The sequence below is a fragment of the Mobula hypostoma genome, chromosome 6, assembly GCF_963921235.1.
Source record: "Mobula hypostoma chromosome 6, sMobHyp1.1, whole genome shotgun sequence".
NCBI classification, from domain to species: domain Eukaryota; kingdom Metazoa; phylum Chordata; class Chondrichthyes; order Myliobatiformes; family Myliobatidae; genus Mobula; species Mobula hypostoma.
The window spans coordinates 2,533,757-2,677,935 of record NC_086102.1 but is presented as its reverse complement, the minus strand read 5'-3'; positions in this window follow the sequence as shown (position 1 = coordinate 2,677,935).

Sequence of the window (144,179 nt, the reverse complement as noted above, 5' to 3'; positions counted from 1 at the left end):
AATTCTGGGCCCTGGCAGGGGTGGAAAACGGAAGTAGACCGAGTTGAGGAGAATGGAGACATGGCAAAGAAGAAGGATTGAGGCTCAAACTGAGGATTAGCCTTGCTCATATGAAATGATGGGGAGATGTGAAAGGTTTGATGGCCCATTCTGACTTCTATTTACCTATGTTCTTGTGGCTGTCTCCTTCATTGCCCATGTCTATCAACATAGGAAATAAGTGCTTTTGAGTCATAAAAACCAATAGCATCTCACCCAATATCTGTCCACAGTTTGGGAGAAGGTTAAAATTCACTCCCACAAGTTTGTGAAGATTTTGTGATCTGATTCATTGTTGACTGCTTGCTAAGACACAGTACAAATTTACAGTCAAATATGCTATACCAGAAGAATCTTCAAGAAATGCAAATTGTTATTGTGGCAATGATCCCCATGATGTCAAGGACTATTTGTAATCACAATGAGAGGCAAGCAAAATATAGACCTTTGTTTTTCAGATGTGTCAATGAAACAAAGAAGAAATTGTTCGATTAAATTATTGGAATATTAACTGATTCCACTAAGTGTAAATTGAGCTATTTTCTATGTAATGACAAGATGGCCGTGTTCAAAACACATGTTGAATTAAACAGAGCAATCTATTTTAGAAAAGGCATTTTTATATTTTTTTCAATACTCTAAAACAGTAACAAGCTTAGACTTTTGTCTGGCTAAGAATTTTCACAACCTTGGATTCAATTTAACTCAAGGGTATAAGATTGATGGTCTGGTATACCTTTTGGTGACAAAGGGATTTAAAGGTTTTGATCAGAGCAGCTAGAACAGCCTGAATGTCGTATGCTATTGCTTTGGAGGCAGTCTACAGTTTAAGATGAATTGCCTCTCATAAAGACCTGTGCCAAGTGACAAGATTCAAACCACAAAGTCCCAATCTGTGATGACATGCCACTGCAAAGCTACTCCGTCTTTCATTTTATACTCATAGGACCAAACTGATGGATTTTGGCTACGATAGCTATTTTATAATAAAATGAGAAAATGTCTGCCTGAATTCATTTCGAGGCATAGGTGGAGATCAAAGATAAATTGTGAGAAAACAGTAGCTTCTTGATCTGTAGCTTATCAATACGCTCATCAGTATCAATTCTATAATCTTTACAATATTTTCAAATGTAGAATCCATGCATGCAACTTGGAACAATCTTGAAGTGTAGCAGCATAAGCCTTTATTGCGATTTGCTGTGCAATGCTTATTGGTATCGAAGTTCCACTGCTGCACACCATTGAAGTGTTTTCGGCGATACATTCATATTTCTTATTTCCACAAAGAAAGGCCTTTGTTAATGCTAAGTGAGATTCACCACAGTCATGGGGTAATACAGCATACATCAAGCCACTCATCCCACCATTTCTCAGCTGACCAGTTACAACAAATGTATATTAATCACAGCTTCCTGCACTTGATCTCTTGAATTTTACATTGACCAATTGCAGGATTCTTTCTGTATTTGAATAAATCTAAATTAATCCTTCTCCAAAATGAAGTAGCTGAAACACTATCAGGCTTGCAGATGTCCTCACACAAACAGTAAGTTTAGAATCACAGAGAAATAGAGTTTGTACGGCATCCAAGCCGGCCATCATGTTTATCTGGAATTATACCATTTGCCTGCATTAGTTCCATATCCCTCATTTAAACACATGCCTCCAACACATCTTTGAGCAACTTGTTTCAGATACCAATTGCACTGTATGTGAAAAAAAATCTTTCAGATGTCTTTTAAACCCCCTCCCTCTCACCTTAACCCCATGCTCCTGTGTTTTAGACGTCCCTATTAAGGAAAACATATTCTTGCTATCGATTCTATTGCTATTCCATTAATAATCTTATATAGCTCAATTAAGTCACCTCCCTTCCTCCATCACTCCTGCGGAAATTGACCTAGCCTATCCAATCTCTCCTGATAATTCAAGCCCTGCAATGAAGGCAACATTTTTGTGAATCTTTTTCGCACCTCTCCAGCTTAATCATGAATTTCTTATAACACAGTTACCAGAACTGCACACAGTACATCAAGTGTGGTCTGACCAATGGTTTCCTAAGAAAGGCACATTCAGAAAGTCAGGAGGCATGGGATTCAGGGAAACTTGGCTGTGTGAATTCAGAATTGTTGCCCACAAAAGATAAAGGGTAGCAGTAAGATCATAAGATGTATCAGTAGAATTGGGCTATTTGGCGTATTGAATCTGCTCTGCGATTTCATCATGGCTGATCCATTTTCCCTCTCAGCCCCAGTCTCCTGCCTTTTCCCCGTAACCCTTCATGCCCTGACCAATCAAGAATCCATCGGCTTCTGCCTTAAATATACATAAAGACTTGGCCTACACAGCTGCCTGGGGCAACAAACTCCACAGATTCACCACTCTCTAACTAAAGAAATTCATCCTCTTCTCTATTCTAAAGGGACACCACTCTATTCTGAGGCTATGGTCTCTGGTCCTAGATTCTCCCATCTTACAAAACATCCCCTCCATATCCATTCTATCCAGGCCTTTCACCATTCGACAGGGTTCAATGAGGTCAGCCCTCATTCTTCTGAATTCTAGTGAGTACAGGCCCAGAGACCAAAGTCAGTGAGTAACTGGCAGTCTTACTAAACACTAATCAATTTGTCACTTACTAATCCCTTACTCACTCTTCCTTCAGTTAGTCCTGACGAAGGGTCTCGGCCTGAAACGTCGACTGCGCCTCTTCCTATAGATGCTGCTTGGCCTGCTGCGTTCACCAGCAACTTTGATGTATGTTGCTTGAATTTCCAGCATCTGCAGAATTCCTGTTGTTTGCGTTACTAAACACCAAGGAGGTTTATAAAATTATGAGGGAGATTAACGGGATAGACAGTCAGAAACTTTTCCCAGGTAGGAGGAAAATGCATGGGCTTATGGTGAAAAGGGAGAAACTTAAAGGAAATCTGAGAGGCAAGGTTTTCAAACAGATGTGATAGGTAAATGGAACGAAGTGCCAGAGAATCTGGTAGAGACAGAAGAAACCACATTTTAAAAGCATTTGAATGAGTACATGGATAAATAAAGAGTAGAGGGAAAATGGGAATCTGTAGATAAGCATCACATTTGGCACTGATGCGTTGGGGCAAAATGCTCATTTCTGTGCTGTAAAGCAGGGGTCCCAACCTTTTTTGCACCGCAGACCGGTTTAATATTGACAATATTCTTGCGGACTGGCCAACCAGGGAGGGTGTTCAAGTAGGGTTAAACTCACCTCAATTTGTCTTTTACAGTTAGGGTTGCCAACTTTCTCACTCCCAAATAAGGGACAAAAGTAGCAGTCAAATCCCGGGACACTTTACCCCAGGAAAGACTACCATGACCATGAAGCTTGGCGCGGGCACCTGTGTGTGCACATGATGTGCGCATGCATGTACGTGCCAATTTTTTCCCCCACAAATCGGTTTTGCCTTCATCTTCCCGACTATACTATTCATACATTATTTCTACTTTATATAGGCTGTGTATTTATCATATCATTCCTGCTTTTACTATATGTTAGTGTTATTTATTTTCGGTTTTATGTGTTATTTGGTATGATTTGGTAGGTTATTTCTTGGGTCTGGGAATGCTCAAAAATTTTTCCCACATAAATTAATGGTAATTGCTTCTTTGCTTTACACCATTTCAGCACGAAAGGTTTCATAGGAATGCTCTACCTTAGCGGGGAAATACAAGACAAACCAATTTAGCCCAATATATGGGATGTCCCGGCAAATACGGGGCAGTTGGCAACCCTGTATTCAAGTTCAACAGTGCGTGACAGGGAATGAGGAAAGGTGCAGCTGATTCGCATTGTTTCCTCACGGCCCGGTGGTTTGGGACTGCTGCCGTAAAGCTTTATGATTCTCTGTCATATACAGATTTCAAGAATGAATTAAAAGAATCTTTCATGCCTGTAAGAATTCCAGTCAATCACTTCCATATCTCATTCAATGCCTCCAGGCCCTCCCTGAAGTGTTGCACTGTGAATTGGACAGACTCACTTGAAGGCAGAACCAATGTTTTAGAATAATTGGACTTGTTTCTGTTTATAAAATTCTGGTATCCAATATACTTTACCAATTCTCCTTCAATCTGTCCAACCTTTAGCAAATGCCAGTTTACCAATGTAGAGCAGGACTTGTCACGTACATTAATCAGAGTTATTCAAGCTCATTCTATGACTCCTAAGCAGAGTCCATTAGATGACAGGAAACTGCACAATCGTCTTTTTAAAATAGATTATTAGTTCAGAATAGGAGATGACTTGAAGGAAGATTCAGCATGTTGGAATGCTGTGCACTTGCCTACTTCAGTGCAGAGGAGGTCATTTGGCCTTTCACATCCATGTAGGCTCCTAGCTCAACAACCCCTTCAGTCCCACTGCATCACTTCTTATTTCCCTACATCCTTCAACAGACTCTCCCTCGCATGGCCATCAATTCCCTCTTGATTCTTATGCCACTCCCCTACATTAAGAGGAGATTTAGAGTAACCAATTAATTCAGCTGCATGTCATTGGGATGTGGGAAGATATAAAAGCATTCCATGGAAAGCCAAGCAGTCACAAGGACCACGTATAAATTGCACACAGGGGACACCCAGGGACAGGGTCAAATCTAGGGCCTTGCAAATATATCATCGTCATCATGGCTATCCCTCAAGGTCGAGGATGATGGTCTTTGTTCTGTTGATCTACTTATGGGCTCTCAAGTGGCTTATGAGTCCAATCTTGGCTTTGAAAGTTCTTCCGCATTCAGGACAGGTAGTTCCAGATGGCAGATCAGGCTTTGGTTGCTGCTGCCTCGCTTTCCATTTTCTTCTCTTTTCTTCTAATTCTGCACATCTGTTGGCTTTGAAAGTTGCTGTTCCTTCTCGGATGATGGCTTGCCAGAGTTTCCTGTCCTTGGCATTGGTTTCCCAATTGTTGATGTTGACGTTACATTTCTTCATGTTGGCTTTTAAGAGGTCTTTGAATCTCTTCTGTTGTCCGCCTCTTTTACGTTTGCCTTCTTTAAGCTGGGAGTAGAAGATTTGTTTTGGCAGACGTTCGTCTTTCATCCGAACAACATGACCGCTCCATCTTAGTTGGTTCCTGATGACGTAGGCTTCAATGCTTGTTGTTTTTGCTTCATTTAGCACACTGACGTTGGTTCTTCTATCTTCCCAGCTGATATTTAAGATGTTTCAAAGACAGCGTTGATGGAACATTTCAAGTGCCTTCAGATGTCATCGGTATGTTGTCCAGGTTTCTGATGCATACAGGAGCGCTGGGATTACCACTGCTTTGTACACTAACATTTTGATGTCTGTTCAGATGTCACAATCATGAAAGACTCTTGTTCGGAGACATCCAAAAGCTGTTCCAGCGCATTTAGGACAATGTTGGATCTCGTCATTAAGGTCAACATTGGAGGAGAGGTGACTTCCAAGATACGGAAAGTGGTCCACGTTTCCCAGGGTTGTTTCGCCAAGTTGAATTGATGGTTCTATCCGATTTGTCTCAATTGGTGGCGGTTGATAGATGACCTGAGTCTTCTTGGAATTGATGGTAAGTCCAAGTTTCGTGTACGCACGGTTGAAGGCAGTCAGAATCTGTTGTAGGTAGTTTTCTGAAAGAGCCTGCAACACTGTTGTCATCCGCGTATTAGAACTCGGTGAGGGAACTTGTGGATGTCTTCGTTTTGGATTTGAGACAGGCAAGACTGAAAAGTCTGCCATCTGTTCTGTAAACAATTTCTATTCCTGGGGGTAAGTCGTCCTTGATAATGTGGATGATTGTCGCAATGAAGATGGTGAACAAAGTTGGGGCAATCACGCATCCCTGTTTTACTCCTGATCTAACTTGAAAAGGCTCACAGTTACTGTTGCTGACCATGACTGTGGCAAGCATGCCATCGTAGAGGAGTCTCAGGATTCAAATGTACTTTTCAGGGCATCCATAGGTGTTCCCTTGATACCGAATCAAAGGCTTTGGTGAGGTCGATGAATGCCATGTACAAAGGTTGAAGTTATTCATGACATTTTTCTTGTAGTTGTCGCATTGTGAAGATCATGTCAATTGCTCCATGTGATGGTCTAAAACCGGCTTTTGTCTCCGGAAGGATCTTCGCAGCTAATGGCTTGAGCCGGTTGTTCATGATGCGAGTGAGGACCTTTCCTGCTGTTGCTAACAGGGAAATTCCATGATAGTTTCTGCATTCAGATCGATCGCCTTTCCTTTTGTAGATGGTAACGATTGCTGAGTCTCTGAAGTCTTCATTTATCCAGATCTTGATGAGAAGTTGATGCAGTTGATAATGAAGCAGGCTACCTCCAATTTTGTAGCCCTCAACTGGTATTCCATTGAGTCCAGCAGCCTTGTTGTTTTTCAAGGTTTTGATGGCTTCCTTGACTTCTTCAAGTGTTGGTATTTTGCTTAGACAGTTGTCAACAGGCTGTTTTGGAATGTTGTTAATCACATTCCTGTCAAATGAGACGGTTTGATTTAGAAGATCTTCAAAGTGCTCCCTCCATCTAGAATTGATGTCAGCATTGTTCTTCAGGATGGTTCATTCATCTTTGCTTTTGAGAGGGGCTTGACCGTGCCTGGATGGGTCAAAAATAGCTTTAGTTGTGTTGAAAAAGCGAGTGTCATTGGCATCTGCTCGTTGTTGGATTTCCTGAGCATTCTTCCTCCACCATTGGTTTTTCAGGTTTCGGGTGCTCTTCTGGACTGCAGCCTTGCATTCTTGATAGCGTTTCCTTTTGGTAGCCGATTGTTGGTCATTTTGTAAGGTAATGAAAGCTTTTCTCTTTTCGTCAATGAGTTGTTGGAGTAGTTTGTCGTTATCATCGAACCAATCCTGATGTTTTTTTCGTCTTGAACCCAATTGTTTCTTTGCAGGATGTGGTGATAGTGTTCTTCAATTGATTCCAGTGTTCTTCTACAGATGGTGGGATTTATTGAGGCAGTTGTTCTTTAAGATTTTGTTGGAACTTCTGTACATGGCTGATGTCTTGAAGGATGTCAACATTAAATTTCTTAATAGTGTTCTGATTTTGGTGTTTCCTTTTGGGCCAAGTCTTCATTCTCATGGTGGACAAGATGAGTCGATGGTCTGTCCAGCACTCGTCAGCACCAGTAACAGTTCTTGTTATCAGTACATCTTGTTGGTCCCGAGATCGTACGATGATATAGTCGATGATTAGATTAGATTAGATTATGAGGACACGCAGTCCTCTTTTATTGTCATTTAGTAATGCATGCGTTAAGAAATTATACAATGTTCCTCCAGTGTGATATAACAGAAACACAAGACAGACCAAGACTGAAAAACTCACGAAAACCACATAATTATAACATATAGTTACAACAGTGCAAGCAATACTGTAATTTGATGAAGAACAGACCATGGGCACGGTAAAAAAAAGTCTCAAAGTCTCTCGAAAGTCCCATCATCTCACACAGATGGTAGAAGGAAGAAAACTTTCCCTGCCATGAGCTTCCAGCGCCGCAAACTTGCCGATGCAGCATCCTGGAAGCACCTGACCACAGTCTGACTCTGAGTCCATCCGAAAACTTCGAGCCTCCGACCAGCTCTCCGACATCAAGCACCATCTCTGCCGAGCGCTTCGACCCCAGCCCCAGCCACCAGCAACAGGCAAAGCGAGGATATAGGGCCTTCCCCTCCAGAGATGCTCGATCGCACAGTAGCAGCGGCAGCGAACTGGGCATTTCAGAAGATTCTCCATATGTTCCTCCGTGCTTCTCATGTCTGTCTCCATCAAATCAGAATTGTGCATGGCATCCTACTTACAAATACGATATTATTCACCAGAGAGGCCACGCGTGCTCCGTTGTGCCGCCATCTTCTCCTCCCTCCTGATATAGCCAGTGTTTGGAGCGTCAGGAGACTTTCTGCCTGTTTTTCTGGCAAAATAGGGTGTTTGTAATCACCAGGTTGTGTTCAGCACATTTGGTGAGAAGGAGTGTTCCATTTGGCGTTGACCTTGCCAACTCCTTCCTTGCTTATTATTCCAGTCCAGAGCCTATGATCTTTCCCGACTCTGGCATTGAAGTCTCCCAAGAGAATGATCTTGTCGTTGTTGGGAACAGAGGAAAGGACATGGTCAAGTTGGGCGTAGAAGTTCATCTTTACTTCATCTTCAGCGTCCAGAGTTGAAGCATAGGTGCTGATGATGGTAGCGTGTTGGTTCTTGACAAGTTGGATTCACAGAGTCATGAGACGTTCGTTGATTCCCAGTGGTTGCTCTGTCAGTTTCTGAAGTAGGCTGTTTTGGATGGCAAAATCTACTCCATGGATCCTCGGTTGTTCAGGATCAACTTCTTTCCAGAAAAAGGTGTATTGACCTTGCTCTTCCTTTAGTTGCCCTTCTCCAGCTCTGCGGGTCTCACTCAGAGTAACAATGTCAAAGCTGAATTTCTGGAGTTCCCGGGCAACAAAGGCAGTTCTCCTCTCTGGTCGGTCTGAGTTTGGGTTATCCATCAGAGTTCGTATATTCCAGGTTCCAAATTTCATAGTTTCACTTCTCGATGTTTTTCGACCACATGATGGTGATCCCTCTGGATGTGGCTTTCCAGACAGGATGAGGTAAAGCAGACTATTTTTAGGGCACCTTTTCTAGCCCCTTCCCAGTTCAGGGTGAGCAGAGTGGATCCTAAATAGGGCTGCTCAGATGTGAATACTGCTGCCAAACAACTTTCCTGCTTCTGTCCAAAAGTTGAGTGACTGAATCAAGTATTCACCACTTTCATTCTGATTCTTGACTAGGAGCTTCCAGCTATCACATTGCCTGCTCCTGTCGCCCTCCCCCGATCGCAGAAAGACTTGAAGAAGTGGCCCACAGAGCGAAGATGCCTGTGCGTGTATTTGTTTAACATGTACTTGATGTTGCACTCCAAGAAGCACACGATACTTCACAAATCAACCAACTGACTCCAATGGCATGGAAACCATTGCAAATATATAGCAACTGCTGTGCCAGTGTGTGGTATCAGGACTCACCAACTTTTGTGCCACAGCTGAAGTTAAATACATGCTGCTGAAGGCAGCTTCAGCACTCGGCTACGACAAATACAGACTGGAAATTTTCTGTGATACTAGGAGCAATATAAATAACCTGTGTTTAGAAAGACAAACATTTCAATCATTTGTTCCCAGGCTCCATCAGTGGAGTTCTGTAACTAGCTGTTAGAAGACAAATGAGAATGATCTGGGATTTGTTGCCCATTGATTTCTTCAATTTATTTTTCTCCCCTATGGGAGAAATAGACAATGTTCACTGAACACCTTCCTCCGTGGGTTAGTCAAAACAGAGTGCTCATTATAAAGGGAATTAAATTGCACAACATATATTCTGCAGCCCTTAAATAAATTATACATTGTAATTTATTTAGGAATAAAGGATAGCCTATTATGAATTCTATAAAATCGCACAAATTTCAATATTTATTTTTCTTATGAGACTGGTTGGATAAAATTTGGAACACTGCTTCAATTCTGTCATCATACTTTAGGAATGACGTTAAGAACCTAATAAGGGATTTACTAAGAGATTTAGTGATAGATTTACAACAATGGTTCTAGTGATGAGGGATTTCAGCTTCAAGATTAGACTGGTGAGAAATCTGGGTTGTTCTCCTTGGGACTATGGGTAGATTTGAAAGAAGAGCAAAAGATATTAATGGATTTAGAGAGAATATAGTGCAATAGAACTTCCCATTAGCTGATTGTTCAAGGATCTGGGGGCACAAATTTAAAGTAATGCTCAATAATTACAGAAGTGATTGGAATGAAAAATATTTTTATTAGAGCGAGTTTATGATCTAGAATCTGTAAAGATTGAGGTGAAAATAATGAATGTGATTCCAGAATTTCCAAGGAGAATTAGGAATAGGTACTTAAAGGAAAGTAATTTGCAGGATTATGGAGAAAGAGCAGTGGAACAGAACTGTCTATACTGCTCTTTGAGGCATCAGTCTGGTCTCAACATCCTTCTTTTGTGTCATATTGATAATATTGGAACAAAATTTTGAGATTTACATTTTAACTATTTTGTTCATTTGGAGCTGGTTCCACTTACAGGAACTAAATAAGTATTTGGTATGATATTGGACTGCAGATTTTCCAAGATACTGAAGGATGGTTACAGAATGTTTTTTTTTTGAAATGCTGTCAATTTCCTTTTTGAATCATGCATGAGTATCTATTACTAGGTCCAATAAGTGTACTTTTCTGATTAATTCAAACTCAAATAATCAGTTTTTCATGACATCATTTGATCAGCCTGCCTAATCCTATTCTGCTGTTATAGCACTATTGAACAGTTCTCTAGTATGATAAGGATTCTTTATCTCACAATCTACTTTGTTATGACCTTGCACCTTATTGTCTGCCTGCACTGCACTTTTCTCTCTAACTATAATACATTATTCTGCACTCTTTATTGCCTTACCTTGCACAATCTCAATGCACTGATGTAATGAGTTGATCTGTATGAACAGTATATGGAAGACAACTTTCTCAGAATCAGAATCGGGTTTATCATCACCGGCATGGGTTGTGAAATTTGTTAACATAGCAGTAGCAGTTCGATGTAATGCATAATATAGAAGAAAAAAGACAGGTAAATAAAATGCAGCATATGTACATTGAATAGATTAAAAACCATGCAAAAACAGAAATAATATATATTAAAAAGGTGAGGTAGTGTTCATGGATCCAATGTCCATTTAGGAATTAGCAGAAGGGAAGAAGCTGTTCCTGAATCGCTGAGTGTGTGCCTTCAGGCTTCTGTATCTCCTACCTGATGGTAACAGTGAGAAAAGGGCATGCCCTGGGTGATGGAGGTCCTTAATAATGGATGCTGTCTTTCTGAGACACCGCTCCCTAAAGATGTCCTGGGTGCTTTGTAGGCTGGTACCCAAGATGGAGCCAACTAAATTTATGACCCTCTGCAGCTTCTTTAGGTCTGGTGCAGTAGCTCCCTCACCCCCATACCAGACAGTGATGCAGCCTGCCAGAATGCTCACCACCATACATCTGTAGATGTTTTTGAGTGTTTTTGTTGACATACCAAATCTCTTCAAACTGCTAATGAAGTATAGTCCTTGTTTTGCCTTCTTTATAGACGCATCAATATGTTGGGAGCAGGTTAGGTCCTCAGAGATTTTGACACTCAGGAACTCGAAACTGCTCACTCTCTTCACAAGATCTCTCTATGAGGATTGATATGTGTTCCATCATCTTACCCTTCCTGAAGTCCACAATCAGCTCTTTCGTCCCACTGACGTTGAATACAAGGTAGTTGCTGCGACATCACTCCACTAGTTGGTATATCTCCCCCTCTCGTCTCCAACTGAGATTCTACCAACAATGGTTGTATCATCAGCAAATTTATAGATGGAATTTGAGCTATGCCTAGCCACACAGTCATGGGTATAGAGAGAGTAGAGCAGCGGACTAAGCAGACACCTCTGAGGTTTACCAGTGTTGGTCATCAGCGAGGAGGAGGAGGTGTTATCACTAATCCGCACAGATTGTGGTCTTCTGGTTAGGAAGTCAAGGATCCAATTGCAGCGGGAGGTACAGATGCCCAAGTCCTGTAACTTATCAATCACAGGATTGTGGGAATGATGGTATTAAATGCTGCGCTATAATCGATGAACATCATCCTGACGTAGGTGTTTGTATTGCCCAGGTTGTCTAAAGCCATGTGAAGAGCCATTGAGATTGTGACTGCCATTGACCTATTGTGGTGATAGACAAATTGCACTGGGTCAGGCCCTTGCTGAGGCAGGAGTTCAGACTAGTCATGACCAACCTCACTGTGGATGTGAATGCTACTGAGCGATAGTCACTAAGAGAGCTCACATTATTCTTCTTAGGCACTAGTATAATTGTCGCCTTTTTGAAGCAAGTGGGAGCTTCTGCCTGTAGTGGAGAGAGGTTGAAAATGTCATTGAATACTCCCGCCAGTTGGTTGACTAAGATGGCATGCAACTTAGACAGCATTCTCTTTTCAGACACCGCCGTGAGAGAGTCCAGTTCCATCCCCACAACATAACTGGTCTTACGAATGAGTTTATTGATTCTGTTGGTGTCTGCTACCCTCAGCCTGCTGCCCCAGCACACAACAGCAAACATGATAGCACTGGCCACCACAGACTCGTAGAACATCCTCAGCATCGTCCGGCAGATGTTAAAGGACTTCAGTCTCCTCAGGAAGTAGAGAAGGCTCTGACCCTTCTTGTAGACAGCCTCAGTGTTCTTTGACCAGTCCAGTTTATTGTCAATTCGTATCCCCAGGTATTTGTAATCCTCCACCATGTCCACACTGACCCCCTGGATGGAAAACAGGGGTCATCGGTACCTTAGCTCTCCTCAGGTCTACCACCAGCTCCTTAGTCTTTTTCACATTAAGCTGCAGATAATTCTGCTCACACCATGTGACAAAGTTTCCCACCGTAGCCCTGTACTCAGCCTCATCTCCCTTGCTGATGCATCCAACTATTCTGCTTGTTGCAGATGGAGATGGAGTATAATCTGGATAAGTGCGAAGTGTAGCAGCTTGACAGGTTATGTGTAAGACAAGAGTATACAATAAATGGCAGGACCCTAAGAAGCACTGATGAATAGAAAGATCTTGGGGAACAAGTGCATTGCTCACTCAAAGTGCTACACAGGTGGACAGAATCGTAAAAATGCATATGTCACATTTTACTGGTTGGCACATTGAGAATAAACTTAGGAAGTCACAATGCAGCTACATAAAACATTGCTCAGGCCTCACCTGGAATACTGTGTGCAGTTCTGGTCACTGCATTTTGAGAAGGATGTGGAGACTTGCAGAGAGAGCAAGAAGATATTGAGCAGAATAAGACTGAACAAATTCCAGTTGTTTTCTCTGCAGACTGAGGGGTGAGCTGATAAGAATATATAAAATTATGAGACTCATTGATGGGGAGGATAGTGAATCTTTTTCCAGGTGGAAACGTCAAAGACTAGAGAACATAGCTTTAAGGTTAAAGAGGGAAAGTTTAAAAGAGGTTTGTGAACTGCAATATGTAATTTATTTAAAATCTACAGAAGCCATTGTTCAATATGCTGTAGTTCCCTATATAATGAGCATTCTGCCTTGTCTAACCCATCAGAAGAAGAGGTTCAGTGAACACTTGATTGGTTTTCCCATATGAGAGAAAAATGAATTGAGGAAATCAATGGGCAACAAATCTCTGATCATTCTCATTCATCTTCTAATAGTCACTTACAGAGCTCCAATCACAAAACTCCAAGAACATCTGATTGACATTTCTGCCTTTCTGAACACTGATTAATTTGTTCAGACAAATTCAATTTGATCTTCTCCACAGATTTTCATTCTTCTGGTAATACGGAGTAAGTAAGTGACTTTGTGGATAATATACTTATTTAAAGCCTCTGGGCAATTATTGGTGAGACGTACCCTCCGTGACTGGAGATCCTAAGACTAGATTGGCATTTAATGTTGACACTATGGTCTTATAATGGAATCGAATCAACAAATATCACATGAACTGTCTATCAACAGACTGTCCGCAGTAATTCTGACAGGTCAAGTGATATTATCTTGTATTCATCAGAGCACATTATACTCACTTCCTTCCATAAACTAACAAAAAATTCTCAAATCTAAAACTTTCTTTCAGAATGAAAACATAATCTTCAGACTTTTCTCATAAATTAGAAGAAAATACTGAAGGCACCCTTCACTATTATATATCCACTGATGAGCACAAGATAATATCACTTGCCATGTTCTGTTAGCATTCATGTACAGCTTGACTGGAAATGCACTTCATTATTGAGAAACTCCTGAAACTGCTCCTGCCATGCCCTTCTGCACAACACTGATGGTTTAAAGGAAGCTGGGCATTCATTAGTTGGATTGGATATGTTCTACTTCTGGTAGACGTAACCAGAAGACAATAAGATATAGAACCCAAATTCAGTTATTCAGCCCATCAGGCTTGCTCTGGCATTCAATTGTGGCTGACTGTTCTTTAAAACTATTGTCTTGAGTTTTAAATACAATGTAAGGGGCAAGGTTTATTTTAAACGCAGAGTGGTAGGTGCCTGGAAGAGGAACAAAAGGTTCAGGAAGTTAAAATTAGATTGGATTCTTGCTGAATATAAAGAGAGCAAAAAAATGCTCACCCCAGGCAACATGAATCTGTGCAAGGTAGACAGTATATGTCTTACAAATTTGATTGATTTTTTTTGAGGAGGTCACAAAGGTGTTTGATGAGGTTAAGACAGTTGGCTTTATCTACATGGGCTTTACACCAGTCACCCCAACCACAAATTGTTTCAGCTGCTTCCGCCTAGCAAATGGTACTAAGCCAGGACAAACAGGCTACAGGACAGCTTCTTTCTACAAGCCAAGGCCAAAAGAGGCCATGAAATTTCCTTGGCGAACAGAATCAAGGAGAATCTCAAGGCATTTTATACTTGTAATTCCTTGGTTCATAATATTACTATTATGCTGTTTGTATTTCATTTATGCTGTTCTGTAAGAGCAGCTTGTTTTGAGCTTGCTCCATTTTCAGTTTGTTTGGGTTACTGTTGAAGGAATGATGTGGAATGTGTGTCATCCAATTAGCGGGAGGTTTTCTTGGTGAGGGGACAATAAGGTTGGTCTTGGTTTTTTTTTGTTCGGCGGGAGATGAGGAAAGAAGACGCTGGGGAGAACCAGTCATAGCATACAGTACAGTGGGAGACCAGTTGTTTGAGATGGATTGCAAGCGATGTTCGGAAGGTAGTGTAGACATTCATGCTGACAAGAGCCCAGCTAGTGAGTGACAGAGAAGTTCAAGATGAGCTATAGCTTGTGCACATTTGACGGTTTAAGTAAAATGGGTCCTTTTCTTTTTATTATTCTTTACTAACCCTTAGTTAAGTTAAGATTCATAAGTATAATTCCTTTAATCGTATGCAGTGTACTGTCTGTCACCAATTTGCAACAGGGTAGCAAATTACACAGCATCCACACAAACTGGGGTTGGGGTGGGAGAACGTCTCAATCTCACGAGTTTGACAGGGCCAGAATTTTTCTTCCCTAGATTTACGCAGCCAAGGAAACCGGGGGGTTTCATATTTATATTAAGAAAAAAAGGATAACTAAGAGGATCCATTCAAGGATAAAAGAGAGAATTTGTGCTTGAAGTCAGAACAAGTGATCGAGCTAATAAATGGCAAAATTGAGAAGTAATCGCAAGGTAGTGAAAACAGAGTGAGGCATGTTGATGTGCTGGTACATATTGAGATTAAGGAGGATGTAGCGCTGGGTCTGCCATAAAGAATTGATAAATCCCCAGGGCCTGAGGAATATATGCCAGAATATTGAAAGAAGCAAGTGAGGAGATTGCTGAGGCTTTGATAAGGATTTTTGTGTCTTCACAAGCATGAGGTGAGGTTCCGGAGGACTGGAAAGGAACAAATATTGTGCCTTTGTTCAAGAGAAATAAGGACAATCCAGGTAATTATAGGCCTGCAGGCCTCACATCAGTGGTAGAGGAGAACACTGAGGGATAAAATTTATGTAAATTTGGAAATGTATGGCCTGCTGAGAGTCAGGCAACCTGAATTTGTGTGGGTTAGGCAGTTCATATCTTAAAAACTTGTTTGATTTCTTTGAGGAGGTGACAAAGGTGTTTGATGAGGATAACACGGTTGACTTTACCTACATGTTTTTTAGAAAAGTGTTTGGTAAGATATCTCATAGTGGGTTAATGCAGAAAGTAAAAATGCAGGGATTTGGGTTTGGAAGTTTTGACACCGAACTGGCTTGCTCACAGAGAACAAAGGGTGGGGGAGGAAGGCTGTTATTCTGGCTAGAGGTCTTTGACCAGTGGTGTTCTGCAAGGATCGGTGCTGGGAACTCCATCATTTGCCTTAATTGGTAGAGGTATTGAACATACGTGTAAGGAAGTCATAGACCAGCTGCATAAAACTTTAGTCTGACCACACTTGGACTATTGTGCAATTTCTTGTCATGCCATTACAGGAAGGATGTGGGGATTATGGAGAGGGTGGGGTGTAGACAAAGTTTACCAGAATGTTGCCTGGTTTTGAAGGCATGAACTATCATGACTGGTTGGACAAACGTGTTTATTCACATTAAGGCAGCAGAGGCTGAGGGAAGACTTGATTGAGGCTTGAAAATTATGAAAGACATAGGTAGGGTAGACAGTCCGAATCTTCCTAGGTTAGAAATCTCAAACAACACAGGGCATAGACAGGCTCGATTGTCCAAATCTCTTCCCTGAGTTAGAAATCGCAACACCGCTTTAGAGCTTTAAAGCTTAGAGGAGGCAAATATTTTTACGCAGAGAGTGATAGATGCCTGGAATGAGTTACCAGTAGTAATATTGAAATCAGGCACTTTGGTGGAGCTTAAGAGGATGTTAGATATGAAGAGAATGGGAGGATGTGGATGATACACAGGAGGGGGACATTTGGTATGTATTGGGATCAGGGTCAGGACAACATTATAGGCCAAATGGCCTGTCCAGTGCCCTATTGTTCTGTTTTATCTGTATATTAAATAAAATATGCTCTGTTAAGACAACAAAGAGATGTCATATTTATCTATCAGGTGTTTGCACAACATAATTTCTCACAGTAACTTCTTGGCTGTACCTATTCCAGTCAGCAATATAGAACAGAACTATTGATAGAACATGGAACATTACAGCACAGTACAGGTTCTTCGGTCCACAATGTTGTGCTGTCCTTTTAATCTAATATCAATATAACCCTTCCTTCCAACATAGCCCTCCATTTTCCAATCATCTATGTGCCCATGTAAGAGTTTCTAAAAAGTCCTTAATGTATCTGCCTCTACCCTACTAGAGGGTTCCACACTCCTGCTAACTTCTGTGTAAAAAACTCACCTCTAACATACTCCTGAAACTTTCTTCCAACCTCATTAAAATTATACCCTCTTATCTACCCTGGAATCATCTGCAAACCTGGTAACAACGCCACCTATTCCATCATTAAATCATTTATATACGGCATAAAAAGAAGTGGTCCCAACAACCACCCCTGCGGAACACCACTAGTCACTGGTAGCCAACCAGAAAAGGATCCTTTTATTCCCAATTGCTGCCTCCTTCCAATCAGTCAATCCTCTAACCATGTTAGTAACTTTCCTGTGACACCATAGGCTCCTAACTTGGTAAGCAGCCTCATGTGTGGCACCTTGTCAAAGGCCTTCTGAATGTCCAAACATACAACATTCATTATGTCCCCTTTATCTATCCTACTTGTAATCTCCTCAAAGAATTCCAACAGATTCATAAGACAGGATTGTCCCTGAAAGGAAACCATGCTGACTTTGTACTATCATGTCATGTGTCACCAAGTACTCCATCACCTCATCCTTAACAATTGACTCTAACATCTTCCAAACCACTGAGGCCAGGCTAACTGGTCTATAATTTACCTTCTGCTGCCTTCCTCCTTTCTTAAAGAGTGGAGTAACATTTGCAATTTTCCAATTCTTGGCACCATGCCAGAGTCCATCGATTTTTGAAAGTTCATTTCTAATGCCACCACAATCTCTAACGCTACCTCTTTCAGAACTCTACTTCCAAACCCTAGGTGCATTTCATCTGGTCCGGGTGACTTATGTACCTTTATGACTTCCACCCATACTGACTCATTTGGTATCTTCCCTTGCTGCAGCAATGATACTCTCCTTGATTTGCAATGCTATTCCCCAACCTCTTTTCCCTTCCTCCCTGTTTCCCTTGAAACATCTAAACCCTAGATATATGAGTAGCCATTCCTACCCTTGTGACAGCCACATTATATTATTGTGAGCAGTTTTGGTCACCTACCTACAGGAAAGGTGTAAATAAGGTTGAAAGAGTACAGAGATAATTTACAAGGACATTGCTGGGACCTGAGATTTAAGGAAAGATTGCATAGCTTAGGACTTTATTCTTTGGAGCTTACAAGATGGAGAGGAGATTTGATGGAGGTATACAAAATTATCACGAGTATGGATAAGGTAAATGTAAGCAGCTTTTTCCACTAAGGTTGCATGGGACTATAACAAGAAGTCATGGGTTAAGGGTGAAAGATGAAAAGATTCAGGACATCATGAGGGGAATCTTCACTCAGAAGGTCATGAGAGTGAGCTACCAGTGGAAGTGGTGCATGCAAACTCAATTTCAACAGTTAAGAGAAGTTAGGATAGACACAGTGGATGGTAGGGGTATGGAGGGCTATGGTCTCGGAGCAGGTCGATGAGAGTAGGCTGTTTAAGTGGCTCAGCTCGGACCAGATGGGCTGAAGGGCCTGTTTCTGTGCTGTACTCTATGACAACATCAAGGTTCCATGAATTGACCCATGCTCTACATTCATCATTCATTAAAATAGGCACATTCAACCCATCCCACTGTCTGCAATTCAGCCTTATCAGCTGTCTACCCTTCCTCACAGGCTCTCTATACACTGCATTTACCTGTACAAAAATTACTCCGTCCTCTGAACCTTATGCTGGATCCCATCCTCCTACCAAACTAGTTTCAACACTCCCCAACACCTCCACCGTAAGAAAGTTGGTCCCCTCAAGTTCAGGTGCAACCCACCTTATGTCATACCCTCCAGAAGAGATCTCAAGGATCCACAAATCTGAAAGGCTGCCGCCTGCACCAGTTCCTCAGCCACACATTCAACTACCAAATAGCTCATCCTATTCTTGCCCTCACTTGCAGACGGCAGAGGCAGCAATCACAGATTACTACCCATGAGGTACTGCTTCTCAACTTCCTTTCTGCACACAATTCCAAGAGGAAATATGTTCAGAAATCTAATAAAGCACAAAACAGATCCGAAGTCATGTTTTAAATCTATGAACCAAGAGCAAAAAGTAGAAAATAATCATAGGTTTTTCACCATAGCATGTGCTAGCTATGGCTGTAGAAGTGAGACATGCTGCAATGATGACACTTTCTATACAATACATAACCACAAAATCTGATGCATTAAAAGGGACAAGTAAACTTATGTTGGCAATAAAATATCAAGTATCACGTCAGAGTCTTGAATATCTTAGAACACAAGACTTCAATACGATGACCATCATTTGTCACTAAACACCAAGAAATCTGCTAAAGTTATCTGCAATGTCATGTCAACCATGTCATTATCAAAGGCAGATGGATGGAGGGGCGGGGGAGGGGGAACATGAGAAGTGGCTTTCTTAAGTGTAATTATTTGATCTAATAACAAACTGAAAGCATTTCTTTTGCAAAGAAAATAATCAAAAAGAATCATTTATGACTCCTTCATTAACCCAGTATATTTCAACTTTTTCCAATTAACATTAATTACTTGGATGAAATGATTGAAGATTTCAGCAACTTAAGACCAGAAGTCAAGAATCAAAAGGTTGACATGGCGCAACTTATGTTCTTAGCTGGATGAGCACGTGGAATTATGACATCGTAGCTATTAGGGGGACTTAGTTGCAGGAGAAGCAGGACTGGCAGCTCAATATTCTTGGGTTCCGTTGACTTAGGCATGATAGAGTGGATTAAAGGGAAGAGGTGGCATTACCAGTATGGAAAATGTCATAGCAGTGCTCAGTCAGGACAGAGTGAACAGCTCATCTAGTAAGGCTTTATGGGTAGAATTGAGAAATAAGAAAGGTATGACCATGCTAATGAGATTATACTATATTATACCACCCAACAGCCTGCGACATTTCATCATCATTATCATTGTGTGCTGTGTTGTATGATGGTCATGTTCTCATGACCATAATTGTTCTTGGCAAATTCGTCCATAGAAGTGATTTCCGTTGCTTTCTTCTGGGGAGAGGCTTTAAAAAAGACAGGTGACCCTATCCATATTTAGAGATTGTCTGCCTGGCATCAGTGGTCACATAACCAGGATCTGTGATATGCATCATCTACTCATATGACCATCCATCATCTGCTCCCATGGCTTTATGTGACCCTGACTGGGTGTTAAGCAGATGCTACACCTTGCACGAAGGTGACCTGCAGGCTAGCAGAGGGAAGGAGCACCTTACATCTCCTTTGGCAGAGGTGTACCTCCAACCTGCCACCTAATGCATTTAGAGTGCTGGCTACAAAATCGTTATTACTTCAGGAAAGATGTCTTGACAGATTTCAGAGAAGAAAAGCCAAAGGAGATTACAGATTTGGGAACCTACAGCAACAAATAGCTCCAGTGTCCCCACTTTCTAACTCTGACTCTCTCCAGTTTTTCTCTCCAGTTCTGCTAAAGGGTCTTGGCTGAAAATATAGATTGTAATCTTTTCCATAGATATTGCCTGGCTTGCTGAGTTCCTCCAACATTTTATGTGTGTTGCTTGGATTTCCAGCATCAGCAGATTCTTTCTTGTTTAGAACAAATAATCTACTGGAAAGAGTTGTACAGCATCTGCGAAAGGAAAGGAATTGTTCATGTTTCGGTCTGAAATTCTGGATAAGGACTGGGATGTGGAGAGAATGTTTCCTCTATGGGATAATCTACAATGAGAAGTTACTGGTTAACATAGTTGTCATTATTTTAAAATAGTGATGAGGCAATTCTTTTTTCTCACAGGGCGATGCAAGTCCTTGGAAGGTAGGGAAATTGCAGGTTTGTATTTGCAATCAGAGTTTCAGTCCAATGGTCTGAATAGTCTCCTCTGCTGCATCATAAGAAAAGCAGTGGGCTATTCTTGCTCCTGGAATATTACTCTTTAGACTATCTCTAAGACAGATATATATTTTTTTCAGATAAAGAGATTAACACCTGTACAAAAACGACAGGTTGCACTTGAATCAGAGGGGGACTAATATCCTGGCAGGGAGGTTTAGAACGAAGAACATAGAACATAGAATAGTACAGCACAGTACAAGCCCTTCGGCCCACAATGTTGTGCCGACCCTCAAACCCTGCCTCCCATATAAGCCCCCACCTTAGATTCCTCCATATACCTGTCTAGTAGTCTCATAAACTTCACTAGTGCATCTGCCTCCACCACTGACTCAGGCAGTGCATTCCACGCAACAACCACTCTCTGGATAAAAACTTTCCTCTAATATCCCCATTGAACTTCCCACTCCTTACCTTAAAGCCATATCCTCTTGTATTGAGCAGTGGTGCCCTGGGGAAGAGGCACTGGCTCTCCACTCTATCTATTCCTCTTATTATCTTGTACACCTCTATCATGTCTCCTCTCATCCTTCTTCTTTCCAAAGAGTAAAGCCCTAGCTCCCTTAATCTCTGATCATAATGCATACTTTCTAAACCAGGCAGCATCCTGGTAAATCTCCCCTGTGCCCTTTCCAATGCTTCCACATCCTTCCTATAGTGAGGTGACCAGAACTGGACACAGTACTCCAAGTGTGGCCTAACCAGAGCTTTATAGAGCTGCATCATTACATCGCGACTCTTAAACTCTATCCCTCGACTTATGAAAGCTAACACCCCATAAGCTTTCTTGACTACCCTATCCACCTGTGAGGCAACTTTCAAGGATCTGTGGACATGTACCCTGAGATCGCTCTGCTCCTCCACACTACCAAGTATCCTGCCATTTACTTTGTACTCTGCCTTGGAGTTTGTCCTTCCAAAGTGTACCACGTCACACATCTCCGGGTTGAACTCCATTTGCCACTTCTCAGCCCACTTCTGCATCCTATCAATGTCTCTCTGCAATCTTTGACAATCCTCTACACTATCTGCAACACCACTAACCTTTGTGTCATCTGCAAACTTGCCAACCCACCCTTCTACCCCGACATCCAGGTCGTTAATAAAAATCATGAAAAGTAGAGGTCCCAGAACAGATCCTTGTGGGACACCACTAGTCACAACCCTCCAATCTGAATGTACTCCCTCCACCACCACCCTCTGCCTTCTGCAGGCAAGCCAATTCTGAATCCACCTGGCCAAACTTCCCTGGATCCCATGCCTTCTAACTTTCTCAATAGCCTACCGTGTGGAACCTTGTCAAATGCCTTACTAGAATCCATATAGATCACATCCACTGCACTGCCCTCATCTATATGCCTGGTCACCTCCTCAAAGAACTCTATCAGGCTTGTTAGACACGATCTGTCCTTCACAAAGCCATGCTGACTGTCCCTGATCAGACCATGATTCTCTAAATGCCTATAGATCCTACCTCTAAGAATCTTTTCCAACAGCTTTCCCACCACAGACGTAAGGCTCACTGGTCTATAATTACCCGGACTATGCCTACTACCTTTTTGAACAGGGGAACAACATTCGCCTCCCTCCAATCCTCCGGTACCATTCCCGTGTACAACGAGGACATAAAGATCCTAGCCAGAGGCTCAGCAATCTCTTCTCTCGCCTCGTGGAGCAGCCTAGGGAATATTCCGTCATGCCCCGGGGACTTATCTGTCCTAATGTATTTTAACAACTCCAACACCTCCTCTCCCTTAATATCAACATGCTCCAGAACATCAAACTCACTGATATTGGCCTCACCATCATCAAGTTCCCTCTCATTGGTGAATACTGAAGAGAAGTATTCATTGAGGACCTCGCTCACTTCCACAGCCTCCAGGCACATCTTCCCATCTTTATCTCTAATCAGTCCTACCTTCACTCCTGCCATCCTTTTTTTCTTCACATAATTGAAGAATGCCTTGGGGTTTTCATTTACCCTACTCGCCAAGGCCTTCTCATGCCCCCTTCTTGCTCTTCTCAGCCCCTTCTTAAGCTCCTTTCTTGCTTCCCTATATTCCTCAATAGACCCATCTGATCCTTGATTCCTAAACCTCATGTATGCTGCCTTCTTCCACCTGACTAGATTTTCCACCTCACTTGTCACCCATGGTTCCTTCACCCTACCATTCTTTATCTTCCTCACGGGGACAAATTTATTCCTTACATCCCGCAAGAGATCGCTAAACATCGACCACATGTCCATAGTACATTTCCCTGCAAAAACATCATCCCAATTCACACCTGCAAGTTCTAGCCTTATAGCCTCATAATTTGCCTTTCCCCAATTAAAAATTTTCCTGTCCTCTTTGATTCTATCCTTCTTCATGATAATTATAAAGGCCAGGGAGCAGTGGTCACTGTCCCCCAGATGCTCACCCACTGAGAGATCTGTGACCTGACCCGGTTCATTACCTAGTACTTGATCTAGTATGGCATTCCCCCTAGTCGGCCTGTCCACATACTGTGACAGGAATCCATCCTGGACACACTTAACAAACTCTGCCCCATCTAATCCCTTGAAACTAATCAGGTGTCAATCAATATTAGGGAAGTTAAAGTCACCCATGATAACAACCCTGTTATTTTTGCACCTTTCCAAAATCTGCCTCCCAATCTGCTCCTCTGTATCTCTGCTGCTACCAGGGGGCCTATAGAATACCCCCAGTAGAGTAACTGCTCCCTTCCTGTTCCTGACTTCCACCCATATTGACTCAAAAGAGGATCCTGCTACATTACCCACCCTTTCTGTAGCTGTAATAGTATCCCTGACCAGTAATGCCACCCCTCCTCCCCTTCTTCCGCCCTCTCTATCCCTTTTAAACCACTGAAATCCAGGAATATTGAGAATCCATTCCTGCCCTGTTGCCAGCCAAGTCTTTGTAATGGCCACTACAGCATAATTCCATGTAAGTATCCAAGCTCTCAGTTCATCACCTTTGTTCCTGATGCTTCTTGCATTGAGGTACACACATTTCAGCCCTTCTACCTTACTGTCTTTACACCATTTATTCTGCTTCTCTTTCCTCAAAGCCTCTCTGTCTGTTAGATCTGGCTTTACTCCATGTACTTCTTTCACTGCTCTATCGCTCTGGGTCCCATCCCCCTCGCGAATTACTTTAAACCCTCCCGAACCATGCTAGCAAACCTACCTGCAAGGATATTGCTCCCCCTCAAGTTCAGGTGCAACCCATCCAATCTGTACAGGTCCCACCTTCCCCAGAAGAGATCCCAGTGATCTAAAAATCTAAAACCCTGCTCCCTGCACCAACTCCTCAGCCACGCATTCAACTGCTATCTCCTCCAATTCTTACCATCTCTGTCACGTAGCACTGGCAGCAATCCTGAGAACGTCACCCTTGAGGTCCTGTTCTTCAGCTTTCCACCTAATTCCCGAAACTCACACTTCAGGACCTCATCCCTCTTCCTGCCTATGTCGTTGGTCCCAATATGTATCACGACTTCTGGTTGCTTTCCCTCTCGTACCAGGATGTCATGCACCCGGTCAGAGACATCCCGGACCCTGGCACCCGGGAGGCAACAAACCATGCGAGTGTCCTTCTCACGTCCACAAAATCTGCTGTTTGCTCCCCTGACTATAGAGTCTCCAATGACGACAGCTCTCCTCTTCTCCGTCCCACCCTTCTGCACCACAGGGTCAGACTCAGTGCCGGAGGCCCTGCCACCGTGGCTCACACCTGGTCGGTCGTCCCCGCCAACAGTATCCAGGATGGTAAACTTATTATTCAGGGGAATGGCTACAGGGGTGCTCTGCACTACCTGTCTGCTCACCTTCGCTTTCCCCCCTCTGTCTGCTAAGGCGATTGGGGAAGAGTTTAAACTAGAATGGCTGAGGGGTGGGAACCAAACTGAAGAGACAGAGGAAGGGGCATTTGGCTCACAAATCGAGAAAATTGCAGACAGTGTGAGAGGGAGGATAGGCAGGTGATCAAGAAGGGATGCACTCAGACTGATGATTTGAGATGTGTCTATTTTAATGCAAGGAGCATCATGAACAAAGCAGATGAGCTTAGAGCATGCATCAATACTTAGATCTATGATGTTGTGGCTGTTACAGAGACTTGGATGGCTCAGAGGCCAATTGACTACTTAAGAGTGCCAGGTTTTAGTTGTTTTAGAGAGGACAGGGAGGGAGACAAAATAGCTGGAGACGTGGCACTGCTGATCAGAGATCGTGTCACGGCTGCATAAAAGGAGGAAATCATAGAGGGATTGTCTACTGAGTCTCTGTGGGTGGAAGTCAGAAACAGCAAGGGGTCAATACCTGTTTTTTATAGACCACCCAATGGTACCAGGGACATCAAGGAGCAGATAGGGAGATAGATTCTGGAATGGTGCAATAATACCAGGGTTGCTGTCATAGGAGATTTCAATTTCCCCAGTATTGATTGGCTTCTCCCTAGAGCAAGGGGTTTAGATGGGGTGGAGTTTGTTAGGTGTGTTCAGGAAGGATTACTGACACAATATGTCGATAAGCCTACAAGAGGAGAGGCTGTACTTGATCTAGTACTGGGAAATGAACCTGGTCAGGTGTCAGGTCTCTCAGCGGGAGAGCATTTTGGAGGTAGTGATCACAATTCTATCTCTTTTACCATAGAATTGGAGAGGGATAGAAACAGACAAGTTAGCAAAGTGTTTAATTGTAGTAAGGGGAAATATGAAGCTTTCAGGCAGGAACTTGGAAGCATAAACTGGGAACCGATGTTCTCAAGGAAATATACAGCAGAAATATGGCAAATATTCAGGGATATTTTTGTGTGGCATTCTGCATGGGCACATTCCAATGAGACGGGAAAGGATGGTAGCATACAGGAACCATGGTGTACAAAGGCTGTTGAAAAGAAGAAAAGAAAAGCTTACAAAAGGCTTAAAAATCTAGGTAATGACAGAGATCTAGAAAATTATAAGGATAGCAGAAAGGAGCTTAAGAATGAAATTAGGAGAGCCAGAAGGGGCCATGAGGAGGCCTTGGCGAACAGGATTAAAGAAAACCCCGAGACATTCTACAAGTATGTGAAGAGCAAGAGAACAAGACGTAAGAGAATAGGACCAATCAAGTGTGACAGTGGAAAAGTGTGTATGGAACCAGAGGAGAGAGCAGAGGTACTTAATGAATATTTTGCCTGAGTATTCACTACAGAAAAGGACCTTGGCGATTCGAGGGATACGTACAGCGGACTGAAAATCTTGAGCATATAGACATTAAGAAAGAGGATATGCTGGAGCTTTTGGAAAGCATCAAGTTAGGTAAGTCACCAGGACCGGACAAGATATACGCCAGGCTACTGTAGGAGGTAGAGGAGGAGATTGCTGAGCCTCTGGCAATGATCTTTGCATCATCAATGGGGGTGGAAGAGGTTCCAGAGGACTGGAGGGTTGCAGATGTTGTTCCCTTATTCAAGAAAGAGAGTAGAGATAGCCCAGGAAATTATAGACCAGTGAGTCTTACTTCAGTGGTTGGTGAGTTGATGGAGAAGATCCTGAGAGGCAGGACTTATGAACATTTGGAGAGGTATAATATGATTAGGAATAGTCAGCATGGCTTTTTCAAAGGCAGGTCCTTCGTTACGAGCTTGATTGAATTTTTTGAGGAAGTGACCAAACACATTGATGAAGGTAGAGCAGTAGATGTAGTGTACATGCATTTCAGCAAGGCATTTGATAAGGTACCCCCATTGCAAGGCTTATTGAGAAAGCAAGGAGGCATGGAATCCAAGGAGACATTGATAGGATGCAAAACTGGGCTGAGAAGTGGCAAATGGAGTTCAACCCAGATAAGTGTGAGGTGGTTAATTCTGGTAGGTTAAATATGTTGGCAGAATATAGTATTAATGGTAAGATTAATGGTAAGTGTGGAGGATTAGAGGGATCTTGGGGTCTGAGTCCAGAGCCTTACTTCATGTAGATCACATCCACTGCACTACCCTCATCGATATGCCTGGTCACCTCCTCAAAGAACCCTATCAGGCTTGTTAAACATGATCTGCCCTTCACAAAGTCATGCTGACAGTCCCTGATCAGACCATGATTCTCTAAATGCCCATAGATCCTATTTCTAAGAATCTTTTCCAACAGCTTTCCCACCACAGACGTAAGGCTCACTGGTCTATAATTACCTGGACTATCCCTACTACCTTTTTTGAACGAGGGGACAACATTTGCCTCCCTCCAATCCTCCAGTACCATTTCTGTGGACAACGAGGACATAAAGATCCTAGCCAGAGGCTCAGCAAACTCTTCCCTCACCTCGTGGAGCAACCTGGGGAATATCCCGTCAGGCTCCGGGCACTTACCCATCCTAATGTATTTTAAGCACTCCAAAACCTCCTCTCCCTTAATATCAACATGCTCCAGAACATCAACCTCACTCATATTGTCCTCACCATCATCAAGTTCCCTCTCATTGGTGAATACTGAAGAGAAGTATTCATTGAGGACCCTGCTCACTTCCACAGCCTCCAGGCACATCTTCCCACCCTTATCCCTAATTGGTTCTACCTTCACTCCTGTCATCCTTTTGTTCTTCACATAAGTCAAGAATGCCTTGGGGTTTTCCTTTTCCCTACTCGCCAAGGCCTTCTCATGCCCCCTTCTTGCTCTCCTCAGCCCCTTCTTAAGCTCCTTTCTTGCTACTTTATATTTCTCAAAAGACCCATCTGATCCTTGCTTCCTAAACCTCATGTATGCTGCCTTCTTCCACCTGACTAAATTTTCCACCTCACTTGTCACCCATGGTTCCTTCACCTTACCATTCCTTATCTTCCTCACCTGGACAAATTTATCCCCAACATCCTGCAAGAGATCCCTAAACATCGACCACATGCCCATAGTACATTTCCCTGCAAAAGCATCAGCCCAATTCACACCCGCAAGTTCTAGCCTTATAGCCTCATAATCTGCCCTTCCCCAATTAAAAATTTTCCTGTCCTCTCTGATCTCGGGGTTTCCTCAACTCCCAGCTCCACTCAAAGTCCACTCCTTTCTGGTGTCTACGGCCGCTCTTTTCTGGTATCTTCCACCGAATAAAAGACCCAGATCACCTTGGTTGTAGGCACACAACAAGCAAAAAACACTCCCTTCATTGGATGGCACAAATTGCAAATTCCCCGTTATCTCTAGCCATAACACAAACACTCCTGCTACAGAAAAACCATTGCATTGACAGTAAAACCTTTCCTAGGGTGTTACACTAACATAGAATAAATATTAGTACAGTGCAGGAGCAGGTCCTTCAGCTACAACGTCTGCTGACCATTATGCCAAATCAAAGAAGGGAGCAGTAGTTATAGGGGACTCAATAGTGAGGGGAGCAGACAGGAGATTCTGTGGACCTGAACTGGACACCCGGATGGTATGTTGCCTCCCAGGTGCCAGAGTCAGAGCTGTCTCATACTGCGTCCACAACATCTTGGAGAGGGAGGGGGAGCAGCCAGATGTTTTGGTACATATTGGTTCCAATGACATAAAAAAGAAAAGCAATGAAGTCCTGAAAAGTGGATTTAGAGAGCAAGGTAGAAAGCTGAGAAGCAGGACCTCCGAGGTAGTAATTTCTGTATTGCTGCCTATGCCACGCACCAGTGAGGGTAGAAACAGGATGATTGGCAGATAAAGCATGACTGAGAAGCAGGTGCAGGGGGCAGGGTTTCAGGTTCTTGAATCATTTGGATCTCCACAGGGGGAGGTATGACCTGTTCAAAAGTGACGGACTGCACCTGAACCCAAGGGGGACCAATATTCTCGTCGGTAGGTTTGTTTGAGTTGTTGGGGAGGGTGTAAACTAACTCGGCAGGAGATTGGGAACCAGATTGAACGATTCAGGTAAGGACGGATGGTAAAAAAATAAAGATAGTGTGCAGTCAGATTGTCAGGAAGGGCAGGCAGGTGATGGGACTTAATTGTAGCCAACAGGCTGAGAATCAAATCATTAGGGATGCAGAGTCAAAAAGGATAGCAAATACGATGCTCAAGGTGTTGTATCTAAATACATGCAGTATAAGAAATAACGTGGAGAGCATCAAGTTGGATAAGTCGCTGGGACCGGATGAGATGTACCCCAGGCTACTATGGGAGGTGAGGGAGGAGATTGCTGAGCCTCTGGCGATGATCTTTGAATTATCAATGGGGACGGAAGAGGTTCCAGAGGATTGGAGAGTTGCGGATGTTGTTCCTTTATTCAAGAAAGGGAGTAGACTTAGCCCTGGAAATTATAGACCAGTCAGTGAACCTTACTGCAGTGGTTGGTAAGTTGACGAAGAAGATCCTGAGAGACAGGATTTATGAACATTTGAAGAGGTATAATGTAATTAGGAATAGTCAGCATGGTTTTGTCAAGGGCAGGTCGTGCCTTACGAGCCTGACTGAATTTTTTGAGGACGTGACTAAACACATTGAAGGAAGAGCAGTAGATGTAGTGTATATGGATTTCAGCAAGGCAGTTGATAAGGTACCCCATCGAAGGCATATTGAGAAAGTAAGGAGGCATGAGATCCAAGGGGACATTGCTTTGTGGATCCAGAACTGGCTTGCCCACAGAAGGCAAAGAGTGGTTGTAGACAAGTCATTTTCTGCATGGAGGTTGGTAACGTGATATTTATAAATGACCTGGATGAGGAAATGGAGGAATGGGTTAGTAAGTTTGCTGACGACACAAAGGTTGGAGGTGTTGTGGATAGTGTGGAGGGCTGTCAGAGGTTACAGCAGGAGATTGATAGGATGCAAAACTGGGCTGAGGAGTGGCAGATGGAGTTCAACCCAGATAAGTGTGAAGTGGTTCATTTTGGTTGGTCAAATATGATGGCAGAATATAGTATTAATGGTAAGACTCTTGGCAGTGTGGAGGATCAGAGGGATTTTGGGGTCCGAGTCCATAGGATGCTCAAAGCAGCTGCGTAGGTTGACTCTGTGGTTAAGAAGGCATATGGTGTATTGGCCTTCATTAATAGTGGAATTGAGTTTCGGAGCTGAGAGGTAATGTTGCAGCTATATAGGACCCTGGTCAGACACCATTTGGAGTACTGTGCTCAGTTCTGGTCGCCTCACTACAGGAAGGACGTGGAAGCCATAGAAAGGGTGCAGAGGAGATTTACAAGGATGTTACCTGGATTGAGGAGCATGCCTTATGAAAACAGGTTGAGTGAACTTGGCCTTTTCTCCTTGGAACGACAGAGGATGAGAGGTGACCTGACAGAGGTGTATAAGATGATGATAGGCATTGATCGTGTGGATAGTCAGAGGCTTTTTTCCAGGGTTGAAATGGTTGCTACAAGAGGACACAGGTTTAAGGTGCTGGGGAGTAGGTACAGAGGAGATTTTTACTCAGAGAGTGGTGAGTGCGTGGAATGGGCTGCTGGCAACAGTGGTGGAGGCAGATATGATAGGTCTTATAAGAGACTTTTAGATAGGTACATGGAGCTTAGAAAAATAGAGGGCTAGGGGTAAGCCCAGTAATTTCTAAGGTAGGGACATGTTCGGCTCAACTTTGTGGGCCGAAGGGCCTGTATTGTGCTGTAGGTTTTCTATGTTTCTATCTTTCTATGACCTTGTTGCAATATTACAGATTACCAGGTATGATTATGAGCTATCAGTTCTGATGAAGAGTCTCGGCCCGAACATTGACTGTACTTCTTCCTATAGATGCTGCCTGGCCTGCTGCTTTCCACCAGCATTTTGTGTGTGTTGCTTGAATTTCCAGCATCTACAGATTTCCTCGTGTTTACCAGGTATGATGTTGTGGCCATCACTGAATTGAGACTGAAAGATGTTTGCAACTGGGTACTGAATGTCCAAGGTTACACGTTACATCAAAGGGATAGAAAGGTAGGCAGAAGTGGTGGTGTAGCTCTACTAGAAAAGAATGGCATCATATCAGTAGAAAGATCTGACACAGGATCGGAGGATTTTAAATCCATGTGGGTTGAATTAAGAAATTGCAAGGGTAAAAGGACGTTGATGGCAGTTACATAAAGGGCTTCCCAACAGTGGCTAGGAGGTTGCAACGGGAAATAGAAAAGGTGAGTCAAAAGGGCAATGTTATAGTGGTCATGGAGATTTTAACATGCAGGTCAATTGGGAAAATCAGGTTGAACAAGTTAGGTCTTTATTCTTTGGAGCGTAGAAGGTTGAGGGGGGACGATAGAGGTATTTAAAATTATGAGGGGGATAGATAGAGTTGACGTGGATAGGATTTTTCCATTGAGAGTGGGGGAGATTCAAACAAGAGGACATGAGTTGAGAGTTAAAGGGCAAAAGTTTAGGTGTAACATGAGGGGGAACTTCTTTACTCAGAGAGTGGTAGCTATGTGGAACGAGCTTCCAGCAGAAGTGGTTGAGGCAGGTTCAATATTGTCATTTAAAGTTAAACTGGATAGATATATGGACAGGAAAGGAATGGAGGGTTATAGGCTGAGTGCAGGTCAGTGGGACGAGGTAAGAGTTCAGCATGGACTAGAAGGGCCAAGATGGCCTGTTTCCGTGCTGTAATTGTTATATGGTTTTATGGTTATATGGTAATGGATCTCAAGAGAGTGAGTTTGTTGAATGCCTAAGAGATAGCTTTTTAGAGCAGTTTGTCATTGAGCCTACTAGGCAATCAGCGATACTGGATTGGGAGTTATGTAATGAACTGGAGGTGATTAGGGAGGTAAAGGTAAAAGAACCCTTAGGAATCAGTGATCACATGATTGTGTGCAACTTGAAATATGATGGGGAGAAAGTAAAGTCTGATGTAGCAGTATTTCAGTGCAGTAAGAGGAATTACAACGGTATAAGAGAGGAATTAGCCAAAGTAAATTGGAAGGAGCTGCTGGCATAGATGTCAGCAGAGAAGCAATGGCGTGCATTTCTAGGAAAAATGAGGAAGGTGCAGGAAATGTGCATTCCAAAAATGAAGACGTACTCAAATGGTAAAATACTACAACCATGGCTGACAAGGAGAGTCAGAGCTAAGGTAAAAGCAGAAGAAAGGTGTACAACAAAGCAAAAATTAGTGGGAGATTGGGGATTGGGATGATTTTAAAAACCTACAGAGAGCAACTGAAAAAATCATTAGAAGGGAAAAGATGAAATATGAAAGCAAGCAAGCAAATAATATCAAAGAGGATAGCAAAAGTTTTTTTCAAGTATGTTAAAAATGAAAAAGAAATGAGAGAGGATGTAGGACTGCTCGAAAATGAGGCAGGAGAAATAATAAGGGGGGACAAGGAGATGGCTGATGAACTGAATGAGTATTTTGCGTCAGTCTTCATTGTGGAAGACACAAGCAGTATGCCAATGTTGTAGTGTGTAAAGGAAGAGAAACATAGAAACATAGAAAACTTACAGCACAATACAGACCCTTCGGCCCACAAAGCTGTGCTGAAGATGTCCTTATGTTAGAACTATCTGGGCTTACCCATAGCACTCTATTTTCTAAGCTCCATGTATCCTAACAGGAGTCTCTTAAAAGACCCTATCATTTCTGCCTCCACCACTGCAGCCAGCAGCCCATCCCACGCACTCACCACTCTCTGAGTAAAAAACTTACCCCTGACATCTCCTCTGTACCTACTTCCAAGCACCTTAAAACTATGCCCTCTCGTGTTAGCCATTTCAGCCCTGGGAAAAAGCCTCCGTCACTCCAAGGAGAAAAGGCCAAGTTCACTCTACCTATCCTCATAAGGCATGCTCCCCAATCCAGGCAACATCCTTATAAATTCCCTCTGTACCCTTTCTATGGTTTCCGCGTCCTTCCTGTAGTGAGGCAACCAGAATTGAGCACAGTACTCCAAGTGGGGTCTGACCAGGGTCCTATATAGCTGCAACATTACCTCTCAGCTCTTAAACTTAATCCCATGATTGATGAAGGCCAATGCACCGTATGCCTTTTTATAACCACAGAGTCAATCTGGGCAGCAGCTTTGAGTGTCCTATGGATTCGGAGCCTAAGATCCCTCTGATCATCCATACCGCCAAGAGTCTGACCATTAATGCTATATTCTGCCATCATATTTGACCTACCAAAATGAACCATCTCACACTCATCTGGATTGAACTCCATCTGCCACTTCTCAGCCCAGTTTTGCATCCTATCGATGTCCCGTTGTAACCTCTGACAGCCCTCCACACTATCCACAGCACCCCCAAACTTAGTGTTATCAGACAATTTACTAACCCATCTCTCCACTTCCTCATCGAGGTCATTTATAAAAATCACAAACAGTAGGGGTCCCAGAACAGATCCCTGAGGCACACCACTGGTGGATGCAGTTACAGTTACAAGAGAGAAGGTGCTCAAAATGCTGAATGACCTCAAGGTACATAACTCACCCGGATCAGAAGAACTGCACCATAGTGCTCTGAAGGCGACACTGTTAGAGATTGTGGTGGCATTGGAAATGATCTTTCAAAATCATTGGACTCTGGCATGGTGGCAGAGGACTGGAAAATTGCAGATGTTACGCTACTCTTAAGAAAGGAGGAAGACAGCAGAAAGGAAATTACAGATCAGTTAGCCTGATCTCAGTGGTTGGAAAGATGTTGGAGTCAATTGTTAAGGATGAGGAAAATTGGTGGAGGGGCAGGTAGTGTTGAGGAAACAGGTAGGATGCACAAGAACTTAGACAGATTAGTTAAATGGGTGAAGAAATGGCAAATGAAATGCAATGTTGGAAAATGCATGGTCAAGCACTTTGGTAGTAGAAATAAATATGCAGACTATTTTCTCAATGGGGAGAAAATACAAGAATCTGAGCTGCAGAGGGACTTGGGAGTCCTTGTGCAGAACACCGTGAAGGTTAACTTGCAGGTTGAGTCAGTGGTGAGGAAGGCAAATGCCATGTTAGCATTCATTTCAAGAGGTCTAAAATACAAGAGCAAGGATGTATTGCTGAGGCTTTATAAGGCACTGGTGAGGCCTCCCCTTACCCTAAGTATTGTGAACAGTTTTGGGTCCCCCATCTTAAAAAAAATGTGCTGGCATTGGAGAGGTTCCAGAGGAACTTCACAAGGATGAATCCAGGAATGAAAGGGTTAGCATACAAGGAACGTTTGATGCCTCTGGATCTGTACTCACTGGAATTCAGAAGGATAAGGGGGGATCTCTTTGAAACCTTTCAAATGTTGAAAGGCCTAGACAGAGTAGATGTGGAAAGGACATTTCCCATGGTGGGACAGTCTTGGACAAGAGGGCATAGCCTCAGTATAGAGGGGCGCCCTTTCAAAACAGAGATGTGGAGAAAGTGTGGTGAATTTGTGGCATTTGTTGCCACATGCAGCTGTGGAGGCCAGGTCGTTGGGTGTATTTAAGGCAGAGATTGATTGGTTCTTGACTGGACATGGCAATAAAGGTTGTGGGGAGAAGGCTGGGTGCTGGGGTTGAGCAGGAGATAGAAAATAAAAATCAGCCATGATTGAGTGTCGGACTAGACTAGATGGGCCAGATGACCTCACTCTGCTCCTGTATCTTATGGTCTTATAGTCTCAAACAGATTATCTGCCTGCTTGTGTCTTACATACCTGCATTCCATGCTCGTTCAATGGGCCTTGTAAACATTACTATCATGTCTGCTTCTAATTCTTTCCTAGGCAACACATTGCAAGCACCTACCAATTTCTGAGTACAAACATTGCCACATGAATTTCTTTTCCCCCTCTCACCATAAAAGTTATGCCTTCTAGTATGTGAGATTTTCACCCTGGGAAAAAGGACTACCTTGTCTCTGCCTCTCATAAATTTATATACTTCTCTCAGTTCACCCCTCAGCTTCCTACAATCTATAGAAAACAATTCAAGTTTCTCCAGTCTTTCCTTTATAGTATTACTCTCCAATGCAGACAACATCCTGGTGAACATTTTCTTCTGCACCCTTTCCAAAGCCTCCATATCCTTCCTGTAATGTGACAACCAGAACTTCACACACCGCTACAAATGTGGTTGTACTGTACCAATATTTTGCAGAGCTGCACCACAAACTTCTTAATCTCCTCTTTTACATTCAACACCATGACCATTTCTTTTACACCTGAAGTATACTCCCCACCTGTTTGGATCACTGTAGCTCCAACAACATTCAAGAAATACAAACCTTTCTGGAATAAAGAGGCCTAATTGGTATACAATCCACCACTTCAAATGCTCATTTTCTTTAACATTGGAACATCATGGTTGCAATGTGTACCACTTACAGGATACAATGCAGCAACTCAGCAAAGCTTTGTCAATAGCACCTCCTTTGCCTTGAAGGTCAAGGTAGTGGGCACAATGAATATTACCTCAGATAACCATCATTTCTTCACTGTCATTCAATCTAAATTTTTGAACATCCTACCACTACGACTGTGGAAAATTATTCACTTGATTTACCACTTTTCAAGACTGCCACAGTTGATAAACACAGCTCACTACTGAAAGGCTTTGTAATCTATCCCCCTTGATTCAGTCCCTGCCCACTTACATCCATGCCATCTTAATCTCCTCAACAACTTTCAATTCTCTGTCCCTGGCTGCCTCATTTTCACCATGGATGTCAAATCTCTACACACTTCTATCCCGATCAAGGAGTTTGTAAAGCTCCCTGCTTCTTTCTCAACAGAAGACCCAAGCAGTTTCTCTTCACCACCACCCTCATCTATTGACAGAACTAGTCGTCACTCTCAACAAATTCTCCTTTGGCTCCTACTTTCTCCAGCTTTGAGGTGTATGTAGCCATTGGCACCCATATGGGCCTCAGATGAGCCTACCTTTTCATTGGTTAGGAAGAACAGTTCATATTCAAAGCTTTCCAAGGTAATGCTGCCCTACTCTTCATGAGCTACAATGATGACTGCACTGGTGCTGCTTCATGCACCCATGTTACGCTTGTCAATTTCATTCAGACCACAAGATGTAAGAGTAGAATTAGGCCTTTTGGCCCATCAAGTCTGCTCTGTCATTTCATCATACCTGATCTAATTTTCCTCTCAACACCAATCTCCTGCCTTTCCCCCGTATTCCTTCATGCCCTGACCAATCAAGAAACTATCAATATCTGCCTTAAATATACAAAAAGACTTGGCCTCCTTCGCTACCTGGGGCAAAGAATTTCACACATTCACTACTCTCTCCATTCTAAAAGGACACCCTTCTATTCTGAGGCTGTGTCTTCTGGTCTTAGACTCTCCTACCATCAGATACATGTGCTCCACATCCAGTCCATCAAAGACTTTCATTATTTGATAGCTTTCAATGAGGTCACCCCTCATTCTTCTGAATTCCAATAAATACAGGTGCAGAACCATCAAACATTATTCATCTGAGAAGACATTCAATCCTGGAATAATTTTCATGAACTTCCTTTGAACCCTATCCAATTTCAGCATATCCTTTCTTAGATAAGGGGCTTAAAATTGCTCACAATACTCCAAGTGAGGCCTCTCAAGTGCTTTATAAAGTCTCAACATTATATCTAGTCCTCCTGAAATGAATATGAACATTGGATTTGCCTTCCTCACCACAGACCCAACTTGCAAATTAATCTTTAAGGAGTCCTGCACAAGGATTCCCAAGTCCCTTTGCTTTTCAGTTTTTTGTATTTTTTCTCCATTTAGAAAATAGTCAACTTTTCATTGCTTCTGCCAAAGGGCATAACCATTCACTTCCCCATACTGCATTTCACCTGCCATTTCTTTGCTCATTCTCCTAGACTGACTCAGTCTCTGTAGCCTCTCTTCTTTCTCAAAACGACCTACTCCTCCATCTATCTTCATATTGTTGGTAAATTTTACAACAGAGCCAACAATTCCATCATCCAACTCATTAACATAACATAAAAAGAATTGGTCCCAACGCAGTCCCCAGTGAAATGTCACTAGTTATCACCAGCCAACCAGAAAAGGCTTCCTTTATGCCCACTTTTTGCCTCCTGGCAATCAGTCACTGCTTTATTCATGCTGGGTAATACTTTGGGCTCATAGATTGTTAAGCAGCCTCATGTCAAAGGCCTTCTGAAAATCCCAAGTGTACAACATCAACCAATTCTCCTTTGTCTATCTTCCTTGTTATTTCTTCAAAGAATTCCAAAAGATTTGTCAGGCCGATTTTCGCTTGAGGAAATCATGCTGACTATGGACTATTTTATCATGTGTCTCCAATTACCCTGAGCCCTTATTCTTAATAATCGACTACAACATCATGCCACTGAGGTCAGACTAACTGACCTATAGTTTCCTTTCTTCTGCCTCTTTCCCTTCTTGAAGAGTGGAGTGGCATTTGCAATTTTAGAGATTTTCAGAACCATTCCACAATCTAGTGATTCTTAAATGATCATTACTAATGCCTCCACGATCTCTTCAGACACTTCTTTCAGAACCCTGACATGTACACCATCTGGGTTCTGGTGACTTACCTACCCTCAGACCTTTCACTTTCCCAAGAATCTTCTCTCTAGTTATGGTAACTTCACACACTTCATGACATAGAAACATAGAAACATAGAAACATAAAAAATAGGTGCAGGAGAAGGCCATTCGGCCCTTCGAGCCTGCACCGCCATTTATTATGATCATGGCTGATCATCCAACTCAGAACCCTGCACCAGCCTTCCCTCCATACCCCCGATCCCCGTAGCCACAAGGGCCATATCTAACTCCCTCTTAAATATAGCCAATGAACCGGCCTCAACTGTTTCCTGTGGCAGAGAATTCCACAGATTCACCACTCTCTGTGTGAAGAAGTTTTTCCTAAACTCAGTCCTAAAAGGCTTCCCCTTTATCCTCAAACTGTGACCCCTCGTTCTGGACTTCCCCAACATCGGGAACAATCTTCCTGCATCTAGCCTATCCAATCCCTTTAGGATTTTATACGTTTCAATCAGATCCCCCCTCAATCTTCTAAATTCCAACGAGTACAAGCCCAGTTCATCCAGTCTTTCTTCATATGAAAGTGCTGCCATCCCAGGAATCAATCTGGTGAACCTTCTTTGTACTCCCTCTATGGCAAGGATGTCTTTCCTCAGATTAGGGGACCAAAACTGCACACAATACTCCAGGTGTGGTCTCACCAAGGCCTTGTACAACTGCAGTAGTACCTCCCTGCTCCTGTACTTGAATCCTCTCACTATAAATGCCAGCATACCATTCGCCTTTTTCACCATGACCCCGACACCTGGAACATCCACTATACTGCTAATGTCTTCTGTAGTGAAGACTGATGCAAAATACTTATTCAGTTCGTCCGCAAATTCCTTGTCTCCCATTGCTACCTCTCCAGCATTATTTTCCAGTGGTCCAGTATCCACTTTCGTCACTCTTTTACACTTTATGTATCTGAAGAAACTTTTGGTATCCTCTTTAATATAATTAGCAGGCTTACTTTTGTAATCCATCTTTACTTCCTTAATGACTTTTTTAGTTGCCTTCTGTTGGTTTTTAAAAGCTTCCCATTCCTCTAACTTCCCATGAAATTTTGCTCTATTATATGCTGTCTCTTTGACTTTTATGTTGGCTTTGACTTATCTTGTTAGCCATGGTTGTTTCATCTTGCCTTTAGAATACTTCTTTCTCTTTGAGATGTATATATCCTGTGCCTTTTTAATTGCTTCTAGAAAGTCCAGCCATTCCTGCCCTGCTGTCACCCCTGCCAGTGTTTTTTCCAATCAAATCTGGCCAACCCCTTTCTCATGCCTCTGTAATTCCCTTTACTCCACTATAATATTAACACATCTGACTTTAATTTGTCTTTCTCAAATTTGAATTTAATTGAATTGGATATCTTTATTGTCGTTGTGGAGCAATGAAACACAGTTTAGCAGCTCAACGTTTTGCAGCATGACACAGAATATATACATAAAATAAACTCTAAAACTTCAGGAGTACAGTCCAAAATTAATAATATATGGATGGGGGGGTGGGGGTAGGACGATTGCACACCTGCCATTCCTGGAAGTGTGATGCATTTAGCTGCCACCGTCTTAGGAGGGGGGCAGGAGAAGGGAAGGGGGTGTTATACATTTCACTGCTTGTGGGTAGAAGCTGTTAAGGAGTCTCTTTGTTTTCTTCCTTAATGCTCTGTATCTCTTCCCAGAAGGTAGAGGGGAAAACAGGTGATGTCCAGGATGAGTGGGATCCTTTGAAATACAAGTAGCCTTCTTTTGAAGTCTGCCAGTATAAATGTCGCTGAGGGAGGGTAATATTGTGCCAATAACCCGCTCTGCTACCCTCACCACCCGCTGCAAGTCCTTCCTGTTCTGTTCTGTGCAGCTGGCAAACCACACTGCACAGCAGGGGGTCAGTGTGGACATGGTGGAGGATTACAAATACCTGGGGATACGTATTGACAATAAACTGGACTGGTCTAAGAACACTGAGGCTGTCTACAAGAAGGGTCAGAGCCGTTTCTATTTCCTGAGGAGACTGAGGTCCTTTAACATCTGCCGGACGATGCTGAGGATGTTCTACGAGTCTGTGGTGGCCAGTGCTATCATGTTTGCTGTTGTGTGCTGGGGCAGCAGGCTGAGGGTGGCAGACACCAACAGAATCAACAAACTTATTCGAAAGGCCAGTGATGTTGTGGGGATGGAACTGGACTCTCTCACGGCGGTGTCTGAAAAGAGGATGCTGTCTAAGTTGCATGCCATCTTGGACAATGTCTCCCATCCACTACATAATGTACTGGGTGGGCACAGGAGTACATTCTGCCAGAGACTCATTCCTCCAAGATGCAGCACAGAGCGTCATAGGAAGTCATTCCTGCCTGTGGCCATCAAACTTTACAACTCCTCCCTTGGAGGGTCAGACACCCTGTGCCGATAGGCTGGTTCTGGACATTTCATAATTTACTGGCATAATTTACATATTACTATTTAACTATTTATGGTTCTATTACTGTTTATTATTTGTGGTGCAACTGTAACAAAAACCAATTTCCCCCGGGATCAATAAAGTATAACTATGACTATGACTATGAATACGTCAGGAGGCTCTCTATAGTTGTCCGATAGAAGTTGATCAGCAGGTGATGAGGGAGGAGAGCGTGCTTTAGCTTCCTTAGGAAGTAGAGCCTCTGTTGGGCCTTCCCCACCTGATAAGAGATATGGGCAGTCCAGGTGAGGTCAGCCGAGAAGTGGACGCCGAGGAACTTGAAACTCTCTACTCTCTCCACCTCTTTCCCATATATGTGCAGAGCAGAGTGCTCGACGCACCTTGATTTCCTGAAGTCTACTATCAGCTCCTTGGTTTTTGTGATGTTCAAGGCCGGGTTATTATGACAACACCATTCTGTCAAATGCTGTACCTCCCCCCTATAGGCTGTCTCATCACAGTCTGATATGATACCTATTAGGGTGGTATCGTCAGCAAATTTGACAATGGTGTTGGTGGAGTGAATGGTAGAGCAGTAATGGGTGAAAAGAGAATAGAGGATGGGGCTGAGAACACACCCTTGTGGTGTACCGGTGTTCAGGATGAGAGTAGATGATGTGTGTTCTCTCATCCTGACACTTTGGGGTCTGTTACTCAGAAAATCCGGTATCCCTGAGCACAGTGAGCTGCCAAGGCCCAGGTTGTTCAATTTCTGCACCAGTTTGTCAGGGATGACTATTAAAAGCTGAGCTGTAGTCCACAAACAGCATTCTTACATAGGTGTTATCCTGATCCAGGTTTGTAAGGGCTGTGTGGAGAGCTGTGATAACTGCATCCTCTGTTGATCTGTTTGCACGATACGCAAACTGGTATTTATCAAGGTCAGCAGGTATGGCAGACTTAATATAAAACAGTATGAGTCTCTCAAAACATTTCATGATGATAGGAGTTAGAGCAACTGGGCGATAGTCATTGGCAAGTGGGGACTACAGACTATAGTAGCGAGAGGTTAAAGATGGTAGTAAATACTCCCGCTAGTTGATCGGCGCAGTCCTTAAGAATCTTTCCGGTGACTCCATCTGGGCCAGCTGCTTTCCGCGCATTGACTCCGGGCAGGGCGGATCTGACCTGGTGTTGGTGTAACTGTATAGGGTCATCCTTCTCTGTTAGTGCTGACTGGATGCCCACTTCTCCATTCAGGCTGATTTCAGGCTGAATTTGACCATATTATGATCACTTGCCATTGAGGGATTTTTGTTAACCTTAAGTTTGTTTGTCAATTCTGGTTCATTGCACAACACCCAATCCAGAACAGCAGATCTCTTTGTGGGCTCAACCACAAGCTACTCTAAAAAGCCATACCACAAGCACTCTAGAAATTGCCCCTTTTGAAATCCAGCACCAAACTGATTTTCCCAATATTGAGTTCCCCCAGGACTATTGTAACATCGCCCTTTTTGCATGCATTTTCTATTTCCCACTGTAATTTGTAGCCCACATCCTTACTACTGTTTGGGTTTTTGTATACAACTCTGATCGGGGTTTTTACTCTTGAAGTCCTTAGCTCTATTGACAAAGGTTCAACACCTTCCGACCCTAATGATTAAATTTCCTCTTTTTAATGATTTGATTTTATTTTTTTAGCAATGCTACCCACTCTGCCTTCCTGCCTGTCCTTTTGATACAACGTGCATCCTTGGACATTAAGTTCCTAGCTATAACCTTCTTTCAGCCATGATTCAATGACGCTCTCAACATCACACCTGCCGATCTGCAACTGTACAGCAAGTACATCTACCTTACTCCATATACTGTGCACATTTGTATATAACACCTTTAGTTCTGTATTCATCCTTTTCGATTTTGTCTGCCTTTTACGTTGCTACTCATCCCGTTGCCTGCAATTTTGCCCTATTAACAACCTCTTCTCACTACAGACTATCTCTGTTTGTAAACGAGGTAGCTCATCTTCAGTCTTATTATCTGCTTTTCCAATGAGATTTCCGGCATTCAAACATATGCAGCTCAGGACAGTATTTGCACCATGCTTAACCATTCGATTCCTAACTTTGCCAGAGATCTTACCAACATCTGCTTCCACAACTTCTTCACTAACTGTTCTGGCACTCTAGTTCCAATCACCCTGCAATTCTAGTTTAAACCCCATTGTGCAGCATTAGCAAACCTTCCCGCTAGGATATTAGTCTCCTTCCAGATCAGGTGCAAACCATCCCTTCTATGCAAGTCCCACCTTTCCTGGAAGAGAGCCCAATGATCCAAAAATCTTCTGCCCTCCCTCCAACTCCTTAGCCATGTATTAAACTGTATAATCTTCCTAGTTCTGCTCTCACTAGCACATAGCACAGGTAGTAATCCTGAGATCACAACCCTGGAGGTCCTGCCCTTTAAATCAGCACCTAATTCCCTGAACCCCCTGTGCAGGACCTCATCACTTGTCCTACACACGTATTGGAACCTACATGGACCATGACTTCTGTCTGTTCACCTTTTCACTTGAGAATGCTGAGGACTCAGTCCAAGATATCCCAGACCCTAATACTAAGAAGGCAACATACCATCCAGGAATTTTGATGTCACACATAAAACCTCCTGTATGTTCCTTAACTAACAAATCCCCTCTCACCACAGCATACCTCTTCTGCCCCTTCCTTGTTCAGTGTCAGAAACCCGACCACTGTAATTTTCCTCTGTTATATTTTTCCCACCCCCCTCCGACAGTACCCAAAGTGTTGCCTCCTGTGCATCCAACTTCCATCCTGCCCTTAAATTCACTTGGTCCATTTATGACACCTCCCTTCCCTTTCTCGATCTCTCTGTCTTCATCACTGGAGACAAACCGTCTACCGACATCTTTTATAAACCTACTGATTCTCATGGCTATCTTGGCTATACCTCCTCCACTCTGCGTCTGTAAAAATGCTATGGCCTTTTTCAGTTCCTCCATCTCTACCGCATTTGTTCCCAGGATAAGACTTTCCTTTTCAGGATATCAGGGATGTCCTCTTTCTTCAAAAATGGGGTACCATTTCCTCCACTATTGCTATTGCCATTACCCACATCTCCTCCATTTACCAGACATCTGTGCTCACCCCATCTTCCTGCCACCTTAAAAAGGATAGAGTTCTTCTTGTCCTCACCGACCACCCCAGCAGCCTCCACATTCAACAAATCTTCCTCGATAATTTCCACCATCTTCAATGGGATCCTAACACCAGACACATCTTTATCACCCCACCCCACTCTGCACTACCCTTAGCGATCACTCCCTCTGTAATTCCCTTGTCTAATTGTCCATCCCCACTGATCTTCCACCTGTTACACTGCCCTGCAAGTGACTGAAGTGCTGCACCAGTCTATTTACCTCGTCCCTTACCTCCATTCAAGACCCCAAACAGTCCTTCCAGATGAGGTAACACTTCATCTGTGAATCTTTTGGGGTCATCTATTGTATCTGGTGCTCCTGAGGCAGCCTTCTCTACTTTGGTGAAACCCAATGTAAATTTGGAGGCTGCTTTGTCGAGCACCTCTACTCTATCCACCCCAAAAGTGGAATTTTCCAGTGGAATTTTCATGTTAACTTCTATCCCCATTGCCTTTCTAACATGTCAGTTCATGGCCTCCTCTTTTGCCATGATGAAACCTCTCTCAGAGCGGAGGAACAACACCTCATATTCTGTCTGGGTTGCCTCCACCTGATGGCATGAACATCGATTTCTCCCTCCGGTATTTTTGTCCTCCCCCTTCCCTCATTTTCTATTCCCCACTCAGGCCTCTTACTTCTTCTCCTCACCTGTTTATCACCTACCCTGATGCCCCTCTTTCTTCCCTTTCTCCCATTGTCCTCACTCCTCTCCGATCAGATTTTTTTCTTTTCCCATTCAAGTTTATTGTCACCTGACTGTACATATACAGTCCAAATGTGATAAGACTGCTGAACGGATCCTGACCCGGATCTGGGCTGTACCCTCCAAATATCCGGACCTGCCTCTCAGTTTTTTTGTACTACCTTACTTTCCCTTTTCTATTTTCTATTTATGAGTTATAATTTAAATTTTTAATATTTACTATCGATCTGTACTCCAGGGAGCGTGAAGCGCAGAATCAAATATCGCTGTGATGATTGTACATTCTAGTATCAATTGTTTGGCAACAATAAAGTATAAAGTATATACACAACCAAACTAAACAAAGTTCCTCCGGACCACAGTTCACCTACACACCCACATATATCATAAACCAAAATATTATACTATATGTAAATAAGTTAATAAAATATAATTCAAAATGCATGTAGTAAAGTACAGCACAGATAAAGAGTAAACTACTCATTATTCTGGTGATGAAGCTTCATTGGTGGTAGAGTTTTCATTAGTCTCGCAGCTTGAGGGCAGAAGCTGTTACACAGTCTGGCAGTCCTAGTCCTGATGCTTCTGTACCTCCTTACTGATAGTAGTGGGTCAAAGCGATTGTGGGATGGGTGGTAGGGATTCTCAACAATGCTTTAGGCCCTTCGTCGGCAACACTTCCAGCAACTGTCACATTTCGGGAGAGGGAGACCCTGAAGATCCTCTCAGGGGTTTTTATTGTCCTCTAGGGTCTTGCAGTCCAATGCCTTGCAGCTTCCATACTGCACAATGATACAGCCAGACAGGACTCACCCAATAGTGCTCCCGTAGAAAGTTGTTAGAACTGGGGCGGGGACCCTTGTATGCCTTAATCTCCTCAGAAAGTGTAGAGATGCTGCAGGGCCTTCTTGACTAATGAGATTGTCCATTATGTGCACACCAAGGAACTTTATACAATAGGGAGTGGTCAACCTGTGCCTTCCTGAAGTCCTCAATCACCTCTTTTGTCTTATCCATGTTGAGACTCAGCTTGTTCTCGCAGCATCTGACAAGCCCCTCTACCTCCTCTCTGTATACTGACCCATCACTGTCGCTGATAAAGCCAGCCACTGTAGTGTCATCAGCAAATTTGATGATATAGTTTAAACTGAACCTGGCAGTGCAGTCATGAGTCTGCAGTGTGAACAACAACAGACTGAACACACAACCCTGGTGGCACCAGTGCTCAGCATGATAGAGCTTAAGATATTGCTGCCAACTCAGACTAAGTGGGGTCTTACCATCAAAAAATTTAAGGTCCAGTTACAGAGAGGGGTGTTGAGTCCCAACAAGGGCAGTTTACCCACCAGTCTCTGAGGGATGATCGTGTTAAATTCTGAAATCGATGAACAACATCCTGGCATACGAGGAGGGACAGGACAGAATGGAGGGCCAAGGCAATAGCATTATTTGAGCACTAGGTGATCTGCAATGAGTCCAATGTAGCTGGAAGGTAGCTTCTTATACAATCTACTACCAGCTACTCAAAGCATTTCATGACTGTTGAAGTCAATGCCACTAGGTGGTGATCATTTAGGCCAGTTACTGTCACTCTCTTGGGCATTGGAATAACGGTGGCTATCTTGAAGCCTGCAGGGACAGTATATTGTTTCAGAGGATATTAAAGCTGTCTGTTAAGATAGCTGTTAGCTGGGCGGGAGTCCCTCAGCACCTGACCACTCCCAGGATGGAGGAGCAACACTTTTACCTTTCCCATACACCTGGCTTTATCTGTCATCTTCTAGTTAGTTCACCTTCCCCCCCAACCACTTTTTTTATGCTGGCCTCTTTTCCCTTCCATTCCAGTCCTGATGAATGGTCTCAACCTGAAATGGTGACTCTTAACTTACTTCCATAGATGCTGCCTAACCTGCTGAGTTCCTACAGCATTGTGTATTGCTCCATATTTCCAGCATCTGCAGAATCTCTGGTATTTGTAGTGTTATGTACCCCGTAACTGGGTTGCCAAACCAGCAGAAATGGATCACTCAGTTGGAGTCTGGATTACTATTACTAAGAAAGTTTTATTAAAGAAACAAGCAACACAGTAATCGAAAGGATAATAAATGCAACAGTTCAGCAATGATAAACACACATGTGCACAGAATTAAGATAACAGCATCAATCAAGCTCTATCGTTGTCTAGGGGTTAATGACCAAATTTCAAAGTGACACAAAAGTTCAGTCCAATTTAGTTCAGTTCGCAGTAATCATTGCCAAGGCGATGGACAACGTGGGGGGAGGGAGAGAGAGATCGAGAACGACTGATCATTCAGAAACGGCTTCCACTCACAGACCGGCGATATTTCTCACACGCAGCTTTCCGGGCGGGTCCTTTGTGATGTCACCTGAGGTCACCGACTGTGACCCGTCCTCCAGATGCGGTCGATCCTCTGCAGTGAACCCGGCACCCAAGCGAGGGTGGACACACACCGAGTTCCCGCTGATCGTACCTTTCCACCCTGTGTGTTTAAGGTCCGGTACTTCCCACCGACTTGTGAGAGGCGCACCGCTTCCAGGGTCTCGTTACCTCGGGTGTCGTGTGTGTGTCCTGCCTTAGCGAACCTGTCCCTTTTTATCCCCCTGCTGGGGTATCGCCTGTCCATCACTTCAAACAGTTCAGGGTTCAAAGGGGGAGCCGCTCCAGACAGCTCTCTCTCCCGTCCCTTCATTACACGTCTCCAGACGCTGCTCCATTGTTCCTCATCTCTCCTTCCCCTGAGGACAGGTGGCAGAGCACTTGCTGATGCCACTGATGCTAACCCAGGCCAGCAAACATCTTAATTTTATGTGTATTCTCGTCACAGTAGTTAAGTGCTAGACCCTTGGCAATTTCCAATGCCAATTTCCAGAGTTTGTGAATTCACAAAGGGAAGTTAAAAATTAAATTTACGCGATGAATAAGGAAAAAACGAAAAAAGAAATGAAATATTTTCTATTTCTGCGGGGTTATTTTGTCTTCCAACAATACATTGATTCTTTTTTAAATGAATTATTCAGCACTGTTATTTTCTGAAATGCTTTTATGAAAGCCTTTCAACACCTCTTCCTTTTCTGAACCTACCATGGATATCATGGCCAGTTTAAAATCGTTTGCACTTACTGTACATACATAGCCATAGTCAACAGTAGCTTGCCTTCAAATTGTACCAATTTTTTTCAAACCTGTGACTGGGTGACTTCAAGATTAAAACTAGTAACATACGTTAAAAACACATACCACAATATTTTCTTCAATGATTTATCTTCAAATTATCCAAGGATATAACATGAAAATTGTGTATTAGACAGGCTGCATGCTCTATCAGGTACATATCAATGTCAAAGGCACCAACGGCAACAGCTTATGATCACAGCTAGCGGCTATCAAACTGAGTCATCCAGTAGTCTGCTGGCTTCATTTTGCTCTATGGGGTATCAGAGGTTAGCAATCCAAACAAAGTTGTCAGTCTAAATAAATGATGGTTTTGGTAAAATTATCCAAACTGTGTCTGGAGTGTGTTTTTTGGAATGTGATTACTGGATAGCATGTGTGATGTGCAGTGGATTCACTTCTTGCGATCTTCCAAAATTCTCTAGATCCAGGGAAGAACTCAGCGGATGGAAAATAGCAGCATACTACCCCAGTTAAGTAAGTAGAAAGCTGGAAACTGTAAGCCAATTATCTTGATTTCTGTCAATGGAAAAATTATGACATGAGGAAAATGGTGATGGCAATAAAACATTTGGAAAATTACAATAAGATCAAGCAGACTCTACATAATTTTGTCAACGGGAAATGTTTTTCACACTTGTCAACACTATTTGAGGATGAACCATTCAGAATGATAAAGGGGAACCAGATGCATTGCACATGCAGTTCCAGAAAGAATTCACGATAGTGGCAAATGAAAGAGTAAAAGATTCAAGGTTTTATGGCTTTGAGGTAATATATTTGCATGGATGACAGCAGGAATGTAGAAAAAAGTGGCAAGATTTTAGAATGAGACAAGAAAATGAAGAGTTTCTTTACTCAGACTGTATCTTTAGTATTCTCTATGCCACAGAGCTGTCAAGACTCAATCATATTACAGATTTGAGACAGAGGTTATGGGTATTTAAAAGGAAAGTAAAAACGAGGCTGGAGAAACCAGTCTGGCTCCAACAATGCTCACAACAAGATCACAGAACAGCATCTCTTCTGACTAGGCACATTATAACTATTAGGACTCAACAATGAATTCAACAACAATCTAAAAGCAAAAACTACAGATACTAGAAATCTTCATAAAAGTTTAAAAATGGTGACGGTACTCAGCAGTTCAGCCAGCATATTTGAAATAAGAAACAGATTCTCTGTTTTTATTATTGAATTTAAATATTTCAGATCACCAACCCTTCCAGTTTGTGTCAGAACTGGCCATTTCTGATAAAAGATCACAACCCAGCAACAATGCCTCTATTTTTTTTCTTTCCAAAGCTACTGCCTGAACTGCTGAGTATTTCATTCGCTCCTTTTTATTGCAGTTTTCAAGTAACTGCACTGTTTTGTATCTTACAGTTCCAGTAGTATTTTATCTCAGTTCTCATTCATCTCCCTCTACTTCTCTCTCCTTCAAGAAGATCAACTGTAATAAATATCTTTTCTATGTCCTCTCAGCTGGTATAGTTACCACAGGTGTCATTCAGTCTCTTTTGGTCTCCACCCTATTACAGATACTCCCTTTATTCTGTCTACTTTCCACTTTCCTCAGTGACTGAAAACACATTGAATTTTAGTTCTTCCCTAGTTCAGTTAAATAGTAATCAACTTGAAACATTAATCTGTTTTTTTCTCTCAGAAAAGAGACTGCTCGACTTGCTGAGTATTTTCAGCATTTTGTTATTAATTTTAATTTAATTCAATACAGTGGAGGCTAAAGTGAAGGGAGGACCAAAGAGCAATTTACTGACCTCGCAGGTGTTGTGCTGGGAAAACCATGTTGTCTCAATGCTCCAGGCCAGGAGCTCCAAATACAACATGGTGCAAGTTGCCCTGCCATGTTCAAAAAAAAGAGTTGCATGAGAAATAATGTCATTCCACATGTTCCTGATGTGGAAATCATGTCCAAATTGTCAAATGACTCACACCTAGAGTCGCCCAGTCAAGTTTCCAGAATGATGTAAAATGAAACAGAAAATGGCAGCTTCATATCTTATTCCAGAAAAATAAAAGTTGACTGTTTTCTCATGTAATTCTGGGGTAAATGGTATCGCGCAATTGATTTTCTAGATAAATAAAGTATAGGTTCAGAATAAGGTTCAAAGTTCAAAGAAAATTTATTATCAAAATACTTATATATCACTATATGACTCAGATTCATTTTCCTGTGAATGTTCACAGTAAATACAAAGAAACTTGCAGGTGTGAATTGGGATGATGTTTTTGCAGGGAAATGCACTATGGACATGTGGTCAATGTTTAGAGATCTCTTGCAGGATGTTAGGAATAAATTTGTCCTAGTGAGGAAGATAAAGAATGGTAGGGTGAAGGAACCATAGGTGACAAGTGAGGTGGAAAATCTAGTCAGGTGGAAGAAGGCAGCATACATGAGGTGTAGTAAGCAAGGATCAGATGGGTCTATTGAGGAATATAGGATATCAAGAAAGGAGCTTAAGAAGGGGCTGAGAAGAGCAAGAAGGGGGCATGAGAAGGCCTTGGTGAGTAGGGTAAAGGAAAACACCAAGACAGTCTTCAATTATGTGAAGAACAAAAGGATGACAGGAGTAAAGGTAGGACGGATTAGAGATAAAGGTGGGAAGATGTGCCTGGAGGCTGTGGAAGTGAGCGAGGTCCTCAATGAATACTTTATACTTTATTGTTGCCAAACAATTGGTACTAGAACGTACAATCATCACAGCGATATTTGATTCTGTGCTTTCCACTCCCTGGATTACAAATATTAAATATTAAAAGTATTAAAATTAGTAAATATTAAAAAATTTAAATTATAAACCATAAATAGAAAATAGAAAAATATAAAGTAAGGTCGTGCAAAACAAACGGAGAGGCAGGTCCGGATATTTGGAGGGTACGGCCCAGATCCGGGTAAGGATCCATTCAGCAGTCTTATCACAGTTTGAAAGAAGCTGTTCCCAAATCTGGCTGTACGAGCCTTCAAGCTCCTGAGCCTTCTCCCGGAGGGAAGAGGGACGAAAAGTGTGTTGGCTGGGTGGGTCATGTCCTTGATTATACTGGCAGCACTGCTCCGACAGCGTGCGGTGTAAAGTGAGTTCACAGAAGGAAGATTGGTTTGTGTGATGTGCTGCTTCGCAACTCATCATTACCCGAGATACGCCTACAATTGTGTCATCTGCAATGTTATATATTGAGTTTGATGGAAACTTTGCTACACAATCATGGGTGTACAGTGAGTACAGCAGGGAGCGGAGTACACAGCCTTGTGGGGCACCGGTGCTCGGAATGATTGTAGAGGAGAGCTTGTCCCCTATTTTTACAGCCTGGGTCCTGTCTGTGAGGAAGTTGAAGATCCAGCTGCAGATCTGAGTGCTAAGGCCCAGGTTCCGGAGCTTAGGAATCAGTTTATTTTGAATGATGGTATTAAAGGCAGAGGTGTAGTCAACGAAAAGCAGTCTTATGTATGCGTCTTTATTCTCCAGGTGTTCTAAGAAGGAATGAAGGGCCAGAGAGATGGCATCTGCCGTTGACCTGTTGCTCCGGTAGGCAAATTGCAAAGCGACGAGGTTGACCAGTAGGCTGTGGTTGATGTGTGCCATAACCAATCTCTCGAAGCACTTCATAGCAATTGATGTCAGAGCCACAGGTCGATAGTCATTCAGGCATGCCACCTTGCTTCTCTTTGGCACTGGGATTATCATTGCCTTCTTAAAACACGAGGGGATCTTAGACTGAAGCAAAGAGCAGTTGAAGATGTCAGCAAACACTCCAGCTAGCTCGCTTGCACAGGCCTGGAGAACCGGTCCCGGGACGCCATCTGGGCCCGTCGCCTTCCTTGGATTTATCTTCAGGAAGGCCCTTCTAACGTCCTCCTCGGTGACGATGAATCTCGACGCCACCAGGTCCGGTTCATCCAGAGGAGCGGGACGCTCCTCTTCTGTTTGCATCTTGCGTAGAATACGTTAAGTTCATCAGGAAGAGAAGCGCCACAGTTATTAATATTCCCAGACTTTTCTTTGCGCCCAGTGATCTCATTTAGACCCTGCCATAGTCTACTTGCATCCCTTTCGTTAGCCTAAGCTTCCAGCTTTTCTTCAGAGGGAACTTAATGGCGGTGAGGACAATATGAGTGAGGTTGATGCTCTGGAGAATGTTGATATTAAGGGAGAGGAGGTGTTGGAGTTATTAAAATATATTAGGACAGATAAGTCCTTGGGGCTGGACGGAATATACCCCAGGTTGCTCCACGAGGCGAGGGAAGAGATTGCTGAGCCTCTGGCTAGGACCTTTATGTTCTCGTTCTCTATGGGACTGGTACTGGAGGATTGGAGGGAGGCGAATGTTATCCCCTTGTTCAAAAAAGGTAGTAAGGATAGTCCGGGTAATTATAGACCAGTAAGCCTTACGTCTGTGGTGGGAAAGCTGTTGGAAAAGATTCTTAGAGATAGGATCTATGGGCATTAAGAGAATCATGGTCTGATCAGTGACAGTTAGCATCGCTTTGTGAAGGGCAGATCATGTCTAACAAGCCTGATAGAGTTCTTTGAGGAGCTGACCAGGCATATAGATAAGGGTAGTGCAGTGGATGTGATCTATATGGATTTTAGTAAGGCATTTGACAAGGTTCCACATGGTAGGCTTATTCAGAAAGTCAGAAGGCTTGGGATCCAGGGAAGTTTGGCCAGGTGGATTCAGAATTGACTTGGCTGCAGAAGGCAGAGGGTCATGGTGGAGAGAGTACATTCCGATTGGAGAGTTGTGACGAGTGGTGTCCCACAAGGATCAGTTCTGGGACCTCTACTTTTCGTGATTTTTGTTAACGACCTGGATGTCGGGGTAGAAGGGTGGGTTGGCAAGTTTGCAGACGACACAAAGATTGGTGGTGTTGTAGAAAGTGTAGAGGATTGTTGAAGATTGCAGAGCGACATTGATAGGTTGCAGAAGTGGGCTGAGAAGTGGCAGATGGAATTCAACCTGGAGAAGTGTGAGGTGGTACACTTTGGAAGGACAAACTCCAAGGCAGAGTACAAAGTAAATGGCAAGATACTTGGTAGTGTGGAGGAGCAGAGGAATCGGGGGGTACATGTCCACAGATCCCTGAAAGTTGCCTCACAGGTAGATAGGGTAGATAAGAAAGCTTATAGGGTGTTAGCTTTCATAAGTCGAAGGATAGAGTTTAAGAGTCGCGAGGTAATGATGCAGCTCTATAAAACTCTGGTTAGGCCACACTTGGAGTACTGTGTCCAGTTCTGGTCACCTCACTATAGGAAGGATGTGGAAGCATTGGAAAAGGTACAGAGGAGATTTACCAGGATGCTGCCTGGTTTAGACCGTATGGATTATGATCAGAGATTAAGGGAGCCAGGGCTTTACTCTTTGGAGAGAAGCAGGATGAGAGGAGACATAGTCATAGTCATAGTCATACTTTATTGATCCCAAGGGAAATTGGGTTTCATTACAGTTGCACCAACCAAGAATAGAGTATAAATATAGCAACATAAAACCATAAATAATTAAATAATAATATCTAAATTATGCCAGATGGGAATAAGTCCCGGACCAGCCTATTGGCTCAGGGTGTCTGACCCTCCAAGGGAGGAGTTGTAAAGTTTGATAGTCACAGGCAGGAATGACTTCCTATGACGCTCAGTGTTGCATCTCGGTGGAATGAGTCTCTGGCTGAATGTACTCCTGTGCCCAACCAGTACGTTATGTAGTGGATGGGAGACATTGTCCAAGATGGCATGCAACTTGGACAGCATCCTCTTTTCAGACACCACCGTCAGAGAGTCCAGTTCCATCCCCACAACATCACTGGCCTTACCAATGAGTTTGTTGATACTGTTGGTGTATGCTACCCTCAGCCTGCTGCCCCAGCACACAACAGCAAACGTGATAGCACTGGCCACCACAGACTCGTAGAACATCCTCAGCACCACCCAACAGATGATAAAGGACCTCAGTCTCCTCAGGAAATAGAGACGGCTCTGACCCTTCTTGTAGACAGTTTCAGTGTTCTTTGACCAGTCCAGTTTATTGTCAATTCGTATCCGCAGACATGATAGAGGTATACAAGATATTAAGAGGAATAGATAGAGTGGATAGCCAGCACCTCTTCCCCAGGGCACCACTGCTCAATACAAGGGGACATGGCTTTCAAGTAAGGGTTGGGAAATTCAAGGGGGATATTAGAGGATGATTTTTTTACTCAGAGAGTGGTTGGTGTGTGGAATACACTGCCTCAGTCAGTGGTGGAGGCGGATACACTAGTGAAATTTAAGAGACTACTAGACAGGTATATGGAGGAATTTAAGGTTGGGGGGTTATATGGGAGGCAGGGTTTGAGGGTCAGCACAACGATGTGTGCCGAAGGGCCTGTACTGTGTTGTACTATTCTATGTATCTATGTATCTATAAACACAATAAGATCAATGAAAAATCACACACCAACAAAAACAACCAATGTACAAATAATGACAAATTGTGTAAATACAAAAATAAAAAATAAATACATAGATAAATAAATAAATAAATATTGAGAACATGACTTGTAAAGTCCTTGAAAGTGAGTCTATAGATTGTCAAATCAGTTCAGTGTTGGGGTGAATAGACAATAGACAATAGGCAATGGACAATAGGTGCAGGAGTAGGCCATTTGGCCCTTCGAGCCAGCACCGCCATTCACTGTGATCATGACTGATCATCCACAATCAGTATCCAGTTCCTGCCTTATCCCCATAACCTTTGATTCCACTATCTTCAAGAGCTCTAGCCATCTCTTTCTTGAAAGCATCCAAAGAGACTTGGACTCCACTGCCTTCTGGAGCAGAGCATTCCATATATCCACCACTCTCTGGGTGAAAAGGTTTTTCCTCAACTCCGTTCTAAATGTCCTACCCTTTGTTCTTAAACTGTGGCCTCTGGTTCTGGACTCACCCATCAGCAGGAACATGCTTCCTGCCTCCAGCGTGTCCAATCCCTTAATAATCTTATATGTTTCAATCAGATCCCCTCTCATCCTTCTAAATTCCAGTGTATATGACAGTCAACATATGACAGTCCCGCCATCCCAGGAATTAACCTTGTGAACCTACGCTGGACTCCCTCAATAGCAAGAATGTTCTTCCTCAAATTTGGAGACCAAACCTGCACACAATACTCCAGATGTGGTCTCACCAGGGCCCTGTACAGCTGCAGAAGGACCTCTTTGCTCCTATACTCAATTCCCCTTGTTATGAAGGCCAGCATGTCATCAGTTTTCTTCACTGCCTGCTGTACCTGCATGCTTCCTTTCAGTGACTGATGTACAAGAACACCTAGATCTCGTTGTACTTCCCCCTTTCCTAACTTGACTCCATTTAGATCATAATCTGCCTTCCTGTTCTTACCACCAGTGGATAACCTCACATTTATCCACATTAAACTGCATCTGTCATGCATCCGCCCACTCATCCAGCCTGTCCAAGTCACCCTGCATTCTCATAACATCCTCCTCACATTTCACACTGCCACCCAGCTTTGTGTCATCTGCAAATTTGCTAATGTTACTTTTAATCCCTTCATTTAAATCATTAATGTATATTGTAAACAGCTGCGGTTCCAGCACTGAACCCTGCGGTACCCCACTGGTCACTGCCTGCCATTCTGAAAGGGACCCGTTAATCGCTACTCTTTGTTTCCTGTCAGCCAGCCAATTTTCAGTCCATGTCAGTACTCTGCCCCCAATACCATGTGCCCTAATTTTGCCCACTAATCTCTTATGTGGGACTATATCAAACGCTTTCTGAAACTCCAGGTACACTACATCCACTGGCTCTCCCTTGTCCATTTTCATAGTTATATCCTTAAAAAAATCCAGAAGATCAGTCAAGCACGATTTTCCCTTCGTAAATCCATGCTGACCCGGACCTATCCTGTTACTGCTATCCAAATGTGTTGTAATTTCATCTTTGATAATTGACTCCAGCATCTTTCCCACCACTGACGTCAGGCTAACCGGTCTATAATTCCATTTTCTCTCTCCCTCCCTTCTTGAAAAGTGGGACAACATTAGCCACCCTCCAATCCACAGGAACTGATCCTGAATCTATAGAACATTGGAAAATGATTACCAATACATCCACAATTTCTAAAGCCACCTCCTTTAGTACTCTGGGATGCAGACCATCAGGTCCCGGGGACTTATCAGCCTTCAGACCCAACAGTCTATCCAACACTATTTCTTGATCTAATATAAATTTCCTTTAGTTCATCCATTACCCTAGGTCCTTTGGCCACTATTATATCTGGGAGATTGTTTGTGTCTTCCCTGGTGAAGACAGATCCAAAGTATCTGTTCAACTCATCTGCCATTTCCTTGTTCCTCATAATAAATTTACCTGTTTCTGTCTTCAAGGGCCCAATTTTGGTCTTAACTATTTTTTTTCCTCTTCACATACCTAAAGAAGCTTTTACTATCCTCCTTTATATTCTTGGCTAGTTTACCTTCGTACCTCATTTTTTCTCCGCGTATTGCCTTTTGTTATCTTCTGTTGCTATATAACCATATAACAATTACAGCACGGAAACAGGCCATCTCAGCCCTTCTAGTCCATGCTGAACTCTTACCCTATCCTAGTCCCATCGACCTGCACTCAGCCCATAACCCTCCAATCATTTCCTGTCCATATATCTATCCAATTTAACTTTAAACGACAACATAGAACCTGCCTCAACCACTTCTGATGGAAGCTCATTCCACACAGCTACCACTCTCTGAGTAAAGAAGTTCCCCTCATGTTACCCCTAAACTTTTGTCCTCTAATTCTCAACCCATGTCCTCTTGTTTGAATCTTCCCCACTCTCAATGGAAAAAGTCTAACCACGTCAACTCTATCAATCCCCCTCATAATTTTAAACACCTCTATCAAGTCCCCCCTCAACCTTCTATGCTCCAAAGCATAAAGACCTAACCTGTTCAACCTTTCTCTGTAACTTAGGAGATAAAACCCAGGCAACATTTTGGAAAACCTCATCTGTACTCTCTTAATTTTATTAACATCTTTTCCAAAATTCAGTGACCAGAACTGTAAACAATACTCCAGATTTGGCCTTACGAGTGCCTTGATGGAATTGATGGCTTTGTTGCAAAGTTTACAGACGATATGAAGATAAGTAGAGGAGCAGGTAGTTTTGAGGAAGTAGAGAGGCCACAGAAAGATTTAAACAGATTAGGAGTATGGGCAAAAAAATGGCAGATGGAATACAGTGTCAGTAAGTGTATGGTTATGCACTTTGGTAGATGAAATTAAAGGGTTCACCATTTTCTAAGTGGAGAGAAAATACAAAAAAACTCAAGCGCAAAGGAATTTGGAGTCCTTATGCAGGATTCCCTAAAGGTTAATTTGTAGGTCGAGACTGTGCTGAGGGAGGCAAATGCAATGTTAGCATTAATTTCAAGAGGATTAGAATATAAAAGCATGGATGTAATGTTGAGAGTTTATATAGTACAGGTGAATCCTCACTCGGAGTATTGTGAGTAGTTTTGGACCCCTGATCTTAGAAAGGGTGTTCTGAAACTGGAGAGGGTTCAAAGGAGGTTCATGAAAATGATTCCAAATTTGAATGGCTTCTCATATGAAGAGCGTTTAGACCATTAGACCATAAGACCATAAGAATATGAGCAGAATTATGCCATTCAGCCCATCAAATTTGCTCTGTCATTCTATCATGGTTGATTCCAGATCCCACTCAATTCTATACACCTGCCTTCTTGCCATATCTTTTGATACCCTGACCGAACCAGAAAAAAATAACTTCCACCTTAAGTATACTCACGGACCTGGCCTCCACCACAATCTGTGGTAGAGCATTCCACAGCTTCACTACTTTCGAGCTAAAATATTTCCTCCTTACCTTCGTTCTAAAAGGTTTTGATGGCCCGTATTTATCAGAATTTGGAAGAATGAGTGATCTCCTCATTGAAACCTAACGAATGGTAAAAAGCCTTGATAAAATGGATGTGGAGAGGATGTTTCCTACGGTGTGGAGGCCTAGTTTTTACATACAATTAAGGCAAAGGTTGATCGGTTCTTGATCGGTCAGGGCATGAAGGGATACAGGGGTAAGGCAGGAGACTGGGCTTGAGAGGAAAATTGGATCAGCTATGACAAAATAGTAGAACAGATTGGAAGGGCCAAATGGTCTAATTCTACCCCTATATCTTATGGTCTTATGTTTATCATAGATTATTAGGACCGAAGGGTTTGCTTCCATGCTGTTTATGCATTGTGTTGCTGAATGGCTAGAGGTGGACTTTGCTTTAATTTACCCTGTGAAAAATGGTGGGAAGATCCCTGAGTGGACTCTGTTCACTGCTGAACTTGTGTCATTTTGGAATGATACTCATGATTACAGTGTGTCCATGGTTTTCATTCTCTTTTTGATGGATATTTTTTCGAGCCATATCCCAACTCAACACAACCAGGCCTTAAGAATTGACAGCATCCTCAATGAAGGACTAATACTAGGCAGCAGTGCTTAGCACGACACTATTACAGTTCAGGGCATTGAAGTTCAGAGTTCAATTCCAAGCTTGTACGTTCCTTCCGTGTGCATGTGGATTTCCTTTTGGTGATCTTGTTTCCTCCCACATTTAAAATACGGTTAGTGGGTTAATTGGTCATTGTAAATTATTCTGTGATTGGGGTAGGGTTAATTCAGTGTGTTTCTGAGCTAGAAGGGCCTGTTCACACTGTGTCTCTAAATAAATAATAAAAATAAATAAAATTACCAATGGTGTATGAATAAATTGGTAATGAACCAATTCTTATGTGAGAATTCAGTTCCTGGACTACAGTTCAGCATTAACGCCATAATTCCCTCCAGGCTTTACAGGAAGCTCAGAGACCTTGGCCTTGACCCTGCCTTGTGCAGCTGGATCCTGTCAGATCACTGGCATGTGATAAGAGTGGGCTCCCTCACCTCCACACCTCTGAATCTCAATACAGGAGCCCCTCAGGCCTGTGTACTAAGTCCCCTCCTTTACTCACATTACTGTGTCGCCCCCCCCCCCCACAGCTCTAATCTGACAACAACACTACTTTGATTGACCTAATCTCAAACAATAATGAGGTGGCCTACAGGGAAGAAGTCATCTCTTTGACACACTGGTGTCAAGAAAACAACCTCTCCCTCAATGTTGCAAAAAACAAAGGAGCTGGTTGTGGAATACAGGAGGAATGGAGATGGGCTAATCCCAATTGACATCAATGGATTGGGGTTGAGAGGTTAAACAGCTTTTTAAGTTCCTCAACATCCACATCACTGAGGACCTCACGTGGTCTGTACACACCAGCTGTGTGGTGAAAAAGGCACAACAGCACCTCTTTCACCTCAGACAGTTGAGGAAGTTTGGTATGGGCCCCCAAATCCTAAGGACTTTCTACAGGGGCACAATTGAGAGCATCCTGACTGGCTGCATCACTGCCTGGTATGGGAACTGTACCTCCCTTAATCGCAGGACTCTGCAGAGAGTGGTGCGGACAGCTCAGTGCATCTGCTATTGTAAACTTCCCATGATTCAGGACGGTTACAAAGATAGGTGTGTAAAAAGGGCCTGTAGGATCATTGGGGACCTGAGTCACCCCAACCACAATCTATTCCAGCTGCTACCATCCGGGAAACGATACCACAGCATAACAGCCAGGACCAACAGGCTCCGGGACAGCTTCTTCCACCAGGCCATCAGACTGATTAACTCACACTGGTTTGAGTGAATTTCTATGTTACATTGACTGTTCTATTTATTATAAATTACTATGATTGCACATTGCAAATTTAGACAGAGACGAAACATTAAGATTTTTACTCCTCTTGTACGTGAAGAATGTAAGAAATAAAGTTAATTCAATTCAACCTTTACACTGTTCAACTAAGATACTCAAATAATAAAAAAACTAGCCTAACATTATTTGTTCTTTGTTCATTTTAATTCCTACGGCAAACCTTCTCTTTTCTCTTGTAACCTTAGATCAGAACAGTCTTGATTTTACGGATTCTCAGACTTAAATGTAGTTGGGACCTGAAGATTAGATTTAATATATGTGTAAAGGCTTTAAGTGAATCACTTACCTTCTCTTTCCAAGGATAAAATATTTACAGTCCCAAGGGCTATTACAAAGCACTGACTATTTAATATATATATGATGGAATTAAATAGTTGAATGTAATTTTATTGAAAACATTAAATATCATTGCTGTGATCAAAGACATTGGATGTATTTGAAAAAATATGGAATGACAAAGGATAAAATAGTTTGGTATTTTAAGGAAATATTTCAGTGAAACATTCGGAGTGCATGTCACTCTAGGAGATGCCATCGCTTGACTAGCCTGTTAACCTAATGATTATAACACATAAAATAATCCCAAGTGATATTTTATGCAGTCTAATAGATCCAAATTGGATTATTTGAAAAAGAGCAAGATATTTTGCAACTTTCTTGACAAACATTTACCCTAAACCAATGAAAAATTCAAATGGCTTTTATCCTGAGTTCTTTACTATTTTCCAATCAGACTACAATTTATCAGAGGCAAAGTAAGAAATTAATCTTCGGGTTGTACGTGGTGACATGTATGTACTTTGATAAAAAATTTACTTTGAACTTAAATTGATCATCAACATACATACGTCATCATATACTACCTCAAGGCTCATCTTTTACAGGCATTTATAGGAAAATAAAGAAAAACAATAGGAAAAAAATATAAGCAACACACATCAAAGTTGCTGGTGAACGCAGCAGGCCAGGCAGCATCTCTAGGAAGAGGTACAGTCGACATTTCAGGCCGAGACCCTTCGTCAGGAGTAACTGAAGGAAGAGCTAGTAAGAGATTTGAAAGTGGGAGGAGGAGGGGGAGATCCAAAATGATAGGAGAAGACAGGAGGGGGAGGGATGGAGCCAAGAGCTGGACAGGTGATTGGCAAAGTAAATATGGGAGGATCATGGGACAGGAGGCCCGGGGAGAAAGACAAGGCGGGGGGGAACCCAGAGGATGGGCAAGGGGTATAGTCAGAGGGACAGAGGGAGAAAAAGGAGAGAGAGAGAGAGAAAGAATGTGTGTATAAAAATAAAAAACGGATGGGGTACGAGGGGGAGGTGGGGCAGTAGCAGAAGTTAGAGAAGTCAATGTTCATGCTATGAACTGTTCATATACTGCATCCGGTGCTCCCGATGTGGCTTTCTATATATTGGCGAGACCCGACACAGACTGTGAGACTGCTTTGCTGAACACCTACGCTCTGTCCGCCAGAGAAAGCAGGATCTCCCAGTGGCCACACATCTTAATTCCACATCCCATTCCCATTCTGACATGTCTATCCATGGCCTCCTCTACTGTAAAGATGAAGCCACACTCAGGTTGGAGGAACAACACCTTGTATTCCATCTGGGTAGCCTCCAACCTGATGGCATGAACATTGACTTCTCTAACTTCCGCTAATGCCCCACCTCCCCCTCGTACCCCATCTGTTACTTATTTTTATACACACATTCTTTCTCTCACTCTTCTTTTTCTCCCTCTGTCCCCCTGACTATACCCTTTGCCCATCCTCTGGGTCCCCCCCCCTTGTCTTTCTCCCCGGACCTCCTGTCCCATGATCCTCTCGTATCCCCTTTGCCAATCACCTGTCCAGCTCTTGGCTCCATCCCTCCCCCTCCTGTCTTCTCCTATCATTTTGGATCTCCCCCTCCCCCTCCCACTTTCAAATCTCTTACTAACTCTTCCTTCAGTTAGTCCTGACGAAGGGTCTCGGCCTGAAATGTCGACTGTACCTCTTCCTAGAGATGCTGCCTGGCCTGCTGCGTTCACCAGCAACTTTGATGTGTGTTCACTGAAAACGTTGCTTCCATTTCCAAAATCATATCTCAGCGAAGCGGAGTTTTCTGCAATGAATGCAACGAAAACTAAATTGCGGAATAGACTGGACACAAGGAACCCCCTTCGAGTATCGCTGACTCCCATCACCCCTCGATGGGACTATCTTGTTGCAGGAAAACAAGCCCAGGGCTCCCACTGATTCAGCGATATTGGTGTGTTGCAATGATTTTATATGTTCATACGAGGAAAATATGCGCTGTGTTTAATATCCAAATGTTACTTAAAATGTTATGATGCTATTGATTTATAAGTGACTAATAATTCAGTGGTCTCCAACCTCCGGGCCATGGACCGACACATTGCCGCAAAGAACGCAGCAGTGCGGCAGTGGCTGGAACGCACCCAGCACACCTTTAAGAAAAAAGCCGAAATAAACAAGCTAATTAATTAGGTGCCACCCGGCACGTAAATGTCAGCCCAGATCAGAGGTGATTGCTGATTGCGTCGCCTCTGATCTGGGCCGACGTCTACGTGCTGGGCAGCACCTAATCAATTAGCTTGTTTATTTTGGCTTTTTTCTTAAAGGAGTGCTGGGAGCGTTCCAACCACCACTGCACCGCTGCGTTCTTCGTGGCAATGTATCAGTCTGCGGCCCGGAGGTTTTGGACCACAGTTATAATTGACTTATCAATATATTCATGCGAGGAAAATATGCGCTGTGTGTTTAATATTAAATTCGTTAGATAAACCCCTTTAGAAACTAAATTGAGTGTATTAGCCACTTATAAGTAACTTATAGTTGACTTATCACGTATATCCCGGTCGTGATTAACATCCCCCCCAACCCCAGTCAGCCAGTCCGCAAGAATATTGTCAATATTAAAATATTAAACCGGTCCACGGTGCAAAAAGTTTGGGGACCCCTGGCCTATGTGAGCGATTTTAGAGTGCAGAGTAGAGCGTAGAGTGCCCTCCTGCTTCAAATTATCCACCACTGTCCCTGCATCAAAAAAGACCAAGGTAATGCTTTGAGAGGCTGGTCAAGGACGACATCTAAAGCATGCTACCACCCAAATTGGACCCCCTACAGTTCACCTATTGCAATAGACACTGCTCTACAAACCGTCCTGACACATTTGGAGAAGAAGGATGCTTATGTGAGAATGCTGTTCTTGGATTATAGTTCAGCATTCAACACCATAGTTCCATCCAGGCTTGACAAGAAGTTCAAAGACCTCGGCCTTGACCCTGCCTTGTGCAGATGGATCCTGGACTTCCTGTCAGATTGCCGGCAGTTGGTAAGAGTGGGCTCCTTCACCTCCACCCCTCTGACTCTCAACACAAGAGCCCCTCAGGGCTATGTACAAAGTCCCCTCCTTTACTCCCTGTTTACACATGACTGTGTTGCCACCCACAGCTCTAATCTTCTAATTAAATTTGCCGACGACACTACCATGATTGGTCTAATCTTAAACAATAACGAGGTGACCTAGAGGGAAGAGGTCATCTTTCTGACACAGTGGTGTCAAGAAAACAACCTCTCCCTCAATGTCGCAAAAACAACGGAGCTGGTTGTGGATTACAGGAGGAATGGAGACTGGCTAACCCTTATTGACATCAATGGATCTGGGGTTAAGGGGGTAAACAGCTTTAAGTTCCTCGGCGTCCACATCACCGAGGACCCCACGTGGTCTGTTCACACCAGCTGTGTGGTGAAAATGGCACAACAGATGGTTTAGGAAGTTCAATATGGGCCCCCAAATCCAAAGAACTTTTTACAGGGGCACAATTGAGAGCATTCTGACTAGCTGCATCACTGCCTGGTATGGAAACTGTACCTCCCTCAATTGCAAGATTCTGCAGAGAGTGGTGCGGACAGCCCAGTGCATCTGCGGTTGTGAACTTCCCATGATTCAGGACATTTACAAAGACAGGTGTGTAAAAAGGACCCGAAGGATCACTGGGGTCCCGAGTCACCCCAACCACAATCTATTCTGGCTGCTACCATCTGGGAAATGGACCGCAGCATAAAAGCCAGGATCGACAGGATCTGGGACAGCTTCTTCCACCAGGCCATCAGACTGTATAGCTTATTTCTATGTTACATTGACTGTTCTATTGATTGTAAATTATTATAAATTATTATGATTGCGCATTGCACATTTAGATGAAGACGTAACGTAAAGATTTTTATTCCTCATGTATGTTGTGAAGGATGTAAGAAATAAAATCAATTCAATTCAATTTTAACACTCCTTAAAGGCTGCTCTGAGGTCTTTCCATCTGCATTCCACCCTCCTCAGTAAATTCAATTCCTTTGCACCTATCCCTACCTCCCGTCAAGGCATACAGCACTCTTGGGTTCCTGCTGACCGACATTCTTCCTTGTTTGTCTTCGTCCAATTCTCCATAGACATCTTGCGATGGCCCATTCCACATTTTGAATGGACAGAAAATACTTTCATCATTTATAAGAGGGGTAAACCTGAATGTATTTTGGTAAATGATCTTAAACCAGCCCACCATGTTACCGTGCCCCTGCCATCACGACATAACCATGAGCATGTCAACACATCTCTGGATGAGCCAGATATCTCTGTTGTTCTCCCATGCATGGAACACAGAACCTGAGCTGGTGGCTCATCCAAGCTCCACAAAGACTCACAATGCCAGTTTTAGTGAATTCTGGGGGGGGGGGGGGTGGGCCTGTGCATGGTAATGTAATTGGTGGTTACATACATAATTCACAGTCGCTGACATTGAGTTGGGATTCACTTAAAGAGGCTGGTCTGACATGATGACATAATTATATAAAGGACCTTTACTGCGCTTTGTGTTCAGCGTTTCGGAGTACCATAATTGAGTTATTACAGTTTTTCATAAACATAACATGCCTCTATCGTTTTTAGTTGCGAAAAATTTGCACTGGCAATACAACAGAACATCTCTTGATGAGAACAAATCTAGATTCTCTGCATAAAGGGTCAAAGGATAGATTTACAGCGTCCGCAGTTTTTTTGGTTTTCAATTCATACTGTGCAACAATATTCGTTTATCACCTCTATTAGGATATATCAAATCACAGAACATGCCAATAAAACTACCTTAAATTGCACATTCCTAAATGCACTACTTTGAATCTGGAAATCAACTTATTCATTTCAAATGGCATAAGACCTCTGATGAAATAGTAATGAGGGTACCATATAATCATGTTAAGCATTTGTAAATATTGTAAACAACAATTTTCAGGCTCATTAGTTCCCAGCAAGAGCAGGTTTAATAGCAAACAAGAACAGTGGTTTTGTTAAACATTATTATGTTATTATTGAACATTCAGCCATTTTGATGAGAAAAGGGCAACATTAGATTCCCAGAAATTTATCAGATTTATAAGTATTACCAAAGCATTTTATTTCACTGAGAAAAACAAGTTTACAACATTCCATTTTTAACACAGCACTATAACATAAAGAGCTCAGTTAGCAAAGTATTCTGACTGAAATTTAACAATTAAAATTTCCAGAATATAAAAGCAAGGATGAATGTTTAGGCTACATAAGGTATTGGTCAGACCACACAAACTATTGTGAGTAATTATGGACCCTTATTTAAGAAAGGAGGTGCAGATATTGGAGAGTCCAGAGCAGGTTAATGAGAATGATTCTGGGAATGAAAGTGTTAATATATGAGGAGGATTTGATAGTTCTGGGTCTGCCCTTGTTGAAGTTTAGAAGAATGAAACTGAGTGAGGGGTTCTCATTAAAACCTACTGAATATTGGAGGCCTAGACAGATTGGATGTGGAGACGGTACTTCCTATAGTGGGAGAGTCTAGGAGCAGATGGCACAGCTTCAAAATAGAGAGATGTCCATTTAGAACAGAGATGAGGAGGAATTTCTTTAGCCAAGGCTGGTGAATCTGTGGAATTCATTGACACAGACATCTGAAGAGAGCAGCCCAATGGGTGTACTGGAAGCATAGGTTGATAGGTTCTTGATTTGTAAGGACATCAAAGGTTAACAGAGAGAAGACAAAAGAATGGAGTTGAGAGGGATAATTAATGGTTTGGCACTGTCTCGATGGACCAAAAGGCCTGTTTCTTTGCTGTAGTGTTCAATGACTCTATGACTCTGTAACTCTAAATTCACTATGATGGAATGGCACAGTAAATTCTATGGGCCGAATAGCCAAATGATTCTCCTATGTCTTCTAGCTATATGTTCTTAAAAGTGTCAGAGGGGAATTATGGGATGTTCAAGAGAGAATAACTCGCAGTGCAAACCAAAAATAAAAAGACAAAGAATGAGAAATGATAGGATGGCTCTGCTGAGAATCAGCATAGAATCAATGGGCCAAGTGGTCTTCTTCTGTGCTGTACTAAGTTAAAGAAAAGGCTCTTGGTATGACATGACTATGTGTACTAATGGATTAGTTCCTGGCTACCTGACCTGAGCTTGAAGGGCCATGACTAGATGCACTGAGTTTTGAATAGGTTGTGATATGCTGGCCCCCTACTCATTACTTTAATCAGCTCAATTTGGTATTAGGCAGAGGGGCAGCTTGAGAGACACTCTTTTAGAAAGCAGACAGGTCATTTGTCTCAGAGCAGGAAAGTGATAACTGCAAATGTCTTTGTGCAGATTTGGTTGGGATTAAGGGATGGAAAATTTATAAGCACAAAGTGTCAGTTGAATCCAGATCTGCTTTAGTCCAGTCAGGTTCAAGATCGGTATTTCAGAATCAGAATCAGGTTTATTATCACTGGCATGTGACATGAAATTTGTTAACTTAGCAGCATCAGTTCAATGCAATACATAATCTAGCAAAGTGAGAAAAAATAATAATACATAATGAAACATAATAAATAAACAACTAAATCAATTACGTATATTGAATAGATTTAAATAAAAAATGTGCAAAAACAGAAATACTGTATATTAAAAAAAGTGAGTTAGTGTCCAAAACTTCAAAGTCCATTTAGGAATCGGATGGCAGAGGGGAAGAAGCTGTTCCTGAATCGCTGAGTGTGTGCCTTCAGGCTTAACAGAGAGAAAAGGGCATGCCCTGGGTGCCAGAGGTCCTTAATAATGGATACTGCCTTTCTGAGACACCGCTCCCTAAAGATGTCTTGGGTACTTTGTAGGCTAGTGCCCAAGATGGAGCTGATAGATTTACGTCCTTCTGCAGCTGGACACTCTTTGTAAGAATATAAGATCATCGAGTCTGCTCCACCATGGCTTTCATCATAGCTAATCCATTTTCCCTCTTAGCCTCAATCTCCTGTCTTCTCCCAGTATCCCTTCATACCATGACCAATCAAGAATCTATCAACCTCTGCCTTAAATATACCCAATGACTTGGTCTCCACAGCTGCCTCTGGCAACGAATTCTATAGATTTACTACTCTCTGGCTGAAGAAATTCCTCCTCACATCCATTCTGAGGCTGTGTCCTCTGACTTGGACTCTCCCACCATAGGGAACATCCTCTCCACATGAACTCTATTGAGGCTTTTCACCATTCGATAGGTTTCAATTAGGTCACCCCTTATTCTTCTGAATTCCAGTGACGAGAGGCCCAGAGCCATCAACCACTCTTCATACAACAAGCCTTTCAATCCTGGAATCTTTTTCGTGAACCTACTCTGAACTATCTCCAAAGTCAGCACAACCTTTTATAGATAATGGGCCCCAAACTGTTCTTAATACTCCGTGAGGCCTCACCAGAGCTTTGTAAAGCCTCAACATAACATCCTTGCTTTCATATTCTAGTCCTCTTGAAATGAATGCTAACAATGCATTTGCCTTCCTCACCACCTTCTCAACCCACAAATTAACCTTGAGGGAAATCTGCACATGGACTCCCAAGTCCCTTTACACCTCTGATTTTTGAATTTTATCTCCATTTAGACAATAGTCATAATCTTCATAGAGGGATCAGAAGTAGACAGAGTTAGCAATTTCAAGTTCGTGGCTGTCAATATCTCTAAGTATCCAACCTGGTCTCAACATATCAATGGAGTTATAAAAAAGGCAAGACAGTGGCTACATTTCTTTAATCATTTGAGTAGATTTGGTTTATCACCTAAAATACTTGCAAACTTCTACAGATGTACTATGGAGAACATTCTGACTAGCTGCAACACCTTATGGGAGTGCTACAGCGTACAATAGAAGTAAACTGCAGAGAGTGGTAAAATTAGTCAGCTCCATCATGGATACCAGCCTCCATAGTGTCCAAGACACCTTCAAGCAGTGGTGCCTCTGGAAGATGGCAACCACCCCCACCCCAGGACATGCCCTCTTCTTATTCTACCATCAGGAAGGCGGTACAGAAGCCCGAAGGTACACACTCAGTGATTCAGGAACAGCTTCTTCCCCTCTGCCATCTGATTTATAAATTGACATTGAATCCATGAACCTTACCTCGCTACATTTTTTAACTTATATTTTTGCACTACTTATTTTAATTTAATTATTTAACATACATACTTACTGTCATTCAGTTTTTTTCTATATTTATTTTTCTATATTTCCATTGTACTACTGCCGTAAAATTAACAAATTTCACCTTATATGCTGGTGATATTAAACCTGATTCTAAATCTGAATAGTCTACTCTTTTATTTTTCTACTGAAGTGCATGATCACAGTTCCCGACACCATATTCCACCTGCCATTTCTTTACTCATTCTCCCAATCTGCCCTTCTGTAGCCTCTCTTACTTCCTCAAAACTACCTGCTCCGTCACCTATCCTCATATCAACCGCAAACTTGGTCTCAAAGCTGTCAATTTCCTCATCCAAGTTATTGGCATATAACGTAAAAAGAAGTGGTCCCAAAAACAGACCCCTGTGGAACACCACTAGTCACTGGCAGCCAACCAGAAAAGGCTCCATTTATTCCCACTCTTTGCCTCCTGCCAATCAATCACTGCTTTATCCATGCTGGTATCTTTCCTGTAATACCATAGGCTCTTAACTTATTAAGCAGCCTCATGTGTACCATTTTGTCAAAGGTCTTCTGGAAATCCAAGTACACAACATCTACTGATTCTCCTTTAACTATCGTACTTGCTATTTCTTCAAAGAATTCCAATATATATTTGTCAGGCAAGATTTTGCCTTGAGGAAACTTTGCTGACCCCGGCCTATTTTATCATCTGTTCTTTTTCAATCAATTATGGGCAGCTACTCTCTCATGCTTAGATAATTCCCTTTACTCCATTGAAATACTGATTTATCTGACTTTAGTTTGTCCTTTTCAAATTCTGGGGTGAATTTGATCATATTATGATTAGCCCTTAGGGCTCCTTTACCTGAAGCTCTCTAATCAATTCGGTTCATTGCATAACACCTTTTCAAGAATATCTAATCCCCTAGTGTGCTCAACCATGAGCTGCTGTAAGAAGCCATCTTGTAGGCATTCTAGAAATTTCCCCTCAAAACAAGAGGAAATCTGCAGATGCTGGTAATCCAAGCAGTTCACACAAAATGCTGGAGGAACTCAGCAGGCCAGGCAGCATCTATGGAAAAGAGTACAGTTGACATTTTGGGCCTCGGCCCAAAACGTAAATTGTACTCTTTCCATACATACTGTCTGGCTTGCTGAGTTCCTCCAGCATTTTGTGTGTTGCTAGAAAATTTCCCTCTTGGGATCCAGCAGCAACCTGATTTTCCCAATCTACCTGCATATTGAAATCCCCTATGACTATTTTAACGTTGCCCTTTTGGCATCCATTTTCTACCTTCTGTTGTAAGCAGTAGACCACATTGTTACTACTCTTTTGGGTTCTGCATATAACTCCTATCAGGGTCTTTTTACCCTTGTAGTTCCTTAGCTCTATCCACAACGACTCAACACCTTCAGTCCCTATGTCACCTCTTTCTAATGATTTGATTTCATTTTTTACCAACGCAGCCACGCCACCCCCTAGTCAGTTAGTCTACCTCTGCAACTTTACAATTTGCAAAGATTTTTGACCCATGAGAGAAGAACCTCCTCCTTAAAAGAGCAGTCCCACTAGGAGAAACATCTTCTCAGTATTTACCCTTGCAACTCTCTTCAGAATCTCATATCTCAATAAGATAATCACTCATTTTCCTAAATTCATAGAGTTCATGTTAACCTTCTCAACCTTTCTTCACACATCAACATTTTCTTTCCAGAAGTTAACCAAACAAAGATTTTCTGCACTGGTTCCAATACTTCTGAAAAATACATTAAGAACTATTCAGACTGAACAACAGAAAAACAATTAAACAAAATCTTAAAAATATAAACACCTTAAAATTCAAGAAATATATTAAAAAGTTTAGATAAATAGTAATCCAGCTACCTGTGTTTCCTTCTCACTCAGTGTTTAACACCCTATTTAAATGAATTCTTGCCTCGAATTAATTCTTAGTATAAACCCATAGGTACTTTGAACTTAACTCCTCTCTTCAGTGTTAGGTAAATCAGCATGTGACCTTAAGAACATTTCGAACTTCCTTATGTCAAGGGCACAGGTGTAGAGACTGAGGTTGGAGTAGCAGATGGTAGTTCTCCACAGAGCGACTGCACACACAGTCCAAAGATGTAACAGTTGGTAGGCTACTTGGTCGTTATAAATTGTCCCATGATAAAACTGGGATTAAATCGGAGGGATTGCTGGGTGGAGTAGCTCGAGGGGCCAGAGGAGCCTATTACACTTTGTATCTCAATAAGGAAATAAATAAATGTGAATATGATCCTAGACCATTCAGGAAAAAGTTATACCAATGCCTTTGAAAAATAGTGCTGACATGACATTTATGTTCCTTAAGCAAAAAACAATCCACAATTACAGTGTGTAAGGAAAGTTTCTATAAATATCTTTTAAAATAAATATTGCAACATTTGCAGACAAAGCAACCACTACACAAATAATAAATGAGAAATTATCACATTTATTAATTTTAAATATAAATTAAATCAGCCCTCTAGATTCAATGATAATTCAAACTGTTCACATGTTATACTACCCAGAATAGTGTAGTTAATTTTAATCTTTATACTTAAGATGCGCAGGCGTGTGACGTCGGGCAGTGCAGCGCGGCAGATTTAAAAGGGCAGACATCCTGCTTCGGGTTTGATTCGAAGAAGGAGTCTGAGAGTCTAAGTGGGAGTGCCGAGAAAGACATTTTTGAAATTTTCGTTATTTTTTTTTCTCCAACGGCATTCTGAGAGGCGGGACTGCGCAGGCGTGTGACGTCGGGCAGTGCAGCGCGGCAGATTTAAAAGGAACATAGCCTCATAGAGCGGGCAGCGTAGTTTGCAGGCTGCGGAGTGAGCCGGGAGCAGAGTGAAGACTTAAGGGCTTCGGCTCAACGGGCTTAGGCGGAAACGGGCGAGGCGAGGAAGGTTTGGCATTCATTTTCTGTTGTTATTTGAGGAGAGGGGCAGTATGAGTGTGAGGGCAGTTTGCTGTTCTCGGTGTCGGATGTGGGAGGCCCTGGAGTCTCCAAGCCTCCCGGACGTCTACATCTGCGCCAAGTGCATCGAAATGCAGCTCCTAAGGGACCGCGTTACGGAACTGGAGCTGCAGCTCGATGACCTTCGTCTGGTCAGGGAGAGTGAGGAGTTGATAGAGAGGAGTTGCAAGCAGGTGGTCACGCCGGGGCCACGGGAGGCAGACAAGTGGGTCACGGTTAGGAGGGGGAAGGGGAAGAGTCAGGTAATAGAGAGTACCCCGGTGGCTGTGCCTCTTGACAATAGATATTCCTGTTTGAGTACTGTTGGGGGGGACAGCTTACCCGGGGGAAGCGACAGCGGCCGTGCCTCCGGCACAGAGTCTGGCCCTGTAGCTCAGAAGGGTAGGGCAAGGAAGAGGAGGGCAGTTGTGATAGGGGACTCAATAGTAAGGGGGTCAGATAGGCGATTCTGTGGACGCAGTCCAGAGACCCGGATGGTAGTTTGCCTCCTTGGTGCCAGGGTCCGGGATATTTCTGATCGTGTCCAAGATATCCTGAAGTGGGAGGGTGAGGAGCCAGAGGTCGTGGTACATATAGGTACCAATGACATAGGTAGGAAAAGGGATGAGGTCCTGAAAGGAGAATATAAGGAGCTTGGAAGGGAGTTCAGAAAAAGGACCGCAAAGGTAGTAATCTCGGGATTACTGCCTGTGCCACGCGACAGTGAGAGTAGGAATGCGATGAGGTAGAGGATAAATGTGTGGCTGAGGGATTGGAGCAGGGGGCAGGGATTCAAGTTTTTGGATCATTGGGACCTCTTTTGGCGCAAGCGTGACCTGTACATAAAGGACGGGTTACACTTGAATCCTTGGGGGACCAATATCCTGGCAGGGAGATTCGCGGGGGCTACTGAGGTGACTTTAAACTAGAATGGTTGGGGGGTGGGAATCAAATTAAAGAGGCTAGGCGTGAGGAGGTTAGTTCACAACAGGGGGATGGGAACCAGTGCAGAGAGACAGAGGGGTGTAAAGTGAGGGTAGAAGCAAAAAGTACAAAGGAGAAAAGTAAAAGTGGCAGGCCGACAAATCCAGGGCAAGCATTAAAAAGGGCCACTTTTCAACATAATTGTATAAGGGCTAAGAGAGTTGTAAAAGAGCACCTGAAGGCTTTATGTGTCAATGCAAGGAGCATTCGTAATAAGGTGGATGAATTGAAAGTGCAGATTGTTATTAATGATTATGATATAGTTGGGATCACAGAGACATGGCTCCAGGGTGACCAGGGATGGAAGCTCAACGTTCAGGGATATTCAATATTCAGGAGGGATAGACATGAAGGAAGGGGAGGTGGGGTGGCATTGCTGGTTAAAGAAGAGATTAACGCAATAGAAAGGAAGGACATAAGCCGGGAAGATGTGGAATCGATATGGGTAGAGCTGCATAACACTAAGGGGCAGAAGACGCTGGTGGGAGTTGTGTACAGGCCACCTAACAGTAGTAGTGAGGTCGGAGATGGTATTAAACAGGAAATTAGAAATGTGTGCAATAAAGGAACAGCAGTTATAATGGGTGACTTCAATCTACATGTAGATTGGGTGAACCAAATTGGTAAAGGTGCTGAGGAAGATGATTTCTTGGAATGTATGCAGGATGGTTTTTTGAACCAACATGTCGAGGAACCAACTAGAGAGCAGGCTATTCTGGACTGGGTTTTGAGCAATGAGGAAGGGTTAATTAGCGATCTTGTCGTGAGAGGCCCCTTGCGTAAGAGTGACCATAATATGGTGGAATTCTTCATTAAGATGGAGAGTGACATAGTTAATTCAGAAACAAAGGTTCTGAACTTAAAGAAGGGTAACTTTGAAGGTATGAGTCGTGAATTAGTTAAGATAGACTGGCAAATGACACTTAAAGGGTTGACGGTGGATATGCAATGGCAAGCATTTAAAGATTGCATGGATGAACTACAACAGTTGTTCATCCCAGTTTGGCAAAAGAATAAATCAAGGCAGGTAGTGCACCCGTGGCTGACAAGAGAAATTAGGGATAGTATCAATTCCAAAGAAGAAGCATACAAATTAGCCAGAGAAAATGGCTCACCTGAGGACTGGGAGAAATTCAGAGTTCAGCAGAGGAGGACAAAGGGCTTAATTAGGAAGGGGAAAAAAGATTATGAGAGAAAACTGGCAAGGAACATAAAAACGGACTGTAAAAGCTTTTATAGATATGTAAAATGGAAAAGACTGGTAAAGACAAATGTAGGTCCCCTGCAGACAGAAACAGGTGAATTGATTATGGGGAGCAAGGACATGGCAGACCAATTGAATAATTACTTTGGTTCTGTCTTCACTAAGGAGGACATAAATAATCTTTCAGAAATAGTAGGGGACAGAGGGTCCAGTGAGATGGAGGAACTGAGCGAAATACATGTTAGTAGGGAAGTGGTGTTAGGTAAATTGAAGGGATTGAAGGCAGATAAATCCCCAGGGCCAGATGGTCTGCATCCTAGAGTGCTTAAGGAAGTAGCCCAAGAAATAGTGGATGTATTAGTGATAATTTTTCAAAACTCGTTAGATTCTGGACTAGTTCCTGAGGATTGGAGGGTGGCTAATGTAACCCCTCTTTTTAAAAAAGGAGGGAGTGAGAAACCAGGGAATTATAGACCAGTTAGCCTAACGTCGGTGGTGGGGAAACTGCTGGAGTCAGTTATCAAGGATGTGATAACAGCACATTTGGAAAGCGGTGAAATCATCGGACAAAGTCAGCATGGATTTGTGAAAGGAAAATCATGTCTGACGAATCTCATAGAATTTTTTGAGGATGTAACTAGTAGAGTGGATAGGGGAGAACCAGTAGATGTGGTATATTTGGATTTTCAAAAGGCTTTTGACAAGGTCCCACACAGGAGATTAGTGTGCAAACTTAAAGCACACGGGATTGGGGGTAAGGTATTGGTGTGGGTGGAGAATTGGTTAGCAGACAGGAAGCAAAGAGTGGGAATAAACGGGACCTTTTCAGAATGGCAGGCCGTGACTAGTGGGGTACCGCAAGGCTCAGTGCTGGGACTCCATTTGTTTACAATATATATTGATGACTTGGATGAGGGAATTGAATGCAGCATCTCCAAGTTTACGGATGACACGAAGCTGGGTGGCAGTGTTAGCTGTGAGGAGGATGCTAAGAGGATGCAGGGTGACTTGGATAGGTTGGGTGAGTGGGCAAGTTCATGGCAGATGCAATTTAATGTGGATAAATGTGAAGTTATCCACTTTGGTGGCAAAAATAGGAAAACAGATTATTATCTGAATGGTGGCCGATTAGGAAAAGGGGAAGTGCAACGAGACCTGGGTGTCATTATACACCAGTCATTGAAAGTGGGCATGCAGGTACAGCAGGCGGTGAAAAAGGCGAATGGTATGCTGGCATTTATAGCGAGAGGATTCGAGTACAGGAGCAGGGAGGTACTACTGCAGTTGTACAAGGCCTTGGTGAGACCACACCTGGAGTATTGTGTGCAGTTTTGGTCCCCTAATCTGAGGAAAGACATCCTTGCCATAGAGGGAGTACAAAGAAGGTTCACCAGATTGATTCCTGGGATGGCAGGACTTTCATATGAAGAAAGACTGGATGAACTGGGCTTGTACTCGTTGGAATTTAGAAGATTGAGGGGGGATCTGATTGAAACGTATAAAATCCTAAAAGGATTAGACAGGCTAGATGCAGGAAGATTGTTCCCGATGTTGGGGAAGTCCAGAACGAGGGGCCACAGTTTGAGGATAGAGGGGAAGCCTTTTAGGACCGAGATTAGGAAAAACTTCTTCACACAGAGAGTGGTGAATCTGTGGAATTCTCTACCACAGGAAACAGTTGAGGCCAGTTCATTGGCTATACTTAAGAGGGAGTTAGATATGGCCCTTATGGCTACGGGGGTCAGGGGGTATGGAGGGAAGGCTGGGGTGGGGTTCTGAGTTGGATGATCAGCCATGATCATAATAAATGGCGGTGCAGGCTCGAAGGGCCGAATTGCCTACTCCTGCACCTATTTTCTATGTTTCTATGTTTAACCATTATAAATTAGCTTGATAATTTTTGAATATCAAAGGAATCAAGCGGTATGCTAAAATCTTACTGAATGGCTGAGATGACACAAAAGGCCAAAAGGCCTACTACTAATTTTGTTTCTTATATTCTGATCTAAACTCTGTGATGAACCTCTGCCAATATCTCATATTTTATGTTTAGGAACATTTTGAAGTTCATTGCGAAATATAGAAAACTGATTAAATCAACATGAATTAGGCATATCCACGTAATGGATTGCTTGAAACAACAGGAAACAAAAAAAGTAATAGTGTACTTTTTTTAAGTACCACAAATTCTAAATCATCATAATATCAAGTAAGCTTCAATAAAAAATAAAAGATAAAAAAGATATGTACCCAACCAACTAAATCACAGAATGGATACAGCATAGAGGGAAGATATTCACCCAAACTACCTCAGAGCAGTCCAGCCACATCACGTTCACACTAATGATACTTGATTGTTGGCATGGAAGTGTTGGGCTGAAGCTATATTACTCTCTGAATACCCACAGATCTGCAATAACATTTAGATACTTATCCAAGCCACTTATATAAGCCTGCTTTTTAATGCTACCAATACATTTTCTTTACTACTTCCCATTCCAGATCATAATTACTCATGCTGTAAAAAAAATTGTCTCATGTCATTTTCTGCCAATTGTTGTCAATCTATTTCATCTAGCTCATAACCCTTTTTACAATGGAAACAGATGATCTCTACCTTAACCCTACTGATTTTCATAGTCATAGAGAGATATAGCACAAAAGCGGACCCTTCAGGCCACTAAGTTTGCACTGATCATCGGCATTAATCCTGTATTAATCCCATTATGCATTAAGGTCAAATTAAATACCCATATCAGATTTTCTCACAACCACAGTTGTTCCAAGATGAATAATCCCAGTCCATAGCTCTCTGTAAATGGCAACAGAAGTAGAGAGTGCCACTTGCTTGTCTTCATCAGTTGGGGCACTAAATGTAAAGGTCTGGAAATCATATTACAGCTGTATAATATTTTGGTCGACACACATATGAGTACATATGCACTTCTGATTACCATGGAACAGGCTTTAGAAAAAGGGCAAAAGAAGTTTGTCAGGATGTTGCCAATAAGGGGAGGTTGAACAATCTAGTGGAGACCTTAATCACAGAGTAATTAATGGTGACATATATGTATTTGTGGTAGTCCTTTGGATTGGAAGAAGACACGCTGTTGTGCAGTTCATCTGTGGACACAGAGGTGGCTCTGCAGTCCCAGTCTGGAAGCGCAGAGTCTAGCACAATGGGGGCACTGGAAGCCCGTTATTGTAATAATTGTGGCTGCTGTTGTGTGACGCCGCTCACGATTTTCCATCAGATTTTGGCATCGCCTGTCTTCAAAACTGGTGTAGGCTTCATATTACAGGGCTCGCCAGCGGGTTCTGTCAGCAGCCGCAGCTTCTAGTTCCCTTGGTTGGATGTCACAATAGCTTAGAGTTTCCTTCACAGCATCTTTGTAGCGCTTGCGTGGGTGACCTTGAGGTCTCTTTCCAGTCTCCAGTTCACCATAGAGCAGCTGGTGAGGCGTACGGTGGTTGTCCATTCTGATGAAATGACCCACCCACCACATCTGGACTCTGATGATCAGGGACTCAATGCTGGTGGACTCCGCGCAATCTAAGACCTGCAGGTTGGAGACACGGTCTTGCAAACGAATGCCAAGGATGGAGCGGAGGGCGCGCATGTGAAATTTCTCCAGTTGTTTGATGTGTCGTCGGTACAGAGTCCACATCTCACATCCATATAGGAGAGAAGGGATGACCACAGCTCTGTAGACTTTCAGCTTTGTGGAGATGCGGACGCTGTGTTGATTGAGCACTCTGGTACACAGCCTCCCCACAGCCTGGCTGGCCTTGCTGATCCTGGAGTCAATCTCTTTGTCCAAAGACCCATCTCTCGAGATGATGTTTCCCAAGTGTTTGAAGCTGTTTACATTTGTCAGCTGGGTGTCGTCAACACTTATTTTTGGTTCTACGGGGTTGGGGTTTGGCATGGGCTGGTGAAGTACTTCAGTCTTGTTCAGGCTGATAGTCAGGCCAAAGAGCGTAGCAGCATCCGAGAATTTGTTCAGCATCAACTGTAGATCACTGTCTTTGTGCACCAGGAGCGCACAGTCATCAGCAAAGAGGGTTTCTTGAATGACTGTGTGGAGGTACTTCGTTCATGTGTTCAAGTGGCGAAGGTCAAAAAGAGAGCCGTCCAATCGCTACACTCCCTTCTTCAGACCTTGGACAGCACGTGACAACATGCAAGTGAAGAACAGATTGAACAGGACTGGGGCTAGTACACAGCCCTGCTTCACCCCATTAGAAATGGCAAATGCAGGGGACATATCACCGCTGCAAAGGACCTGTCCTGTCTTTCCATCGTGGAGCAGCTGAATCATCTCCACTAATTTCCTCAGGCATCTGTAATGTCTCAGGATGATCCAGAGAGCCAACATGTTTACAGTGTCAATTGCCTTTGTCAGGTCAACGAAGACAGAGTAAAGAGGCTTGTTCTGCTCGATGCACTTCTCCTGGACTTGCCTCACAGCAAATATCATGTCTACTGTACTCCATTCTGGCCGAAAGCTACACTGCACCTCTGGGAGGTTCCTTTACGAGGCAGTGACAAGTCTGTTGAGAAGAATGCGGGCAAAAATCTTGCCTGCGATGGACAGCAGTGAGATACCCCTGTAGTTTCCGTAGTCTGATTTGCTTCCCTTGTTTTTGTAGAGAGCCATGATGAGGGCATCGCGGAAGTCATCGGGCATCTCCTCTGTGATCCAAATGTCTTCCAGAATGTCTTGGAACGCCTGTAAGGCGTTTAGGCCTCATGCTTTGTAGATCTCAGCAGGAATGCCATCCTGCCCTGTTGCTTCATCTGAGTTCATCTGCAAAATTACTTTCTTGATCTCATCAGTAGGGGGCGGCAGGTCCAGGTCATCCAGGACTGGCTGCTGTAAAACATCAGGATCAACTGTGGACGGCCTATTGGGTAGGTTGTAAAAGTGTTTAGCCCAGCGGTTTTTCAGTCCTTTGTATATGTTCTTTGATAATAAATTTACTTTGAACTTTGAACTAAAGTTTTGAGAAACATAATAAGAGCAGATGTCAAAGAGTGGGAATCATAAACATGAGATTCTGCAGATGCTGGAAATCTAGAGTAACACACACAAATTACTGGTGGAACTCAGCTGGTCAGGCAGCATATATGGAGAGGAATAAACAGTCCTCGTCTAAAACTATTTTTTATTTCCATAGATGCTGCCTGACCTGCTAAGTTCCTCCAGCATTTTGTGTGTCACTGTCAGAGAGTGGAAATACCAAATACCAGGGGGCATAGGTTCTTAACAAGAAAGCAAGAAATTTTAAAGAAGATTTACAAGGAAAGCTTTTTTTACACGAAGTAGGTGCTTGAAATATGCAACAGGGAGTTGGTGGAAGCAAAGAGGACAACCGTGTTTACAAGGAATTCAGACAAGGATAAGAACAGGCAGGAAATGGAGGAATATAGATCATTGTGAGCAGATGACCATAAGACCATAAGGTACAGGAGCAGAAGTAGGCCATTCGGCCCATCGAGTCTGCTCCACCATTCAATCATGGGCTGATCCAACTCTTCCAGTCATCCCCACCTGCCTGCCAACTAGCCATACCCTTTGATGCCATGGCTAATCAAGAACCTATCTACCTCTGCCTTAAATACACCCAATGACTCAGCCTCCACAGCCACACGTGGTAACAAATTCCACAGATTTGCCACCCTCTGACATAAGTAATTTCTCCGCACCTCTGTTCTAAATGGACATCCTTCAATCCTGAAGTCATGCCCTCTTGTTCTGGACTCCTCTACCATGGGAAATAATTTTGCCATAGCTAATCTGTTCAGGCCTTTTAACATTTAGAATGTTTCTATGACATCTCCCCTCATTCTCCTGAACTCCAGGGAATACAGCTAAAGGGCTGCCAGACGTTCCTCATATGGTAACTCTTCCATTCCTGGGATCATTCTCGTGAACCTTCTTGGAACCCTCTCCAATGTCAGTATATCCTTTCCAAAGTAAGGAGCCCAAAACTGCACATAATACTCCAAGTGTGGTCTCACGAGTGCCTTATAGAGCCTCAACATCACATCCCTGCTTTTATATTCTATACCTCTAGAAATGAATGCCAACATTGCATTCACCTTCTTCACCACCGACTCAACCTGGAGGTTAACCTTAAGGGTATCCTTCACAAGGACTTCCAAGTCCCTTTGCATCTCTGCATTTTGAATTCTCTCCCCATAGAACCATAGAACACTACAGCACAAAAACAGGCCATTCAACCCTTCTCGTCTGTGCTGAAACAATATTCCGCTAATCCCATTTACCTGCATCCAGTCCATAACCCTCTAGACCTCTCCCATCCATGCACCTATTCAATTTATTCTTAAAACGTAAGAGTGAGCCCGCATTTACCACGTCAGATGGCAACTCGTTCCACACTCCCACTACTCTCTGAGTGAAGAAGTTCCCCCTAATGTTCCTCCTAAACCTTTTTCCTTTCACCCTAAAGCCATGTCTTCTCGTATTTATCTCTCCTAATCTAAGTGGAAAGAGCCTACTCACAAGTACTCTGTCTATATCCCTCATAATTTTGTAAACCTCTATCAAGTCTCCCCTCATTCTTCTACGCTCCAAGGAATAAAGTCCTAACCTGTTCAATCTTTCCCTGTAACTCAACTCCTGAAGACCCAGCAACATCCTAGTAAATCTTCTCTGCACTCTTTCAATCTTACTGATATCCCTCCTATAGTTAGGTGACCAGAACTGTACACAATACTCCAAATTTGGCCTCACCAATATCTTATACAACCTCCCCACAACATCCCAACTCCTATACTCAATACTTTGATTTATGAATGTCAGGATGCCAAAAGCCTTCCTTACGACCCTGTCTACCTGCAACGCCACTTTCCGGGAATTATGTATCTGAACTCCCAGATCCCTTTGTTCCTCCACACTCCTCAGTGCCCTACCATTTACTGTGTATGTCCTACCTTGATTTGTCCTTCCAAAATGCAACACCTCACATTTGTCTGCATTAAATTCCATCTGCCATTTTCTGGCCCATTTTTCCCATTGGTCCAGATCCCTCTGCTAGCTTTGAAAGCCTTCCTCGCTGTCCACAAGGCCTCCAATCTTAATGTCATCAGCAAACTTGCTGATCCAATTTACCACATTATTATCTAGATCACTGATATAGACAACAAACAACAATGGTCCCAGCACAGATCCTTGAGGCACACCACTAGTCACAGGCCTCCAGTCTGATAAGCAATCATCCACTACCACTCTCTGTCTTCTCCCACACAGCCAATTTCGAATCCAGTTTACAACCTCTCCATGGATACCTCGTGTCTGAACCTTCTGAACTAACTTCCCATGTGGGACCTTGTCAAAGGCCTCCATGTAGACAACATACATAGCCTTTCATTCATCTTTTTTCTTGGTAACCTCCTCAAAAGACTCTACAAAATTCGTCAAACATGATCTACCATGCACAAAGCCATGCTGACTATCCTTAATCAGCCCTTCGCTGTCCAAATACTTGTATATCCGAACTCTCAGAACACCTTCCAATAATTTACCTACTACTGATGTCAGGCTCACCGGCCTGTAATTACCTGGTTTACTTTTGGAGCCTTTTTTAAACAATGGAACAACATGAGCTACCTCCAATCCTGAGGCACCGCACTCGCGGCTAAGGACATTTTAAATATTTCTGCCAGGGCCCTTGAAATTTCTACACTAGTCTCTCTCAAGGTCCAAGGAAATATCATGTCAGGGCAGGGAGATTTATCTACCTTTATTCGCTGTAAGGCAGCAAGCCCCTCCTCCTCTTTAATCTCTATATGTTCCATGACACTGCTGCTTGTTTCCCTTCCTTCCATATACGCTATGCCAGTTTCCTGAGTAAATACTGATGCAAAAAAACTGTTTAAGATCTCCCCAATCTCGTGAGGTTCCACACATAGACAACCACTCTGATCTTCTAGGGGACCAATTTTGTCCCTTACTATCCTTTTACTCTTAATATACTTGTCGAAACACTTCGGGTTTACCTTCACATTATCTGCCAAAGCAACCTCATGTCGTCTTTTTGCCTTCCTGATTTCCTTCTTTAGTATTTTCTTACATTTTCTATACTCTTCAAGTACCTCATTTCTTCCTTGTTTCCTATACCTGCTATACACCTCTCTCTTTTTCTTAACCAGATCGCCAATATCCCTTGCAAACCAAGGTTTCCTGTGCCTGTTAACTTTGCCTTTCATCCTGGCAGGAACATGCAAACTCTGCACACTCAAAATTTCACCTTTGAATGCCTTCCACATACTGAACACATCCTTGCCAGAAAACAACTTACCCCAATCTACTCTTCCTAGATCCTTTCTCATTTCCTCAATTTGGCTCTTCTCCATTTTAGAACCTTAACCTGAGGACCAGACCTATCCTTATCCATAACTAACTTGAAACTAATGACATTATGGTCACTGGACCCAAAACGTTCGCCTAAACATACTTCTGTCACCTGACCTGTCTGGTTCCCCAACAGGAGATCAAGTGTTGTATCCTCTCTCGTTGGTATCTCTATATATTGATTTAGAAAACATTCCTGAACACATTTAACAAACTCCAGGCCATCTAACCCTTTCACAGTGTGGGAGTCCCAGTCAATATGTGGAAAGTTAAAATCCCCTACTATTACAAATTTCTGTTTCTTACATCGGTCTGCTATCTCTCTGCAGATTTGCTCCTCCAATTCTCTCTGACTATTGGGCGGTCTATAATATAACCCTATTAGCATGCTCACACCTTTCCTGTTCCTCAGCTCCACCCATATGGCCTCTGTAGACAAGCCCTCCGGGCTGTCCTGTCTACGCAGAGCTGTGATATTCTCCCTGACTAGTAATGTCACTCCTCTCCCTTTCATCCCTCCCCCTCTGTCACATCTAAAACAACGGAACCCCGGAACATTAAGCTGCCAGTCCTGCCCCTCCCGCAACCAAGTCTCACTAATAGCAATAATGTCGCAATCCCACGTGTCAAGCCATGCCCTAAGCTTATCTACCTTACCTACAATACTCCTTGGGGTGTATGGGGTGTCAGGGAGGGGTAGCACCTCTGGTGGGGTAACATGTCGCATCCTTTTCAAGGCGGTTAGTCCACCTTTGGTCCCCACCTGGCACTCAGCTCTCACCTGTGGCTCCCCGTAGCTGTTTGCATGCGACAGCGGCCACACCCCAGGCAACGGCTTCGACAAGCCGGCTAAACCAGGTGAGGGTAGCCAACGGGTCTCAAACCCTCGGTGAGATAGGGAGCTGTCTATCCCAGCATGTGAAGACAGACTCCGGCGGATTGAGCGGACAAGACCAATGGAAGGTCCAACGGTCAAGAAGGCGGTCTCTGCAAGTGTCGTGGAACATGTAGAGCAGGACAAGACACAGAAGACGTCCTGGTCATCCACTGTGCCTAGTCCCATCTCCAGCCGTCTTGACTCTGTCTTGCCACTGGATCCAGATGGGAATTGGGAAGAGAGAGAGGCTGACGCTGCGCAACTCTCCCTCACTTAAATCCAAATCACGCGCTACTCTCAACACCATCAATAACGGTGTCGAGGTCCTCATCGACGTACGATAGACGAACAACAACAACAACAACAATACTCCTTGCATTGAAATAGGTTCACCTGAGAACATTTCTATCATGTATAAACCTTTGATTTCTGTCTATACATGCAGTCCTCGCATGAGCTTTATCCTCCTCCACCTCACTATCTGCTCTAACACTCTGGTTCCCCTCCCCCTACGAATCCATTTTAAACCCCCATGAGCAGAACTGGCAAACCTACCCGCAAGGATGTTAGTCTCCCTCCAGTTCAGGTGCAACCCGTCCAGTCGGAACAGGTCCCACCTTCCCTGGAACAAGGCCCAATTGTCGAGAAACATGAAGCCCTCCCTCCTGCACCATCTCCTTAGCCACGTATTTAGCTGCATTATCTTCCTATTTCTAGCTTCACTAGCATGTGGCACGAGTAGCAATCCTGAGATTGCAACCCTGGAGTCCTGTCCAACTTTGCACCTAACTCCCTATACTCTCTTTGCAGGACCTCCTCCTCCTTCCTATCCACGCCATTGGTCCCAAGATGGACCACGACATCTGGCTGCTCACCCTCCCTCCTGAGAATACTGAGAACTCGATCTGAGATATTGCAGACCCTGGCACCAAGGAGGCCACAGACCATCCGGGATTCTTGATCTCGCTCGATCTAAATAATAGTCTGCCAGTTTATTTCTTCCACCAAAGTGCATGACCATACACTTTCCAACATTGTATTTCATTTGCCACTTCTTTGCCCATTCCCTTAAACTATCTAAGTCTCTCTGCAGGCTCTCTGTTTCCTCAACACTACCCGCTCTTCCACCTATCTTTGTATCATTGGCAAACTTAGCTACAAATTCATTAATCCCATAGTCCAAATCATTGTGAAAAGCAGCGGTCCCAACACTGACCCCTGTGAAACTCCACTGGTAACCGGCAGCCAGCCAGAATAGGATCCTTTTATTCCCACTCTCTGTTTTCTGCCGATCAGCCAATGCTTTACCCATGCTCGTAACTCCCCTGTAATTCCATGGGATCTTATCTTGCTAAGCAGCCTCATGTGCAGCACCTCGTCAAAAGCCTTCTGAAAATCCAAATACACCACATCTACTGCATCTCCTTTGTCTACCCTGCTTGCAATTTCCTCAAAAAATTGCAGTAGGTTAGTCAGTAGGTTGCTGGCTTTGTCCTATCCTGTCATGTGCCTCCAGGTACTCCATAATCTCATCCCCAACAATCGATTCCAACAACTTCCCAACCACTTATGTCAGGCTAACAGGTCTATAGTTTCCTTTTTGTTGCCTCCCACCCTTCTTAAATAGTGGAGTAACATTTGCAATTTCCTAGTCATCCGGTACGATGCCAGAATCTTGAAAGATCATTGTTAATGCATCTGCAATCTCTCCAGCTACTTCCTTCAGAACCCAAGGGTGCATTCCATCAGGTCCAGGAGATGTATCCACTCTCAGACCATTGAGCTTCCTGAGCACCTTCTCAGTCGTAATTTTCACTGTAAATATTTCACTTCCCTGACACTCTTGAATGTCCAGTATACTGTAGACGTCTTCCACTGTGAACACTGATGCAAAATACACATTCAGTTCCTCTACCATCTCTACGTATCTCTCATTACAATATCTGCAGCGTCATTTTCTATTGGTCCTATATCTACCCTCAACTCTCTTTTATCCTTTATATACTTAAAAATGCTTTTAGATTAGATAGATTATGAAGACACACAGTCCTCTTTTATTGTCATTTAGTAATGGATGCATTAAGAAATGATACAATGTTCCTCTGGAATGATATCACAGAAACACAAGACAACCTAAGGCTAAAAAAACTGACAAAAACCACATAATTATAACATATAGTTACAACAGTGCAAAGCAATACCGTAATTTGATAAAGAACAGGCCATGGGTATGGTAAAAAAAAGTCTCAAAGTCTCTCGAAAGTCCCATCATCTCACGCAGACGGTAGGAAGAAGATACAAACTCTCTTCCTGCCATGAACTTCCAGCGCTGCAAACTTGCCGATGCAGCACACTGGAAGCACCTGATCACAGCCGACTCTCGAGTCCGTCCGAAAACTTTGAGCATCCGAACAGCCCTCCGACATCGAGCACCAAGCACCATCTCTGCCGAGTGCTTCGACCCCGGCCCCAGCAACAGGCAATAGGCAAAGCCGAGGACTTACGACCTTCCCCTCCGGAGATTCTCAATCGCACAGTAGCAACGGCAACGAAGCAGGCATTTCAGAAGTTTCTCCAGGTGTTCCTCCATGCTTCTCACGTCTGTCTCCATCAAATCAGGATTGTGCACAGTACCTACTTACAAATACGATATCATTTCGGAGCGGCCGTGCGCGCTGTGTCACACTGCCATCTTCTCCTCCCTTTTTAGTATCTTCTTTGATTTTTGTTGCCAGCTTCCTTTCATAACTCATCTATGCCTTTCTAATGACCTTCTCAGTTTCCTTCTGCAAGTTTTTATAAGCTTCCCAAACCTCTATCTTCCCAAAAGCTTTGGTTTCCTTGTATGCCCTCTCTTTTGCTTTTACTTTGGTCTGACTTCACTTGTCAGCCACGGTCGTGTCCTTCTTCCCTTCAAAAATTTCTTCTTATTTGGAATATATGTCTTGCACTTCCCTCATTTTTTAGCAGAAACTCCAGCCATTGCTGCTCTGCTGTCCCTCCTGCTGGTGTCTCTAACCAGTCAACCTTGGCCAGTTCCACTCTCAAGCCATTGAAATTTCCTTTATTCCACTGAAATACTGACACATTGGAATTTAGTTTCTCCTTCTCAAATTTCAAAGTTCCATCAAACACAATATATAAGTTTGCTGATGACACCACAATTGTAGGCCGTATCTCCGGTAATGATGAGTTTGAGTACAGAAAGGAAATTAAGAACCTGGTGGCATGGTGCGAAGACAATAACCTATCCCTCAACGTCAGCAAGACGAAGGAATTGGTTATTGACCTCAGAAGGAGTAGCGGACTACACGACCCCATTTACATCAGTGGTGCGCAAGTGGAAAAGGTCAAAAGCTTTAAGTTCCTCGGGGTCAATATCACAAATGACCTGACTTGGTCCAACCAAGGAGAGTCCACTGCCAAGAAAGCCCACCAGCACCTTTACTTCCTGAGAAAGCTAAAGAAATTTGGACTGTCCCCCAAAACCCTCACTAGTTTTTATAGACGCACCGTAGAAAGCATTCTTCTAGGGTGCATCACAACCTGGTATGGAAGTTGTCCTGTCCAAGTCTGGAAGAAGCTGCAGAAGATCATGAACACAGCTTAGCACATCACACAAACCAATCTTCCATCCTTGGACTCATTTTACACCGCATGCTGTCGGAGCAGTGCTGCCAGGATAATCAAGGACATGACCCACCCAGCCAACACACTTTTCATCCCTGTTCCCTCCGGGAGAAGGCTCAGGAGTTTGAAGACTCGTACGGCCAGATTTGGGAAAGCTTCTTTCCAACTGTGATAAGACTGCTGAACAGATCCTGACCCGGATCTGTGCCATACCCTCCGAATATCCGGACCTGCCTCTCAGTTTTTTTGCACTACCTTACTTTCCCTTTTCTATTTTCTATTTATGATTTATAATTTAAATTTTTAATATTTACTATTGATTTGTACTCCAGCTCGCGCAAAGCGCAGAATCAAATATCGCTGTGATGATTGTACGCTCTAGTATCAATTGTTTGGTGATAATAAAGTATAAAGTATAAGTATAAAGTATTATATTGTGATCACTGTTCCTTAAGGGTTCCTTAACCTTAAGCTCTCTTATTACCTCTGGATCACTGCATAACACCCAATCCAGCACAGCTGATCCTCTAGTGGGCTCAACAACAAGCAGTTATAAAAGCTATGCCTTAGAACATTCTACAAATTCTCCCTCTTGAGGTCCAGTACTGGCCTGGTTTTCCCAATCCACCTTCATGTTAAAATCCCCAATGACTATCATGACATTGCCCTTCTGACATGCTTTTTCTATCTCCTGTTGTAATTGGGGTTTAGTGTAATTTGACAGAATAGTTAGCACAGACATCATGGTCCAAAGGGTCTGTTCATCTGCTCTAATGACAGTTGTGAGTTTGCATTTTAATTTATTATGGTCACATGTATTGTGGTATAAAGAAAAAAGCCTTTCATATCACCCATATACATCAATTCATTATAACAGTGCAGTGAGGTAGTACAACTATAATACTTTTCAAATATTGACAGGTCTGGATAGAGTGGATGTGGGTGGATTTTTCATATCATGGGTGAGTCTAATACCAGGGGGAGAAAATAGAAGGACCTCAGACTAGAGAGACATCCGTTTAGAACAAAGATGAAGAGAAATTAGGTGGAGCTTAGGAGGAATGATGGTGCCTAATGGCAACTCCTTTGCTTGCATGTTCGGAAACACCTCTATTTCTACCTTTTATTTCTTTATTTTTTTCTTTCAGGGTTTTACTGAAGACCCTGACCTGGAGTTACACACAGGCTTCAGTTCTTTGCGGGAATGGGACCCGTTCTCAGGGTTCCATGACTGGCCGCTATTCGACATACCAAGGGTTTGGCCTGAGAACCTTGTTCGTGTTCGGAAGCCTAAGATCTCGGGCTCTGGAGACGGGCGGATCAAGGGTCGGTGTCAGGGCCGGAGATTCGTGTGTCATCGGGAAGGCCGGAAAATCTTTCACTCTGAGCCCAAAGACCGATCTTCGGATACAGAGCTCGAAAAAAGTGACGAAACGGACTTTTAAGATCGTAAACCAGTGGGTTGTTGTTATGTTTCCTGCACACTGTGAAAATGGGGGACACCTCCCTCTCCCTTGCCAGGGAGAGAGAGAACTTGTGAGTTGTCAAATTTCGGATGAAATGCGAAGTTTTTGGGGTAACTTTGGTCTGTGTCTTTACTATTGCTTAGCACACGCTTGGACTCAGTGATAGTACCGATGCGCATTTACTTTTGCTGGTGGGGGGAGGGGGATCGTTGCTAGCTGCCGCATACACGTGGGTTTCTATGAATCTATGTTTCTTTATGAAAGCTGATGCCAGGTGGCACATACTTTTAGACATTTGTATCTTCTGCCCTACGGAAACAAAACATAGAACTGTGCAACCCCTATTAAGATCAATGGATCTGGGGTTGAGAGGGTGAACAACCAATTCTGCTCCAGTCTCTTATGGTCTTATCCCCACATAATTCTGTGGGGATATTGGTGGCCTTCCTCACTTGGTCACTCAGGTTTTGAGGTGGGCCTGCTGTAGGCAGAGTTACAGCTGTGCGATATTCTTTCCATTTCTTGATGATTGACTTAACTATACTCCAAGGGATATTCAGTGACTTGGAAATGTTCTTGATTCCATCTCCTGACCTATGCTTTTCAATAACCTTTTTGCGGAATTTTTTCCTCCTACAAAGTCTTATATTTTTCTTTCATTTATGTGCCAATCTAAGAGTTTGTTAAATGTCCCTAATATATCTGTCTCCACCTCCACTCCTGGCACAGCATTCCAGACACCCACCACTTTCAGTGTGAAAAACATACATCTGACATTGCCCTATACTTTCCTCCTATTACTTAAAATTATGTCCCCTCATACCAGCCATTTCCAATTTGGGAAAAAGTCTCTAGCTATCCACTCTTTCTTTGCATCTTATCATCTTGCACACCTTGGTCAAGTCATGCCTCATCCTCCTTTGCTGCAAGAAGAAAAGCCCTAGCTTGCTCAACCTATGCTTATAAGACATGCTCTCTATTCCATGCTGCATCCTGGTTAGTCTCCTCTGCATACTCTCTGAAGCTTCCACATAGGAATATAATGAGGTGATGAAAACTGAACACAATAGTCTGTGTGGTCTAAGCATGGTTTTATAGAGCTCTATTATTATATTGTGGTTCTTGAGCACAATCCTCCAATAAATGAAGGCCAATACGCCATTCATTCATACAATATGTTCCATGTTTTATGACATGGGCAATCAGCATGTGATCATGATTGCTCCTGGCAAATTCTACAGAAGTGGTTTGCCATTGCCTTCTTCTGGGCAGTCTCTTTACAAGATGGGTGACCCTAGCCATTATCAATACTCCTCAGAAATTGTCTTCCTGGCGTCAGTGGTCACATAATCATGACTTGTGATATGCACCAACTGCTCATACAACTATCCTTCCCCCACCTGCTTCCATGGTTTCACGTGATCCTGATTGGGGGTCTAAGCAGTTGCTACACCTTGCCCAAGGGTGACCTGCAAGAGGAAAGGAGTATCACACACTTCATTGGCTTGTCCTTCCTTACATTCATGTTACATCCATCATCTACTCGTAAACCTGCTGGCTCATCCTTAGCTCTGTTATACTGGTTCCCAACCCCTTGGTGATGCTTCATCTTAGCAGGCCCTGGAAGGCTTGTTAAGGTAGAGGGTAAAATGAATGCAGCAAAATACAGGGAAATCCTGGAGGAAAACCTGATGCAGTCTGCAAGAGAACTGTGACTTGGGAGAAGGTTGGTTTTCCAGCAAGACAGTGACCCCAAGCATAAAGCCAAAGCTACACAGGAATGGCTTAAAAGCCTAAGTTAATATCCCGGAGTGGCTAATTCAGAGTCCAGACCTCAATTCAATTGAGAATTTGTGGCTGGACTTGAAAAGGACTATTCACTCACAATCCCCATGCAATCTGACAGAGCTTGTAAAGGTGAATGGGGAAAGATTGTAGTGTCCAAATGTGCGCAAAACGGATAGAGACCTATCCACACAGACTCAGACTGTAATTGTTTGTAGTGTTTAATAATTGTAATAAATTTAAACCAATTTGTAGAAATTTGTTTTCACTTTGACATGAAAGAGTCTTTTCTTTTGATCAGTATCAAGAAAGCTAAATTAAATCCACTGTGATTCAATGTTGTAAAACAATAAAATGTGTAAACTTCCGGGGGGGGTGAATATTTTTTAGAGGCACTGTACATCAACAGATTTTTGCTCAAGAAATTCATTAATTGTAAAGATACCGGACATGAAAGACTGTTATTGCATCTGTTCTAACCTTCGGATGACTTCACAATCCTATATTGTGGTAAACAGTAAAATAAGAATAGCTTTTATGCTGTCTGAGGCTCTGACAGTAAAAATGATGTCTTGTAACAAAGAACCTAGAACAGTACAGTGTAAAAATAGGCCCTTCGGCCCACAATGCTGTGCCAAACTAAATTAGTAATCAAATATCCTTCCATTTCCAGCACGTTTATGTGCCTATTTAAAAGTTTCCTGAACACCTCTATCGCACTTGCCTCCACTACCATCCCCTGACGGCACCCATCACTCTATGTAAGAAACTTGCAAACCTCTTTCAAACCATCCCTCTCACTTTAAATGCATGCCCTCTTGCATTAGACATATAACCCTTTGAAAAAGATACTGACTGTATAAGCCTCTTATAATATTATAAAACCCTAACAGATCTTCTAAGGTTCCTGAAGTTGTTAAAGCTGGGGTGGTAATGGGGATAAGCTCCCACTACCTATTCAAATGCAAAGAGTCCAAGCATATTCAATTCAGCTCAGTATTCATTATCTGTTGGCTGCACCATTTTAAAGTCGTCCAAAATAGCAACAAAAAGAGGAGCAACCAGAAACACATAACGTAAACTACAGAGTCCAGTACACAAACCGTGTCAATTAAACCTTGCCCAAGACCCCAGACACTGGCACCATCCTCCAACAGTATTAAGGGAAAGACTGGCATTCCAGTTTGTTTTCCAGGCATTGTACACTGGAGAGCAGCACCAATGAAAAAAGCCAGCCTCCAGGGGCCAACCCTCAACCCAGCACAGATTCCAGTATGTCTGCCATGCTTCCAACACCACTTCAGGTGCCTCCTTCCCTCGGTGGCTGTAAACGGCAACACTGCTATATGAGGACTGATCCACAGAACAAATGAAACCACACAGCTTCCCTGCTGTCAGTCTTGCCAATGAACCAATGAACCAGATTTGCAGCATTTTGTATTACCAATGTCCAAGAGAATTTTGCGATCACAAGAAAAACATTTAAGACAAACACTTTGCACCATTTGAGAGGCTACTACGTTTAAGCGCACCACCATTTTACCTCATCTTATCTTTATGAGGATAGGTTAAGCAATCTAGTGCCAACATTTTAGACTATTCCAAGGTCAATCTAATGCTTCCCTCCCACATAGTCCTCCATTTTTCTTTCATGTACCTATTTCAGTTTATTAAACGTCCATAATGTACCTGTCTCTACCATCATCCCTGTCCAGGGGCTCAGGGCTTTTCTTTTAGTAGCAAAGGTGGATAAGATGTGACTTGACAGAGGTGTACAAGATGATAGGAGGCTCTGATATAGCGGACATCAACCAGATTTTTCTCCAATGCATAAATGATTGATATGACAGGGCAATACACACAAAACGCTGGGGGAGCTCAGCAGGCCAACCAGCTTCTATGGAAAAGAGTTCAGTCAATTTTTTTGGCCCAAAACCCTTCAGCAGTCCTGTGTGATTTTCAGCATCTGCAGATTTTCTCTTGTTTGTGATATGAGAGGGTAAAATTTAAAGATAATTGGAGGAAAGTATATGGTGGATGTCAGAACTAGTTCGCTTTATACAGTGGGTTCATGGAACACCCTGACAGGTGTGGTGGTAGAGGCAGATAGGGACATTTAAGAGACTCTGAGATAAGCACATGAAAAATGGAGGACTATGTGGAAGGGAAGCATTAGATTAATCTTGGAATAGTCTAAAATGTTGGCACAGCATCATGGACTGAAGGACCTGAACTGTGCTGTACTGGTTCTATGGAACAAAGGAGGTGTCAGTGATATTATAAATAGCAAGAAATTCCAGATGACACAAATGCTGTTGATGCTATCTAAGAGAGTGTGATAAACATTTGGTAATCATAGATGATCTGTCCGCTTAAGGAGTAAATAAAAGAAGGTAAATAAGATTATGAAAAGTAAAGAAGCAAAGAAATCATGTTAGAACAGTGAAAACAGCACAATTGTTAAGTAGCATCTGTGCAAAGAAAAACTAATCTTACATCAGAAATGGGCAGCTCTGACAATCAAATAGTTGTTACCTTTAATTGTTATATTTAATATCAAATTCCAAAAGCTGTGACATGTCTAAAAATATGATGATGTGCTGTTCTTTGGGATAAATTAAATTTTGTGACGCAGTGGGGCAGAGCAAAAAAGGGAGCTCATATTGGATGCTGATACAGAATTAAAGTGACAGGCAGCAAGAGCAGTATGGAGGACCTCTGCAAATGAAATCTCAAAATGGGATGCATTGTGACCAGTTTTCCAGATGCAAGTTGGATACTGGCAGGAATGACGGCAGAGTAGAGATGGCTGAAGTTTCTGGGAATAGTTCACAAGGCGCAGGATAGATATGTCCTACAAAAGTTGTTGTGTTGGCGCGTGGTCCAGTGGTTAAGGCGTCGGTCTAGTGATTTGAAGGTCGCTAGTTCAAGCCTCAGCTGAGGCAGCGTGTTGTGTCCTTGAGCAAGGCACTTAACCACACATTGCTCAGCGAAGACACCGGTGCCAAGCTGTATCGGCCCTAGTGCCCTTCCCTTGGACAACATCGGTGGCGTGGAGAGGGGAGACTTGCAGCATGGGCAACTGCCAGTCTTCCATACAACCTTGCCCAGGCCTGCGCTCTGGAAACCTTCCAAGGTGCAAATCCATGGTCTCACGAGACTAACAGACGCCTATATACAGAAGAAGTTGTAGTCAAATGACAGGGGTAGGCAACCATGGCTGACAAAGGAAGTTAAGGACTGCATAAAAGACAAGGAAAGGGCATCTTAAGGTAGCAAAAGTGAGTGGGAAGGGCTAGGCAAACAAAAAGCTCTTAAGGTGAATGTCACCTGGGCCAGATGGACTACATCCTAGAGTCCTGAGAGAGGATGCTGAAGAGATAACAGTTGCATTGGTCATGATTTTTCAAGAATCACTTGATTTTGACCTGGTTCCGAAGTACTGGAAAATTGCAAATGTCACTCCACTCTTTAAGAAGGGAGAAAGGCAAAAGAAAGGAAATTATAGGCCAGCTAACCTGACCTCAGAGGTAGGGAAAGTGTTTAAATCTATTAGTAAGGATGAGGTTTCAAAATACTTCAAAATAAGTCAAAGTCAGCATGGAATCTGGAAAGGGAAATCTTGCCTGACAAATCTGTTAGAGTTCTTTGAGGAAGTAACAAGCAAGCTGTACAAAGGAGAGGCAGTGGATATCATTTACTTGGATTTGCAAAAGACATTTGATAAGGTACCTCAGCAGTTTTGGGCCCCATTTCTCAGAAAGGATGCATTGTCATTGGAGAGAGTCCAGAGGAGGTTCACGAGGATGATTCCAGGAATGAAGGGGTTAACATATGAGGAGCATTTGGCAACTTTGGGCCTATAATCACTGGAATTTAGAAGAATGCGGGAGGATCTCATTGAAACCAAACAAATGTTGAAAGGACTAGATAGGGTGGATGTGGAGAGGATGTTTCCTATGGTGGGGGTATCCAGAACTAGAGGGCATAGCCTCAAAATTGGGGGAGACCCTTTAGAACAATGGTAAGGAAGGAACGTTTTAGCCAAGGAGTAGTAAATCTGTGAATGCTCTGTCACAGACTGCGGTAGAGGCCAAGTCCGTGGTATATTTAAGGTGGAAGTTGATTGTTTCCTGATTGTTCAGGGCTTCAAAGGATATCGCGAGAAGACAGGTACACGGGGTTAAGTGGGATCCGGGATCAGCCATGATGGAATGACGGAGCCGACTCAATGGTCTGAATGGCCAAATTCTGCTCCTATGTCTTCAATGGTTTCAAAGGTACATTTAATATCAGAGAAATGTATACAATATACATCCTGAAATACCTTTTCCTCGCAACCATCCACAAAAACAGAGGAGTGCCCCAAAGAATGAATGACAGTTAAATGTTAGAACCCCAAAGCCCCCCACCAGCTCCCCCTCCCACGAGTAAGCAGCAGCAAAGCATCAATAAAGACACAGAATTGCAGCACCCCAAAGACTACTCATTCACCTAGTATTCAACATAGCTCTCTCTCTCTCTAATAAGGGAAAAGAGGCACTTTGGCTTTTTGCCCAGGGGATTATCGGCACCCAATTGCCCACCATTGAGAACATCTACTATAAAAGCTGCCTGGACAGGGGCGAAAAGCATTATCAAGGATGCATCTCACCCTAACCATGGACTTCTTACTCTCCTCCCATCCGGTAGGCGCTACAGGAGCCTCCGCTCCCGCACCAGCAGGCTCAGGAAGAGCTTCTTCCCTGAGGCTGTGACCCTGCTGAACCTCACATCACAGCGCTAAGCAGTATTGCACCCATATTGTACTGCCTCAGTACTTTTATATTTGTGTGCTGTAGCACTTACTTTTTATTCGCAGTTATTTTGTAAATAACACTATTCTTTGCATTTCTGGTTAGATGCTAACTGCATTTCATTGGCTTTGTATCTGTACTCAACACAATGACAATAAAGTTGAGCCTTATCTAATCTTCTGACATGCCTTTTCGATCTCCTGCTATAATTTGTAATCCACATCCCAGATGCAGTTTGGAGGCTTGCATACAACTGCCATTAGGATCCTTTTACCCTTACCATTTCTTACCTGAACCCATAGAGACGCTACACCTTCTGATCCTATGTCATCCCTTTCTGATGATTTAATATTATTTCTTATACACAGGGCCACACCACCCTCTCTGCCTACTAACCTATCTTCCCTTTCTTTTTAAATCTTTTTATTAATTTTCCAAAGTTAAAAACAAAATAACAATGTTGATATTTTGTAAGATTGGAGTAATCTTATTGTTAATAAGCATATACAGAAAAGATTTCAAATAACATAGGCATAATAGACTTCCAAACTCATGATGTAATTAATCATAAAGAAAAAAGAAATAAAAAGAAAAAAATACAAAGAAAAACCCCAAAAAAGAAACAAAAAAAGAACTAAATACTAAACCCAAAAAAAGCAAACGGAACAAGGCTAGACCATTATCTTAAATTGAACACGTTCAATAATGTTGTGAACTCCGCTCCTCTATTCATATATTTTAAGTTAATAAGAAGGATTCAGAAAGGTTAAATTACATCATATGAAAATGTTGAATATATGGTTTCCAAATCTCTTCAAATTTAACCGAAGGATCAAAAATATCACTTCTAATGTTTTCTAAATTTAAACATAATATAGTTTGGGAAAACCATTGAAATGTAGTAGGAGGATTGGTCTCCTTCCAGTTCAATAAAATGGATCTTCTGGCCATTAAAGTAACAAATGCAATCATCCGACAGGCTGAAGAAGATAAAAATCTATGTTCTATCTCTGGCAATCCAAAAATTGCTGTAATAGGGTGGGGTTGTAAATCAAAACACAGAATTGTTGAGATAATATCAAAAATACCTTTCCAATATTTTTCCAAAAGAGGACAGGACCAAAACATATGATTTAAAGAAGCCACCTCATAGTGACATCTGTCACAAATAGGGTTTATATGTGAATTAAAAACGGGCTAGTTTATCTTTAGACATATGGGCCCTATGCACTACTTTAAGTTGTATTAATGTATGTTTAGCACTGACTAATTGAAAATTTTTTCCCCATTTTTCTATAGGTAGGCAAAGTTGAAGTTCCCTTTCCCATTCATTTTTAATTTTATCAGATATACCTGGCTGTAATTTCATACTTATATCATAGATAGATGCTATTAATCCCTTCTGAAGAGGATTTAAACCTATAATTTTATTGATGGTATCAGTAGGGTGTGAGGTTGGGAAGGTAGGTAACATGGTATTTAAAAAATACCATGGCTATGTAGAATTTTTAGGGATGCAGTATCTATAGGTAAATTACCACAATCTTTTTATCGAGCTTTTATTTCCCTAATTCTTAAAAAAGATAAGGATCCTACTGAATCTTTGTTGAATGTGGATTCCAAGATTTTTTCTAAAATATTGGCAATGAGATTGGAGAATGTATTACCTCAAATTATTTCTGCTGATCAGACTGGGTTTATTAAAAAATTGTTACTCTTTTTTTAATATTAGGAGATTAATGAATATTGTTTATACTCCTTCACCCAGAATTCCAGAATGTGTCATTTCATTGGACGCTGAGAAAGCCTTTAACAGAGTTGAATGGACATATTTATTTAATACCCTTGAGAAATTTAATTTTAGTCCGATATTTATATCTTGGATTAAATTGATATATCTTACTCCTTTGGCTTCGGTATTTACTAATAATCAAAGATCTCCCCTTTATCATCTATTCCGTGGTACTAGGCAGGCTGCCCTCTTAGTCCACTACTATTCAATGTTGCCCTGGAACCGTTAGCTATTGCTATTCGTGACTCCCCTAATATATTTGGCATTACCTGTGGAAATGAGACACATAAGTTTATATATGCAGATGATTTACTATTATATATTTCTAACCCGGGGAAATCTATTCCGGCAGTATTAACTCTGCTTGCTTAGTTTAGTAGTTTTTCTGGTTATAAATTGAATCTAGGTAAGAGTGAACTTTTTCCATTAAATATGCGGGTTCCCATTTATAGATGTTCTCCATTCAGAGTGATTGTCTATGTCTATTTACTTACTTGGGAGTTAAAATTATGAAGAGACATAAGGATTTATTCAAGTTCAACCTTTTACCGTTAATTAGTCAGGTTAAATAACTGATTACTAAGTGGTCCCCATTGTCTCTATCACTGACTGGCCAAATTAAGGCTATTAAAATGATTAGTTTACCTAAATTCTTATATTTATTTCAACAATACCAATTTTTATTCCTAAATCTTTTTTTGATACTATCGATTCTAAAATTTCTTCTTTTCTATGGCAGAACAAAAATTCCAGATTAAGTAAAAAATACTTACAGAAGTCCAAGAAAGATAGTGGTTTAGCACTGCCTAATCTAAGATTCTATTATTGGGCAATTAATATTCGATATTTAATATTTTGGACACAAGAATATAATTGGGTAAACCTTGAAGGCTACTCTGTACAAGGGTTCTCTTTGGCTTCCATTTTAGGAATTTCACTTCCTTTTGTACTATCTAAATTGAATAAACAAATGGTTAATCCAATAGTTAAACATACATTACAAATATGGTTTCAATTTCGTGAATTTTTTGGTTTGAACAAATTTATATTATCAAGCCCTATTATATCTAATTTTTTTTCAACCCTCGGTTATGGACCAAGCCTTTTTGATATGGAAAATAAAAGGTATAACATGTTTTTGTGACTTATTTCTAGATAACTGTTTCATGTCTTTTGAACAGTTATCTAAGAAATTTGTTTTGCCTAGATCCCATTTTTTTAGATATTTACAAATAACCTATCTTTCCGATACACCGTATATCCTTGAATGTTCAGCTCCTAAAGGCTGCCATCCTTTAGCCAAGTTTCAGAGACGGCCACAACGTCATACTTGCCAATCTGTAGCTGAATTTCAAGATCGTCCATTTTATTTCTTATACTACATGCATTCAAATATAACACTTTCAGTCCAGTATTTGTTGCTTTCTGTTTTAACTACACCATGCCTCTATTGCCCTGAAACTTATCCCACTGGCTGTGATTACGCCTCATCTCCTGCCTGTCCTTTCTATCATCTCTGTTGCACTCTATCTTTGATTTATTTCTGTTTTCCCCTTCCTCAGCCCTATCACTCTGGTTCCCATCCCCCTGCCAAATTAGTTCCTTTGTGAAGTCCAAAATAACCTCTTCCTGTGACAGCTATAATAAATGTATATTACAGTGGAGTAAAGGGAATTACTGAAGCATGAGAGGTGACCTGGCCAAAATTGATTGAATAGGAACACTGGCTGGGGTGATGGCAGAGCAGCAATAGCTGGAATTTCTGGAAGCCCTTAAGAAGGTGCAGGATGTATTCATCCCAAAGATGAAGAAGCATTCTAAGGCAAGAAGACATAGCTGTGGCTAACAAGAGGAGTCAAAGCTAACATAAAAGCCAAAGAGAGGGCATATAATAGAGCAAAATTAATGGGATTTAGAAATTTGGGAAGCTTTTAAAAGCCAACATAAGGCAACTAAAAAAGTAATTAAGGAAGAAAATATGGAATACGAAGGTAAGCTAGCCAACAATATTAAGGAGGATACCAACAATTTCTTCAGATACATAAAATGTAAAAGAGAGGCCAGAGTGGATAGCAGATGGTATACACTCCAGGTTCAGAAACAGGAGGCTGAAGAGATTGTGGAGGCATTAGTAATCATCTTTTAAGAATCAATTGATTCTGGAATGATTCTGGAGGACTGGAAAATTGCAAATATCACTTCACTCTTCAAGAAAGAAGACAGGCAGAAACATTGAAAACTTTTGAATGTTGAAAGGCCTAGACAGAGTAGCTGTGCAAAGGATATTTCCCATGGTGGGAGAGTCTAAGGCAAAAGGGCACAGCCTCAGGATAGAGGGGCACCGTTTCAAAACAGAGAAGCAGAGAAATTTCTTTAGCCAAAGGGTGGTGAATTTGTGGAATTTGTGAGGCTAGGTCGTAGGGTGTAATTAAGGCAGAGATTAATAGGTTTTTGATTGGACATGGCATCAAAGGTTACAGGGAGAAGGCCGGGAACTGAAGTTGAGAAGAGAAAAAAAAGGATCAACCATGATTGAATAGAAGAGCAGAATCAGTGGGCCAGATGACTTAATTTTGCTCCTATGTTATATGGTCTTATTTAGAACAGAGATGCGGAGAAATTACTTCAATCAGAGGGAGGCAAATCTATGGAATTTGTTGCCACAAGCAGTTGTGGAGGACAAGTCATTGGGTGTACTTAAGGCAGAGATAGACAGGTACTTGATTAGCCAGGGCATCAAAGGGTGTGGGGAGAAGGCAGGGGAGTGGGGATGACTGGACAAATTGGATCAGCCCATGATTGAATGGTGGGGCAGACTCGATGGGCCAAGATCAGTTTTTCACTGTGCCTTGGTACATGTGACAACTCCATGCTTACTGTCCATAACTGGGTCATGCTTTTCAAAATGCTCATAAATCCTACCCTTAACAATCCTTTCCAACAGATTTCCTACCATTGTTATGAGGGTCACCAGTTTATAATTTCCAGAATCATCGCTATTTCCCTTCTTGAACAATCTTCTGGGACCTCACCTGAGACAATAAAGGTCTGGGTCAAGGCCCCAACAATTTCATCCCTTGGCTCTCTTAATAACCTAGGATATATCCATCAGGCCTTGATGTCTTATGGACTTTAACATTCTTCAAGAGATTCAACACCACCTTTTTCTATATCTCAAAATGCTCGAGCATAGTATCAGGCTCATCTCTGATTTTACTATCCTCCCTGTCCTTCTCTTTCGAGAACAATCTTGCGAGGTATTCATTTAGGACCTCACCCACATCCTTCATCTCCAAGCACATGTTCCCCCTTTATAATGAGTTGTCCTCCCCTCTCCCTACTTATCCTTTTGCTCTTGATGTAAATATAGAACATCTTGGGATTCTCTGAAATCCTACTTACCAAGGGCTTTTCATGGCCCTTCTTAACTTTTCTAATCCCCCTTACTGAATTCCCTTATTGATTTCTGCATATTCTTCAAGGGTGCTGTTCAATTTTAGCTTCCTGAACCTTACATGCACTTCCTTTTCCCTTCTTGATTTCCTGTCTTGTCATCCAAGCTTCCCTTACCTTGTTATCATTGTTCGTTCTTTTTACTGGAAAATACCAGTTCTGTATTCTGTACAATTGGTCTTTAAACAACTTCACATGTCATATTTTGGATGCCCAAACACAACTGATCCCAATTAACTCTCGCTCGCTTCTGCCTAATACTCTCATAATCTGTTTGATGTTGTGGTGTTCACCAAACTTGGCAATTAGCTTGTAGACGTTTCATCACCAGTCGAGGCGACATCCTCAGTGCAAGGTCGTTTGTGTTTGTCTCTGGGAGTGCTCGTATTTATACAGCCTCCCATTCACTTGCCTTGGTCCTGATTGGCTACCCCTTCAATTGACCTTTGAATTCCATTGGCTCATGTTTCTTTATGTTACCTAAAGCTCACAAGCCAGATGTCCCACTAAATCCATTGTATCTCTACCAGGAACACCAGCATACAAACTTGCAATACAAGTCTGGAGGCAGCTAAAACACCTGCTACGTGGCTCCCAGTATTCCATTAATAGTGCACATTTCTTAGACTGGATAAAAAACATAAAGATGGAAGAAGACGAAATCTTTTGATGTTACAGCGCTGTTTACTTCAATCAACCTAAACTTGCCGAGAGAAACCATGAAAGAACTACAGAAGCCGAACATAAAGCACAGACACTGACACCCAGCAGCAAAGGTGAACTACTAAACCTTTGTCTGTCAATACAGTTCAAGATTAAAGGGAAGATTTATAAACAACTCAAAGGAACGCCAATGGAACCACTGATATCCAGCTTCATTACCAAGGCCATGATACAAAGGCTCGAAAAGATAACGCTTCCAGTCCTCAAACCCAAACTCTGGGTACGATTTATAGATAATACCTTTGTCATACTCAAATAAAATGAAATGAAATAGAGGATACCTTTAACTAGAAGGACACACACATACGGACCAAGTACTGAACTATCACATCAACCCAGCCTGCCTGAAGTAAAGATGCATTCGCACCTTATTTAAGAGAGCTCAAACACACTGCAGCACCATTGAACTTTGGGCTAGGAAAGAGAAGCACTTATTCAAAGTGCTCCAGAATAATGGTTATCCATGGAATTTCATCAGGAGATGCCTATTAAGGAGAGAAAATCATGCAGACCCTACTCAATGTGCATTGAAACGCACAACCTTGCCCCACACCAAAAATATATCAGAAATTACAGCTCCACTGCTCAAACCTCATGGCATCATAATCAATCACAAACCAACTGTGACTTCAAGGAAATTTGTCTTGAGGACCAAGGTACCAGTAAAGATAACCAACAAAAGCAATGAGGCCACCTGTGAACACTGCAACAAGAACTACGTTGGCCAGAAGGAGGTAAACTCTCAACTCGTTTACAGGTACACAAGCTGGTGGTACAGAGACATGTTCCACTGTTGCTTATCCTGGTACATGAAGACCAAGAAGGACACCGCTTTAACTGGAAGACTGCAGAGGTTCTGGCACACACAAACAAGAGGCAGGCACAAGAATACTTATAAGTGTGGTTCTCTTCTGATAGCTCTGTAAACAAACATATCGAGATAGAGGCCATCTACGAACCCTGAGAGCTAAAGAAACGTGAGCCAATAGAATTCAAAGGTCGACTGAAGGGGTAGACAATCAGGACTGAATCAAGCCAACGGGGTTGGGGGGGAATATATGAATGCAAGCACTCCCAAAGAAAAACACAAACAACTGCGTATTGAAGATGTCACCTCGACTGGTGATGAGACGTCTGTAAATTAACTGCCACGCCTGGCAAACACCTCAATCTGAGCTACCAATATTCACCACTATCCTAAACTCTCATAATCTGTCCTCCCCTAATAACACTTTCTCACAAGGCCTATTTTTATTCTTATTCATAGGGATTCAGGATGAATTCTTCAGACTTAGGGTGTTGTGATAACTGTTATAAATGTTCCACCATTGAAAGGTCAGTCACTTGGCAAGGCTTATTTCCCAAGACAAGATCCATAATAACCCCTCCTCCAACTGGATTGCCCAAATACTTTTGTTTAAAAAAAACTCTCCTGGATGTACTTAACAAATTTTGCCCCATCTAATCCTCCCACACCTGGAGGTTCCTTATTGAGGAAGTTGAAGTCATCCAGCAGGACAACCCTGAAAGAAAGAAAAGAAGGGCAGTTGTATCTGGTATGCTGACTAGTTCCAGCACTAGGAAACTTTTCCCAATAGCACAGGTGTCTAAAACATAAAGGCTTAGCTTTAGGAGACACAGGAGAGACTGCAGATGCTGGAAATCTGAAGGAACAGACACAAAATGCTGGAGGAACTCAGCAGGTCAGGCAGTATCTATGGAGGAAATGAATAGTCGACGTTTTGGGCCAGACCTTTCATCTGGACTGGAAAGGAAGAGGGCAGAAGGCAGAATAAAAGGGTAGGAGGAGAAGGATGAGCAGGAGCAGGGATGGCAGGGGGGAGAAAAAGGGTTTTAAAGTAGGGGATGATTTGAGAAGCTTGGAGATGGTAGGCTGAGGAGGCTAAGGGCTGAATAAGGAGGAATCTGATAAGAGAGGACAATTAACCAGGGAATAAAAGGAAGGCAATGGATAATCAGAGGGAGGAAGATGACAACAATAAGCAGATCATCTGGGTGAGGGAGAAAATAAGAAAAGGGGTAAAGACACAAGGAAAAGGGAAAGCAGTGGGAGCAATGGGGGAAGGGAACAAGAGTTGAATGGTTACTGGGAATTAGAGCATAGATTTAGAACACAGAATATAGATTTAGAACAGTACAACACATGAAGAGGAACTTCAGTCCACAATGTTGTGCCAGACTAATTAAACTAGTAATTAATACCCCAACTAAACTAATGTCCATATCTCTCCATTTTCTGCATGTGTATGTGCCTACCTTAGTATCTCTTCAATATTCCTATTAAACTTGCCTCCCCCACTAGCATGGAGAACACTTCTCAGGCATCCATCACTCTGAGGTAAAAATCTGCCCCAGACATTTTCTCTCGCCTTAAATGCATACATTCTGGTATTTGACACTTCAACTCTGAGATAAAGATACTGCCTGACTGCTCTATCATTGCCTCTCATAATCTTATAAACCGCTATCAGATCTTCCCTTAGCCTCCGCTGCTCGGGAGAAAACAACTCAAATTTGGCCAACCTCTCCTTGTAGCATATTCCCACACTCTCAACATCCCTCCAACCAGAACTGAATGCAGCACTCCAGCTGTGGCTTAACTAGAGTTTTATAAAGCTGTGACATAATGTTAAGATATCTGAGCTTTATAACAAAGGCAAACATGAGATAGGGTCAGGGGTTAAGAAATTCAGAGTGGATCTGTAAAAGAACTTTATTATCTAGTGATTGGTTGGAATCTGGAATACTATGCTTGACTGATTTCCCACAGTAACTTTAAAGTCACCTGATTCACAGGAAAATTTATTATATATAAATTTGAAAGATTTTTTGGTGTACTAATAGCAGTAATATCCAATAGTGCAGAGAAGACCTACCAGTAGGGCAGCACCAAGTCTCTGAAAGCGTAGGATTATTGGAAATTTGCCTTATTCACAAGGCTGTTTATAGAATTTATTGCATGTAATCTGCCTCACTCACTACATTAAATCAATCATTACATTTCAAAAGTCCCTTATTCATTTTAAAGTCCTTCGGTGCATCCAGTGGTCAAATTCATAAATGTGAGAGTTCATCACTCGACCAGCATTCCTGATGTACTGAGTAGTCTGCTAAAATAATATTTGAATCTGGTATCAGGATGTTGATGTCTCATAAAATCACCATGCAGGAGAAAAGTGAAACAGGAAAATGCACAATACTCATATTCCTATAATAGTTTTCAAAAGCAGTAAATTCTGATACTTCTATTTACCTTTTCTTTTAGAAATGAGGCATGTCAAGGAAGCATTAACAGCTGAAAGAGAAGACAGTCGGAACAATATGGTGAAAAAAATTCTTAATTTTGCCTAATAGTGAGCAGTAATGTCAAGCAGAACATGAGCATAGTTGAAAACTGAGCAACATAAGAGGAACAATGTCATTATCTTTGTGATATTTAGCAGTTTATTCTGCAATTTTCAGTGAATCAAAAGGATAAGCTATATCAGGCTGCTAGACTTACCATTTGTAAATTCTCATGTATTTTCAGCATGTTCTTTTCACAGACCCTGGGAGTATGATCCCAGCCTCAGGCACTGTAACAATCAATGCTGATGAATGACTAGAAATGGTTTCTTTATTGTGGTCCTCACTCAACAGAAAGATTCCATTATCTCTTTAAACATCTTCACTCCATCAAACTGACAGGGGCAAGCAGTTGCATAGTCTACTGCCTTTCTCAACCACACTTTTGTAGCTCATTATATATAGATAGAAATTGAAAAATAACAAAATTTCAAAGAAAATTTCCTGCCTGTGCACCAAAAATATATGTGAAGCGTTTCTTTCCTATTATGTATTGAGACTTTAATTTTTTAAAAAATCTAAGCACTTATTATGAAATGTAATTGAAATTTTTCTAACTGAAGGACTGCTTCACCTAGATGTACTTGGGCCTCTATATGATCGGAAGAAGTGAAGTAGAAGAGCAGTTATGGCATGATCTAGAACATCATGGACAGAACTGTCATTACAGAATGCTGAAATGGCAGGTGAGCAGAAGGTATTTCAAGAAGTGGTGGTGTTTTCAAAGAGTCAAAAATATACTTGCATATTATATGTGAAGGTTAATGAACTGGAAGCTGAAGGTAAGGCATAGAAAGGGTAAAGACAAAGTTGCAGCAGAAAGAGCATACACTGTTCAATGTCAAGTTTCCATTGGATCAACTTAAATGTGCCCCTCCTGCTCTATGGTAATCAGTTACAGGGATTTTGATTCTATGAACAATGCTTCCTTACCCCTTCAACTTGCTGGGTTAGGGAGATGCCAGAAAAGAATGAGTTGTGCATCGATAATTCACCTTTGCTGTGTGAAGTAGACAAAGGATGGGGATACCGCAGAATATCAATAAAGTCTTTTATCTAGAACTCAACACCTCATTTTGCAAATGTATCCTTGACTTCCTGACCAACAAACTGCAATCCAGTAAGAATAAGCAGCAACTGATCTTCTGTAATGATTATCCTCAACACTGCTGCCCCACAAGACCATATATTCACCTCACTACTCCATTCACTATACACTGACAAAAGTATGGCCAGATGATGCTCTAACTCCATCTACATATTTGTAGATTATACTGTCGTAGTGGGGTAATTCTGATTCAGAAAGGAGGAGAAAATTGAAAATTCATAGGTGAAAAGGGAGTCCACGTGCAGGATTCCCTACAGGTTAACTTACAGATTGAGTGAGATAGGAACTACAATGTTACCATTCACTTTGAGAAGACTAGAATATAAGAGTAAGGATGTGATGCTGAGGCTCTATAAGGTATTGGTCAGACCGCATGGAGTATTGTGAGCAGTTTTGTGGTTGTTTAATTATCATTCATCATACATGAATATAGCCAAACAAAAGAGTGTTCCTTCAGAACAGGCTGTAGTCAGCATGGTTTCCTCAAAGGAATTTATCACAGTCATCTAATCTTAAAGCATTGAGTGTGGGTCTTCATGCTTCTGTACCTCCTACCTAAAAGGTAATAAAGCAAAACGGACATGTCTTAGATAACATGTGAATTACTGATGGATGCTGCATTCTTGAGGCACCCCTCTTCAAGGTGTCATTGGATGATAGGGAGAGTTTTGCCCATGATGGAGTTGGCTAACTCTACAATGCTCTGCAGCCTCCTGTAATCCTGTGCATTGAACAAAACATGCAAGCACCTTCACAAATTCCCACAGCCCTCCACTACCTTGTAATTTCAGTCACAGGGGCAGACATGAGAGCATCCTTCAGGAAGGAGAATTCACGGAAAGCATCTGGCCCAGATTGGGTCCCTGGCCAAGTACCTGTGCTGATCGACTGGCTAGAGTGTTCACATTTATCTTTAACCTCTCACTTTGACAGTCTCAAGTACCTACCTGCGTCAAGCAGGCTTCACTTATACTGGTGTTCAAGATGAACATGATAGCCTGCCTCAATGAGCACTTACTCCAGTAGCACTTACATCCACTGTGAAGAAGTTCTTTGAGGGGTTAATGATGAAACAGATCAACTCCTGACTGAGAAATGACTTGGTTGCATACCAATTTGCCTACTATCACAACAGGTTTACAGCAGATGTCATTTCATTGGCTATTCATTCAATCCTGGAACATCTGGACGTGAAGATGCATACATTAGAGTTCCCTTCATTGACGACAGCTATACCCTCAAAACTAATCAATAACCTTCAAGACCTAGGCCTCAATACCTCCTTGTGGTAACTGGATCCTCGATTTCCTCATTTGCAAACCCTAGTTAGTTTGGATTGACAACAACACATCCTGCACATTCACCATCAACACAATCGCACCACAAAGTTCAAAGTAAATTTATTATCAAAGTACATGCGTCACCATATACAACCCTGAGATTCATTTTGTTGTGTCTGTTCAACTACATATCAATTAAATAAAAGAGCATACGCTGGAGAAGGTTTTAACTAGTGAATTCACATTGCAGCGAGAGACAGAGAGAGCAATGCGCATGCATAGACAACAAATCAATATGCATGCATAAACAACAGATCAATGCGCAGTGCTAAGGGAAGTCATTGCTCTAAAAGAAATAGATCCATAAATTACACCTCCTCCCCTTTAGATTAATGCAATATAAAACTGCATAATAAAACATTCAATTTCCTTTTTATAAACCATATTCCAAATAAACATGCTCTCACAATAATGGTCCATAAATAACTTCACTATAGTAAAGATTCAGTCTTTTAGGTGGAGTTCTGTTTCTTTCTGGATAGCGCCTCTGGACCTGTGGAGTGGCATCAGGTTTGGTAGGTGTCTTGTCTAAGACAATGTTTTTAGTTTCGTGTGTCACGTTGCTGGCAGTGATACGAATCATCACTGAGAGGTAAGTCCAGGAGCGGCTGTAATGTGTCCGTCTTGTTGGATGCAGTCCACTCAAGTGCGTTCTTCGGTTGAGCATCCAGTATCTAGTCCACAAGACGTCTCCATGTCTGATCTCTAACATCCATACTACTTACTGTCCTTACACATCAGGAGAAGAAGGATGCTTATGTGAGAATGCTGTTCTTGGACTACAGTTCAGCATTCAACACCATAATTCCATCCAGACTCGACAGGAATCTCAGAGACCTCGGCCTTGACCCTTCCTTGTGTAGCTGGATCCTGGTCTTCCTGTCAGATCGCCAGCAGGTGGTAAGAGTGAGCTCCCTCACCTCCACCCCTCTCTCAACACAGGAGCCCCTCAGGGGCTGTGTACTAAATCCCCTTCTTTACTCCCTGTATACCCATGACCTTGTCACCACCTACAGCTCTAATCTGCTAATTAAATTTACCAATGACACTACATTGATTGGCCTAATCTCAAACAATAACGAGTGGCCTACAGGGAAGAAGCATCTCTCTGACACAGTGGTGTCAAGTAAAGAACCTCTCCCCCAATGTCACAAAAACAAAGGAACTGGTTGTGGATTACAGGAGGAATGGCGATGGGCTAACCCCTGCTGACATCAATGGATCTGGGGCTAAGAGAGTAAACAGCTTTAAGTTCCTTGGCATCCACATCACCGAGGACCTCACGTGGTCTGTACACACTAACTGTGTGGTGAAAAAGGCACATCAACGCCTCTTTCATTTCAGACGGTTGAGGAAGTTGGTATGGGCCCCCAAATCCTAAGAACTTTCTACAGGGGGACAATTGAGAGCATCCTGATCGGCTGCATCACTGCCTGGTATGGGAACTGTACTTTCCTTAATCTCAGGATTCTGCAGAGAGTGGTGCAGACAGCCCAGCACATCTATAGTTATGAACTTCCCATGATTCAGGACAGGTGTGTAAAAATGGCCCAAAGGCCCTTGTCACCCCAATCACAATCTATTCCAGCTGCAGCCATCCAGGGAACGGTACCACAGCATAAAAGCCAGGACCAACAGGGTCCAGGACAACTTCTTCTACCAGACCATCAGGCTGACTAACTCGCGCTGATTTGAGTGTATTTCTATGTTACATTGACTGTTCTATTTATTATAAATGATTATAAATTACTATGATTTGCACATTGCACAGTTAGATGGAGATGCAACGTAAAGATTTTTACTCCTCATGTACGAGAAGGATGTAAGTAGAGCTACTAGGACTTAATGTTTCAATCCCTATGGTAAGTTGGCACTCTCGATGTTGGCAGTGGGTTTGGAGTGGTGACAAGGAGGGAGGGTAGGTACATCATCAGGGTCATCAGGTGGGCACCCTCCTTCTTTGACGTTTCGTTGATAACCCCATGACGTCTCCAGAGGGCTCAACGATGCTACCTGGCATCCCAGATACACCCCCCTCAGTTCCATACCCTCCTGTCTTCATCTTGCAGCCCAGTTGTCTTTCCTTTTAATCCAAATCCAATTGCTGCTTTCTTCTGCTGCATTTGACAAGGACTTGACTGCTTGTTGGAGGGAGTGACCCCTCACCCCCATCTTCTTCAATAGACTGGTCGTAGATGTAGCCAACGAATCCAAATAGTGAAACAATAGTGAATAGTAAATAGAGTAAACATCAGTGGTCCAGTTCTTGGAGCTATCCTACCAGGTGTCCACTTGTCTTCTCAGTAATCACACGCTAGGACTTCCTGCCCAACCTCAAAGCTCCTTATTGCTTCATTTGGCAACTGGCGGAATGTTTGTTCTGCACTTCCCTCCACAGATCTGGTTTCAGGAGGTCTATGTGAGATTTCAGATCCCTGCTCTTGAACAGCATTGCAGGTGTTTGATTTGTCATTGTATGAAAAGAGTTCAGAAACACAAATAGGAAGTTATCCACCTTGTGCTGCAGAAAAATGTCCTTCTTGTCCATCGCTTTAATGGACTTCTTGAAAGTATGGATAAACTTTTCAGCTAGAACATTCATTGCTGGGTGGTGAGGAGCTGACTTGAAATGTCTGATGCCATTTTCTCATAACAGTCTGAATTTTTCTGACATGTAGTGTGGTCTGTTGTCCCTCACAATTCGAATGAGCATCCACAGCAATCAGAAACATGGAATCCAGAAAAATCAATATGTATTCTTTGCCATGGTGATGATGGCTGCTCCCACTGTCACAATGGCGGGGGCATAGGGAACAAGGGTGGACCCAAATGCAAGACACATCTTGTGAGGTTAATTAAATTTAGCTTATTGTTCGATACCAGGAGAGCAAGGCAGGAGCAGGAATAGCGAACTGGACAAGGACTCAGGACTACGACTAGGCTGGGACCAGGGGACAGGGCTTGGACTCGGAATCGGCTCCTAGAACTAGAGGAGACATGAAGAGGCTAGGGTATGGACTCCGAGCCAGAGACTGGGCAAGGACCCAGTACCTGGGTCTTGCCTTGGGCTCGGACCCCAGAACCAGGCAAGGACATGACATGGGCTAGGGAGAGGAGAAACACGGGAACACAGAGCCTCGGTCTCGGGAGAGCAGGTACATGGAACCAAGGACAAATACACAGAACACAGAGTCGGGACCCCTCCTTGGATACAGGACATAGGGCCAGGACTCACACACAGAACAGAGAGCCGGGACCCCTCCTTGGATACAGGACATAGGGCCGGGACTCATGACCCTCCGCGGGGCAACGGCAAGACGGCCTGACTTACCCATGGAGGCGAGGGCCAGACAAGACAAAACATGACCCCCTACAGAGCAACAGCAAGATGGCCTGACTTACCCCACAGAGGCGAGGACAAGACAAGACAAGACAAGACCAACATGAATGAATACCAGACAGTACCTATCTAGCTCTGGCGATGAAACTAGACCGAAGTGCAGGCGGGGGCTGCAGATGAGGGCTAGAGGCGAGAGGGGCAGAGAAGGGATTCAGACAAGGGGGTAGGACAGGAATCACAGGCCACCAGGTCCAGGACTTGACTCAGAACTGAGAAGCCGCCAGGAACAGGACTTGACTTGGTACTAGAATGCCGCCGGAGCCAGGACTTGACTTGGAGCCTCCGGGTAGTGGCGAGCTCTCGACTCGGCCCGGGAACAGTAGACAGCAGTTCTTGATTCCCTCCGGTGGATTAACTGACCGACCCACCTCAGTGAGGAAACTTTGCAGACTTGCTTTAGCGGGGTAACTTGACAGGGTTGCTCCGGTAAGGAAAGGCGAATTACCGGCACTCGCTTCGGGTGGAGACTAGGCTTGCTCTGGCCAGATGACATTGGCACGCCGTACCTTGGTGACTTTGCAGACGCTCCTGCACCAAACGGCTGAAAGCCAGAGACTATAAACTACCGGTTCAGCCGAGCGTTAATTGCCTCTAATCACCAAAGTCGAGGGACACGGGAGAACAGGGAATCAACGGTCCAGATGGTAACATAAACAAGCTAAATTTAAAGGGACCCCAATCCGGACCATGACACCCACAGGTGGAATAGTGCCTGTGGGGGTGCATTTTGAACTTTTTGGCATCCTAAATAGCTTTTGGCCAAGTCTTCAATATATTTATTTACTCCCTTCTCAAACACCTTGTCATCAGCATCAAGCAGTTGTGCCAATCTCTGGTTAGTCGTACCATTTGGGTTGCAGTTGCCTGTTGATGCCATACTGAGAGCTTTGATTGAGTGCCAGTTTAGTTGGATTTTTCTAAACCATTCATGTCCAAAAAGTGCTGGCCTTCTGCTATTCAGTACATAAAGTTCTAACTGCTGTGTTGACCTCCATACGTCACACTCACTTTCAGTTTACCTTTGGAAGTCATTTTTTCACCTGTGTCGGTCTTTAGCATCACTGAGGTCTTCTCGAATGATAGCTTAGAAAAAATGTTGTTGTAGTCAGCCTCTGAAATTATCGACAAAGCTGACCCTATATCCAGCTCCATTTTCAGTTTTACACCAGACTCATCTATTGTGATCCATATGATTTTGTGATCTGCTTCAGTAATACTATACAGTTCTAGGCATGAGTGTTCACCTTTGTCAGACTCCGTGTAGTCTGTTTCACATTCAGTCACTTTCCGCATTTGCTTAGTTTTGTGTGTGGAACTTTCCAGTCAGTGTGGTTTTTCTCTTTGGTTGTACTTTTTGCCTGATTTGCACATTCCCTCTGTGTGACCTTGTCTGTGGCACTTTCTGCAAACTTTTTCTTTGAACCAACAGTTATTTGCATCATGGGAGGATTTGCCACATCAATAACATTCTTGGCTTTTTGCACCATTCAGGGAGATGTTGTGCATTTCACATTCTAACCTCTTTTTCTGTAGTTCTGCTGCACCTTTTGCTGCAGTCTCTAATGATATTACAATGCCCGCTCTAAGGTAAAGTCTCTTTCTACCAGTAGCCTCTTTTGAGTGCTTTGACAATGCATGCCACATACAAGCCTGTCTCTTAATGCATCAGAAAGTCCATCTCTGAAGTCATAGTACAGGGAAAATTTGCACAGTTCTGTAATATATTCAGAACTACTTTCATCCTTCGACTGGTTCCTTTCATAAAATCCAAAACTTCAGTTATTACCAGCAGTTTAGGGCTCAAGTATTTTGTAAAATTGTAACAATTTTGTCAAACATCTTGCTTGCTGGCATTTTAGGGGTTACTCGGTTGCTAACAGACTGTACGTCCTATGACCCATTAAGCTAAGAAATGTGGGGCCTTTCATTTGCTCCTCCACGTTGTTTACATTACAATACAGTTCCACCCTCTCAATATACAACTCCAAACTTCACTAACATTATCAAATTTGTCAACTTTCCCAACTAAAGCCATCACCATGTTATTTTCACTTTAAATTTGCTAGTTGTGTGTCTTTCATAATGTACTATGCTGTACTCACTCATCCCTTTGTTAGCATCTATGGCCTACTCTGTACTGTTTAACTCTTTCCTCTTGCTGTTCTGTTCTGTCCTGTAATGGTGCTGTAACTGTAGGTGATATTCATGATATTCTCTGACATTCAGGTTCATACTCATTGCCCATTTGTTGGGTCTATGCAACCACATATCAATTCAATAAAAGCCGCATGTGGGAGATGACTTTAACTGCTGTATTCGCATTGCAGCGAGAGAGAAAGAAAAAGAGCAATGCGCATGTGTAGACAATGGATCAATACCTAGTGCTGAGAGGAGTCATTGCTCCAAAAGATATACTGTAGATCCATACATTACAAATCTTCTTGCGGGCATTCACAGTAAATCCAAGAAAAACGATAGAATCAATGAAAGAGTGCACCCACTCCCCCGCCCCCATAGGATGGACATCACCAAATTGCAAAATAAACAGTGCAAACACAAAAACAGAAAAAATAATAATAATCAATAATTATTGAGAAAATGAGTTGTAGAATGATTGCAAGTGAGTTTAATGCTGTGTGTTTAGCCCCCTGCTCTACTCGTTTCGTCCCTATGGCTGTGAGCCTAAGCACAGCTCCAATGCCGTGTTTAAGTTTGCTGACACCAATGGTGTTAGCCAATACAATCATTGTAACAAACAGCCTGGAGGAGGGAGGTTGAAAATCTGGCAAAATGGTGTCACAACAATAATCAATGTCAGTAAAACCAAAGAGCTGATTACTGACTACAGGAGGAGGAAACCAGAGGTTCATAAGCTAGTCCTCTTCAGGAGAGCAAAGGTGGAGAGGGTCAACAACTTTAAATTCCTTGATGTTATCATTTCAGCAGATCTGTCCTGGTTGCAGCACGTTAAGTACATTGCAAAGAAGGGATAGCAATGCCTTTCCTTTCTTACAAATTAGCAAATATTTGGCATGATATCTAAAATATTGACAAACTTCTATAGACGTCTGGTGGAGAGTATACTGACTGATTGCTTCGCAGCCTTTTATGGAAACACCAATGCCCTTGAAAGGAAAAGCCTACAAAAAGTTGTAGATACAGCCCAGTCCATCAAGTCGCTAGAAAGCAGCATCCATTATCAAAGACCCTGATTCATCCAGGCCAAGCTTTCTTCTCACTGCTGCTATCAGGAAGGAGATATAGGAGCCTCAGGACATACACCACCAGGTTCACAGGTTCAGGAACAGTTATTGCCCTTCAACCATTAGGCTCTTGGTGACCTATATGCACTTTGATAATAAATTTACTTTGAAATTTTAAGGCTCCACACCATGCTGTGATACAACTAGTTAGAATGTTCCTCACCATTCATCTGTAGAAATTCGTAACAGTCTTTGGTAACATACAATTCTCTTCAAACTCCTAACGAAGTCAGGCCGCTGGTGTATTTTCTTCAGGATTGCATCAATGTATTGAGCCAGGATAGGCCCTCTGAGATGTTGACATCCCAGGAACATGAAGTTGCTCACCTTTTTCACTACTGACCCCCACTCAATAAGGACTGGTGTGTGCTCTCTTGACTTCCTCTTCCTGAAGTCCACAATTAATGTCTTCGACTTGCTGAAGTTGAGTGCTAGGTTGTTATTAGAACACTACTCAACCATTTAATCAAAGAAAAGAGTGCAGGATTTTCACAGTAAATGGTAGGGTCCTGGGGAGTGTTGTAGAACAGAGGGATCTAGGAATATAAATACATGGTTCTCTCTGAAAGTGGCATCACAGGATAGTGAAGGCACACTGGCCTTCATTAGTCAGGGCACTGAGTATAGAAGCTGGGATAATATGTCAAAGTCAAAGTAAATTTATTATCAAAGTATGTCTATCTTGAGATTTATTTTCTTGCAGTTGTACAAGATATTAGTGAAGCTGCATTTGGAATATTAAATTTGGTTTGGGACATCCTGCAAAAGAAAGGGGCCATTAAACTGGAAAGAGTACAGAAGAGCTTTACAAGAATGTTGCTGGGAGTTGAGTGACTAAATTATGAAGGGAGTTGAGCAGTTTGGGATGTCTTTTTCATTGAAGTGTAGGAAAATGAGAGGTGGTCTTATTGAGGTGTATAAGATTATGAGGGGTATATATAGGATGAATGCATCTTTTTCACAGGGTTGCTAATCAAGACGAGAGGGTTTAAGGTAAGAGGGGAGAGATTTAACAGAAACCTGAGCGGCAAATTTTTCACACAAAGAATCATCAGTGTAGAGAATGAGCTGCTAAAGAAAATGGTTGAGGCAGGTATAGTAACACTTTGTAGCTCCATCATGGCCAAATAGCTTCTTCCCATCTGCCATCAGATTTCTGAACGGTCCATGAACACTACCTCACTAGTTCACTTTTGCACTATTTATTTTTTTAATGTATTGCACTGTGCCACTGACAGAAAACAACAAATTTCACAACATATGTTGGTGATCATAAGCCTAAACCCACTTCTGATTCTGGAAATCATTTAAAAGGCACTTGGACAGGTAGATGGACAATTAAGTTTTAGAGGTATATGGCCCCAATGTAGGATTTGCTTAGATGGAAATTTTGGTCAGCATGAACCAGATGGACTGAAGGACCTGCTCTCTATTATATGATTCCATGACTCTATGACCAGAACTGCCTAAGAAATGCCAGCAATTCCTTCCCAAATTGCCAACATTTCCTAATGTATGCATCAGAAAGTTTTGGATTCCTCTGTGAATATGTATAGAAGTCTTTAATTAGTCACTCCTCACAAAAGATTAGTCATTTGCATTATAAGACCATAAGACATAGGAGCAGAATTGGGCCATCTAGTCCATCAAGTCTGCTCCGCCATTCAATCACGGCTGATCGTTTCTTTTCTATCTCCTTTTCAACCCCACTTCCGACCTTCTTCCCATGATGATTGATGCCATGTTCAATCAAGATCCTATTAATCTTTGCCTTAAATACACCCTATAACCTGGCCTCCACAGCAGATCTGACAATAAATTCCACAAATTCACCACACTTTGGCTAAAGAAATTTCTCCGCATCTCTGTTTGAAAGGGCGCTCCTCTATCCTGAGGCTGTGCCCACTTGTCCTAGACTCTCCCACCATAGGAAACATCCTTTCCACATCTACTCTGTCTAGGCCTTTCTACTTTCAAAAGGTTTCAATGAAATCCCCTCTCACCATTCTCAAGTCCAGCGATTTACAAACCCAGAGCCATTAAATGTTCCTTGTATGTTAACCCTTTCATTCCTGGAATCATCATTGTGAACCTTCTCTAATGCCAGCATATTTTTCTAAGATGAGGGGCCCAAAACTGTTCACAATACTCAAGGTGAGGCCTCACCTTATAAAGCCTCAGCATCACATCCTTGCTCTTGTATTCTCCAGACCTCTTGAAATGAATGCTAACATGGCATTTGCCTTCCTCACCACCGACTCAACCTGCAAGTGTCATGGTCCGGACCGTGAAGTCCGCATCTCCGGAGCCAAGCTCTGGATCCAAGACCCGTGCAGCCAATCTGTGGACCCAAGACCCCAGCCTGCAGCCAAGCTGTGGACCCAAAACCCCAGCCTGCAGCCAAGCTCTGGACCCAAGACCCCAGCCTGCAGCCAAGCTCTGGACCCAAGACCCCAGCCTGCAGCCAAGCTCTGGACCCAAGACCCCAGCCTGCAGCCAAGCTCTAGACCCAAGACCCCAGCCTGAAGCCATGTCATGTCTTTGCCTGGTTCTGGGGTCCGAGCCCGAGGAAAGACCCAGGTTCTGGGTCCTTGTCCAGTCGCGGTCTCGGAGTCCAAGCCTTGTCTTGTCTCCAAGCTCAGGCCTCTAGACCCCAGCCATGTCCTGTCCTGAAGTCATGTCATGTCCTTGCCTGGTTCTGGGGTCCGAGCCCGAGGCAAGAGCCAGGTTCTGGGTCCTTGTCCAGTCTCGGGCTTGGAGTCAAAGCCTTGCCTCCTAGTGCATGGTTTCTAGTCCTGGTTCTGCTTTCCCTAGATCAAGTCTGTATTCTTGTCCCTGCTCCTGGTCTGTATCCTGTCACGTCCCTATCTAGTCAAGTCCTGTTCCTTGTACTTCAGTGTCTGTGTCTTGCATTTGGGTCCGTTACCAGCGCCCCATTGTGACAGCAAGTTAACCTTCAGGGTGTTCTGCAAAAGGACTTGCAAGTCCCTCTGCATCTCAGATTCCTGGATTTTCTCCCCGTTTAGAAAATAGTCCACACATTTATTTCTACTACCAAAGTGCATGACCATGCATTTTCCATCATTGTATTTCATTTGTCACTTTCTTGCCCATTCTCCTAATCTGTCTAAGTCCTTCTGCATCCTACCTGTTTCCTCAACACTACCTGCCCCTCCACCAATCTTTGTATCATCTGCTAATTTGGCAACAAAACCATCTATTCCATTATTAAATCATTTATATACAGCATGAAAAGAAGTGGTCCCGGCTCTGACCCCTACTGAACACCTCTAATCACTGAAAGCCAACCAGAGAAGGATCTTTTTATTCCCACTTGCTGCCTCCTACCAATCAGTGAATGCTCCAACCATCTTAGTAATTTTCCTGTAATACCATGGACTCCTAACTTGGTAAGCAGCCTCATGTGTGGCACCTTGTCAAAGGCCTTTTGAAAGTCCAAATATACAACATCCACTGCATCCCCTTTACCTATCCTACTTGTAATCTCCTTAATGAATTCCAACAGGTTCGTCAGGCAGGATTTTCCATGAAGGAAACCATGCTGACTTTGTACTATCTTGTCCTGTGTCACCAAGTACTACATAACCTCATCCTTAACAATTGATTCCAACATCTTCCCAATCACTGAGGTCAGGCTAACTGGTCTATAATGTCCTTTCTGTTGCCTTCCTCCTTTCTTAAAGTGTGGAGTAATATTTGCAATTTTCCAGTCCTCTGGCACCGTGCCACAGTCCAATGATTTTTGAAAGATCATTTCGAATGCCACCACAATCTCTAACGCTACCTCTTTCAGAACCCTGGGCTGCAGTTTCTCTGGTCTGGGTGAGTTATGTACCTTTAGATCTTCCAGCTTTTTGAACACCTTCTCTCTTGTAACAGAAACTGCACCCACTTCTCTTCCTTCACACACTACAACATCAGACATACTGCTAGTTTCTTCCATTGTGAAGACTGATGCAAAATACTCATTTAGTTCATCAGCCATCTCCTTGTCCCCTGCTATTATTTCCCCAGCCTCATTTTCTAGCAGTCCTATATCCACTCTCATTTCTTTTATTTTTAACATACTTGAAAAAACTTTTATTATCCACTTTGATTTTGTTTGCTAGCTTGCTTTCATATTTCATCTTTTCCCTTTGAATGAATTTTTTAGTTGCTCTCTGTAGGTTGTTTAAAACTTCCCAATCCTCTATCTTCCCACTCATTTTTGTTCTGTTGTATGCCCTTTCTTTTGCTTTTACAATAGCTTTGACTTCCCTTGTCAGCCATGGTTGTGCTATTTTACCATTTGATAATTTCTTCATTTTAGGAATACACATGTCCTGCACCTTCCTCAATGTTCGCAGAAACACATGCCATTGCTGCTTTGCTGTCATCCCTACCAGCAGCTCCTTCCAATTAACTTTGGCCAACTCCTCCCTCATATCACTGCAATTTCCCTTACTCCACTGAAATACTGCTACATCAGACTTTACTTCTCCCTATCAAATTTCAAGTTGAACACAATCGTATTGTGATCACGGGTTCTTTTACCTTAAGCTCCCTAACTGCCTCTGGTTCATTACATGACACCCAATCCAGAATAGCGGATCCCCTAGTAGGCTCAACAACAAACTGCTCTAAATAGCTATCTCTTCGGCATTCAACAAACTCACTCTCTTGAGATCCATTACCAACCTGATTTTCCCAATTCACCTGCATGTTAAAATCTCCCATGACTACCATAACATTGCTCTTTTGACTCGCTTTTTCTAATTCTTGTTGTAACCTGTGCTCCACCTCCCAGCCACTGTTGGGATGCCTGTATATAACTGCCATCAATGTCATTTTACCTTGGCAGTTTCTTAACTCAATCCACAAGGATTCAACATCTTCCCATCCTATGTCACATCTTTCTACTGAATTGATGCCATTCTTTACCAGTACAGCCTCACCACCCTCTCTGCCTACCTTCCTATCCCTCCGATATAACGCACAACCTTGAACATTCAGCTCCCAACTGCAACCATCCTTCAGCCACGATTCAGTGATGGCCACAACATCCTACATGGCAATCTGTAATATTGCAACAAGATCACCCACCTCATTTCTTATACTATATGCATTTAGATACAACACCTTGAGTACTATATTTGCTATCCTTTCTGACTCTGACTTTATGACTTTATATTTTTCACAGAGTACTATGGCAATGCTTAAGGTTCCTTAAGATTGGTACAGCCAGGGGCGGTAGTGAGGTAAGAGTGGCCTCCCTCACCTCTGACCCTCAACACAAGTGCTCCTTAGGACAATGTGCTAAGCCCCCTCCTTTACTCTCTGTATACCCATGACTGTGTCACCACCCACAGCTCCAATCTGCTAATTAAATTTGCTGACGACACTACACTGATTGGCTGAATCTGGAATAATAATGAGGCAGCCTACAGAGAAGTCGTCATCACCCTGACACAGTGGTGTCAAGAAAACAATCTCTCCCTCAATGTCGCAAAAGCAAAGGAGCTGGTTGTGGACTACAGGAGGAATGGAGGCAGGCTAACACCCTAACGACATCAATGCATCTGGAGTTGAGAGGGTGAACAGCTTTAAGTTTCTCGGTATACACATCACCGAGGATCTCAAGTGGTCTGTACATACTGGCTGTGTGGTGAAAAAGGCACAACAGCACCTCTTTCACCTCAGACGGTTGAAGAAGTTTGGTATGGGTCCCCAAATCCTTTCTACAGGGGCACAATTGAGAGCATCCTGACTGGCTGCATCATTGCCGGGTATGGGAACTGTACTTTCCTCAATCGCAGATCTCTGTAGAGAGTGGTGTGGACAGCCGAGCGCATCTGTAGATGTGAATTTCCCACTATTCAGGATATTTACAAAGACAGGTGTGTTAAAAAGGCCCGAAGAATCATTGAGGACCTGAGTCACCCCAACCACAAACTGTTCCAGCTGCTACCATCCAGGAAACAGTACCGTAGCATAAAAGCCAGGACCAACAGGCTCCAGGCCAGCTTCTTCCAGCAGGCCATCTGACTGCTTAATTCATGCTGATGCAACTGTATTTCTACTTTGTATTGACTATCTTGGTGTACATAATATTTATTATAAATTACTATAAATTGCACATCGCATATTTAGATGGAGATGTAACGTAAAGATTTTTACTCCTAATGTATATGAAGGATGTAAGTAATAAAGTCAATTCAAGTCAACTCAATTTAAATGCACCCAATAACGTGTGTCTCAAATAGCCTCTGACAACCAAGTCCAGCTCCAGGTTTTCACATGTGGCTTAGCTACTAAGCTCAGCAGAACCATTTCTTCTGACAGAAGAAGAGGCAAATGTGGAAACCAGTTGTTTCAGGCACATGGGGCTCATAAGTGGTAGTTGGTAGCTCATGTAGGAGAAAGAAAACTGATTTCAAACCTCTGCTGCCTTGCACTATACCCACTCACAGTGAAGGCTTCGGTTGTAAACTTCAAGGATGAATCTAGCATTCTTAAGACAGTCTTACGTTGAGCTCAATGCTGACTGGCAACTCCTGCAACACTGCTGCTCCTAAACTGCAGCAGTCTCTGCCGTTCCTTTGGATTTACCAGTTGCATGGAGAGGAATACCCTATTACATGGGCAACAGCTTGCTCTCCATACTGTATTGCCCTGGCTTGTGTATTGGCTTGCATACCACATAGACAGCTGGGATGCAACATCCATAGTTGAAAGTCCATAGTTCAAAGTTAAATTTATTCAGAGTGCATATATGTCACCACATACAACCCCGAAATTCTTTTTCCGAGGGCATACTTTGCAAATCTATAAAGCAGTAAGTGCAAACAAGATCAATAAAGAACAAAGATGACAGCACGCACAGCCTCTCCGGTGATGAATATCTGTTATCTGTCAAGTAGGGGACCGTGCACAATTCTGATTTGATGGAAACAGACGTGAGTACATAGTGGAACATCTGGAAAACTTCTGAAATGTCTGCTTTGCTACCGCTGCTACTGTGTGGTAACCGGAATCTCTGGAGCTGAAGGCCTCGAAATCCTCGGCTTTGCATGCTTCAGCGGCCCGGGAGAGGTCGAAGGCGTTCGGCAGAGGATGGCGCTCGGGAGGCTGTATTGGAGAGACTGCTCGGAAGCTCAGAGTTTTCGGACGGATGGACTCAGGGTCGGCTGTGGTCGGCTGCTTCCAAGGTATCAGCAAGTTGATGGTGCCTGGAGGTTTATGGCAGGGAGTTTCTCCCTTTTGCCGCCGCTATCGGGGACTCGGGAGTAGATCGACTCAGGGATTTTGAGACTTTTTTTTTTACTGTGCCTATGGACTGTTCTTCATCAAATTATGGTATTGCTTTGCACTGCTGTAACTACACGGTACAATTATGTGGTTTTGTCAGTGTTAGTCTTTGGTCTGTCTTGTTTTCTGTGATATCACGCCAGAGAAACATTGTATCATTTCGTAATGCATGAATGCATTTCTAAATGACAATAAAAGAGGACTGAGTGTTCTCATAATCTGTTCAAATCAAATATAAATAAATAGCAATAATTAACGAGAGCATGAAATTACAAGGTAAAAAGTCCTTAAAGTGAGACCATCGGTTGTGGGAATTCTAGAAAGAGAATCAGTGTAGTTATCCCCTTTTGATCAAGGACCTAATGGTTGAGTGGTAGTAGCTGTATTTGAACCTGGTGGTATGAGTCCTGAGGCACCTGTACTTTCTACCTGATGTAGCAATGACAAAAGAGCATGGCCTGGTTGGTGAGGATCTTTGCCAATGGATGCTGCTTTTCTACAGCAACGTTTCATGTAGATGTGCTTGATAGTCATAGTTATAGTCATACTTTATTGATCCTGGGGGAAATTGGTTTTCGTTACAGTTGCACCATAAATAATAAATAGTAATAAAACCATAAATAGTTAAATAGTAATATGTAAAATTATGCCAGAAAACAAGTCCAGGACCAGCTTATTGGCTCAGGGTGTCTGACCCTCCAAGGGAGGAGTTGTAAAGTTTGATGGCCACAGGCAGGAATGACTTCCTATGACGCTCTGTGTTGCATCTTGGTGGAATGAGTCTCTGGCTGAATGTACTCCTGTGCCCACCCAGTACATTATGTAGTGGATGGGAGACACTGTCCAAGATGGCATGCAACTTGGACAGCATCCTCTTTTCAGACACCACTGTCAGAGAGTCCAGTTCCATCCCCACAACGTCACTGGCCTCACGAATGAGTTTGTTGATTCTGTCGGTGTCTGTTACCCTCAGCCTGCTACCCCAGCACACAACAGCAAACATGATCGCATGGCCACCACAGACTCGTAGAACATCCTCAGCATCGTCCGGCAGATGTTAAAGGACCTCAGTCTCCTTAGGAAATAGAGATGGCTCTAACCCTTCTTGTAGACAGCCTCAGTGTTCTTTGACCAGTCCAGTTTATTGTCAATTCGTATCCCCAGGTAGTAGGGAGGGTTTTACTCGTGATGAACTGGTCTGAATCCACTGCTTTTTGTAAGATTTTCTGCTTAAAGGCATTGGTGCTCCCATAGCAAGCCCTACTGCAGCCAGTCAGAACATTTTTCACCACACATCTAGAGAGATTTGCCAAGGTTTTTGATGACATGCCAAATCTCTCTAGATTCCTGAGGAAATAGAGGCACTGTTGTGCTTTCTTTGCAATTATATTTATATAATGGGTCCAGGACAGGTCCTCTGAGATAGTGACATGCATAAATTTAATGTCAACCCAGACCAACAGCAGACCTCATTAATAGGAACGTACACCCCAATTCCTCTGGGGAAGGCATGAGGCAGAAAGTGGGTGTGTTCATTTTATCAGCGTATAATGGCTAAAGGGACAAGGTTACTAACTCAATTATGTTTTTTAAAATTTATTAAGTGCACTTCTATGTGGGAAGATTTGCTAATGCTGCACGGTGGGGTTTAAACTGGAGTTGTAGGGGGATGGGAACCAGAACAGTTAGTGGAGAGGTTGTGGAGGCAGATGTTGGTAAGACCTCAGTCAAAGTTAGGAAGTAAAAGGTTGAGCATGGTGTGACTAGTCTCCTGAGCAGCTTGTATTTCCAAGCAAAAGTATTGTAGGAAAGGCAGATAATAGTGCTGAAGGTGAGGGAGCTGGTATACAAAAAGAGACAATGTGTAGTTAGGAGAGGCTGTTAACAGGGCAAAACTTGCAGTCAACAGGATGAGCTGCAATGTAAAATGCAGACAAATCAGAAAAGGGTGAATACAGCATTGAAGGTGTTGCATCCAATGTGCCCAGTATACAGGATAAGGTAGGTGAACATGCAGCACAGTTGCAGATTGGCAGGTATGACGTTTTACAGGCATCACTGAATCATGGCAGAAAGATTATAGCTGGGAGCTTAATGTCCAAGGATACACATTCTATTGAAAGAACAGGCAGGAAGGCAGAGAGGGTGCCATTGCTTCATTGGTTAAAAAAAATAAATCAAATCATTAGAAAGAGGTGACACATAGGTTTTGAAGGTGTTAAATCATTATGGATAGGGCTAAGGAACTGCAGGAATAAAAAGACCCTGATGGGAGTTGTATACAGACACCACCCCCCCACCCCCGTCCAAAAGGTAGTAAGGATGTGGCCTATATATTACAATAGGGGATAGATAACGCAAGCCAAATGGGCATTGTTACAATAGTTATGAAGGGCTTCAATATGCAGGTAGATGGGAAAATCAGGTTGGGGCTTGATTACAGAAGAGGGAATATCTAGAGAGCTTACGAGGTGGCTCTTTAGGGCAGCTTGTGGTTGAGCCCAGTAAACGATCAGCTATTCTGGATTGGATCAGCTATTCTGCAAGGCTCCAGAAATGCTTAGAGACCGTATATAAAAGAACTCTTGGGGGCATGAGAGAGGAGTCACTAGAATTGATTGGAAAAGAACACTTGTAGGGATGACAGCACAGTAGCAATGGCTAGAATTTCCAAAAGCAATTCAGAAGGCACAGTATATATACATTCCAAAGAGGAAGAGGTATTCTAAAGGGAAAATGACATAACTATGGGTAACAAGAAAAGTCAAAGTCAACATAAAGGCCAAAGACTCTGTTAAATACAACAGAGAAAAAAAATTAGTGGGAAGTTAGAGGATTGGGAAGCTTTTAAAAGCCTACAGAAGGCAACTAAAACAGTCATTAAGAAGGTAAAGATGGAACATGAAAGTAAGCTAGCCAATTAATATTAAAGAAGATACCTAAAGTTCCTTCAGATACATAAACTGTAAAAGAGGCGAGAGTGGATATTAGACCGCTAGAAAACGATGGTGGACAGGTAGTACGAGAGGACAATGAAATGGCAGACAAACTGAATAAGTATTTTGCATCAGTCTTCACTGTGGAAGACACTAGCAGTATAGTGGAAGTTCCAGCTGTCGGGGGCATGAAGTGTGTGAAGTTATCATAACTAGAGAGAAGGTTATAGAAGGTTATTGGGAAACTGAAAGGACTGAAGGTAGATGAGTCACCTGGACCAGATGGTCTACACCCGAGAGTTCTGAAAGAGGTTACTGAAGAGATCATGGAGGCACTAGTAATGATTTTTCAAGAATCACTAGGTTGTGGAATGGTTCCGGAAGACAGGAAAATTGCAAATCTCACTCCACTGTTCAAGATGGGAGAGAGGCAGAAGAAAGGAAACTATAGACCAGTTAGTCTGACCTCAGTGGATGGGAAGATGTAGGAGTCGATTATTAAGGATGAGGTCACAAGGTACTTGGAAGCACATGATAAAGTAGGCTGTAGACAGCAAGGTTTCCTCAAGGGAAAATCTTGCCTGATAAATCTGTTGGAATTCTTTGAAGAAATAATAAGCAGGATAGACAAAGGAGAATTGGTTGATGTTGTGCACTTGGGATTTTCAGAAGGCATTTGACAAGGTGCCACACAAGAGGCTGCTTAACAAGCTATGAGCCCAAGGTACTACAGGAAAAATTCCGGCATCGATAAAACAGTGGCTGATTAGCAGAGGAAAATAGTGGGAATAAAGGGACCCTTTTCTGGTTGGTTGCCAGTGACTAATGGTGTTCCACAGGGGTCTGTGTTGGGACCAATTCTTTTCAAGTTATATATCAATGATCTGCATGATGGAATTGATGGCTTTGTTGCAAAGTTTACAGACAATATGAAGATAGGTGGAGGGACAGATAGTTTTGAGGAAATAGAGAAGCTACAGGAGGATTTAGGCAGATTAGAAAAATAAGCAAAGAAATGGCAGATGGATTACCGTGTCAGGAAGTATGTGCACTTTGGTTGATGAAATGAAAGGGTTGACTAAGGGTTTCTGAACGTAGAGAAAATACAAAAAAACTGAGGCACAAAGGGACTTGGGAGTCCTTGTGCAGGATTCCCTAAAGGTTAATTTGCAAGTTGAATCTGTGGTGAGGAAGGCAAATGCAATATTAGCATTCATTTCAAGAGGACTAGGATATAAAATCAAGCATGCAATGTTGAAACTTTATAAAGCACTGGTGAGGCCTTACTCAGAATACTGTGAGCAGGCTTGAGCCCCTTATCTGAGAAAGGATGTAGTGAAAGTGGAGATGGTTCAAAGGAGTTTCAAGAAAATGATTCCAGGATTAATTACTTGTCATATGAAGAGCGTGTGATGACTCTGGGCCAGTACTGTATTCACTAGAATTCAGAAGAATGAGGGGTGACCTCAATGAAATCTATCAAATGGATATGATATGATAGAGTGGATATGGAGAAGATGTTTCCTATGGTGGCACTGTCTAAGACCAGAGGATTCTGCATCAGAATAGAACGGCGTCCTTTTAGAATGGAGACAAGGAGGAATTTAGTTATCCAAAGCGTGGTGAATCTGTGGAAGTTGTTGTCAGAGGCAGCTGTAGAGGCCAAATCTTTATGTATATTTAAGGCAGAGGATGATAGATTCTTGATTGGTCAGGGCATGAAGGGATATGGGGAGAAGGCAGGAGATTGGAGCTGAGAGGAAAATTGGATCAGCCATGATGAAATGGCAGAGCAGACTTGATGGGCCAAATAACCTAAATCTGCTCCTATATATTATGGTCTTATATGACTTTAAGATAAGCTGTTGAACCATTTCATCAACTTTAATAATATTTTAAATGTTTCCAAATATTTTTAAGTGTCAAAATGAACTTTGGAAGTACGATTCTGATGTGAATATGGCGCATTTAGAGCAATAAAGCAATTATGGTAATAGAGGAAATTGCAGCTCATCTATAACTGGAAAAAAGTTTTGCATCTTTCATGTCCCTTTAAGATCTTTAAAATTGTTTTACAAGTAATTAAATATAATTGAGGTGTAATCATAGTTGTGATGCAGCATTAAATTTTTGCAAACTGGTTCTCCTAAATAGCAATGCAATAATGGCCAAATAATCTGTCTTTGTAATTATGATCAAGAAATAATTATTGGCCTTGCCACTGGAATGAACCATATTTCTCCTTAGCACAGTGCCATGAGAATTTTTTTTCATTTCAGCTCACCTGAAAGACAGGAAGTATAAGCAGTATAGGCCTTTTACACTATAATAGAGCACAGCTTGGATTTTTGTGCTCCAAGTCTGGAGTGGAATTTGAACCCCATTTCTCTGAGAAGGCAAACATGAGGAAATCTGCAAATGCTGAAAATTCAAGCAACACACACAAAAAATGCTGGTGAACGCAGCAGGCCAGGCAGCATCTATAGGAAGAGGTACAGTCGAAGTTTCGGGTCGAGACCCTTCATCAGGACTAACTGAAAGAAGAGACAGTAAGAGATTTGAAAGTGGGAGGGGGAGGGGGAGATCCAAAATGATAGGAGAAGACAGGAGGAGAGGGGTGGATCTAAGAGCTGGAGAAGGGAAAGGATCATGTGACGAGAAGCCATCCCTAAGCGACTCCCTTGTCCATTCATCCCCCCCTATCTCTTCCCACCGATGTCCCTCCCGGCACTTATCCTTGTAAGCAGAACAAGTGCTACACATGCCCTTACACTTCCTCCCTCACCATCATTCAGGGCCCCACACGGTCCTTCCAGGTGAGGTGACACTTCACCTGTGAGTCGGCTGGGGTGATATACTGCGTCCAGTGCTCCCGATGTGGCCTTCTATATATTGATGAGACCCGAAGCAGGCTGGGAGACCGTTTCGCTGAACACCTATGCTCTGTCTGCCAGAGAAAGCAGGATCTCTCAGTGGCCACACATTTTAATTCCACGTCCCATTCCCATTCTGATATGTCTATCCACGGCCTCCTCTACTGTCAAGATGAAGCCACACTCAGGTTGGAGGAACAACACTTTATATTCCATCTGGACAGCCTCCAACCTGATGGTATGAACATTGACTTCTCTAACTTCTGTTAATGCCCCACCTCCCCTCCGTACCCCATCCGCTATCTATCTATCTATTTATTATTGATTTTTTTTTCCCTCTCCTTTTTCTCCCTCTGTCCCTCTCACCATACTCCTTGCCTATCCTCTGGGCTCCCCTCCCCCTTTCTTTCTCCCTAGGTCTCCCGTCCCATGATCCTCTCCCTTCTCCAGCCTCATATCCCTTTTGCCAATCAACTTTTCAGCTCTTAGCTCCATCCCTCCCCCTCCTGTTTTCTTCTATCATTTTGGATCTTCCCCTCCCCCTTCCACTTTCAAATCTCTTACTATCTCTTCTTTCAGTTAGTCCTAACAAAGGGTCTCGGCCTCAACAATAGTGTGGTAAGGAGAACCAATGGAGTGCCACGTGGGTGACCAAAAGTATGGATATCTAGAGACCATAAGGGAAATGCATGTAAAGAACTGAGAGTCATTGAATGGTTTATTGTATATAATTTTATTTTTGAATAAAGTATATTTGGAAAAAAAAAACTCTTCCTATAGATGCTGCCTGGCCTGCTGCATTCACCAGCATTTTTTGTGTGTTCCTCTGAGAAGTCATGTTTCAAAGCCACAGCCAAGAAACAAGCAACATACATCAAAGTTGCTGGTGAACGCAGCAGGCCAAGCAGCATCTATAGGAAGAGGCGCAGTCGACGTTTCAGGCCGAGACCCTTCGTCAGGACTAACCTGACGAAGGGTCTCGGCCTGAAACGTCGACTGCGCCTCTTCCTATAGATGCTGCTTGGCCTGCTGCGTTCACCAGCAACTTTGATGTATGTTGCTTGAATTTCCAGCATCTGCAGAATTCCTGTTGTTTGCCAAGAAACAATGTTTTTTTTTCCACTTCGGACTTCTTTATTGTGGTGGCACTCAAATTGTTCTAACTACTTGACTGGAATCACATCAAAAATATTGCAAAATATGTTTTTCCTTCCCCAACATTACGCATCTCACTCATGGCACATGCAGCTTCATAATCAGAGATTTTTTTAAAGACAAAAAACAGGGAAAGTAGTGCAAGTAGTGGCAGCAGATTCCATTGGAGCTCTCAAAAGGTTGACATACTCATCTCAAAGGACTTAATTGTCAGGTTTTGGAACTAAATCCAACATAAGGAAATAAGGAGGAGGAGAAGATGGCATCGCGCACGGCCGCTCTGAAATGATATCGTATTTGTTAAATAGGGGTCGTGCACAATCCTGATTTGATGGAGACAGACGTGAGAAGCACGGAGGAACACCTGGAGAAACTTCTGAAATGCCTGCTTTGCTGCCTTTGCTACTGTGCGATCGAGAATCTCCGGAGGGGAAGGCCCCAAATCCTTGGCTTTGCCAATTGCCTGTTGCCGGGGTCAGGGTTGAAGCGCTCGGCAGAGATGGTGCTCGGTGCTCGGTGTCGGAGGGCTGGTTGGAGGTTCGACGTTTTTCAGGTGGACTCAAGAGTCGGCTGTGGTCGGGTGCTTCCAGGATGCTGCATCGGCAAGTTTGCAGCACTGGAAGCTCATGGCAGGGAGAGTTTTTTTTCTTCTTTCTACCATCTGCGTGAGATGATAGGACTTTCGAGAAACTTTGAGACTTATTTTTACCGTGCCCATGGTCTGTTCTTTATCAAATTACGGTATTGCTTTGCACTGTTGTAACAATATGTTATAATTATGTGGTTTTTGTCAGTTTTTCAGTCTTGGTTTGTCTTGTGTTTCTGTGATATCATTCTGGAGGAACATTGTATCATTTCTTAATGCATGCATTACTAAATGACAATAAAAGAGGACTGCGTGTCCTCATAATCTAATCTAATCTAATCTAATCGAAAGGTCTTTTCAAAGATATGGCAAAGGTGTTGAATAATCTTTCAACAAAAAGAAATTGCTGGAGATATTCAGTTGGCTGAGCTACAGTTGAAAAGAGAAATGGAGAGGCAACATTTCAGGTCAACACCCTTCATCTAGATTAAAAGAGTAAACATGAGACAGCCAGTATAGAGAGGTTAGTGAAAGGGTGAAGCAAGCAATAGATGTGTCCCGGTGAGATGAGATGATATGCAGAGGGAGGAGGGAAGAGTGGAAATAGTGACAGATATTGAAAGGTTAGGTGGAGGCAACAAAGCTAGCCTTGGGAGAGATTGCCAAAGGTCACTATTTCCTCTGAGTCTCTCCAGCAGTTTGACCTTTACTGCAGATTCCAGCATCTGCAAATTGGAATTGGTTTACTATTGTATTAAGGTAGAGTGAAAAAATAACCTGTCTTACATACCATCCATTCAGATCAATTCATTACAATAGTGCATTGAAATTGTACAAGGGGAATCAATAACAAATTGCAGAATAAAGTGTTACAGTTCCACAGAAAGGGCAATACAGGTAAACAATATGGTACAAGACCATTATGAGGTACTGTAGTCTGTGAGGTCAAGAGTTCATCTTATTGTTCTCGGGGAAAGTACCAAAGTCTTATAACAGAGCTGTCCTTGAGCCTTGTGGTATATGCTTTCAGGATTTTGTATCTTCTGCCCAATTGTAAGGGTTGGGGGTCCACTGGAAGAAAAGGGAACATCCAGAATAGCTGCAAACAACAGGAATTCTGCAGATGCTGGAAATTCAAGCAACACACATCAAAGTTGCTGGTGAACGCAGCAGGCCAGGCAGCATCTATAGGAAGAGGCGCAGTCGACGTTTCAGGCCGAGACCCTTCGTCAGGACTAACTGAAGGAAGAGTGAGTAAGGGATTTGAAAGCTGGAGGGGGAGGGGGAGATGCAAAATGATAGGAGAAGACAGGAGGGGGAGGGATAGAGCCGAGAGCTGGACAGGTGATAGGCAAAAGGGGATACGAGAGGATCATGGGACAGAAGGTCCGGGAAGAAAGACGGGGGGGGGGGTGACCCAGAGGATGGGCAAGAGGTATATTCAGAGGGACAGAGGGAGAAAAAGGAGAGTGAGAGAAAGAATGTGTGCATAAAAATGAGTAACAGCTGGGGTACGAGGGGGAGGTGGGGCCTAGCGGAAGTTAGAGAAGTCAATGTTCATGCCATCAGGTTGGAGGCTACCCAGACGGAATATAAGGTGTTGTTCCTCCAACCTGAGTGTGGCTTCATCTTTACAGTAGAGGAGGCCGTGGATAGACATGTCAGAATGGGAATGGGATGTGGAATTAAAATGTGTGGCCACTGGGAGATCCTGCTTTCTCTGGCGGACAGAGCGTAGATGTTCAGCAAAGCGGTCTCCCAGTCTGCGTCGGGTCTCACCAATATATAAAAGGCCACATCGGGAGCACCGGACGCAGTATATCACCCCAGTCGACTCACAGGTGAAGTGATGCCTCACCTGGAAGGACTGTTTGGGGCCCTGAATGGTGGTAAGGGAGGAAGTGTAAGGGCATGTGTAGCACTTGTTCCGCTTACACGGATAAGTGCCAGGAGGGAGATCAGTAGGGAGGGATGGGGGGGACGAATGGACAAGAGAGTTGTGTAGGGAGCGATCCCTGCGGAATGCAGAGAGAGGGGGGGAGGGAAAGATGTGCTTAGTGGTGGGATCCCGTTGGAGGTGGCGGAAGTTACGGAGAATAATATGTCGGACCCGGAGGCTGGTGGGGTGGTAGGTGAGGACCAGGGGAACCCTATTCCTAGTGGGGTGGTGGGAGGATGGAGTGAGAGCAGATGTACGTGAAATGGGGGAGATGCGTTTAAGAGCAGAGTTGATAGTGGAGGAAGGGAAGCCCCTTTCTTTAAAAACGGAAGACATCTCCCTCGTCCTAGAATGAAAAGCCTCATCCTGAGAGCAGATGCGGCGGAGACGGAGGAATTGCGAGAAGGGGATGGTGTTTTTGCAAGAGACAGGGTGAGAAGAGGAATAGTCCAGATAGCTGTGGGAGTCAGTAGGCTTATAGTAGACATCAGTGGATAAGCTGTCTCCAGAGACAGAGACAGAAAGATCTAGAAAGGGAAGGGAGGTGTCGGAAATGGACCAGGTAAACTTGAGGGCAGGGTGAAAGTTGGAGGCTAAGTTAATAAAGTCAACGAGTTCTGCATGCGTGCAGGAAGCAGCGCCAATGCAGTCGTCGATGTAGCGAAGGAAAAGTGGGGGACAGATACCAGAATAGGCACGGAACATAGATTGTTCCACAAACCCGACAAAAAGGCAGGCATAGCTAGGACCCATACGGGTGCCCATAGCTACACCTTTAGTTTGGAGGAAATGGGAGGAGCAAAAGGAGAAATTATTAAGAGTAAGGACTAATTCCGCTAGACGGAGCAGAGTGGTGGTAGAGGGGAACTGATTAGGTCTGGAATCCAAAAAGAAGCGTAGAGCTTTGAGACCTTCCTGATGGGGGATGGAAGTATATAAGGACTGGACATCCATGGTGAAAATAAAGCGGAGGGGGCCAGGGAACTTAAAATCATCGAAAAGTTTCAGAGCGTGAGAAGTGTCACGAACATAGGTCGGAAGGGATTGAACAAGGGGTGATAAAACAGTGTCGAGGTATGCAGAAACGAGTTCGGTGGGGCAGGAGCAAGCTGAGACAATAGGTCGGCCAGGACAGGCAGGTTTGTGGATCTTGGGTAGGAGGTAGAAACGGGAAGTGCGGGGTGTGGGAACTATAAGGTTGGTAGCAGTGGATGGGAGATCCCCTGAGCGGATAAAGTCGTTGATAGTGTGGGAGACAATGGCCTGGTGCTCCTTAGTGGGGTCACGATCGAGGGGTAAATAAGAGGAGGTATCCGCGAGTTGTCGCTGTGCCTCGGCAAGGTAGAGGTCAGTACGCCAGACTACAACAGCACCCCCTTTATCAGCGGGTTTAATAATAATGTTAGGATTAGTGCGGAGGGAGTGGAGAGCAGAGCGTTCCGAAGGAGTGAGGTTGGAATGGGGACAAGGTGCGGTGAAGTCGAGACGGTTGATGTCCCGTCGGCAGTTGGCAATAAAGAGATCCAGAGCAGGCAGAAGACCCATCCAGAATAGATGAGGTCTTTGATTATGCTGGCTGCTTTACTAATGTAGCGAGAAATATAGACAGAATATATAGAGGGGTGTCTCGTCGCTGTGACGTGCTGAGCTGTATCAACAAATCTCTTGCAGACACAGGCAGAGCAGTTGCCATATCAAACCATGATGCATCTGGATAGGATGCTTTCTGTGCTGCATGGATAAAAATTGGTCATGATCAAAGCGAACATAATTGAAGAAGAGATACTACAGTATAGAAATTTAAAAAAGTCATAAATTTACCTAGAGGAAAAAATCATGGAGAATACAAAGAAGAAAGATTAAAGAACATTGATGTTGGTCAAATGCATTATGGATGTCTAACACTTTCTTTTTGATTGAACATCTCTTTTTTTTTTACCCCATAATGGTGTTTTCAGCAGAATCAATAGTATCATATTTTAGGCAAGTGTGGATTGGGACAGGCTGTTTTTTGGCAAAGGTGTACTTTGAAAGTGGAAGGCCTTCAAAGATGAAATTTTGAGAGTACAAAGCTTATATGTGCCTTAAGAAAGAAACCAGGAGAGCTAAAAGAAGCCATGAGATTGCCCTAGCAGATAAGGTGAAAGGGAATCCTAAGGGATTCTACAGCTATATTAAGAGCAAGAGGACTGTGTGGGACAAAATTGGTGCTCTGGAAGATCAGAATATTAATCTATGTGTACAGCCAAAAGAGATGAGGGAGATCTTAAATGAATTCTTTGCATCCCTGTTTACTCAGGAGTCAGACACAGAGTCTATAGAAGTGAGGCATCAACTTCATGGACCCTATACAGATTAGAAAGGAGGAACTGTTTGCTGTCCTGAAGTAAATTAGGGTGGATAAATCAACAAGGCCTAACAAGATGCTCCCACGGACCCTGTGAGAGGCAAGTGCAGAAACTGCTGGAGCCCTAGCAGAGATATTTAAATCATCCTTAGCAACAGGCGAGGTACCAGAAGATTAGAGGATAGCCAATGTTGTTCCGTTGTTCAAGAAAGCTCCAAAAATAAAGCAGGTACAGTAATTACCTTACCGTTCGCTGTGTAAAACTTAAACTGGTTGGTCCTACTGAAGTGCAACACCACGCACTTGTCTGCATTAAATTCCATCTGCCATTTCTAAGCCCATTTTATCAGTTGGTCACGATCCCTCTGCAAATCCCTTACACAGGGTGGTGAGCCTAACATCAGCAGTGAGAAAGTGTTTGGAAGGTATTCTGAGGGACCAGCTGTATGAATATTTGAACTTAGACATGGCTTCATACGTGGTAGGTTATAACTATCCAATCTGAAAGAATTTTTCAGAGAACTTACCAGGACAGTTGATGAAGACAAGGCAGAGGATGTTGTCAACATGGACTTCAGCAAGGCATTTGACAAGGTCATGCATGGCAGATTGGTCAAGAAAGTTTAGTCACTTGGCACGCAAGATCAGGTAGTAAATTGGATTGGACATTGGTTTTGAGGTAGAAGCCAGAGAGTGGTAGTAAAAGGTTTCCTCTCTATCTGGTGGCCTGTGACTAGTGGACTGCCGCAAGAATCGGTGCTTGGTCTGTTGTTGTTTGTCATGTATATCAATGATCTGGAAGATAATGTGTTAACTGGTTCAGTAAATTTGTGGATGACACCAATATTGGGGGTATACCGGATAGCAAGGAAGGCTATCATGGCTTGCAGAGGGATCTGGACCAACTGGCAGACAGAATTTAATGGCAGATATAGTATGAAAACGGCAGATAGAATTTAATGCAGACAAGTGCATAGTGTTGCACTTCAGTAGGACCAACCACGGTAAGTCTGACGTAGCAAACGGTAAGGCACTGAGGAGTGCGGTAGAACAAAAGGATCTGGAAATACAGGTCTTTAGTTCATAGAAAGCGGCAACACTGGTAGATATGGCCATAAAAATGCTTTTGGAACACTGGTCTTCAGAAATTAAAGTTTTGAGTACAGGAGATGGGATGTTATGTTGAAGTTGAATAAGACATTGGTAAGGTCAAGTTTGGAGTACTGTGTGCAGTTTTGGTCAGCTACATACAGGAAAGATGTAAATAAGTTAGAAAGAATATTGAGAAAATTTACAAGGATGTTGCTGAGTCTGGAGGACGTGAGTTATAAGGTCCAAATGAATATGTTAGGACTTTGTTCCTTGGAACATAGAAAATTGAGGGGAAATTTGATTGAGATATACCAAATTATGAGGTGTATGGAAAGGGTAAATGCAAGCAGGGTTTTTCCACTGAGGTTGGGTGCGACTACAACCAGATGTCATGGGTTAAGGGTGAAAGTTGAAAAGTTTACAGGGAATATGAGGAGAAACTTCTTCAATCAGAGGGTCATAAGAATGTGGAACGAGTTGCCTGCACATGTGGTGTATGCAAGCTCGATTGCAATGTTTAAGAGAAGTTTGGATATGTACATGGATAGTAGGATTATGTAGGATAATGGGCTCAGTGCAGGTCGATGGGAACAGGCAGTTTAAATAGTTCTGTACGGACTAAATGGGATGAAGGTCCTGTTTCTGGTCAGTACTTTCTATGACTCTTGTGGCTGTCCATGGGCCTGAGGATATGTGCTTTTAGGCTTTTGTATCTTCTCCTTAACGGGAGTGAGAAGAAGAGAGAATGTCCACGGTAGTTGGGGTCTTTGATTATGCTTTGACTTTGGCTGCTTTACTAAGGCAGAGAGAATTGTAGACATAATCTATGAAAAAGAGGCTGGTTTTGGTTAATTGTTAGAGTAAAGGGTGCTACTGAAATGACACTCTCTAGAAAGACCAAAAGACATAGGAGCAGAATTAGGCCATTTGCCCACTGAGTCTGCTCCACCATTCAATCACGACTGATTCTTTTTTCCCACTTCAGCCCCTCTCCCCGGCCTTCACTCTGTAATCTTTGATGCCGTGTCCAATCAAGAACCTATCAAGCTCTGCCTTAGATATACCCAATGACCTGGCCTCCACAGCTGCTTGTGGTAATAAATTCCACAAGTTCACCACCATCTGGCGAAAGAAATTCCTTTGTTTCTCTGTGTTTTAAATGGACGCCCCTCTATCGGGAGGCTGTGCCCTCTGGTCTTAGACTCCCCCACCATAACCAATTTTCCCCGGGATCAATAAAGTATGACTATGACTATGACATATGAAACATCCCTTCCACATCTACCATGTCTAGGCCTTTTAACATTTGAAAGGTTTCAATGAGATCTCTCCTCATCCTTCTAAATTCCATCAAGTACAGACCCAGAACTATCTAACATTCCTCATATGATAACCCTTTCATTCCCAGAATCATCATTGTGAACCTCCTCTGAACCCTCTCTAGTGCCAGCACATCTTTTATTTGATGAGGAGCCCATAACTATTCGCAATACTCAAGGTGAGGACCCACCAGTGCCTTATAAAGCCTCAGCATCACATCCCTGCTCCTGTATTCTAGAACTCTAGAAATGAATGCTAACATTGCATTTGCCTTCCTCACCACCAACTCCCCCTGCAAGTTAACCTTTAGGTTGTTCTACACAAGGACTCCCAAGTCCCCCTGCATCTCAGATTTTTGGAGTTTCTCCCCATTTGGAAAATAGTTCGCACATTTACTTCTAGTACCAAAGTGCACGACCATGCATTTTCCAACGTTGTATTTCATTTGCCACTTTCTTGCCCATTCTCCTAATCTGTCCAAGTCCTTCTCAGCCTACCTGTTTCCTCAACACTACCTGCCCCCTCCAGCAATCTTCGTATCATCTGCAAACTTGGCAACAAAGCCATCTATTTTATCATTTAAATCATTGATACACAGCATAAAAAGAAGCGGTCCCAACACCAACTCCTGAGGAACACCACTAGTCACTGGCACCTAAACAGAAAAGGATCCTTTTATTCCCACTCGCTGCCTCCTAACAATCATTCAATGTTCTAAACATGCCAGTAACTTTCCTGTGATACCATGGCTCTTTACTTGGTAGGCAGCTTCATGTATGGCACCTTGTCAAAGGCCTTCTAAAAGTCCAAATATACAAAATCCACTGCATCCCCTTTATCTATCCAACTTGTAATCTCCCCAAAGGATTCCAACTGGTTCATCAGGCAAGATTTTCCCTCAAGGAAACCATACTGAATTTGTCCCATCTTGTCTTGTGTCACCAAGTACTCCATAACCTCATCCATAACAACTGACTCCTACATCTTTCCAACCACTGAGGTCAGGCTAACTGGTTCTTAAAGCGTGGAGTGAGATTTGCAATTTTCCAGTCCTCTAGCACCGTGTGAGAGTCCAATGATTTTTGAAAGATCATTACTAACGCCTCCACAATCTCTACGACTACCTCTTTCAGAATCCTGGTGTGCAGTTCATCAGGCCCAGGTGACTTATGTACCCTTAGGTCTTTAAGCTTTTTGAGCATCTTCTCCCTTAAAATTGTATAGTAATTGCACTCATTTCTTTTCCCTCACACCCTTCAACATCTGACACACTGTTAGTGTCTTCCACAGTGAAGACTGATGCAAAATACTCATTCAGTTCATCTGCCATCTCCTTGTCCCCCATTATTATTTCTCTGGCCTCATTTTCTAGCTGTCCTATATCCACTCTCATCTCTCTTTTTTTTACATACTTGAAATAGCTTTTACTATCCTCTTTGATATTGTTTGCTAGCTTGTTTTAATATTTCATCTATTCATTCCTAATGACTCTTTTAGTTGCTCTCTATCGGTTTTTAAAAGCCTCCCAATCCAATCTTTTCCCTATAATTTTTGCTTTGTTGTATGCCCTCTCTTTTTGCTTTTACATTATCTTACACTTCCCTTGTTAGCCAAGGTTGGACTATTTTGCTATTTGAGTATTTCTTTGTTTTTGGAATGTATCTATCCTGCACCTTCCTCAATGTCAGTATAACCAAAGCATCAATTGTGGACTTCTGGAGAGAAAAGTCAGAAGAACACACAGCAGTCCTCATCATCAGTAGTGGAAAGGATGAGTAGCTTCAAGTTCCTGGACGTCAACATCTTTGAAGATCTATCCTGGGGCCAACCATGAAGAAGGCATAGCAACGACTATATTTCTTTGGGAGTTTGAGGAGATTTGGTAAGTCACCAAAAACCTGCGCAAATTTCTATTGATGTACTGTGGACACCATTCTAACTGGTTGCATCATTGTCTGGTATGAATGCACAAGTACAGAGGTCCGGAAAAGCTGTAGAGGGTTGCAAACTCAGCCAAACTATTCTTCTGCCTAGTCAGAATCAGAATCGGGTTTAATATCACCAGCATTCGTCATGAAATTTGTTGTTTTGTGGCAGCAGTACATTGTAATATATATGTAATAAAAAACTAATAATTACAACAAGCATATATAAAAATATTAAATAAGTAGTGCAAAAAGAGAGAGAATAATACTGGGGAAATATTCATGTGTTCAATGTCCATTCAAAGATCTGATGGTGGAGAAAAAGAAGCTGTTCCTGAAACATTAAGTGTCTGTCTTCAGGATTCAGTACCTCTTTCTTGACGGTAGCAATGAGAAGAGGGCATGTCCTGGATGATGGGGGCCCTTAATAATGGATGCCGCCTTTCTAAGATATCGGTAGTGTAAAAATTGCTGTTCTATGCTAGGCACCATCTTTAATCTTCAGTTTCTCTTCCCTAGTAAACCCGTATCACTGTTCTATCACCTCTTCATAAAACAATCTGAATCAACAAGTTTTGGGCCTCTTCCCTGACTTCTAAAAGAACTTTGGATTAAAACACCAGAATCTAACATGACCATATTCACCTGCGATGCCACTTCCAAGGAATTATGGATCTGAATTCTCGGATCCCTTTAAAAAGCCATAAGTCTATGGTAGTGTAAAAGGTTGTCAGTAGTGCTCTGCTGATAAGATAGGATTAGGATCATGTAAGTCGGCTCAGAAACCTAACATCTGTAGGAAGGTAGCTGTTCCTGAACATGTTGGTGTGGGATTTCAGGCTTCTCCACCTCATGCCCAACTGTAGCAATGAGAAGAGGCATGACATAGATGGTGGGGATTCTTGGAAAGAGATGACACTTTCTTAAGGCAGTAGCTCAAGTAGATGCTTTAAATAGGGGGGAAGATAGTGCTTGTGATGGACCATGGAATGTCCACTAGTTTAAATCTAATGTTAAATCACATTTTGAAGCAAAAGGAAAATTTTATAGATGCTAGAAATCTGATATTGATATTGTGATTTGTACTTCCTCTGAGAACTTTCAAATAGTTCTATTCGAATAAATATTTACAGCATTCATTTAATTTAAAATGATGATGAGTTTACATAGAAAATTATCCATAATTTAGCACTAATTAAGTAATTAAGAAGCAGAAAAAACGATATGGATAGAACTTACACCATGACAGAGGAGTTGTTCGAACATTATTGAAGACCTGCTCTCCCCAACATCAAGGGCGTCTACAAAAGGCCATGTCTCAGGAAGGCGACATCCATTATTAGGTGACCTCCACCATCCAGTCTATGACTCTTCTCTTGTGCTGCCATCTGGCAAGAGGACCAGGAGCCTCAAGACTCTCACCTGAAGCTTCTTCCCCACTGTCATCAGGTTCTTGAACTAACTTGAAATATCGTAATTTTATTTTGGATATGTCTTTTTCTCACTCTCAACTTATGTTAATGTGTTTATTTTGTCATGTAACTTATATTATTTTAAGTTTATGTTAACTTATCTTTGTCATGTTTATATTGCAACATAATTATGACAATAAACATGAAATTGAGTTTCAGCTGTGCCTCGGTGTATAAAACAATCTAATCCAGCCCAATGCATACTTTTCTCTTAAATAACACTGAAATGCACATTAAATACCAAAAACCCCTTTCAAATAAAGTACTTTGGTACATGTATTCCTAGCTACTATCAACACACTTTTTTAATAAGAAGCCAGTCTCTATAAGAGTGATATAATACTTATACAACAGATTTTGGTGGAAGTTGAGAACACTTCCACAAAAAGGAATTGATAACATTAAGTTTGCATTTGTTGGATTTCTAATAAACATAATTAATAAAAGATCAAGGGAAAAATGGCAGGTATATAGAGTTCAGTCAGTAATCAGTCATGATCTTATTGAAAGGCAGGACAAGTCAGAGGGGCTAAATTGCTTGCCCCTGATTTCCTAGTTTGAATAGAGACCAGAAAGGAAATGGTGTGACCAATCCAATCAAAAAAAAACTGCTCTTAGAAGTACCTTGATGAAGTTCCGTACCTCAGTTTCTTCTTTCACTGTGCTCTTGCCAGCAGGATTTTATCTTTATTCTATCACTCCGGGCCCTCACCATCCAGGACATGCCCTCTTCTTATTACTATTATCATGGCAATATTATTATTAGGAGGTACAAGAGCTTGAAATCTATACTCAATGATTCAGTAACACTTTCTTCCCCTCAACCATCAGATTTCTGAATGATCCATTCACAACCTCGATATTTCTTTGGTTTTAGCACTATTGATGAATATTGAGTCTTGACATTCATTTTGTGCACCACAATACTGTAGTGTTTTTTGGTTATACAGGTGACTTACAAACAAGTTCAACCCTAATTAACAAAAAGTGATAAAACCAGATGGGATACTTATTACTTAGCATTGTTTCATATACGCTCTCTGGAAAACAACAGTAAAATGACTGAAAAGAACATCAGTGTAATAATCTTTCATGTGTATCTTTTCATTATTTGTAAAATCAATGGAAAAAAAAGATGGATGAAATCTTCTCCACACAATTTTGACTGCACATAAAATCAAATAATATTTCAGACCATAAATTCACAACTTTGTACTTGTGCGGCTAGAAGGCAAACAATCACCTCTCCTTTACCTGCTTGACCAGACTTTCTATGAAATGGTTATTGTGACAACATAGACTAATTCTTGAAATATCTTGTTTTACATTCCAAGGCAACTTCCCCTCCTACAGGAAGAGAAATTAGTTGTGTCGAGTTTAAGCTCTTGCTTTAAGCAGTGAGAAAGTTATTAAGGGGGCAAAGAAGGCTGCAGCACACAAATATTTTGATACTTTTACAGTGCATAAAATAATACAAAATGTTTATTTAAAAGTCACTTAAGATGAGCTTATCTCACTCAGTTAAGCTGGAGCTTATTGGGATGTAGCTTTATTTAACTAAAAAGTATAGCTACCTGTACTTGATAAGCACATTATCCCAAGTTATGACAAAAGACAATGCACAAGAAACATGCTAATGTCATACTTGCTGAATCATATTCAAAATAATCATAATTTAATATAGAAAGGAGATTTTGCTTACATTTTGTTCCTCTCTTTCAGCAAGGACTAGAGAGAAGCCCTCCATTGATTAGGGTCAGCCATGGATTTTGCATTCTAGCTGTACATGAAATCCAGGGCAGTACGAAATGGAAAGCAAGCTGTTGCCTATGCAACAGGCTCTCTTTCTCCATGCAGCTGATGAATCCAAAGGAACAACAGAGACTGATACAGTTTGGCACCTGCGGCATTGCAGGAGTTGCCAGTCAGCACTGAATTCAGTGTAGGGCTGCCTTAGGGACTTTATCTCTGGATTTTTCCATTGGGGTTTACTCCTGAAGCCTTAACCATGAGTAGATATAGCCAGAAGGCAGCAGAGGTTTGAGATCAGTAAGGACTAATTGCAGCAAAATATAATACATACTAACAAAAGACCTAAATAAATTTGGCCCCAAACAATCATCCACACAATCCTTGAGTTCACTTAAAACTTTAGTATAATTGAAATTTACTATGTTTTCCTTGCAAATGCTGCTTATCCAATACTATGTGCCTGTGAAGCTGTTACAAGTATGTTCTTTGTTGCACCTGTGCAGACATGTACTTGTGTACATCACAAAAAACCTGACTATGACTATTTATCTATTAACTAAAAATAAAAACAAAACTGATCTGTGACTTAATATAATTGCATATATATGTTTGTAGCATGAGTTAACAAAATCTACCATTCAGATTTAAATTTTAAAATTGAAACTATCATTTGCAGATCGAGTTCTGTCTTGCCTGCTTGTCCACAAACACTGGCTCCCCAAGTTACAAATGACAAGAATCACGGAGTTCCAACATTACACAAATTCTCCCATATATTATTAAAGCATTTTTCAAGCTAGTAAAAGTCAGCGAGAATTAGAGGACCAAATCTGCAGAGAGATAGCGGACAACTGCAGGAAACATAAAGTTGTGCTAGTAGGGGATTTTAATTTTCCACATATTGATTGGGATTCTCATATTGTTAAAGGTCTAGACGGGTTAGAGTTTGTAAAATGTGTTCAGGAAAGTTTTCTAAATCAATATATAGAGGTACCAACTACAGAAGATGCAGTATTAGATCTCCTATTAGGAAACAAGTTAGGATAGGTGACTGAAGTGTGTGTAAGGGAACACTTTAGTTCCAGTGATCCTAACACCATTAGTTTCACACATCAAAGTTGCTGGTGAATGCAACAGGTCAGGCAGCATCTCTAGGAAGAGGTACAGTCGACGTCCTGACGAAGGGTCTCGGCCTGAAACATCGACTGTACCTCTTCCTAGAGATGCTGCCTGGCCTGCTGCGTTCACCAGCAACTTTGATGTGTGTTGCTTGAATTTCCAGCATCTGCAGAATTCCTCGTGTTTACCATTAGTTTCAACTTGATCAGGGATAAAGATAGATCTGGTCCTTGGGTTGAGGTTCTAAACTGGAAAAAGGCCAAATTTGAAGAAATGAGAAAGGATCTAAAAAGTGTGGATTGGGACAGGTTGTTCTCTGGCAAGGATGTGATTGGTAAGTGGGAGGCCATCAAAGGAGAAATTTTGAGAATGCAGAGATTGTATGTTCCTGTCAGGATTAAAGGCAAAGTGAATAAGAAGAAGGAAACAACACACATCAAAGTTGCTGGTGAACGCAGCAGGCCAGGCAGCATCTCTAGGAAGAGGTACAGTCGACATTTCGGGCCGAGACCCTTCGTCAGGACTAACTGAGGAAAGAGCTAGCAAGAAATTTGAAAGTGGGAAGGGGAGGGGGAGATCCAAAATGATAGGAGAAGACAGGAGGGGGAGGGATGGAGCCAAGAGCTGGACAGTTGATTGGCAAAAGGGATATGAGAGGATCATGGGACAGGAGGCCCAGGGAGAAGGAAAAGTGGGAGGGGGGGAAAAAACCCAGAGGATGGGCAAGGGGTATAGTCAGAGGGGCAGAGGGAGAAAAAGGAGAGAGAGAGAAAGAATGTGTGTATATAAATAAATAACGGATGGGGTACGAGGGGGAGGTGGGGCATTAGCGGAAGTTACAGAAGTGACTTTGAAAGGAGTATTATCATATATAGAGACAGATTCATTTAAACAAAACAATTCACTTTTACTAAAATTTATTTTATATCCTGAAAAATCTCCAAATTCATTGAATAATTTTAGCAAGGCCGGAATAGATTCTTCGGGATTAGATATATAAACCAATAAATTGTCAGAATAAAGAGAAATCTTATGAATGATCTCATTCACAAAAATCCCATGAATATTTTTAGTTTCACGAAGAGCAATAGCAAGGGGTTCTAATATTAAATTAAATAACAAAGGACTTCATGGACAACCTTGTCTTGTCCCCCGTGAAAGCTGAAAATTGGAGACTTACAGTTGTTAGTGAAAACAGTAGCAATAGGAGCTTTATAAACCATTCTAATCCTATTATTAAAATTAACACCAAAGCCAAATTTCTCTAAAACATTAAATATTTCCATTCCACTCAATTGAATGCTTTTTCAGCATCCAAGGAAAAACGACGTATTGTGGAGTTTTAAAAGAGGATGAATATATAATATTAAATAGTCTCTGAACATTTGAAAAAGAATAACGACCCTTCACAAAGCCTGTTTGATCTTTAAAAATAATTTTACTCAAAATATTCTCCAACCAATTGGCCATTATCTTTGACAGAATCTTAGCATCGACATTCAATAATGAAATAGGTCTATATGAGGCACAGTCAGTAGGATCTTTATCCTTTTTAAGAATTAAAGAAATAGAAGCCTCATTGAAAGCAGAGGGTAAATCACCTTTCACAAGAGAATCCTTAAACATTTCCAACATTAACTGAGAAAGCAATTTTCCAATTTTTTTATAAAATTCTACATGATAGCCATCAAGTCCAGAGGCCTTACCAGATTGCATTGAAAAAATAGCTTTATCAATTACTATCTCTTCTTTCAGTTAATCCTGACAAAACATCGACAGTACCTCTTCCTATACATGTTGCCTGACCTGCTGCGTTCACCAGCATTTTTTGTATGTATTGCTTGAATTTCCAGCATCTGCAGAGTTCCTCGTGTCTGCGTATTGAGTATAAGAGTTGGGATGTTATGGTAAAATTATGATGGGTATAGACAGAGTGAATGCAAGCAAGCTTTTTCCACTGAGGCTAGGGGAGAAAAAAACCAGAGGACATGGGTTAAGGGTGAAGGGGGAAAAGTTTAAAGGGAACATTAGGGGGGGCTTCTTCAAACAGAGAGTGGTGGGAGTGTGGAATGAGCTGCCAGATGAAGTGGTATATGTGGGCTCACTTTTAACATTTAAGAAAAACTTGGACAGGTACATGGATGAGAAGTGTATGGAGCGATATGGTCCAGGTGCAGGTCAGTGGGACTAGGCAGAAAAATGGTTCGGCACAGACAAGAAAGGCCAGAAGGCCTGTTTCTGTGCTGCAATGTTCTGCGGTTCTATGGTTCTAATTATAAAAAGTTTCATGGTATTCATTAATTATTGGATGTAGTATACATTAAGTAATTTCAATTATGGATAATGATATAGTTGATTATTCAATGAAGTGAAAGACATGTATATGTCTTTACGTGTATGTATAACCACATGACTAGATGCTTCTGACTTGCAGGGAGTTTGATTTATGGAAGGATCTCTGCAAAAGAACTTTCAGATAACCCAGGGGATACCTTTTCTGAGATCCTCATTGAAGAAGATGGATTCTACTATATCAGTTCTCCTTAATATCTTGAAAATTTCTCCTTAACCTTTTAAATGGCAGATTGAATAGGAAGAACTTATTTCCTTTGGCAGAAAGGTCAAAAACCAGGTTTAAAAGAATAGGTAAATGAATTAGAGGGGTGAAGAAGGGTGTTATTACTACCAGAAAGTGTTGCAGAATTAGAACCCTCAAAATTTAAAAATGCCAAGTTGTGTTCTTTGAACGCATTGCACTGCAGGACTAATGATGAAGTCTGGAAGACTGGAAAGTTGGATAACTCTTTGTTAATGTCCTTCCATGTCACACATTTTCTACTGACCAGACTATGTAATCGTTTCTTCCCCCACGCCATCAGTCACCTCAATACCCAGAGCCTGGCTTGACACCAACCTACTATACCCTCTACTGTGCCTACTGTCTTGTTTATTACTTATTATTATTTATTGTAGTGCCTGCACTGTTTTGTGCACTTTATGCAGTCCTGTGTTTTTCTCTTACATAGTTCAGTGTAGTTTTTGTATTGTTTCATGTAGCACCATTGTCCTAGAAAATGTTTCATTTTTACTATGTTCTGTACCAGCAGTTATGGTTGAAATGACAATAAAAAGTGACTTGACTTGACTTGATAGTTGACTATTATTTTCACTTTGGCATCCATGGAAATCTTTTGAAATGCTCCCTTGTTTACTCAACTGATGATTAGTGATCCTAATGCCAGGGGAAACATCACTCGGCATTTCCCTCCAGTCTGAAAATAATAAACTACTCTCCAACTCTCAGTCAATTTTGTACTCAAGTTACCACTGTCCCTTAAGCCCCCAAAAAATTCCCCCTTACCTCTGTCTAAAGGGTCACCCCTCAATTTTGAGGCTGTGCCCTCTAGTTCTGGAATTGCCACCGAAGGAAACATCCTCACCACATCCACTCTACTGAGTCATTTCAACATGCGGTAGGTTTCAATGAGATTCCCCCACATTCTTCTAAATTCCAGTGAGTATAGGCCCAAAAGCTGCCAAACGCTCCTCATAGAGAATTTAGAGAGCTAGGCAGAAAGCTGAGGAACAGGACGTTCAAGGTGGTAATTTCTGGATTGCTGCCTGTGCCAAATGCATGTGGAAAATGAATGTGTGGCTCAGAAGCTGATGCAGGGGGCAGGACTTCAGATTCTGGAATCATTGGGATCTCTTCTGGGGGAGGTACGAATGTACAAAAGGGACGGGGTGCACTTGAACCTGAAGCGGACCAATATTCTCACAGGCAAATTTTTTAGAGCTGTTGTGGAGGGCTTAAACTAATTTCACAAGGGTGTGGGAACCGGAGTGATGGGACTCAGGATAGGATGGATGGTAAAAAAGTTAAAAGAGCATACAGTCAGACTGTCAGGAAGGGCAAACAGATGATAGGACATAATTGCAGCCAGCATGGTGATTATCAGTGCATTTAGGATGCAGAACGAAAAAGGGAAGCAAATACAAATACAGTACTCGAAGTGTTATATCTCAGTGCATGGAGTATAAGAAATTAGGTGGATGATCTTGGTGCATTATTACAGATTGTCAGGTATGACGTTGTGGCCATCACTAACTTGTGGCTGAAGTATAGTTGTAGTTGGTAGATGAATGTTCAAGGTTACACATGGTATTGGAGGGATAGGAACGTAGGCAGAATGGGTGGGGTGGCTCTGCTGGTAAAGAATGGCATCAAATCAGTAGAAAGATCACAAGATCACAAGACAAAGGAGCAGAAGTAGGCTATTCGGCCCATTGAGTCTGCTCCGCAGCTCCCCCATGAGGGAGTTAGATATGGCCCTTGTGGCTAGGGGGATCAGAGGGTATGGAGGGAAGGCTGGTGCAGGGTTCTGAGTTGGATGATCAGCCATGATCATAATAAATGGCGGTGCAGGCTCGAAGGGTCGAATGGCCTACTCCTGCACCTATTTTCTATGTTTCTATGTTTCTATGAGCTAAACTATTCACCCATCTAGTTCCAATTTCCAGCTTTTTCCCCATATCCCTTGATACCCTGACTAATAAGATACCTCTCAATCTCCTCCTTAAACACCCTCAATGATCGGGCCTCCACAGCCATATGTGGCAACAAATTCCACAAATCCACCACCCTCTGGCTAAAAAACATTTCTCCTCATCTCTGTTTTAACTGGGTACCCTCTAATTCTAAGACTATGGCCTCTTGTCCTGGACTCACCCACCAAGGGAAACAACTCTTCAACATCTACTCTGTCCAACCCTTTCAACA